This window comes from Gymnogyps californianus, chromosome 2 (assembly GCF_018139145.2).
Source record: "Gymnogyps californianus isolate 813 chromosome 2, ASM1813914v2, whole genome shotgun sequence".
Taxonomy (NCBI): Eukaryota; Metazoa; Chordata; class Aves; order Accipitriformes; family Cathartidae; genus Gymnogyps; species Gymnogyps californianus.
In genome coordinates this window covers 62,539,499-62,683,677 of record NC_059472.1, presented here as the reverse complement: position 1 = coordinate 62,683,677, position 144,179 = coordinate 62,539,499, and positions in this window count along the sequence as shown.

Sequence of the window (144,179 nt, the reverse complement as noted above, 5' to 3'; positions counted from 1 at the left end):
AAAAGCAGATATTTAAGTGTACACTTTTAAGAAGCATTCACAAGATGCAGCTGAAACCTCTTTTTTGTGGAAAGAAATTTACACGGAGCAATGCTCGCTGAAACTCAGCCACTGTGTGAAGCAGGCCCCTTTTGAACTCCTTCGGTCTTACTGTCCAGTGAAGAACATGTGCACAATGGTCTCCTCAGAGACATTTTTCCTCATCTCTTTCTTTTACTTAGCTTTTTCACAATATTTTGATTTAAGCCAATAAATCTGCTAAGTTTTGGCTTAATAATTACATCCTTACTAGTACAGTCATGGATTTTGTCTCTTAATTTTGGAGTAGACATTAAAAACCCTCTAATTTCTTATATGGTAATGCTTGTAATCAACACATTAAACTTGACATGATGACTATGACTACTGAACGTTAGGGAGAGGATTAAGTGAGGAGTGATGGCATAACAGTAATTTTTATGCATCAGGAGACAATTAACAAATTCGCTTAAGAGTGGCTTCACTTGCAATTGCCTTAAAGCATAAGCACACTTGCTCTACTTGCTTTTCTTGCATAAGCACATGCTAAAACTCCCTTGCTACTCACTAAAACCCCATTTTTTAGATTCTACTAAAGTTTAAACATTCTTTAATAATTTTACTAGATTATAGACTTTGATTTGCATTGAGCATGTCAGTAACACTTTAAGAGACTTCTGAGAGCAACGTGGTTTTATTTTCAACACTAATTTTATTTTGACCAGACCAAGGAAAACTAATATATAGCTTAGAAATAAACAACCTTTTTTCCCCTTGAAATAGTCATAAAACAGTCTTAAAGTTCTCTTGAGACATCCTCTAGATCTTAGTGTGAGGCAAAACGTTTGTTCTCCTAAAGTTTTTAATTTAAAAGAAAAGTAATAACATTTCTCCACAGATCCAAAGTGTATCTGTTCCAGTTGAACAGATAGGAGAGAGATAATTATGCCTTGATTTGGCAAATATCATTGCAGTTTTTAACCTTTTGATAGTGCCTAGTGTTCATGACCACCATGGAATCCATATACTAACATCTTTTCACCAGATAAAAACATAAATGTAAGTTTAATATATACATATATTTATATTTTTGAGCTTAGTGAGATTTTAGTAGACGGCAGTAACAGTCATGAGAGATACTATTCAATAAAAGATGGAACTATGTTACTTGCTTAATATCAACGTTGTGGGTAATACTAACATATCATGGAAGAATAGCTTTCAATCTCATTTCAAAGCGTCATGTGCTATTTCTCAAGTCAGCCCATGGACCTCGGCAGGTAAATTCTGAATCCATCTGATGCACGAGGAAAGAATCCATAACTTCTTTTGATCTTTGACCATGTGTTTTAAGCATCCTCTGTTTTAACCTTTTGTGTAACTCTGTGTTGCTGTGAGCAGATGGAAGACCTACCAAGGTACAGTCACATTATTGATCTTTAAGTTCTTTGTTGTTTAGGGAGATATAGCAGTGCTTATATATACAAGTAGTCCAGATATATACAAACAAAGCTGCCGTTCTCAAAATTTTGCTATTAAGAAAGTAAATTATTCCTGTGCAACAAATTCTTTGTCAAGTGTCTGTTGCTTAAAATAACCACTAGTAAACTTAACCCATCACTCTTGATTTAGGCAAGCCACAGCACTAGGGAGCGAATATGGCATGAAAGTGACACTTCAGGTTTAAAAGGTTGATGTATTCATTCTAGTGCTGTCCTACATAGACAACAGAGTAAATTAATCTCAAATGTAACTCAGATAGGATGACACTGGAGATAAAATTTGGCCTATTGTATCCAACAGTCTGACCTATTGTCTTCAGTAGTCTATAGTCTTTCTTTTATAAGATGTCTTTTAGTACAGACTGAATTTAGAAAGGTTTATTTTTCTTTGGCAAGGTGCTGGAGCTCTTAAATTACATTGTTCTGCAACAGTGAAATTTTTTTCTGATTAATTTAGCCTTCATTTCCATGTACATGAATCTTTTGTGAAATGGTTTCTGTAAGCATCACAGTTAAGCACCCACTGAATAATTTGTATGCTCAAGTGTCTGTTTGCAAAGTGTCCACCTTTTTACTGTATTTCTTATATTGGTGGTATGTGATTGACAGACATGGCTGAATACTTAAAATTCTGTCCTCTGACTAAATAGTTACAGCGTTCATTTTTTTAATGGAAAAGTGAGTGAAAAGTGAACACTGACTATCACTGTGCATGAATGCCACATTTCACTTGCAAAGCAGGCATTTTCATGGTTACCTGCCATCCCCAGATGCTTTTTCAGAAAAGCTGGTTTTGCTGATTTAAGTCCCTTCACTAAATATCTGTTGATGCAGCATTCTACAACAGAGGGAGACAATGAGAGTTTTCCAATACCACTTTTTTACCACTGATTACAGGAATACATTGGCTTTTAGAATCAAGGTTGTATCAAATTCTGTTCTACCTAGTAGTGTGTGTGTGCCCATAGGTATGGTATGAGGACAGATCACAGCTGTTGTAAATATTGGATGGAAATAGAAGAATCTCTCTCTTTTATTTCTTAGTGGCTAGAGCAAAATATACAGACTTTGCAGTGTTCCACTATTGAGCTACCTGCTTTTTATTTATTTATTTTATGCAACACCAAAAAGAGTTGTTAGATAGCCAACCAGTAAATACAGCAAAGTGTAACATAAGCATAAACTGATAAGTGTTTTGCTCAACTGGTCCTATTATCTGTGATTCTCTAAAAGTAACCTTTTTCATCTTTTAAATATTAACCTTTTAAATATTGATCATACTACATAGTTCTATGGTAAATACACATCTATCCTGTCTAAGAATTTAGTTTTTCTTACCGTATCCCATCATTTCTAATATTAAAGACAACCAACGAAGAGCTGGTGTGGAGTAATACCTTTTCTTTCAACTGAATCTGTCCTCACAGAGATATGGTTCTTCCCACCCTTTCCCTGTCCCTATCTTTATTGCCTGGACTTCCAGTACCCCAGCTGGCAGTTTCTGAAGGGTGTATCAAGTGATATCCAGCTAAAGCATCCAGACAGCAACACTAGAAGTATTCATACATATAAACATATAGATGTAAGCCTGCAAATCCTGAATATATAAGCATATGCAAGTTATTTTTAAACTAGTCATTGCCCACCAAGAGCTTGTCGCAGCACAGGCTGGCAGGGCGGCAGCCGCAGCACCCAGACTCTCCAGCAGCTGCTGCGGAGGGGAGCTCTGGGCTCCTGCAGTTACACCCCTGCCCGGTGGTGTACGTTACTCCAAGTACACTGTGAAAGCCGATGGCTTAATCAGGGTGAAGCACTCTTTTAACTCGCATATTTATTATCCATAAAGTTAATGTTTCAAGTTTTAACACTAAAAGAATGGAGGCTATACATTGAATGATACTAGCCACTGGAAGACAGCTGCTGGTACCTTGCTTAAATCTTCTGGGAGCAGCATCTCTATGCAGCCCTTTAACTTTCCTTTGAAGTAAAGGTCAAGTATACAGTTTGCTTTAAGCTAGCCAGAAGACTCTACACACACACATGAAGCTGCGCTAATTTGTTAGAAGCATTTGTACAGTACTTTGAAACTAAAGTACTGCATAAGTGATTTGTTAAAAGTATTTACTGGCTTTAGTGCTCTCTCTTCAAAGTTGATGGGTTCTTTGATGTCATGCGTGACTTCTAATGTGATTGTTTATACCATAAATGATCACAAGTGAAGAATCTGAAGATGAAATTTCCTTTTCAGTGGTTTAATTTTCTAGATGTGCCAGTAGTTACTTGAAAGCCAATTTTGCAGCAGAAGGTGAAAGAGCCTATAGTAAAAATCAGTTAGGATCATGGCCTAGAGGTCTTCCTTCTCCCCTCAGGTTACAGACACTTTTTACATTTGCTCATGAGCCATCACTAAATGGAGATATACCATTTTTGCTTTGTTAATAAATCAGTAGAAAAATTGAGTATGTATTTTCTGGAAACAAGAACAAGACCAATAATATATTAATTCTAGAATGGACTGTTCTTTTACACTTAGTTCCTCAGTCAGGATTTAACTTCTAATGACACTTTGAACTCCATTACACTCAGTCTGTGCCTGTTTACAGAATGCAAAATGCATTGCAAAATCTTCCTTTGTACAGTATATATTAGCTGGATACCACATTAAATCAGGTTTTCCCGCTCAAGTTTTCCTGGGAAGAAAAGACAAAAGCCATTTCTCTGTTTATACACATGAGATATAGAAATAAACAGATTTCAATTATAGACTTCAAGTCCAGATCTGAATTTTTTCTCAGTGGGTATAAAGATTACCAATATTTAAAATGGGGCTTTCAAGTCTCAGGCTAATTGGAGTGGTATAGAGATGGGCCTCAACTGGAACTCTCATGATTAAGCTATATGAAAAGAAATATGTTAAGTTTGCAAAGCAGTAACTGAGTGATGAAAGAGGCTCGAGTGATGCATAGAACTGTCCTTTGGATTCTGCTTGAATTAGTACTTTGACTGACTGATCATATAATAATCTGTTTTCCCTCTAACAGGAGTCCTTCCTCATTCATTGCACAAAATTTTTCTGATACGTACTTGGTAGGAAGCTGTAAGAATTTTATCATCATAGTTCACAATGTGGCCAAATGCTTTATTTCCTGTAAATCCTGTTCTGATATCAGGATGAATTAATTTTCTTATGGTCTTTGCTATCGTATTGATCATGGTTGTATCTGAGTGATCCACAAAAGTCAATAATTACCTTTGCAGAAGTGGACTGTGCTGGGAAAAAAGATAGATAAGAGATTAACAATTGTTCGCTAAGTTGGGCAAACCTTGATTTTTGTACATGCAAACTATAGTTTGATTGATGTGGTTTCAGCTGTGAGTAGAAATGAATGAAACTCTCTTTCTGTTCCAAAGAAAACATTGATATTTGAAACATAATTGTAATTCCAGTTTGGAAGGGAATATAGATTTTTTTTTTTTTTAAGAAATAAAAGTCTTGCGTCAAAAGAAAATTTGTAATAGTAAAATGTTCTGGAAAATTGTCCTGTTGGATTTTCCCAAACCCAAAGGGATCAGCCAACTGCCCCACCTCGAGGAAGCTCCTTGAATTGCCTTGCCTCCAGCCACCAGAGTCGGAGAGCTTGCAAGCTGTCAGAGCTTGTGCTGCAGCTGGGGGTTCCTGGGTTGCCCAGCCTGGTTTGGGCAGTAGAGCCCTGGCCTCATATAGGGCTCTCTTTGCCCCAATGCTGCTCTCACATAGGCACTACAGGACCCTCAGGGGCCAGGATGTCCCTGGTTAGCTGGGCTAGGAGCTTGCTGAAATGCTCCTCAGCTCTTGCCCTGATCTTTCTCTTGGGTTTCCTCTCTTTGGAAACCAAGGCATTCAGGAGATGTGGAAAGAAGGTCCAGACCTTGGCCTGATCTGGTGTCCCCAGCTCCTGATCCCTATGTTTAGACATAGCTTGAGGGTTTCTTATCATATTTCACTGGCTCTGGAGGTGCGCACAATGGTGAACCTAACCCTGAGAATCTCTGGGTACAGAGCTGTCCTGGTTTCGGCTGGGACAGAGTTAACTCTCTTCTTAGTAGCTGGTACAGTGCTGGGTTTTGGATTTAGTGTGAGAATGATCTTGATAACACTCTGATGTTTTAGTTGTTGCTAAGTAGCGCTTATCTTAAGCCAAGGACTTTTCAGTTTCCCATGCTCTGCCAGCAAGCAGGTGTGCAAGAAGCTGGGAGGGAGCATAGCTGGGGCAGCTGACCTGAACTAGCCAAAGGGATATTCCATACCATGGAACATCATGCCCAGTATATAAACAGGGGGGAGCTGGCCAGGAGGCATGGATCGCTGCTTGGGCATCGGTCAGCGGGTGGTGAGCAATTGCATTGTGCATCACTGTTTTTTTTCCTCCTCCCCCCCCTTTTTTTTTGTTATATTCCTTTTCATTGCTATTATTATTATTATATTTCATTATTACTATTGTCAGTATGATATTTTACTTTAGTTATTAAACTGTTCTTATCTCAACCCACGAGTTTTACTTTTTTTTTCCTTTCCTCCTCCTCACCCCACTGTGAGGGGAGAGGGGGAAACGGCTGTGTGGTGCTTAGTTGCTGACTGGGGTTAAACCACAACAGCCTTTTTGGTGCCTAACATGGGGCACGGGAGGGTTGAGATAATGATGGATCTGATCAGAGTGTGTTAAAACAAACTTGTTATAAGTATTCATTGTATTGGTTTGATAGTTACTGGTTACAATGTGGGTTCGTTTGCTCTCAAAGTTGGTGTTGTGGTTCTTGAAATTGCGTTATGTAATGCCCTACTTGCAGTATATGCTCCCTGTTGTGCTGTTTATCATCGGTGGGAACCGGGCTAGAGTTATCACGTTGTTGTTGTTTGTAACACTGGTTTATGATATGATAGAAGTGCAAGCCGTGAAACTAATCGGGTGTTTGTACTCAGCATTGTTGTCACCTCTGTACTTCGGGAGCCGCCTATGGGAGACTATTAATAATTGTACCTTTTACCTTTTCTCCTCTGGGAGCCAATCTATGGAGGAGACATCTCCATACTTCGGGTGCTATCTCCTAGAGAATATTAATAATGGTGCTTTCTACGTTTTCTCCTCAGGGAGCCAATCTATTGGGGAGACATCTTCCCACATCTTCCCTTTCTCTGCCAGGTTAATTACAATAGCATTGAAGGAGTTTGTAAATTTTGAATATCCTTGGGATGTTGAACTTAGCATGGTCCTATTGCTAGGAACCAGCCTGTTCCTGAATGTGATTCAGATCTTGTCTAGGGTTCAACAATTATTTAAAAATACCACCCAGAGATCAGCTCCCACGGCTGCAGCTACTCCAACCCTGGTGACAGGTACTGCAGCTACTCAAACTCTGGCAACAGGCACTGCGGCTACTCAAATCCCAGCAACAGGTAGTGTGGCTATTCAAACCTTGGCGATAGATGATGCAGCTGAACTAGAGAATCAACCGGTGCCAATATCAATCGCCCCTATACAGAAGAAGAAATATACAAAAAAATCAGTTCGCTTAGCGAAGGATGAAAGTCAACCAGGGTCATCACGAGAAGAGGAGGAAGAGGCAGAACCAGAGATAATCACCTGATCCCTATCCCCGAGTGAGCTGCGAGATATGCGAAAAGACTTCAGCCATCATCCAAGTGAGGACATTATCACCTGGCTGCTCTGATGCTGGGATAATGGGGCAAGTAGCTTGGAATTAGAGGGTAAGGAGGCCAAGAAATTGGGATCCCTTTCTAGGCTCTCTAGAGTCTAGGGGCTCTGAGCCTTGCTTTAGAGAACAACAGTGGACAAACATGTACCATAAAAAAGTTTTTAACATTCTGACTCAAGAGAAAGCTCTCAGAATTTCACACTGTGAATCCATGTTTACAAATATTAAAAGGCTGTCGTGGTTTAACCCCAGTCAGCAACTAAGCACCATGCAGTTGCTTCCCCCTCCCCCCTCCTAGTGGGGTGAGGAGGAGGAAAGGAAAAAAAAAGTAAAACTCGTGGGTTGAGATAAGAACAGTTTAATAACTAAAGTAAAATATAATACTAACAATAGCAATAATGAAATATTATAATAATAATAGCAATGAAAAGGAATATAACAAAAAAAAAGAAGGGGGGGGAAGGAAAAAAAACAGTGATGCACAATGCAATTGCTCACCACCCACTGACCGATGCCCAAGCAGCGATCCATGCCTCCTGGCCAACTCCCCCCTGTTTATATACTGGGCATGACGTTCCATGGTATGGAATACCCCTTTGGCTAGTTCAGGTCAGCTGCCCCAGCTATGCTCCCTCCCAGCTTCTTGCACACCTGCTTGCTGGCAGAGCATGGGAAACTGAAAAGTCCTTGGCTTAAGATAAGCGCTACTTAGCAACAACTAAAACATCAGAGTGTTATCAAGATCATTCTCACACTAAATCCAAAACCCAGCACTGTACCAGCTACTAAGAAGAGAGTTAACTCTGTCCCAGCCGAAACCAAGACAAGGGAAGTTTTCTGGAAATTACAGTTCTCAGACAATCCATAAAATGATATGACAGTGACAAGCAAAAAAATACTTTTATCAGGAATATTATGGTGTAACACTGGTTTCCTTTCCAGAATAAGTTCTGTGAAAATTTAGACAGATATTTTAGCATTTTACATGTCAATATTTCCACAGGCTTCATTAAGATGTTTCTTATTGTCTAAGTATGAGATAAGAGGTAATGATATTGTGTATTACTTCAAAGAGTGGACCTTCCAGCTATGATTGAAATGTCTGCTGTGAAAAGGAGCAGAGAAACAACTGCACACTGAAGTGAAGATTCCCAGTTCTGCAAGAGGCGAATGCATTGGGAGCACTAGTGGTGTAAGCTGATGGGTATTTCTGATAACTGCAAACTGTTTTTCAAGTACTGGTACAATTACTGAGAAGAAATCAAGGATAAATTTGGTGTCTGTGGAGGGGAACATTCACCACTGAAGAGCTCTTATAAAATATTTAAATACCCTTAGTTTTTATCTGCAGCTTTAATTCCCCATAAAATATATTCTATCAGTACTTACCTGCCAAATATTCAGAAGCCTTAGCTTTGTGTTTTATATTAAGTTTTTATTTCTGTCAATTTGTATTTTAGATTGCAAATCAAGAAGCTTTCAAGATAGTTTTGATTAATTTTGGGCACAACGTGGCTTCATTTCTTTTTTATGTTTTGATGGTAATTTACCATGGCATAAAATTGTTTTGCATTAAACTACACTCATGAATCAAGAGTCTTTTCCATTAACAAGATCCATTTAAAGACTAAGCCCACCTACAAATCAAATATTTTGTGTCAGTTTCAGTAATTATTGTTTAGCAAGAACTGGTACAATGGCACTATGAATTATTTCAGTTCATAGATGATTTAGATAAATAGAATGGAAATATTAATACAACTGGTACTGTGCTAAATTACCTGGCAGAGGCCATGGTTTAGGGTCTGTTATTCTCCAAAGTGGAAAAAAAGAGCTTTAGTTTATGCTGCTTTAGATTGCAACAGTATTTCTTAAAAAGAGCTCTATTCATTAGGAAATAATCCAGGGCTACCTTAGCTCTCTAGCTGGGAAGTAAAGTAATATCTAATGACTGGAGCCCCAAGGTACTTTAACTCCAATTTATGTGGTTTTTAAAAATATATATTTATTATATATTTATTAAATATATATATATGTATGTATGCATAAAGTGTTCAAAGAAGCATTCCTTTGCTCATAAAGTTGTTTAGAAAGGCTAGCACATTAAAAGGAGATCAGATAGTATCCATTGAGTTGATGACAGCTGTAAATAATGTATCTGTAACACATTTGCTCTGAACAGCTTTGTTGAGCTTATTTCAACAATTTTTTGTTGAAATTATTTCAGTTGATTTCAATGTCAAAGATATTTTTGTACTATATTCAATAATTGTGCATTATTTACAGCAGTTCACTATGTCACATAATTATAAATAAAAAATTACCACATTAGTCCTCTTGTAATTTCCAAAATTTGTGTCTGTCTCTGTCTCCATGATTTCAGCAGATATAGTCAATATAGCAGATGAAATCATCTGAAAATATGGATGAAAATCAGACGGTAAATTTTTTACTTCCACCAAATACCTGAAAATCAGTGGTTGAGGCACTAGAAATACTATTTTTATTCCTCTCCTTCTTGCAAACTTTGCAGTTTTTTACTATCCATCTCTTAAGTTGCGCTAATATATTAATGAGTATGCTTATGAAGCATTTTAAATTTGATCATTTAGAGCATATATGGCAAAATTCTGACAACAGAATTTGTCTTCCACCATAAATAATGGTAAAGATACGACTGCTTATTCTAAAAGCAAAAGGCTGATATTAAACAGAGATATTTTAGAAGCTATGATGAAATGTGTCTTATGCCTTGCTGTAGTTGACATGGTTTCAGTAGCTGATGGTCAAGTTAAGTCTGTTTGTTTTCATAATGCTAATATTTTTTAATCATGTCAGCAATTCCCACCAGTGAAGATTTGACTAGAGCTGCTTTATGTCCTCACAATTTTCTGAGGCAATCAGTATAATCTCTTTATAATTAGTCTTATTTTTCAGGAGTGAGGGAGAAAGCAGTCTTTTGCTCAATGCAAGTGAAGTGATCCCTCCTTATACCTGCAGACTGACATCAAAGCTCTGAGAAATGAGAACAAGCCCATTTATCTCACTAGGTGTTAACTTACATGCCCATAAATGATTGCTTTACATGAAGTGTCTCAACATGCCTTAAAATTTCAGTGTAGTCAAAGTATATAAGGCCATGACTGCTGGTTAGTTGCTTGTAGGATAATGAGGGACTGGCTTAGGCCACAGAGGGTGTGGGATCAGGCTGTTTCATCTTTGAATCTAACCTGAGCTTTTATTTCATCTATTGGATACCTTAGGAGGGTGGGAGCAAACATCACTCTATTAGTTACTTGGTTCGTTTTCAAGCTCTTATCTGGAAGAACAGCGAGAGGTATCTTTTAGCTTCACTTTGCTTCACTTCTCTTCTTGTGTAGTTTCTGATTCTTCATTCTCAGAGTGGAGGTCCAAGCTCTAAAATCTGTAATTTTCTGGCTTGCCTAGAGTTGTGTCCAAATCACCCGAACAGAGGTCCCAAGACTGAGGAATACTAAGGCCATGTGTCATGACTGTCTGCTCAACATGCTTCTTTTTATTCCTCATTAGACTTTGAAACAGCCTGATATGAGACCTGTCAGTCATCACATGCAATAACATCAGAAGCCAGTCCTCAAAGGCCAGCACTGACAGGAGAAACTGATTCTGCTGCTAGGGCTCCTGCTGTCTGTGGTGCAGCCAAACCAGAAATTGTGTCACCCTCAGGCAATTAAAAAGAATAACTGAGGTTTTTATTGAATTAAATTTGAAAAAAAAGATGCTGTTTCTTTTCCTGTATGTGAACATATGAATATAAACAAACTTCCTTTCAAAGGAGCACTTTCAAAAAGAAATCTAAGACATGAAAATTTGTGAGCTCAGCCTTACCTTGAAATCTTTGTGAAATTGCAGACTTCCATCTTGTGGATATATACATTTTGTTTATGAACTATTGGTGAGGCTCACAGATTGACTTCTTCAGCCTGCTTAACGCTGAAGTATGACATTGCCATTCTATTTTTTTATGTTGGCCTCTGATGGCTACAAGAATTTCTCTGTAGGAGAAGCACATTGCTTTACTATATGTCTCCAATGGGCTATCCTTCCTGATCTCAAAGGATTAATTGGAGCTCCCCTACCACTTTAAGTGGTTAATATAACATATATCTGACAAGCAAACCAAGTCAACTGATCCCCTTGCCTAGGTAAAAGCTGTGAAGTGCAAATTCTGAAAATTTGAGGAAACCCTCACAAAACAAGCAATCTGTCTGCCACCTCACTGTAAAATCAGAGTCCTGAAGTGTATGACAATTAGCTATAACGAATGTTCTGCCAAAGCCTAATACAAAGCTGTGGGTTCTTTTCCCTGACAATGTTTAACTGCAGCTAAATATGCCAAGTTGACATTTGCCTGCAATTACCATGGAGCCATATTGAGATCTTCACTCTCTGAAGAGAATTTGAATGATTATAGCATCTTCTAGGATAACATGTCTTGTTTTCTTTAATCTTTGTAGTGACTTTCACTGTTGGCAACCCATGACTGGAACCCAGCTCTCACAGCGTCTTCTGCCTTGCTTTGGGAGCTTGCATAACTTTTTCTGTGAAATAAAAAAAAAAATACAAAGTCCTGAATGAAATTTCAAACATGAAGCATTATTAAATAATAACGTGATTTAAGGTGCTCACATAGTAGGTCCTAGTTTCATTCAGTTATTATTCTATCTCCTTTGTTGCAGTGTGACCTAATATGGGTATCTAAATATTAACTAATATAAACCACCTGAAGACTCTAAATCTGTGCATACTCTGACCATAACTGAACTCAAGACTGATGTCATACTCTTAAGTTATGAGAAGGATCTGGGGAGAGAGCAACACAGTTAGAAATTTTCTATTTTCTCTTCTACCCAGGCATGCCCAGAATTTTGAATCACAGAAATGACTTTTTAATTTACTGAAAAGTCAGACTACCTCCGTGGCAAAACTTGTTCAGCCCTTGTAATGCCTGCCAATAGGTGTTTAGTCTGAAAGCACAATTAATAATGTTAGTGGAATATCACTGTCCAAGGAAACCTTTAACTTTGGATTTGTATTAAAAAAAATTAATATCTTGGACTTTCCTAATAGATAATTGTTCATAGTGCTTGTCCATAGCTTTACAATTCTCTTTGAAGGATGAAATACAGGACAACTGTTTCTAATCAAGGATATTCAGCAGAAATCTAGCAAACCTGCTAACAAACTGCAGACATAGAAATGAGCTGTGTAATAGGAAGATGATATACACTTGAGCAGGCAGGGGGTTACATTTTTAGAAAGGAAGGAAAACACAGTGGTACTAATCGCCAATGTGTAGTTATATCACCTATGTTAGTACATATGCCAGGAATAATTTTAGGAAGCATACCTCTACTCTGCAGCCACATGTGTTGATTTGGAGGTCACTAATAACTTCCTTCCCCTTGTCCTGATTAGTTAACATAAAACAACAAAGCTAAATTCCTCACAATATTTGTTGACCTCTACTTCAGAGAAAATTCAGGCTTTAGAGAAGCAACCTAATATATGGTAGAATTAGCTGGTTTATGTACTACAGACTGCGTATGATTTGGATTTCTCATTTTCCTAGTTGTAGAAATAGGAAGTAGATCATAGTGATTCTCTACCTTGCTTCAAGAAGTTGTAGATAATATGTTAAAGATGGTGAAGTGCTCAGGTAGTAATACACAAGCTGTACAAGTAACACAGAGATAATGCTCCTCATTTCTGTGCAGCACTTTCATCACAGCCATCACACACTGAGACATTGACTTTTTTACTAACAACAAGACCCCAATTTGGACAGATCCTTGAAGTGGAACCGTCTGCAACTTTTCCTTAAAGTGAGAGTGCTGAAAACCTCTAAGGGCTTTCCAATTACTAAAGCTCTGTCTTATTACAGCACAAGGAACAAGGAAACTTTTGAAATAGAGAGAAGGCAGATTTGCTGGGTGAGACATTAAAAGGTCTGACAAAAAAAAAATTTCCTCAACTCCTACTTCTTGTATTCTTCTAGGATGGAATCTTTTCTCAAGTTCTGATCTCAGTCTAACAATTTCCAATGACTTTTTTTTTTCCTGTGCCATGCAGTTGATTATGTTTTTGCACCCCACTGTTTTAGGGAGACTTTACACCTCCATTTGTCAGTAGACTCCCCCTCCTGCAGTCCAGAAGGTTTCCCCCAGCTGATCATGCTTAGTGGCTTCCAGGGACAGCTCCGTCTTTCCTTCATGCAGTTCTGCAACTTCCACTGCTCTAGAATAAAACAGCGAGCAGACAGCTTTCCTTGCTGATGATGAGCACTTTTTAAAATAAAATATACAGTAAACTGTAATCAAGCCCATCATGCACACTATATATGTCATTGTCAGAGAAGCTTTCATGGAGTTTATTGCTTCATCTTGACTCCTGAATCAGCCAAGGCTAGCAGCACCAAGCTTCTTGTAAGCACAATTGGATGCAGGTGCACAGAGAAACTGCTGAACCTACACATGGCCTGGAGTGGAGGTATCATATCAGGCAGTGCAAATTTAGTGTATGTAGAGCATATTTGTTAAGTATTCATTTGCAAACATTACAGACCTTTTTTTTAATTCAATTAAGAGAAGAATTATTTTATGAGCTAGTCATCCTGTGTTTTGGTAGAGGTAGAGGTTTGGTTGGTTTGGTTAGGTTTGGTAGAGCTGGTTTTTCTTCTGGAAAAGCTATTGTGTGGTCATGTATTGTACCAAAATGTGTTTATAAGATCATGAACTAAAGGCATTGGACAACTGTAGTGCTGGCAGTTTTTTCTTGACTTTTGAGGGCTTGGCTTTGTAGCCTGCATGACATCACAAGACTGCACTCATATCTTCCACGCATGGAGATAGTAGTTGAGACTTTTGGCACCATGTAAATGAATCAAAAACCGTTGTGCGTGCAGACTTTAAAGGTGAGAATGGAAGAAAAGAGGTATTAAAAGGCAAAGAGAGCTGCCTAGAGTGGCACTTGAGGCTGGATACAATAGGTAGAATAAGAATCAATATTTTATGTCGTCTACAATGAAGTTATTTTGGGAGAGAAAGTCCACCTGGGTCTTATTGCTAGCCTAGCTATTTCAGCCATAAGCATGTTTGTTTTCTATTTCTTTAATCCCCGAGAAAGCTGAAATTTCAAAAAGTCCAGTATTGATACAGTCTATCATTTTAGAGGAATACGTTTGCTGGTGAAATCACTCACTTGGTGAGATTGTGTAACTTCAATGGCAAAATGGCTGGGGATCTTGTAGATTTACCCCCACTGGTAGAGCCTGTTACAAACCTTTACATTAGTCTATCCGATGAGTTGATTGTTAGCTCTTGGGCCAAGAGCTGCCTGGGCACTGATTGTTTATCAGTCATAATGGGCCCCTGACCACTGTGTGCAGTCTGCAGAAGGAGGTATAATTGAAGTGGAGGAATACAGAAACAAAAGTGGTCTTTCATTTATGTGCCTTCATTGGAAAGGGAATAGGGGGTTTTTGTTTGTGGGGTGGGGGGCTGTTTGTTTGTCTGTTCTCAAAGCGGAGATGGTTCAGTGGCCCTGACCCAAAGCCTCTCAGAAGCATAGACGGAATTAAATTTTTTCTGTCCCAAGAATGAGGTCTGGGGCTGGTTCATTCCTGACACAGAAAGGAGTGAGAAAGGTAGCGAAAAGGGACAGGACTAGGATCAAAAACTTTTGGGGGGACCCTGCAGAGCAGGCTTTATCTCTTGCCTGTGGAGAGAAGGCAGAGGTTGCTGCCTTATATTTCCCTGCCTGTCCTTACCCACACTGTGTGAGGGCAGCAGTGGGAGCCTATTTTTTTTTTTTTCTTTTTTAACACCATGGTATAGGCAAAGCAGAAAGAGGAATGATAGTTCTCCTAGCAACTGCCTGATTTCACTGTATTTAAAGCTAATCCTAAGCAACTTAAATGTGAATGCAGAACAGCGGAAGGTTTAAAATGATGTTGTACAATAAACATAGTATATTTTATGTGTTATATATATAAAGATGTATACACACACACTGATTTTTAATTACACCTCTCCCCCAGATTTTCGAAGTTTTAATTTAGTGTGCAATAAAATGTTGTGATAGCTTCATTCTGTATAGACTGATAAATACATGTCAGCCTAAGGAGCAACAGGTCCCTGACCCATGATCAGAGTTGGCCTTTCTCAATGTATACAACTATTTAATTCTCCCACTCTCTCCTTGCTGTAAAGAGGACACAGAATATGAAAAGAGGACTTTGGCCTATGCATTAGGCACATGATTCACTATCAAAATCCTCGGTTACACGGGGAAAGGACAGAATGTGAGAGAGCCTAGGCTCACTCCCCGCTCCACCCTCTCTACTGACCTTCAGGCTCTGCATTTACTCTCTATTGGAAGAATACAACATGGGGAAGCTACTGGGTAGTGTTGTTCTACATGTATTTTAAAAATAATTGGATACCCCACCAATTTAAGAAAAAAACGTATCAAGATGCAGTTTTACAATTCAGATACCTCCTCAGCCTTTCAAATTTAAATGCAGAATGAATAAAATAAAACAACTACAGAAAATTTATTACCTGAATTTCTTGTTGGACACGGGCTAATATAACATGAACTCAGATACTGGAAAACTTATGTAGTTTGAGCTGTCTTTAGTCCACTGATTCTGGACATAGAGACTGAATAACTGAAAAGTAATTTTTTGAGTGTGCAATGTGTTGCAATATGTTGCAAATGTGTTGTGAGTCCTGGAATGTGCAGTGGGAATTCATTCAAAAGTCCACTATAAATGAAAAATATAAAAATGGGAAAATTTCAAACTTTTCAAATGCTATTTCAAACTTTTACATGCTATTTCATGGAACCTGTAATATTTCCTTTTGTAGGAATGACTTCTTGATTAGAGACCAAGCATGATGGATTGTTAATAAAATCTTCACTGAAAGGTGTGTGTAGTTCTGAGACCTCGGGTGTGGGGAGAAGAGTAGGTATCAGGCTGTCCAGAGCTGCTGGCTCCCCAGCTGGCAATCTCAGCAGGGACACCAAGTACAGAATAAACCTCTCACCCCTAGATGTCTCCCCAGGTCAAACTTAAGAAACAACTGCAGAATAAAGTATAAAAGTTTGTATTTGACATTAACCATTCTCTCATGTCCTGCAGAAAAATGTTATCATCAGCCACTTTCAGATGTTTGACATAAACGAACTTTTTCCAAAGATATGTAGCTTAAGCTTAAGTACGTTCTCTATATTATGATTGTGAGGGTCATCTGTGGTCACAATTTTTCAGGAAACATTACATTTTAAACTTCTTGGGATCCTTGCCTTTCCTATGTAACTTAATTAGTTGTACTTTATCTGTTGAGGTTTTGTTTTCAGTGAATCATTAGGATCATTCATTTCAAGTCTAAATGTGAAGCATGTTTCAACCTCCTTTCCTGTAAAAGGGACAGGATGAGCCTGATAACTCATTAAAACAAAACAAAAAATGCCACTGAGAACCTTAAAATTCATATTTTCTTTCTTCTCAGTGTGTGTAAAGAATGTTAAGAATACACGTTAGATCGGAAATTAAATGAGGAGAAAAATGTTTAATTCTGGAAAGGGCATGGATACTGTCATTGGTGTAAGAACCTGAAGAGAATAGAAAATCTGTCACTTTTTCCAACCAGCAGAGGAGAGCTGGGGGTGGGGTGGGGTGTTGCACAATTTATATTTGTTACTAGAAAGATCAATTTTTTGATGACACTTTGCAGAAGAATAAAGTTTAAGATTAGTTTTGGAACGTTAAAAACAAAGCAATAATACTGATGTCTGTTTCAATATATCAAACAATCCAGAAACTCTATTCGATTTACTTTTCCCTGTCTAATTAACTCCAAAAACACAGCTTTCAAAAACATATCCGTGAAGTTAACTCTATAGTCAAATCTGAAAGAAATTTTCTTTCATGTTCTGCATGGTTCTCCACTTGCAGCAGGGTTAAATACATGGTTCTGCTTAATTAGGTGAGACCCCTCATCTAGCTTATTTACTCAATTGATTACTCTGTGTGTAGCATTAACGGTCAGGATTTCAGGTGTAGGAAAAGCCCCATACCTTAAATTTCTCAAGGTTTAAAAAAAAGGGAGGGAGAGGAGGGACTCCCAGTGCTTGTGAACCTTGATATTTTAGCCCAACTTTCCAATCAATAGCTTAATAGCAACTACTGCAGCCTCGAGATCCCAAAGTGAGAGCTGGCATTTAACTAATCTAATCAGTTAGAGAACATTTAGATCCATGGAGTCAGAGCTATTACAGTTGCTGAAAAACAGGATATAGAGTTGGAACAAGGGACACATCCATCATCAAGAGCTGTATCTGAGGTAGGGCTTTGGATCTTACAAATGCATCATTGCTTTACATGGTAAACTTTACTGCTAAATAAAGACAAGTTTATTCTATCATGAATTTTATTTACCAAGTGCTTCTTTGTAAGATGAAGGAAACTTTTTTTTTGAGAGAGAGCCTTCTACTTCATTTCAGAGTTTTCCTAACAAACAGGAAAGTACATTATTATTGTTGTCTTAAACACAACTGGGGTGTAGAGGCTCATAGGTAAAGTGTTACTTTCCACATCTTAAGTAGTTTTCACTAATTAATTTTGATTTTATACTGTGTGCAGAAAAAAATTATCTTTTGTTTTATTTCTCCCTGCTCCCTTTCCCCTGAGGGTGGAGGGGGGATGGACAGGGTGGGAAGAGAAGTAAACCAGTTGTGTTTTGGTCAATCATCTTCCTTCCCAAAGACCGGAAGAGTTCAGAGGAAAAGTAAAAAACTTCCTTTAATGATACATATAATGAAGATACAAATCTTTTGGATTTTAATCTGGCTCTAGGAAGACGATCCTAAGGATCTCAGCATTAGTCTTCTGTTAGTATTGGACTGAAACAAACTATCTTGTATGTTCTACAGTGCACCTTTCTATTTCTTATTGCTTTTCTTTTTTGGAACCTGCAAAAGTTCATCTAGGCCATCTGTGTGTGTGTGTGTGGTTGTGTAGGCTTTTTGTTTGTTTGGAATTTTTGTGGCTATTTGTAGGATAGTCACACAGAAATCCTGGCAGGCATCAGGTAGTCTTGCCTGTCATTAATCCAAATTTATTAGTTTTTCATTTCTATGTTCACTCTCTCTATAATTTGCCATGTTACAGATGTAAAAGATTTTTAGAACCTTGTTATCTAGACTTCACTGTGATGTTGTACTATACCTCCCTCTTTCTGCTAAACTCATGGGGAAAAGTATTAACCAAAAAGAGTATGAGTACTAAAATACATGAGTATTTTTTCAGTCAAATTATATTCATTATGCAGTTGCATATAAGATGTGCCCATTTGTGAAATATTTGAATTTACTTAGCTGAAACAGGCTTGATTTATAAGCAAGCAGAGTTAACACTTTTTTAATCTATACCTAAGAAAAAGAAGGGATGTAAGCTTTAAATGAGTTACTAAAATGTAGAACAACAAAAAGTCCTTTAACAACTTCTCAAAGCTTTATTTTTATATATATGTATTTCATGTCAAATTACATTTAACATTTTTCCATGCACAAAATAAATATGTGCAAAGTCGTATACTAGTTTTCAATATAGACCTGGGTTCTTCAAATTCAAAATCAAACAAACAGCATTTGACATTGTGTTTTGTTGCTCTGAGGCAATAATTACTCTACTGTCCTTTGTGGCTCAGGAAAATATTATAACCCAAGAATTAACAGACTACACGTTGATCATAATTTCCTGGTTAGTAATGCCCATGCTGGTAAGAAGAATGGAAATGTAATGAAATTCTTCTTCTCCTGTTGCAGCATGCTGATTGGAGGTCTTATTTTCCAATTCTCAATGATAGACTTTGACTGCTTTTGCCTTGTGTGTCCTGTTGAGAACAGAACACAGTCCTTGTCTCATTTGTAAGCTTTCTCATTCAGTGCTACTTTATTTGCAGGGATTTTAGGTCAATAAGTCTTTACCTGTGATCCACAAAGTTACAGTAGTCAGCGGATAGGGTCAAATGAGGAAACCTGTCAGTTTAGCCAGTTCTAAGGGGCAGATAAGGGGTTTTGCTTACCAACAGCAAAGCCTTATCTTCCACCAGCTATTCTCCTTCAGCATTTTATGTCTGTGTGTGCACATGTGCATGTATTAAATAATCTTTTCCTCTGGTCTCTTGAACATTTTCTGTGTCTTGTGAACAATCCAGTCTTTCTTCCTTCAACATGTCCTGGAAGTCATCAGAGAATATCCCATCCTGTCTAGTTTTGCCAACATTGTTCTGTTTACCACTGATTTGTGGGGATATATGTCACCCAAAAGGCTTAACAGGGCTTTCCAAAAAGTTTTTTGATGTTGTTATTCTATTTGTCTAAAGTAAGGCATTTTTTGTGTGAATATGAAGACGTCATAGTCATCTTGCTTAGCTTAACATAGTTGTTAAAAATGAATAAACAAAAATTCATTTGCATATATAATTACTGAACAATTCTACAACATATTCTCGTTCATATGCCTTTTAACCTGACAGACTCTTTCCTCATTTTCTTGGGTGAGGTGTTGTTTTGTGGTTTTTATTTTTTATTATTATTATTTAGGGTTTTTTCTTTTTTCTTTTTTCTTTTTTTGTTTTGTCCTAGAAGATTCATTGGATTCTTGTAAGGAAACCTCAATGCCACTGTTAGATATCAGGAACTAATTTTGATTAATTGATTACTCCAAATAGTTAATTTTTCATTTGAAAGAGTCTATGTTATTCATTAGCCTTTAATCATTAGATGATTTCACAATTAACCCCCAAACCAAATTTATCCTGTAAGTTCTGGTATATGTTAACATCCATGCAGAGTTTAGAGGCAGGTTTTATTTTTTCTATAGCAATTAATCAAAAATGCTGCAACCTGTTCACTTTTTCTCTGCAGTCCCAAGCCACGTAGCGATTTTTGCAGCTTCTTCCTGTGTGACTGTGTGATTTCTGAGTCTGATTCCTGAAATGTAAAGTTTCTGTTACTTCCTGCTGTTAAATCTACTGGAAGCATACCTAATGGAAATAATTATATTAACAATTAAATAATAAAATTCATTAGAGAAGTGTGCTAACTACTAGCAAAAATCAACCAACAAGGAAAGTTTAAAATGTGCAAACCACTTCTAGATTTAAGCTCCAAGTCTGTCTGCCATTTGCCCTAGGGCTGACCTCCCTGGGAAGGGCATCAGTATGGATTTCCTAATGTTGGTGCTGAAGAGTGGCACTCGCCTAACATGAAATCATCCCCTTGAGCTGATATAAAAGGCACCTGGAACATGATCCATTGCTCTGGAGACTTTGCACACACATGTGTGAGGTGAAATGCAGCAAGGCTAAAGACTGTGCCAGGGCAGTGGAAAGAAACAAGGAAGGAAGAAAGGAGCAGTTGGCTCCAGCTCTATAAAAGCACTTTAATGTCAGGACAATGAGGGAACACTCGCTCTGTACCTGTGTCCTTGTTGCTATTGAGGGGACATTTGTGTGCTGTGGGGCTGCAGGAGGTGTTTGCGCTGGATGTTTGGGGCATGGGGACTGCGGGGTGCGGCACAGCTCCCTGTCCTGCAGGGTGGCTGCACCCTGAGAGCGATGATAAATGCTGTACCTAACATGGGCCTCTTCCGCTATGTTTTGGCGTGGTTATATAAAGAGAGACCTAATAGACTTTATGAGAATGTGTAGGGTATACTTTTTTCCTCAGGAGAGGGATAGTAAAAAGTCATGAAAGTGGGTATTTGAAGTCTTTGTATAAATATTTTCAAAGTTTCGATGGAAAGAAAATGAAAAACAACAACAAAAAATAGTATAATTAGAGGGAACATTGCGATGCTGCTTTTCTGTGATGGGGTAAAGCACACTGGCAATAATTTGAAAATATATATGTAATATATATGTATTTTGAAACTCCTAGAGGATAGGACATAACAACATTAATGAGAAGTTGAGCTATACCAGAATAGGTTGATATGCTTACGAATTGTTTTGATGTGTAACTTAAGTTTCATAAAGTCAAAATGGCAATGTTTTCTTCTATTTATATTAGAATTTACAAACTGGAAGTGGGGGGACAGTAAAAAAAAAAAAGACAAAAAATAAATGTGGTATAGCAGGAAAGTACAGCTCATTTGTAGGTCTTACCCGCTGCGTTTTTGGCACGAAGCCTATTGAAAAGAATGACCTAAGAATTATGTTGTACCCAAAAATGAAAGCTAGCCCTTTTCACAGCCCTTTCAGTGATAAGAACATCAGTCTGTGAGCAGATGCCCATCATGCTTTGCCTTTTGCTATAAATATTTATCACTTAAATGTTGCCTGTATAATTTAAAAGGCCAGCATAAAACGCAGCAAATGAATGTGCACAGCTTCAGCAACAAGACGGTTAGTAAATAATATCATCTTCAATTTACAGATGTGGAAACTGAGGTGTTACAACCTTGCTCCAGCCACAGTCAGATTCAAGGAACCACGAGGGCTATAGCTGTTAATTTATATATATTTATCCAGCAGACTCTATGCACACATAAAAATACCATCAGATTTGACAAAGTAGAGCTTTCTCCTGTTTCAGCTGTTGGGTTGCATTGCAGTCAGGGATGCATTTTATGGATGGTGTCAAGGAGCTGCATATGTCACAAAGTGAGTTGGATGATTCATATGTAAAACCCCAGTTATTCTGGAATTGCTCCCTACATGACAACGCTTTTTCTGAAGTTTAGCATCTAGAGGGGAGAACTGCTTTCAAACAGCTGTGATGGTCAGTAGATTGGGGGGGGGGGGGTGTTTGGTTTTTTTTGTTTGGGGGTTTTTCTTTGTCTGTTCGGTTTTTGTTTGCTGGTTTTTTTTAAGCTGATAAGCCCTAGGAGGCAGGAAAGTACATTAAATGTAAAATTAGACAGCTAAACTGGAATTCTTAGCTTCTTGGAGAATTTTATTCCCATCTTTAAGATTAGTTTAACACACTGCTTCTTATTTAATTTATTTATCATGAAGAAATGATGAAAGACAGTTAGCAGTCACCCTTCCTTCTTTCACCTGTTTTTATTTTGCATTACTACTTTAAGTATCATTTCAAAATGACATATAATAAAAAGGTTACTATGGTTGATAGATGAATTTTTTAGCCAGTGAAAAATAATGAAATTCCTTTTTACCTTAAAACTTGCAGGAAAATGTTTAAATAATTCAATTTATTTAATTGAGAGCTAAATAATTAATATGTTCTTGTTGTTCACCTTTACATGCATTTCTATTACTGCAGCGATTTATAGTGTGAAAATTCTACTCTCATCTTTTATTTTTTTTTTTTCCTCTGTCCTTATTTGGCTGGATTCTTTTAACTGAAAGACAATCCCTTCAACAATAAATTATGAAAACTTTAATAAAGAGGAAAGCTAGTTAGATATTTAAATGTATAAATCTCACTCGTCTGACATCCATTGTGTCGTTTTATTTGTGACATCAGGTTTGCCTGTTTGGAATTTCATATTTCCAAACAGAAGAGAATGTAAGAGTTCTAATTCAAAGCATCAATCACAGAAAATGAACATAACCTAATGTCACTGCTGAATCAGACCATCAATTTATTGCTTTGTAAAAGCAATCAGCAAGCTATCAAGCAATAAAGTGTATGAGATAAGTGCTTCTTTTGAGACAGCACAGCCATTGACAATGATATACTGATGGAGAATAGCAACTATTTTCCAGCGTAGTATGCCTATTACTTGTTAAAAGGTCTGAACTGTTCAACAGATGTGAAATATGTTTCTTATTATTATGGACCAATCTAGTTTGTTTAATAGCCTTGTATGCCACTTAGATTTGCTGTCTTATTTAATGAGGTTATATTTGCACTCTCTGGCTTTTTTGTTTTAGTTGAGGAAAGTGACTTCAGTTTTTCACTCGATTTTCCGAGGAACAACGAATACCTGGACTATGTTTGTTTCATTTGCTTATTATGGAAAGTGCTACAGAGTAAATTGCAGAGCCATTCAAATCCTGTCACCAAACCACAAAAACAAATATTTTACACTGTGCTAACAAGATGCAACTGAGTTTTTCATAGACATCTAAAATGCATGTCTTTAGTAGTGATTTTTTTTTTCTTCTTTACTCCCATCTCCTGTTTGCTTGTGATAAAAGAGGGAGCTAGAAAAAGAATAGGATAGCGTATAGTCAGCTCGCCTGATCTGTGCTGATGAGGTGCATATGTTATATTGGTGTAGTGAACCCTGCAACTGTTATCTGCTCTAGGCAGGAGGTCTAGAACTAACAATCTCATCTCTGTCATCAATGCTGGGAAAAGCTGATGTGGCCTCAGGGACAATGAACTGTTAGAAATAAAGCATTAAAAAAGCCTTCGCTACTCTTGATAGGTCCTAAAGGATTGCTGTGGTACTTGGTACCACACAGTTAAATTTACTAGCCTACTATCAGAAGGTCTGATGAGATTTCCAGCAGAATTTTTAATCACTTAACCTTTCCCATTGCATTAAGATCAGCTGTCAGGGGCCTCCTTTCTTGATGATTAGTAAAAACCTCCATTGTCTCCACATTTTCTTTACCTTTTAAACTCCAGTATATTCCTAGAACAGTTTTGTATCCTGGGGAATTAGTAGTCCCATATTAAGACCATATCCTATTTGCCTAAATGCTCAGTTTTAAAAATCTGAATGACTGTGGATTAACCCACTATTTTGTGCTATCTTTTGGTAGGACTTAATGTTGGGGTTTCTAGATAAAGAAAGTTTAAGTTTCTCAATTATAAATAAATGAAGGATTTTCCTGTATAGTCAATCAATGTATGGGTTTGTTGACTTTGAAACCAGATGGTTTTTATTTTTTCCAGCTCTGTTCTAAAAAGTGTATATTCAACCGCCATTTACAAATATGAAGTAAATAAACATCACAAAGTTCCTTTGAGGATAAACAGTATGGTTATTAAATTAACTAAAAAAAGAAAACTGAAGAATAGATATGGTAACATTCTTTTATGGTAGCCTAGTGAAGGGTGGCAGACTAGGAGTAGGAATTACCAATCCCTACTCTAAGTCCTTTTCCTCAGTTGCAAAGAGTTCTTAAAATACACTTTTTACTGTGTCATTCAAGCACTGTCTTATGGTACATAAGGTGACATGGCCAACAGCTTTCTCATACTGTTCTTTCTCTCTCTCTCAGGAAGCTCCTGAAATTCTGCATTGAAATGTGCTGTGTTCATACAGTCGATTTTCTCTTATTTAAAGAGATGTGCATAATACTATGTATCTATTCTAGGGAAAGTCAAGCCAAATATATGCATTTTGAACTTACTGCTGGAAGTGATGGTTGTCTTTGATTTCCATGCAATATCACTCATCAGTTTTTGCCCATCTCTCAAGGAAATTTTATGTCTTTTACAAATGGCTTTATGGTTATTGTCCACTTCTCTTATCCCTCAGTGTGGAATCTCCTATTTTGAGTTTCTTTACCATCCTGTAAAGAAACTGCTAATGAAGACAGGAGTAGAAAACACTTCTATCGTTATAACTCATGAAAGTGCAATAAATAAAGGTAATTAAAATAAAATTTCCTACTCCCTGTTTAAAATTTCTATTATACATGTGCAATTAAATAGCATTGCACTACTTGAATATCTGCTTTATAAAACTCTGATCAAGAGACTGAAAAAATAGAAAGCCAAATACTAGGCAATTTTAAAAGCAAGGTGTTTTTCTTTTCTTACACATTCTAACTGTAATTACCTCTCTTTCTCCCACCATTGAGCTTCTCCTCTATAATTTCCTTGGTTTAGGAAGAACTTACTCCTGAAACTTAAAAAAAGAGGACTATTTCATAGGTGACTACGAACTGCCAAATCCAAATTTTAGAAAACACTTCTTGTCATTGAATAGGTTCTCTGTTTTCACAAGGCCTCTGGTTCAGATTTAAATTTCTAATTATTAGCTAGGTAACAAAGTTAGGTAAATGACAGTTAGCTAAGACAGCCTTCAAAAAGCTTTAAATACACAGGACGCTTTGAGATCTTGAACAGCTGAGTCTAATTTTGCTGACAATGTGGGCATTTTTTTAAGTTATTGTTCCATTCACCCATGACTTTCTGGAGATAAATGATTTTATCAAGAGGTTGGCTGGCTGAAACAAGTACATTAAATACTGTGGCTTGATGTCAGTAACCCTCCTGGAATGGAGGGGAAGCTATCCAGGAAACTCTTTAAGAAATACGTTTTAAAATGTTCTTTCTAAACATCTTGATACAAATCTGAGATGTGATTTTGTGACCCTAAGTACATTTTGCATTCAATTAATTTTTAATCTATTTGTCAAAAAAAAAAAAAAAAATCTACTTTTAAGTGTCCGCTATGGGATATCACTACTTTTATTCCTTTTCTTATGTTTAACTACAGCATTTATGTTTCTGCTTCATGACACAGGGTCAGCTAAATTCACACTGTACATCTTTTTAGCTTGTTATGTATTAAGAAATCTTATTAAAAACTCAAGTATGCTTTTAACACAGTATTGTTTGAAACTTCAGTAATGAACATACTTGTCACCCTAGGACTAAGAAGCAGATTTTGGAGAAAGAAGGGGGAAAAATTATTGCATTTATTGTTTGACTCCAATTTTATCTTTTCAAAATACTCATTTTCCAGTTTTGTCTGTTTTCAAAAGATTTACATGACATACAAAAGTCATTCTCTTTCAAGAATATCAATGCCTATGCAAAACTATTACGTATTGGCTTAGATTCACTGATAATTTAATACTTGTAAACATTTCTTATGTAGACATGTCCTAACATTACCTTTTCAGCTTTACATTAAACACTAAAATCTAATGGGGTATGTAAGGTGGTAATGCTTATCTTTGTACTGTCAGGATTTAGGAATTTTTGCAAGTCTTTGGAGTCTACTTGTCCACTCCGCAAAAGAAAACCAGTTTGACCTGATGGTTGGTGCACCAGGGGATTTTTTTTATTTATTTTTTTTAACTACTTCTGCGTATGTGCTTGAGGAAATCAGATTTACAATGAAAATAAGAAAATAAATGTATCATCTCTTGCAAAACAAGTATGACTGAGCACCAAACGAGTGGATTGTTGCCATTTTTTTGTTTGTGTTACAGATTTAATGATCTCTTCTGGCCTTAAATCTACATACGGATGTCTACAAAAATGCTTTAAAAAAACTTGATTCTTTTAGTTTAAATATCTTCAAAATTAATTGAAAGTCCTATCATGGAAAAATAAAGAATGACACTTATTAAAACCAGCAGAATATCTTACTTCATAGGAAACCTTAATTAGTAAACTCTTAAAGCTTTTAAGTAAGTTTTCCATTTGTTGCTCAATGGATTCACACTTTTGAGAAACTAAACAAATCCACTGTCAGACATGCTATGAAGAACTAGATGAGGGAAGAATGCTTTCAGCTTATGCAATGATCCATTAAAAAGTATAAATGCTTGCAAACAAGACATACGGAAGAGCTAGTGAAATCAAGTTTCATTTGGACTATAATTTTAGGAGGCACATAGGAAAAAAGGAAACTTGAAATGATATGGGAAATGGTCCACAGATTGAGAAGGATTATTAATAAGAAAACAGAAGAAAGTTCTAATTTATGAATATTCTGCCTGTCCCTCCACAAGAACTGAAAATATAATTGGTTGTCACAAATACATGCCCTTGTGCTAGTCACGATAACAATATGTGGTTTATATGTCTGATCTATGAGGTTCTGCAAAGAACACGCCCTCAGCACACAGCCTTGCCTCTTTTTATTGTTCATATTACAGCCATCTATACTGTAACCTTTGGAGGTTTCTGATTCAGTTCACTGTGCTCCAGCCTCCAGAATAATTCTTTCAAAAACACCTGAATATATACGTCTAATTTGTATGATGCAATTCTGTACTACAGCAGCAGCTTTAGACTGTTTTCTTGGGAAATTTTTGATGTCTCTTGGTTTAACCTCCCAGCTTTGCAATAAAACAGCAGAAGAATTAGATTAAACAGTTCTGCCAATATTAGCAATAGGCATTTGTTGCTGACAAATGATGAGGCCTCTACTTTGTGCAATGGCGTTCTTGGAAACTAGCTTTTGAAGAAAAAGACATCTACTTGTCCCATGCCGCTTAGCAGATATAGGGAAATGTAGTTTGATATACTCTGTGCGGTGCGTGGGAGAAACAATGAAGTTCTCAGGAGGTTCAATCAAAGCAACTTTACTTCCAAACTTTAAAACTTTCGGATGGAATAAGGCACTTGGCAAAACTCTGACTGGATTTCATGGTTAAGCTTATGATATATTTTGAGAAGAGGAAGGAGAGCGAGAGAGAAAGGGGCGGGGAGAGAGATCACTGGTCCGGGTTCCAGTGTTGGTCCAGCCAACAGCGGGGGGGTGTCTCTGGTCTGTGGGTGTGCTCATCCAGAAGTTCCTCCTTTTTTTCTTCTTCTTTTCCTCTTAGTCCTCCTCTTTTGGCACTTGCCTTCTCCTTATATTCTTATCCTTCAATGTGGACTGCCTTTGTCGTGGTTTAACCCCAGCCGGCAACTAAGCACCACACAGCCGCTCGCTCGCTGCCCCCCCACCCCTGGGATGGGGGAGAGAATCAGGAAAAAAAAAAAACCTCGTGAGTTGAGATAAAGACAGTTTAATAGGACAGAAAGGAATGAAAAACAATGATAATGATGATGATAATATGACAATAGTAATACTAAAAGAATTAAACTATACAAAGCAAGTGGTGCACAATGCAATTGCTCACCACTCTCTGACCGATGCCCAGTTAGTTCCTGAGCCGCGATCTGCCCCTCCCAGCCAGCTCCCCCAGTTTATGTACTGGGCATGAATTCATATGGTATGGAATATCCCTTTGGCCAGTTTGAGTCAGCTGTCCTGGCGGTGTCCCCTCCCAGCTTCTTGTGCCCCTCCAGTCTTCTTGCTGGCTGGGCACGAGAAGCTGAAAAATCCTTGACTTAGTATAAACACTACTTAGCAACAACTGAAAACATCAGTGTGTTATCAACATTATTTTCCTACTAAATCCAAAATACTGCACTATACCAGCTACTAGGAAGAAAATTATCTCTGTCCTAGCCGAAACCAGGACAGCCTTTTATTTTAATTAGCCTCGTTTCCTATGTAAATTAGCATGCATGCTCCTTGCAGGAGTTGGGGGGCAAGTCTTTTTGGTCTTGAATTGAGTTGGTGGTCCTGATCTCCCTCTGCCACATTTACCTTTCCTCTAGTTACTGCTGGCTTCACCGCTTCTTGGGCAATTAATCCAGCCTTTGACAGGCTGCTCCCTCTTATCAGTCTTTAGCGAGTGTTTGATCTTTCGTTAATTGCAAGTGTTTGAGACATTCTTTGGACAAGCCCAGGGGATCTAACATCCTCCCCTGGGCCCTTATTAAGTTTTGTCTCCCACTGTTATCCTTTGGAGCAAACAGCTCTTTGTTCCAGGGGGTTACAAGTTTGTTTTTCCAATTGGTCTCCTACACTACTTTATTCCTCTGTAAACCTGGTCTTGTGCATGAGTGTCAGAAAGCCCATATTGATGCAATCAGAGGCCTCATTGTAATATAGTCAGTAACAAATCATAGAATCATGGAATGGTTTGGGTTGGAAGGGACCTTAAAGGTCACCTGGTTCCAAACCCCCTGCCATGGGCAGGGATACCTTCCACTTTCAGTTTAAAACCGTTACCCTTTGTCCTATCACTACACTCTGTGATAAAGAGTCCCTCCCCGTCTTTCCTGTAGGCCCCCTTTAAGTACTGGAAGGCTGCTGTAAGGTGTCCCCACAGCCTTCTCTTCTTCAGGCTAAACAACCTCATATATCTCAACCTGTCCTCACAGGGGAGGTGCTCCAGCCCTCTGATCATCTTTGTGGCCCTCCTCTGGACCCGCCTGAGCAGGTCCATGTCTTTCTTACACTTGGGGCCCCAGAGCTGAACACAGTACTCCAGGTAGAGTCTCATGAGAGCGGAGTAGAGGGGGAGAATCACCTCCCTCAACCTGCTGGTCACACTTCTTTTGATGCAGTCCAGGATATGGTTGGCTTTCTGGGCTGCAAGTGCACATTGCCGGTTCATGTTGAGCCTCTTGTCAACCAACACCCCCAAGTCCTTCTCCGCAGGGATGCTCTCAATCTATTGTCTACCCAGACTGTATTTGTGCTTGGGATTGCCCCGACACAGCTGCAGGACCTTGCACTTGAGCTTGTTGAACTTCATGAGGTTTGCACGGGCCCACCTCTCAAGCCTGTCAAGGTCCCTCTGGATGGCATCCCTTCCCGCCAGCGTGTCGACCACTCCACACAGCTTGGTGTCGTCAGCAAACTTGCTGAGGGTGCACTCAATCCCACTGTCCATGTCACTGACAAAGATGTTAAACAGCACCAGTCCCAATACCGACCTCAAGGAATGCCATTCATCACTGGTTTCTGCTTGGACATCGAGCCATTGACCCCAACTCCTTGAGTGCGACCAGCCAGCCAATTCCTTACCCACTGAGTCGTCCATCCGTCAAATCCATGTCTCTCTAATTTAGAGACAAAGATGTTGTGCGGGACAGTCTCAAATGCTTTGCACAAGTCCAGGTAGATGATGTCCACTGCTCTTCCCTTATCTACCAACACTGTAACTCTGTCATAGAAGGCCACCAAATTTGTCAGGCACGATTTGCCTTTAGTGAAGCCATGTTGGCTGTCACCAGTCACCTCCTTATTTTCCATGTGCCCTACCATAGTTTCTAGGAGGATCCACTCGATGATCTTGCTGGGCACAGAAGTGAGACTGACTGGCCTGTAGTTCCCCAGGTCTTCCTTTTTTCCCTTTTTAAAAATGGGGGTTATGTTTCCCCTTTTGCAGTCAGTGGGAGCTTCCCCGGACTGCCATGACTTCTCAAATATGAGGAAGAGTGGCTTAGCCACTTCATCCATCAGTTCCCTCAGGACCCGCAGATGCATCTCATCAGGTCCCATGGACTTGTGCACCTTCAGGTTCCTTAGATGGTCTCGAACCTGATCTTCTCCTACAGTGGGCCATTCTTCATTCTCCCAGTCCCTGCCTTTGCCTTCTGTGACTTGGGCAGTGTGGCTGGAGCACTTGCCGGTGAAGACTGAGGCAAAAAAGTCATTGAGTATCTCAGCCTTCTCCATATCCCAGGTAACCAGGTCACCTATTTCTTTCTGGAGAGGGCCCACATTTTCCCTGGTCTTCCTTTTATCGCTGATGTACCTGTAGAAGCTTTTCTTGTTGCCCTTGACGTCCCTGGCCAGATTTAATTCTATCATCAGGGCTTTGACTTTCCTCACCTCATCCCTGGCTGCTCAGACAATTTCTCTGTATTCCTCCCAGGCTACCTGTCCTTGCTTTCACCCTCTCTAGACTTCCTGTTTGTGTCTGAGTTTGTCTAGCAGCTCCTTGTTGATCCACACAGGCCTCCTGGCATTTTTGCCTGACTTCCTCTTTGTTGGGATGCATCGCTCCTGAGCTTGGAGGAGGTGATCCTTGAATACTAACCAGCTTTCTTGGGCCCCTCTTCCCTCCAGGGCTGTATCCGGGAAAATTGAGCGATACAATGGGTTGTTAATGACTACATTGAAAGCAATGGGTGGTGGGACCTTCAAACATTGGGATACACATTTAGCAAAGGCCACCTGGTTAGTCAACACTTGAGGATCTGCCAATCGGGCTGGCCCTGCCCAATCAGAACTTTTACCTACTGTAGAAGGAGATAAAGTCCCTGTAGTGCACATAAAAAATATGCTAGGGAAGACAGTCTGGGTTACTCCTGCCTCAGGCAAAGGCAAACCCATTCGTGGGATTGCTTTTGCTCAAGGACCTGGATGCACTTGGTGGGTGATGCGGAAGGACGGGGAAGTCTGATGTGTGCCTCAAGGGGATTTGATTTTAGGTGAGAATAGCCAGTGAATTAAATTGTATTATGTTAATTGCTATATAACCCTGCCACTGTATGATGTCATCATTACTATAGTTGTTATACGCTATATCAACAGTATTACAGTAAGAATTATCTAAATTATTAAAGAATGAACTTTGATAAAACCAAGTGAAGTGCAGTAGTGATGGAACCAGGACTGACTGCAGCATGCAACAATCCAACACTAAGCACCATTCTCCTGCTGCGCCCAATGTCATCTGCCCGCTGCACTGCACCAAAGCCGGATCCTGCTCTGCCAACTGAGCAGACTTCGCACCATCCCTCCTGCCCAGACAGACTGTTATGATAGATGGAGTCCAAAGTCATGGACTGAATGAACTTAACGAACATTTTAAATGGACATTTTAAAGGCTTACAGATTAAGGGAATGATATATGTGTGTATATGTATCGAAAGACAGCAAAAGTGGTGGTGATTAATTGAAAACGCATTGGAAAGTGTGGGACCTGGACTGTGGATACTGCTGTCCTGGTTTCAGCTAGGACAGAGTTAATTTTCTTCCTAGTAGCTGGTATAGTGCTGTGTTTTGGATTTAGCAGGAAAATAATGTTGATAACACACTGATGTTTTTAGTTGTTGCTAAGTAGTGTTTATACTAAGTCAAGGATTTTTCAGCTTCTCGTGCCCAGCCAGCAAGAAGGCCGGAGGGGCGCAAGAAGCTGGGAGGGGACACTGCCAGGACAGCTGACTCAAACTGGCCAAAGAGCTATTCCATACCATATGAATTCATGCCCAGTATATAAACTGGGGGAGCTGGCTGGGAGGGGCAGATCGCGGCTCGGGAACTAACTGGGCATCGGTCAGAGAGTGGTGAGCAATTGCATTGTGCACCACTTGCTTTGTATAGTTTAATTCTTTTAGTATTACTATTGTCATATTATCATCATCATTATCATTGTTTTTCATTCCTTTCTGTCCTATTAAACTGTCTTTATCTCAACTCACGAGGTTTTTTTTTTTCCTGATTCTCTCCCCCATCCCAGGGGTGGGGGGGGAGTGAGCGAGCAAGCAGCTGCGTGGTGCTTAGTTGCCGGCTGGGATTAAACCACGACACCATGGTACTCTACCAAGCAGATCCCTGAAGAGGCCAAAGTCTGCTCTCCTGAAGTCCAGGGTAGCGAGCTTGCTGTGCGCCCTCCTTGCTGCCGTAAGGATCTTGAACTCCACTGTTTCATGGTCACTGCAGCCAAGGCCGCCCTTGAGCTTCACATTCCCCACCAGCCTCTCCTTGTTGGTGAGAACAAGGCCCAGCATAGCACCTCTCCTCATTGGCTCCTCTGTCACCTGGAGAAGGAAGTTATCATCAACGCATTTCAGGAACCTCCAGGATTGCTTATGCCCTGCTGTGTTGTCCCTCCAATAGATATCATCGAGGTGGTTGAAGTGCCCCATGAGGACCAGGGCTTGTGAACGTGAGGCTGCTCTTATCTGTCTATAGAGGCCCTCATCCTCTCGGTCTTCCTGGTCAGGTGGCCTGTAGCAGGCGCCCACTATAATGTCACCTGTCCCTGCCCTCCCTTTAATCCTGACCCATAAGCTCTCAGTTGGCTCCTCATCCATTCCCAGGCAGAGCTCCATGCACTCCAGCTGGTCATTGACACAGAGGGTGACACCCCTCCTTGTCTCCCCTGCCTGTCCTTCCTAAAGAGCCTGTATCCTTCCATTCCAACACTTCAGTGAAAGGAGCCATCCCACCACCTCTCCGTGATGCTAACGAGATCATAGCCCTCCAGGCGTGCACATGCCTCTAACTCCTCTTGTTTATTCCCCATGTTACATGTGTTTGCATAGAGTCGTTGAAGTTGGGCCCCTGATGAAGCTGACTTGCTGGCTGGAATTCCTTTGTGCTGCTCTTCAGGTGCTCTCCTGCAGACTGATCCCTGTCCAGGCTCTGGGCACCTATTGCTGGCACTGGCATCAAAGTGGTAGTAGTGGGAAGGATTGAGGTTCCCCTCCCCTGGCAACTTTAGTTTAAAGTCCTCTTCACCAGCTTGGCAAGCCTATGACCGAAGATGCTCTTCCCCTTCTCTGACAGATGGACCCTGTCAGCCCCCAGTAGACCAGGTTTCTCAAAGAGAGTCCCATGGTCTAAGTAGCCAAATCCCTGGCTGTGGCACCAGCCCCGTAACCATTTGTTGATTCACCAGATTCGACTGGCCCTTTCAAACCCCTTCCCTTTGACTGGGAGGACTGAGGGAAAAACTACCTGTGCTCCAGAGTCCCTTACCACCGCTCTCAGGGCTCCGTAATCCTTCTTGATACTCCTAAGGCTGCTCCCAGCTGTATCACTGGTGCCCAGGTGAAACAACAGCAGCGGATAAAAGTCAGTGGAGTGTACGAGGCTTGGTAGTCTCTCGGTGACATCCCCGATATGAGCCCCCAGTAAGCGGCACACCTCTCTGGAGAGTGTGTCAGGTCAGCAGATGGGTGCCTCCGTACCTCTCAGAAGAGAGACACCTACTACTATCACCCGCCACCTTTTTTTAGTTGTGCTGGTTGTTATATGGGGAGCAGACCGGGCTGCCTTAGCTCCAGTGCCTCTCCTGATGTGACGGGTCTTTCCTCTTCAGTCTGCAGAGTGGTGAAGCAGTTCTGCCAGGGCATCTCAGGCTTTGAGGGAAGTCCCTTCCTCCTGCGGGTCCTTGCCATTGCAAGCTTCCATTCTTCTGCATTATTGGCCCCCCTCCCCTCCGTGTGTGCCAGTGGGGGAGTTTTTGGCTGTTTGACCATAGGCTGTGGGTCCACTGCAGGCTGTACTTGGAACCAGCTAACTCTGTCTCAGCCTCCCTGATGTTACACAGCCTTCTCACCACCTCCTGCAGCTCAGCCACCTGCTGCAGGAGGTCCTCCACCTGGGCACACCTTTTGCAGGCAGGTCTGATGCCTGTCCCTTCCCCAGGAGAAAGGTCTAGGCACTTCCTGCAGTCTGAGGTCTGCACTGCAGCCTCTCCCTTCAGCAGTTCCGTCTGGGCAGAGGCTTCAGCCACCGCTGAGGTAGATGGTGCAGACCCTCCAGCCAGAGCTGCAGCCTTTGCTCTCAGACAAATGCCCACCATTCTGCCTTGAGGGTCAAGTAGGATGAGTGCCCCTGACCTGCGCAGGTGGTCACAGAACAGTGCCTGATTCCTGGGTTATGTGGACTTCAAGCCTCTCCACTCGGCCAGTGGAATGTCGCTCCCTTGAAGAGGCACCCTCCCGCACAAACTGCCGCCCCATGCCCTGTTTGCCCGTCCTGGTTGCCAGCGCTCCAGAGGGCTGCCTTCTGCGGGAGTAGGGGACGGCTGCCATTAGTCCTGGCCTCGCCCACGCCTCGTCAGCCACTCTCCCTTGTGAGAGCTGCCGGCTCCTGGCAGGTCTCCGCGCTCTCCTGGCTTTTCCCCGGCTTGGAAACCCCCCCTTGCATGTCGCGATCCCCTGCTCTGCTGTGGAATGCACCTGCACTGGAGTTGATTGCCTCAGTGAGTGACTGTAGGTTAAAAATGATGGATGATTCTACCTCTGGGAAAAACAGCAGAGTGAGCACTTATGATTCCTTTCAGGTGGTGGGGTTTTTTACTTCTTTTTTTTTTAATAATAATTCTAAGACAATGGAGTTATTTGCTCCCTGTCAGTCTTATGAAATCTCTCTGCTGTATCCTTAATGGTCAGTGTAAGTAAGTGCATCATACATGTAATATTTCTCAATAGTCACAGAAGCCCTGCTCAAAGAGGATAATTTGAGAATACTTTTTGTGTAATAGAAAACCTAACTTGGAATTCCACAGTCTGTTAGCCCACCTCTGCTAAGAGTACTGAATCTATCCCTTTAGGTCAGTAAACTAGTTAAAGTCCAAATAAAGGTACGAGCAACCATATAGACCGTTAAACAGCCTTCTTTTAGACACCTGTTTTCTTGACCATAAGTGCCACAACAAGCAAAGGAGCAAGCATGGAGGAGGTTGTTCTGAATCGTGATGAAGTCATGTAGAGCACTTGTAACTCGGGGATTTATTTAAAAAATACTCTTACTCAACACCTACACTTTCCCAAGGAGACACCAGCTAAGTTTGAGTATTTGTCCAAAGATTCTTCTGCTTATTACGCTTTTGTCCTAAGATTTCAAGATTGTAATTTCTTATCTTGTATGCCCATTTTATAGCTGTTGTAGAAACCTTAATCACCTCTTTATTAAAATTATATAAACAGGTTTGTAACTTGGGAAATTCATACAATTTGGAAATCTTATTTTAAAGATGGATTCATTTCCTGTAGTCATGGATAATCCTCAGCAAATGCTTGATACCCTATTTACTTTGTCCTCTTTTTGAATAAAAGTCCTTCTTGAAACAAAGCAAAGTAGTTTTGTTTGCTACAGAATGCACTGCTATTATATTTGATACTCCTGCAACTGGTACAGGAAAAAGAAAACTTTAAGTAGCTGTTTTCTGCTCTGAAGAAAACTATTATTCTATGAATAAACTTACTTTAAAAAAATCAGAACCCTGCTCTATGTGTACCTTTAACACAACAAGAGGGAGACAGTATGTAACGTTCAAGTTGTTGAAGAATTACTTGCTGATATAGATGCTTTATACAGAATTTGTGGTTTTTTTCTCAACTTTTAACAGAGACCCACAGGGTTTATTTTGCAGCACTAAAGCATGCTAAACACAGTACTTATCAACTGTATGAGCAGGTGATTTTTGTCATGTTTTGTAGAACTTGTAGTTGGATCTAAGTAAAACCTCCTTTATGCCCTTGATTTTTTTTTTCCCCCCAGTTTTTTTTCCCTGACTGAAATTTTTGAGAGATGTGTTAGTGGCCATTAGATTCTCATGCCTTACACACATTGTACTTACATGGAGAATTTTTCAGATTTATAGACAGATACCCCATTTTGAAGATAATTTATATTTGCAGTAAAGGTACATTACCCTGTTGTATAACAGCAGACTTAAGTGATTTAGAAAAATGTAATATGATACCACAGCTGTCACATCTCTAAACAGCTTCTATGCCTCATAATAAATGACTGCTACTATATTTAAAGTCAAAATAATTATGTGCCTGAGAAAATGGCCTGTGGTAAACAAACTTCTATGACATAAAGAGAAAAGCAGATGTCTAGTTAGAAAATTAAAATTTCATAATATCTAGTACGCTAGATAGTCACAATTCTATCTTCACCACTTCACCAGAAAATTATAATGTACTTATCTTAAGATCTTTTTTCATAGATTTATGAGTCAATGTATTTTTCCTAGGAAGGTTCAAACAAGTTCAGGGAAAGGGGAAAATTATTTTTCACCTTTCCCTTAATCATTTGTACTTATGATTTGCTTGTGATAAAAATATCTGCATCTCCTATTTGATACGTACCTATATTTTACTGAATCATCTGTAAAGCCTAACCAGCAAGACATTAAAAAGTATTGTGGTGGTTGCCTCTAGATTCATGTTTAAGGTTCATCTTTCTTGAGAGTACCTCTGTAATAAAGCATTAGAAGTGACATTTTTGTTCTTTTTTTCCCCATCATTCCTTTCCTGAGTAAGAAAACTTGCTCAGAATAACTGCTTTTTAATAGCTAACAACTAAGAGCCTAAGTAACCAATTATCAGAGATTAGGACTGATAGAGACGGGTAAACCAAGACTAGGAGATCTATTTGTGAGTTTGCTTTATTTGCTAGAGGTCTAATTATAATTGAAGATAGACACAGCTTCAGTACTTAAAGGGGTTTTGTAACATTTCTAAAGTAATTACTTCTTTGAAACAAATCTGCACGAGTGAGATTTGTGCTACTGCAAGGTCTTTCTTCATTAATGTATCTATTTTATTCTACGAGGATTTCTTATCTGTTCACAAGATTGATTTGAAGACCAACATCTGCTTAAACACTGCTCAAGAGAGAAGACAAGCATTCTTTTAAAGCTATTTGGAGAGCTAACCGAAGTTTAGCAAATTTAATATACAGGAGTCATTAGAGAAAAAGGTTTCTTTTTTTTTTTCCCTTTTTTTTTTTTTTTGACAAAATGCAGTGACAAAGAACCTTTCTATAAGAAAGTCATGTCAGAGATGTTCTTTGGTGTTTACAGCAGGAATGTTATCTCCTTAATAAGGAGATAACCTGACCCTCATAGAACTATGAGATGCCAATTTTATCATTCCGTGGAAGGCAGATCCTTTTCATAGTTATTTCTTGCTTCCTTTTAGATGTGTTGTGGGCAGAATTTCTGATTCTCACAAGACCCCACAGGGCTGTAGAGCTGGCTCTACTCTTCTTCCACTGAGGTCTCATGAATTGAGGGTGTAGGAATCAACAACTCTTTATTATGCACAGGTGCACTGGCTGATTTTAAAAGATCTGAAAATGTGTGTTAGAGCTTTTATAAAAAATACACACAATTTGAAATATTATGTCAGAAAACTTTTCCAAGGATCTGGGACTTACTCAAAGCCAGGTAAAGGGAATAGCACTCTGAGAGCAAATTTGATGATACTTGAAATAACTGCATGTGACGCAATGGAACTTAATTTGTAATAGAACTTCAAAACAGCTGAGTTTTGTTACTGCTATAGCTTGCTCTTTTGTTGCTTACAGATTAATTTCTATTTATTTATTTATTTATTTATTGACAGTCGCAAAGATCTGGTACTGAAATACTGAATGATCACTGCAAAAATTAACCATCAAGAACATTCCCAGATACAGATTTCTCTTGGTAATGACATCCTAAAATTGAGCCATGTAGGTGTTGTTATGAACACTTATTATTTCCAGCTGTCGTGGTTTAACCCTGGTAGGCAGCTAAGCACCACACAGCCAGTCCCCAAGCAGTGGCAACCCTGGTCAACCACCGCCACCTGCCCCCCTGTTTTATTGCTGAGCATGACATCATATTATATGGGATATCTCTTTGGTCAGTTGGGGTCAGCTGTCCCAGCTGTGTCCTCTCCCAACTTCTTGTTCACACCCAGCCTACTCGCTGGTGGGGCAGTTCAAGGAGCAGAAAAGGCCATGACACTGTCTAAGCACTACTCAGCAATAACTAAAACGTCCCTGTGTTATCAACACTGTTTTCATCACAAATCCAAAACATAGCCCATACAAGTTGCTATGAAGAAAATTAACTCTATCTCAGCCAAAACCAGTACGCTGGAGTTTCCTTTAGGTGCACTTGCTTGTGGTTTGTTTTGTTGTTTTTTTTTTTTCAGAAAGTAGCTATCAATTAACACAAAGAACAAAGAGAGGCTTTCTTTACAAAGGAGCTTTCTAAATACAAATGTTTTATTCTTAGGATGCCCAAGAAGTAGTGGGTATGCAGAAATATTAGAGCCCTGGGAACAGTGTCCCCCTTCAGTCCTCCCCATTTCCCAGAATTTTCACAGGGAATTCAGCTGTATTTCAGATGCATACCTGAAAAATTTGTCTTATTTTGAATTTTTTCTGCTTAGTCTTGTGATTTTCCAAGTCAGTGGGACTTCCAGACTGCTCTGCCAGGTAATTCATGAGGCAGCTGCAAAGCTCTAGTTACTCAGGCAAAGTACCAGCTTCCTCTTAACTTGATTAAAAATAACTGAGTTTTAAAACCTTATTAGTTCAAAATGGTCCTTTGACACACTTCTTTTTCTGAAGCCTTAATACCACTTTTCCCACCTTTTTCCTTCTGACAGACCCCAAGAATTTCAGTACATGATGAGTGACAGAAATGAGGTTTATTTCAAAATGGAGAGTAAATGAGACCTGTGAAAGTACACTATAACATCTCTTTCCCTTGCCAAAAATGTCAAACTTATCACAGACTTACACAGTGGCAGAGTTTAAAGTTACTTCTAATTCTCTAAATCAGTTCTGGATGAAATCACTTTTGGATTAGAATCTCACGTAAGTGTGGTAGAGCATTACTCTGATGGTGGTTAGTCCCAATGATCCCGATCTCTAATGTGAGGGGGAGCAGTTGGATGCTGACCAGGGAAAGCCATGATGTTTAGCCATTGGGATGGCTGGTGGGAACACAGTTCCCATTTGACTAGATGGCACTGTTCCTATTCTAAGCCAATTCCCATTAGAAATCACTCTTAATTTCACAATGCTCATCAAATTTAATAGAATTCAAAAGGTTCACAATATAATGGCTTTTGTTCTTAATACTTAAATTCAAATCAACAGTGCCAGGGAATACCCTCAAATCCTCTGTCCAAATACGTTCCATTATATGACCAATTTTGGCCTCATTCTCTTGGTATCCAGTACTCTAAACAGTTAGCAGAAGTTCAGCATAAATACATGTAGATAAGATTTTCCTAGAAAACTTGAAACAATTGGGACCAAAAGACTAAGATGCCTCTACTGAACAGTCTCATAAGTTTGTTATTTTGTTGTTCAATACTGCTTTAGTATTTCTGAATTTGTTTTCATCTCTTGGTTTTTAAAAAATGAGCATTTTTAATTACAATTTTCTGCTTTTTATTGGTGTTGTTGGAAACATTTATTAACGAGAAGCATATTGAGTAGTAGAAATGTCATGAAAACAGGAATTGCAAAGACCGTCAAATTAATTTTAAAACTTAATAACAAAGTAAGGGAGTTTGTTTGAGTCATTGTAAAAATGTAGGAAGGGTTTGTGGGGAAAGTAACCTGCCTTGGCAAACCACTGTAGGTGTTTAAAAAATGTGGGAAAATTCAAACTGGGAATTCAAATTAAGTTCTATTATACAAACAGACTTCAAATTCAGACACAAGAGCCTGAGAGTGTGTGGTCAAGAAAGACCATTCAGCTGAACACAGAAATCCCCAAATTAGCAAAATTTGCTTTTGGAGAGTGATGAGTGTTTTCTGATAACTTTGACTGAAAAAAAAATTATGGCCAGCAGGATAGACATTTTTTAATTTAATGCTGTCTTAATAACTTTTAAACCTGGTTCTCGTTACTCAAATTAAAATTTTATAAATATTTTAGGGCAAAGCTTGAAATGTAGCAGAAATTTTCTTAATGCAGATATTTAATACATATATTTATGAACATTAATATTGTCTGAGTAATATTAAAGCTTGCTTTCTTTTAAAGTCTGTTTGATAATAGGTTTGTAGTAAATATTTCCTTATTTTTTAACCACCCACTCCCGCATCACATGCAGAAACTCTCAGTCTTTCTTTTTGTCATGTTTGCCTCCATCACAGACAAATACCGGCTCTGTTAGTTTTTGTCATGAAATTAAAATGGTTGTATTTGCTGAAGCAGAGTTTAACCAGTGATATTTATCTTAAACTACTGAAACTCATTCAAAACTTCCTGTACCATTAGTTCTGCAGCTTTGTGTATAGACCTAGAAATTTTTACATACAATGGAATAACTGCATTTTGAAGTCTTTCAACAGTAGACATTAACAGTAGACAATATTCATGTTTTTACCCTCTACCCTGCAAGTAATGCCTAAGAGTAATCTTAAAGTATGATCATGCCTAAACTATTTTAAATAAATAAATAAATAACCCACAGGAAAAAAGGATAAGGAGAGTGTTTGAATGTTATTGTTATTTAATGTCTTTGGGTAAGGGAAGATATTCACTTTCTTTTTAGATTGCTGCAGAAGAGACCTATTACGACCCTGTAGAAACCACAGAATTGCTGGGAATGAAGGGCTAACAGTCTTCTCTTTAAAGGCCCTTGTCTACCTTGCAACCTTCTGTGGTAGCACAGATAAGATGTCATAATACCACATAACAGTGATGTAAGATTAGAGAATGATCATTAAAGTCTGTGCAGCATTGTTACTATTGTTTGTGCCTGTATGTTCATGATCTTCATTGTTGTTTGTTTTGCTTTACTTTGTTTTGTTTTTAAATGCTATATCCTTACAGCATTAGAAATATTCATTGCACAGTCATAAGATAAACGATAATCAAACAGCCCTTATGAAATGTTATTTCATTATGTTCTGAGTTACATAATGGCAAGTTAAAGAAATGACAAACTCTGTCTAACAGTCTTGTTTCAATACTATCTGGTACTGGAACAAAAGGACATTACATCAATTTTGTCAACATTTGAAGTTTTCAGGAAACCAAATTCATGTTTTCCTGTTGCTCAAACCTTTGAGACCATTATCCTGACTTCAGCCTGCTGTTAGGCATTGCACAAGTTCTACTAGGAAGGCTGTTGAAGCGTTATATTCTGCTCTCCTTTCTTTCTATACTGTAAGGCTGTAGGTTTCCTACCATGAAGTTGTTGTATGTTTCCGTACAACGCATATTCGGTGCATGGACATTACTTTGTCAGTTGTTCACATAGGATCTAGCAAATGGGTCACTGAACTTGTGCTATCTATTAAACTATAAATAACTGAACAGTTTAAAGAAGTCTGTAATGCAGCATGTTGTAAAATGAAATGAAAGACAACAGCATAGACTCTCCACGCTGCCTTTTTTACCTGGAGGATTTTTTTTTTACAGTCACTCTCCAACAAATTGCGAGCCTAGAGAAGGAGGATGTCTTGCATTAGTTTTTTAGATGCCAGTGTAGTTTAAAGTTCAGTGAAGTTTTGATAAAGTTCAGGTGAGCGTGAAACTTTTTTTGTATTAACCCCAATATCTGTTTTTTCTTTGCATATCAAACCTCTTCCAAACACAGCTCTAATTGATGAGTTTTCATAGCAATGAATGGAATGTAATGGAAATAGAAAACCTCTCATAGAATTTATCTTCTTAGTCAATGCAAACACTTGCTCCCAACAAGAATAGAGTTAAAACTCTTCCTTCATGCTAGAATGCTCATAGTAGTTACCGTGACTCTTTTTACTGACTTAATCAATTTAATCTGTCTATAAGGATGATGATGACTTTAGTGGACATTTATTCCTCAAGCATTTCTCCAAACCCAGGTCAAAACCTGCAGGTCATAAGACTCTGTAATAATCAACCGTGTCTATAGGATTGTGCAAGTAGGAACATACTGAACACAGTCACTAGGGAAAGTAAAATATCTCTTCTTGCATATGGTCATGTTTCTTCCACTTAAAATCAAAGTATTTAATGAAAATGTATATTACACTTCACTTTTAGACACTCTGAAACATTCTAATGCCTGAGGAAGACACAAAACTTCCTGCTCTGTCTGTCATGAATGAATGAATGAATGAACTTATCGGGTTTTGTCTTTTTTTTTTTTCCAATAAATATTTATAGCTTAAGGTTGGCCTTGTGTCTGAGTCACTAGAGTAAGACTCCAATACATTCTTACTCTGCTGTATGCATGTAATGGCATAAAATGATAAGCTGCCAACATATACTATTTATAATGTGAGATTCAGTGGAAACCTTTCTTTAAAAAAAAAAAAAAAGAAACAAAACACCGAAACCCCCTGTTCTTTACATCTTTAAGAAACACTACTGATCTCTGTTTACATTCCAACCCACTACATACATTCCCTGGCAATTTCTTTGTCTTACTAAGACAGCTACAAAAAGCCATTGCTACAGATGCTGGAGAAGGAGGACAAAAGCAGATTTTGCAGCTTAAACACCTTGGTTTTTTTTCCTGCCCCCTGCTAATGTATCCTCAAACTATGCCAAGTCCTTGGCAAGGAAGTTGAACTTGAAATAAATGTATTCTTAAACCATTTGAAGGTGTTGGTCCTTTTTGTTTGCCAGTAGTGACTCAAGTGGACAAATGCAAGATGTTTTCTGAATTGAATTCAGAGACCTGACATATGTTTTGTAGAACCTCTCATTTTCACTGCTAATGTAAATAAATTGTTGCATAGTGAGTAACAGACATCTTTAAGTTTCACATGAGCAGATAAAGGCTTTTAGTTCTCATTTTTAAACTTTACAAATGTTTGCTATGGTCCTATGAACTTTATAATAATTTTCAGGATGCTAACTTGATTCATCATGATTCACTTACCCAGGCAATTGTGTTTGTAATGAGCCTGTGTTTATGTATTTCCTGTAAACACAGAAATCAGTTTCTCATAATATTTATGCAAAATATTCTCAGCATCCACACATCAAGACACTTCAGTGAACTCCCTCTTTCTCCAGTTACAGGGCTTTCAGCTATATTTGTTGGAAATGGTGTGCAGTTTATTACCTGCTATGCAGGATCACCACACAGTAGATACAAGAAACCACTTCTTTCCCACTGTGGATGCTTTTTTTGGATTGGTATATTGAATTTCACACTATAGAAGAATATTGATTTCTTTTTTTTCTTCATTTTTTCTTTTATTTTAACTCAAGCTCTGAAATCAGTGGAAAAAGTGGATGTTCCGGTTTAAACTGTCCAAAGAACTACAGATAAAGATGTACATTCACAGCAGGAAATCAGAGGATATTTTTTAATGAATTCTGTCCAGATCACTATTATAAGTCAACAAAACAAACCTATATGGAACAAAGCTTTTTGTCCTTTTTCACAAAATTGTTCTGCTGTTGTCTTGAATGAGATACATGAATAGGATTGATCTATGGCTTGTATGTGTGGGTGGTTGGTTTTGTTTGTTTGTTTGTTTGTTTGATTGGTTTTGTTTTAACTGACTGTGTTCATTATCAGTTGAGATCTCATTGTCTAACAGATCTAGGAAGTCACTAAATCCTGTTTGACTGGATCTGGCAGCAAGAGAAAAGCAGCTTAGATCCTAAACAGTTCCAGATAGTACCTGTCAGAGGAAGAGGATGGTCAAGCTCCTACCTACTGTAGATAACATTTTAATGAAAAATAGATGCTGAATCAGACCAGCCAGCACTGCAGTATGAGCCCGGTTCCTTTTCCTTTACAAGACAGTAAGAATATACTGAAGTTGAAATTTTGAAAAAAATTTCTCCTTTCTTTGCTCAGGCATATGTGAGGCCATGTCTAGGTTTTGGAGAAGGGAAAGTTTATCTCAGTGACAAGTTTTATGAGCTAGGAAAACCTAACTTGAATATCCTTTCTTAGTGTTCAGAGAGAATATTCTTTGGCTGAGTTTTAGGCTTCTTAGTCTAGATAGGTTTTAGGTTGTATGAGACTAGAATAAGAAAATTGGTTATAGTCAGTTTAACTATCTACATGAAGAAGTATTTTTGATTTTATTTGTTTCATCTTCCTGATGGTGGACAAAAACCAGTTCTCTTGCACAGAGGAAAAAAAATGTTTTTACTTTTAAGAACTTATTTTATTGTTGCTTCATGTTAGGAAAGTTGTATAACTCTCACTATCCAACAGCCTATGAAAATGAACAATGAACAGAGACAACTGGAAAATGTCCTGATGAAGCAAAATCGCTTGCAGCACCATGAGCAAATCTTCACATGCAGATTACTTGTCTCAAGCTGCTTCTCCTACCCATCCTGTTCTCTCTGAAGGAAAAATATATTGAAGCTGGAATTTGTTGATGTCCTCTTTCTCCTCCTCTCCTCTTGCATTTGTGGGAACTTTATCTTTATTAAACCATTAATGCCTATTGAACAGGGCTCTTTAAGGGCTTTTGGACTGCAGCCCACATTACCTTCTTTTCAGTCCTTATTGGATTTTCATGACTTCACTTAAGCGCAGGTTTCCTGCCTTACTTGTACCGGTGTATTTTGCCCCGCTCACCTGGCTACACCCGTGTTGCTTTATCTAAACAGCCCACAGGCTGTTCTTCACTCAGACCTGTTGTAGGTTTAGGCTGACCTAAGCAAAATGAGAGTGCAGCTGAGGTATGACACTGGGATCTGTATTCATACTAATGCTCAGAAAGTTTTCCCTCTCCTTCAAGAGATGATCCTTATTTTTACCTTCCCTTGGGTTATTTTGTTCTGGTTTTGTGCACATGGATGCATAGTTTTATTTCTGACGGGAAGTGTTTACTTCAGTAGCATTCTGTTTCTTTCTTCACTTAGGCTTTGATCATGTAAGATGTAAGTACTTCCTATGATAATACAGCTCTGTAGCTGTACCTGCAATGCACCAGATGGACTCCTTGTGCTGAACTGTTTGTTAGTCCTGCTCTCTGGGTTGTTGGAAAAAAGTGTCCACGGTTATCTTGTTTATTTTGGAATTTCACAGAAACGTACTATCTATTTCTTTTGTGTCTTTTTTAACCTGTAACTTGTTCTAATCTAAGCCTCAGCTTCTCCAAACACAATGCTCTAAGAATTCAGGGTCCAAATTTTCTTTTTTTTTTTTTTTTTGGTGAGGAAAATACCAATTTGGAGACACTGAAATGTTTTTCTCAAGAAAAAAAAAAATCATGCATTCATTTCAGAAAACAATTCTGAAAATAACATTTTGAATTTTTATAATTTCTATGTATTGAGTTTTCTACTGAAAATAACAGTTTTCTTCAATTAAAAAAAAAGTCTTAAACACCTTAAAATCTTGAAATTAACATGAGGGGGGACACTAATTACAACCTTCTACAGTCAATTACTTGCAGCCTTTTTTTTTTCTTCTCTGTTTTCCTTTTTTTCTAGTAGTTTTTTTCTTTTCACTCCGTGTGTGTGTATATATGCATGTATATTTGATTTGACTGGAATTTCTAGTGAGCCAAGAACTTCCTCACTTGCCCAGCTCTGCCTAGGACTGGAAGAGATCTTGAGGACTGAAACTTCTCCTGCTAATGTAGGATGCTACATCATATAATAATGGAAATATTCTGTGCTAAGGATCATCCCTATGCATCCCAATTTCCCTATTTTTGTGGCTCCTCAAAAAATATTGAAGTTTGCTAGTGCTGCTGGAGACCTCAGAATCTAGATGATGTTACAGTTAAAGTTGGTCAAAGTTTGCAATTCACATAAAGATTGTAAAATATTATTAGAATTCTGTTTTGTTTTTTTTAATTACCTCATCATATTTTCAAAACTCAAGAGAGCAGAAATATTTTCTTTAGCCACTTGCTGGTTCAGAGTAATTTTAATGGATGCCTTACATCATTGTCTTTTTAGTAGCATTTTCCCATTATATTTCATTCCTCACTTTTTATTTCATTTCTGTCTTTTCTGAGTTGCATCCCTTTTAGTTTTTTTCTCCTTTTTCAGTTGCCACACCTCTATGGCACTCCTCTGTCTTTGACCAGGCTAGTTCAGATCTGGTCTGGAGATGCTCACACTTAGCATCTTGCAGTGTGTTTTTTCCCCTTTTTTTCTTTGGGGGACATGTTTGGGGTTTTTATGTTTCTCTTTTGACTCTCATTCATAATAGTACTCACACCCTGTGTTCTGCTGAAACACTCAGCCCTGAACATTATATCCTTACTGTTTAGACTATAATAGATTTGAAAACTTTAACCTGAAAGTTAACCTGAAAACTTCAGGCTGAAGAAGGAACAACTATTCTGTTTATTGTGATCTCTGTAGCACAAAGTATCTGCTCTGAAAAGCTTACAGGTGATGTCACTTATGGAAGTTGTGACTGATGGAAAATGTTGTCATGTTCGTGGCACTGCATCCTCTTCGAAGGATATCTCAGCACAATTAAGACAAAATCAGTATTAGTGGAATAAAAAATTGTGGTGTGATGTAAAATAGTTGCACACTGCAGACACTTTCACATCTTTCTTCAAGACAGAGAGAAAATGCATGAAAACTGCATCTAAGCATAAGCAGGCTAGGGACTTACCCATACATTTGAGAAATGAATAACTCATCAGTCAGAAAATGGCTCAAATCCCAAAAAGGTCAATATTATATTTTCACACTTTGTCAATACTTTTGACAAGAGGAAAACAATCATAACTGTGTTCCAGTTAAAGATATTTTCAATTGCTTTGTTGATACCATCTGAAGGAGGACAGAAAAGTTTACAAGCAGTATTTCCTGAACAGAAGGTAACTCATCAAATATTTCAAATGAGTTTTCAGAAAGTGTAAGCAAAAGCATATTCACAAAGTTTATTCTACTGTTAATTTCATTCAATTTACTCTCGATAGGTTTAATCATATAACGTTTTTTATTCCTAGCACGTATTTAACCTTACTATAGCTGGAAGGATTTCCTCTTCTCTAATAAAGTAAATGAAGAATGAAAATAGAAATGCTCATCTAAACTGATCTGAGCTAGTTGTATGAGTGTCAAAACAGAGACACTTTATGGAGTTTTCTCCCTGTGCCGAGTAGACAATCTTTTTAATTAAGTTGGAAGTTTTCTGTAATAATCAAAGGATGACTGTCTACCATTCTGATACTGTGTTTTCCAGATGAGTAATTTCTAGATGAGTATTCAAATGCTGCAGATAAAACAGCTTAGTTTGTAGATTAAATTGTATGGAACATGCCCTGTGTTTAGGAAGCTGTGACACTGGTGTTAGGTGATCTTCTTCCTCATAGAAAATATGAGTAATTCATAAGTAATCATTAAAATAATCACATTTCTGATACTCTGTGATTTGATCTATGTTTCAGGGTATTTTTTTAAATATTAATTGCCATTTGTTCTGGTGCTATGACAATGCGAGAGAAAAGGATATGCTCAATTAGGTGTTCTGAAACCATTTGGATTAGGTCTAATCCTGTACAGTTAAAGGCTGAAGAACTGGCTGCTTTGATCTTATTGATCTCACTGATGATCTTTACATTCATCTTTGTTGTTGTAATGAAGATATTTATATTATTAGTGCCTCTCTTTCTACTTCACCAAATAACTCTGGCTTGCTGTTTCCCCCTACCCTGTATTGCTCGTTGTTGAAATACTGTGTGTATTCTGGCAAACCAGCATGCACAGTTGCAGCTCAGTAGTCTTGTTATGCTGCAAGTTGTTGTAATGAAAGAAAAAAATGCCAGTATAAGGCAAAGTACTGCCTATATAGCCATAGTATGTTGCACTATTGAACTTCTCTCATCCTTGCTTTCTACAAGGCAGAGCATCTGTAAAGCAGTTTCTTAGGCTGCCAGTGTTAAGGAATGTGGTGCGGGGATGATCATGGGACAGAAAGCAATTGCTGCAGACCCTTTAGTCTTTGTGTCAACTTCTTAAATTGATGTCAGGTAGACTCTCTGACATGCTGTGTGCTCGTTACTGTAACTGTTTGAATGGAAAAGGATCTGCAGTTTTGCCATGCTGTTGTTGGTATGCTTCACAGTTACATAAGCAAGTGTCCTGGTAGCTTTTTAAAGAAAAGTAGCTTACATGTAGCTTTTTAAAGAAAAATTAATTAGGACTAAATAAACATCTTTGGATGAGATGTACTGAAATTTGAAAGTGCAGTCTTTCTCCCTGCAATTCCCTGTCTGTGCTTCAACTAAATATTTCTTTTAACATTGCTATTTGACTTCTTTAGGACGTCAATTGACTTTAAAATTGTAAGCCTTTTAGTTGGCTCATTGAGCCCCATGACACTAAAGAAGAGTATTTCCGTATGGGTTATAACATTAACTGGCTATGGTAATGTATGGTCCTTTAAGAAAGAAAGGCCTCAGAGGATGTTTGAGTCAGACTAAGGGAAAAGGAGAATGGTAGCTGAATGGCAATGTCCCCAAAACAAATACTTTAACAGGAATAGCAACATAAAAGATATCCTGTGTTAAGGGCCATATAAAGCAAATGCACTGTCTAGACATTATTCAGCCTACCTATATTGATAAGATGATATATTTTTTAAAATATTTTCATTGTTATGACTTGCATACCAACACAAATAGCAACAACAGTAACTTAAACATTTTGTACCATTGGTGGGAACTCAATGAATGTTTTTTTCATGTTCTATCCTTAAATTTTATTTCTAGTTTTATTATGTTAACATAACATTTTTCATCTCTGACCTAAACCACACTTTTTGAGGTGATAATGTCTCTGTTTCAGACATGGGATATTAAAGAAAAAAAGCATTAAGCCATTTATTCAAGGTAATATAATGAATCAGTGGCAGAGTCATGAGGGGAAAAAAAAAAAAACCAGACACCCCAAAACAGGTAAATTGATTCTCCATCCAGAATACTCTTCATTCTAGGCTAATACTTTGAACCTAATCTCCATCAGAGTTTGCCACCTTGAGCCAAATCCATCACATTAGGTTGGTGAGAAGGAAAAACATGTAAATAGAAAATGTCGCAGGGATCTGCAATATATATTGCAAGGTTCCATTGAAGTCAGTAGGTCTTTCATAATCATCTGGAGAGAAATTAAGAGTTCGGTTTATACAGAAACCAACACATTTTTATCAAGTATGGTAATTCACAGAATTTGTTCTTGAAAGCACAAGTCTATGTCACAAGTATGAATAATGGCAGTTTTGCTACACACTGCTCTCTTCAGGCCCATCTGTTTTCTACCTACTATTTGTAGGCCACTGTGAGGAGAGCAATTTTTTTTTTTTTTGACAAGTATTGCTTATTCCATCAACTTCTGTTCATGATATCTCTAAAGTTACAGACATTCATTTCTCTCTGTCATGGTTTAACCCCAGTCAGCAACTCAGCACCACACAGCCACTTCCCCCTTCCCCTTCCCAGTGGGGTGAGGAGGAGGAAAGGAAAAAAAAGTAAAATTTGTGGGTTGAGATAAGAACAGTTTAATAACTAAAGTAAAATATAATACTAACAATAGTAATAATGAAATATAATAATAATAATAGTAATGAAAAGGAATATAACAAAAAAGGAAGGGGGGGGAAGGAAAAAAAAACAGTGATGCATAACACAATTGCTCACCACCCGCTGGCCGATGCCCAGTTAGTTCCCGAGCCGTGATCCGCGCCGCCCGGCCAACTCCCCCCTGTTTATATACTGGGCATGATGTTCCATGGTATGGAATACCCTTTGGCTAGTTCAGGTCAGCTGCCCCGGCTCTGCTCCCTCCCAGCTTCTTGCACACCTGCTTGCTGGCAGAGCACGGGAGACTGAAAAGTCCTTGGCTTAAGATAAGCGCTACTTAGCAACAACTAAAACATCGGAGTGTTATCAAGATCATTCTCACACTAAATCCAAAACCCAGCACTGTACCAGCTACTAAGAAGAGAGTTAACTCTGTCCCAGCCGAAACCAGGACACTCTCATATAAACAGTTTCACAGAGAAATTTGTGGAGAGCCTATTGTCAGCAACTATGAATAGCAGGGGGTTTTGTCTTCAGAAACATCCATTTAATTGCTAAAATGAATAAAATAATCCTAAGAAAGGAACTGGGCTTTGGCTGTGAAATTTAGGAAGATTTTTGGGGTGAGGGAAAATGTACAGGGTATGTGCGTGAGGAAGGATTAATGAATTAACACTTTAGCATTATTTGCAAGCAAAATATTGAAAAAGCTCTAGAAGCTCTATTCTGAAGTGATATCATGTAATATCTTGGTTTATTAATGTGATTTAATGTGACACTGCACAATATAATTAATCATGTAGTAAGTTAACCCAGGCAGTTGTCAAAGGAGGCAGTCTCCCCTTAAAGACATATAAATGCAAAAGCATGGCTGCCACCTATAACAAACAGATTTGAATATCTTGTTTTTCTTCCTGTTTCTGGCTAATGATGAACACTGGTTGCTCACAAATGAGCAATTTTTCCTGCTACTTTCAAAAAGAAGCAGATAGTGAATAATTGGTCTTGGGACCAGGGCACATCTCTAGAGCTGGCGAAGTTTCAAAGGAATTGATTCATAGCTATTATTAAGGAGAACAAAAGAAAAATGAAAGTCTTTTGCATGATCACTCTGTTTATGGGCTGTAAGAATAGAACACAGACTCAGTGTTGATAAACTCCACCATGAATGGTAGCAAAACCAGGCAATCTCGGTAAAGTGAAAGGAATTACAGGAGCCCAGTGTCTCTCAGGATATTTTCCATATGTGAAAATTAATGGACCGTTATCCATCAAAAGATCATTAGTTTCAATGGTAGAAAAAAGGATATGTTTGGTTCTATTTATGTCATTTAGAGAGCTCATGAGACAGCATTACCTAGGAAGGTGATGGGACACATCCCTCAGTCTCTGTAAGACTATGTGTAACAACCTAGTGCTAGAGCCATCTTTATCATGTACTTAGTGCAACCTATGCAGGTAGTGTTATCCAACTGAAGTGTGCTTCTTCACACAAGCAGTACATCTGCCTTCACTTGGAAGCGGGTTTTTTTTTGAACAATAAGGAAGGATATACAAATTCTCTGTTTTCACATTACAGCAGCTGCATGTGGCTGCTGTTGTATAAGAGCAATTAAAGCCTGGCATAGTTGCCTTTTTCTCAGATGTTTATGCATTTGCCTTATTATTCCTTGTATTTAATATTACACTTAACTTTGTAGTTTCATAGTTTGTGTTTTGCCTGTTGTGAGTCCTCTTCAAGTTAGGTCATATAATTCATAGGAAGGACTGAACCAAACTTGAAGCAGGTAACTGATTTTACAGACCTTTAAACTATCAAAGTATGGTTTTCACATAACTATAATTCTACCTAACAAGTAAGATGATACGTTGCAAGTTGCCTTGTAAGCTGCTTCTTCCTAATCCTGTTCTTTTACTCACCTTGCACTCCATGGATATCCCTGTGCATCAGATATCTTAGCAGAAGTGTAAGATGTAGTAAGGACAGCAAGTAACATTCAGCTAAGTGTATCTGTAGGGTATTCCAGGAGTAACTTTACTACATTTTTTTTTTCTATAGCCTCTTTTGCTAAATAAGCAAAATGGGCATTTCATGATACCCTACTGATAAACAGTATATTTAGCCCATTATAGATGTGCCTTCCTTACTACTAGCTCAATGGACCTGATTTTGTCAACCTAACTGCATAAATTACATCATTGCAAGTATTTTTCTGAAGCAGGCTGGTTACACTGACTTCAGTCAAGTTATTCTGGACTCCTGATGATGTTGATGATTGCTGAGTGGCAAAGAAATCTTAAACAGCAGGCACATAGAGGATGTTGAGTGTTAACCCCAGTTGGCAGCTAAGCACCACACTGCCAATCATTCACTCCCCCCACTAGCAGGATGGGGGAGAGAATACAAAGACGAAAACCAAGAAAATATGTGAGTTAAGGATAGTTTAATAAGCAAAAGAAAGATAAAGAAGAAAGAAAACAAAACAGAATAAGTGATGCAAAGGCAATCCCTCACCACCTCGCACAAGTAGATCGATGCCCAGCCAGTCTCCAAGCAATGGCTACCTACCCAAACTACTCGTATCCCTCAGGTTTATTGTTGAGTGTGATGTTATATGGTATGGAATATCCCTTTGGTCAGTTTGGTTCAGCTGTCCTGGTTGTGTCCCCTCTGAACTTACACATCTGTCGTGGTTTAACCCCAGCCAGCAACTAAGCACCACGCAGCCACTTCCCCCTCCCCCCTCCCCCCTCCCCCCTCCTAACCCAAACTCATGGGTTGAGATAAAAACAGTTTAATAACTAAAGTAAAAATAAAATATACTACTAGCTGAGAATAATAATAATTGTAATGAAAAGGAATACAACAACAACAACAAAAAAGAAATAACACCCAAGAAAAGACAAGTGATGCACAATGCAATTGCTCACCACCCGCTGACCAATGCCAGAGCTGCGATCCACGCCTCCTGGCCAACTCCCCCCTGTTTATATGCTGGGCATGACGTTCCATGGTATGGAATATCCCTTTGGCTAGTTCAGGTCAGCTGCCCCTGCTATGCTCCCTCCCAGCTTCTCGCACACCTGCTTGCTGGCAGAGCATGGGAAACTGAAAAGTCCTTGGCTTAAGATAAGCGCTACTTAGCAACAACTAAAACATCAGAGTGTTATCAACATCATTCTCACACTAAATCTAAAACCCAGCACTGTACCAGCTACTAAGAAGAGAGTTAACTCTGTCCCAGATGAAGCCAGGACAACATCCTCAATGTACTCGTTTCCAGGACAGTGGGAAAAAGAGAAAACCTTGATGCTGTGTAAGTGCTGCTCAGCAATAGTCAAAACACTCATGTGTTATCAACACAGTTTTAGTCACAAATCCAAAACATAACACCATATGGGATGCTATGAAGAAAATTAACTGCACCCCAGCTAGAGCCAGTACAGAGGAGACGACCAAATTTTATTTGCAATTGCAATGCATATCATAGGATATTCCTCTGTGCTTAGTGGAATGCTAATTATGTTGGTAGACTTGCAAAGAATCAAAAAAGGAGACTTAGCCTTTATACAGCAACTAAATATATAGGTGATTATTTTTTGCTCTATGAATTATTTTTCACTCTTGTTCATTTTAAATATAGTTTTTCTTGGGCCTGCTTTTCCTCCTCCCCCATCCCTTTTCCATGTTTTCCTTTCTGGTCTTTGCACAATTGTCCTGCATTTCTTTCTCTGAGTCAAATCTTATTACTTGTTCCTGACCCCTCCAATGAACTCAAGCTGTTGAAATGACCCTAATGAGCTACTTTTTCTATTACTGGTCTTCTAAGATTCAATTAGCTTAGTTTGTGTGTGTATGCATGTATTTCTTTCAGTTAGTGTTTCAGGGTACTTACTTCAGCAACTACATTAGAAATTCTCTTCCACATTTGAAGAAACTATGAGAAAAGAGGTTTACCTTTTAACATATCACATATATTTTAATATTACCATTAGTAAATAATTCCTGGTCCTGATGTCTTCATTATGAGTACATCTTATAGGGTAATCTATAAATGGCTGATTACTTTCTTTTTTCTTCCTGCTCCAGAGTTTTTTATCAGAGCTTTTCATATTTTTAAAAAATACACTAATTTAACTGTAAATATTTTACAAACACTAATTTTTATGAATTTGTGGAGCAAACGGATTTGTACCCATTTAAGTGTGCATAGCATTTGTAAATCCATTAAAAATGAGCTAAAACTACTTTCAGATAAATTTGAAGGTCATTATTTTAAGAGCTAAGATTTTATGAGATACTAGAGCTAGAAATTAAAGCTGGTTTTCATTAGAAAGCTAAAATCTTGGCTGATCAGTAGGATAAAGAAGGCATTATTTATTCTGATACATATATTGGCCCTTCAATGAGGAGCTGTTCAACAACAAACTATAACGAAATGTGGAATGTAGACCGTTTTAATTTAAGTTCATTTTAATCCATGTTAAGGTGAAAAAAAGATTTCATTGACCTGGAATAGGTTTCCAAATGTGGTAGTTTCTCAATGTGAGCAGATGTTAACATCTAGATAATAGATTGCAGTGTGAGGAGGTCAAATTTCAAACAAATGCAGCTATTCTCTTCACCATGTATACACTCAAAAGACATTGAGTGGACTGATGGTATTCTCATGTTGTAGTGAGCACCCATAGGCAGAAGCACTGACTTTAAGAGCTAATGTGGTAAAGCAGTAGTAAGATTAAGTTCTAAGCTGAAAGATTTCACAGTGTCTACAAACCTCACTTTCTTTCCATTCCCTCTAACTCTCTTTCATTGGGCAGTAACGATTTTGAATCTGATCTGCCTTAGATGACTGACTTACACAGCCCATTGTGTCAGAATGGGTCTCTTTGCTCCTGTGAAGTAGTCCATACTTTTTTGCAGATGACCATGAAAGGTTACTGGGAACTAAGCAGGGATGGCTTTGGGACTAACGCTGTGATAGATGGTTGAGTTCTGCTTCTGCACCCATTCAGTCCAGAGTAGAAGTGGGATTTCGGATTGGAGTGTGCTTGAGTAGAGAGAGGCTGTAGGAGATAAGGGGACAACTGAGGAAACATTGATTTTGGCTTTGATATTCTTTTCTGCTTTCAAGAGTAAAGGCTGCTTTCTGTTGAAAGGTTTCAGCCAAAAAAATGAGAGAAGGAATTTGTTTCTTCTTACACATCGTCTTTTTTATAGCATAGAGTCCAGTACCGGTCCACTCTTTCCGCTGTGCATATTTTGCTTTCTGTCAGTGAGAGGAATCTGTTTCACTTCTAATCTTTGAGTGTGAAGTGCTATAGATGATACAGTTTATATATCTAATTCAGAAGATACAATTAAAAAATATGGAAATTAAGCTTTTCAATTCAAATTGTTTGATCCCTTTCAGATGCTGACAATAGTCGTCTGAGGGCCGTAGGCACAGCTTGTTATTTTTTATCTTAAAGTTCCTTCTCATTAAACAGTGATAAACTACATCTAATATGCAAATAATATTTTAATCAGGGACTAGAATGCAGGATTTTTCATCCTTAATGAGTTTCTTCTCATGATTTTTCTCCGGTCCAACAAACTTGGAATTTCTTTTTCCTTTAACAAGAGCAGAGTTCTCTCCAGGAAGTCACATCTGTGGCTAGGGCAGTGCATCCTCTCCAAAAAGAGTGCTCTAGATGTTCAGTATCTGCAGTATCTTGACCCCAGTGCAGATCTCTGAATAAAAAGACCTATGCTTAGTGGGAAAAAAAAAAAACACCAAAAAACAAGGAAAAAAATCCAACAGTGAAGTGTGATCCCCAATAGCTAGAATTATGGTTTTGAGGAGCATGTCTGGGTGGAAAGGTTTGAGTTTCCTTTTTCCTGTATACTGTATATGTCTCCCTGGCTACATACACAAATATGGAGCAGGAGTGGCCCAAGGATAGATGTTTACATCAGCTGATGGTCTATAGTCAGTGGAAAGAGACAGGTCTCCATAGAGCACATATCATCTTTTCCTAAGATGGGTAACTAAATCTAACAAACTGTGTTCTAGAAATGCCTGATTCGCTGCACTGACTATAGAGAAATCTAGGCGAGCAGCTTAATGATCAAAGAGATGGAATACGTCTCCTATGAGGAAAGGCTGAGAGAGTTGGGGTTGTTCAGCCTGGAGAAGAGAAGGCTCCAGGGTAACCTTGTTGCAGCCTTTTAATACTTAAAGGGGGCTTATAAGAAAGATGGAGACAAACTTTTTTGTAGGGCCTGTTGTGATAGGACAAGGGGTAATGGTTTTAAACTGAAAGAGGGTAGATTTAGACTGGATATAAGGAAGAAATTCTCTCCTGTGAGGGTGGTGAGACACTGGAACAGGTTGCCCAGAGAGGTGGTAGATGCCCCATCCCTGGAAACATTCAAGGTCAGGTTGGACAGGGCTCTGAGCAACCTGATCTAGTTGAAGATGTCCCTGCTCTTTGCAGTGGGGTTGGACTAGATGACCTTTAAAGGTCCCTTCCAACCCAAACTATTCTATGATTCTATGATTTATACTGTGAATGCCTACTGTTAGGTGAGATGACTCTAGCCTGCAGAAAGGTTGGCACCAGGTAGTTCCCTGCCAAGGATGCTGGCTGCCATGAGCCAGAAAAAAGAAAAAAAGAAAGAGCATACTAAAAAAAAAAAAAGGGGAACCATTTATTTATTTTAGGGTGAAAGTTTTCCAGACATATTGCACTTCCTCAGAAATTTCAGACATCAGTGAAAAATAAGTTACGATGCTTTTCTGCTCAAGGAAAATAATTTGGAGCATAATTCACAGTTGTGTAAGACAATTACTGAGATCGATTGCATACTATAGATGCCTTGCTATAGTTTACCCTAGTCTTTCCTACTGTGCTGATTCCAAGTAAATATGCTTAGCTGAAAGATACATGCAATGCAGAAAGATTCATCTCTTCATTAACAGCTTCATTCCTGATTTAATTTAACCACGATAATGATATATAACTTGAACCTGCACACTAGAATTATCTGGCATGAAAGAGAGAGTGGGCTGAAAGAGAAGTCATAGTTGTGTGAGTGAGAAGATAAAGGAGGTAACGGCAGTGTTGGTGGATTTTATTTAATCAGTGTGAGGAGAGGGAATAGGGAGTTAGACGAGCCCTGGTTAGTGTTGACAAGAAAAAAGAAGGAGGGCGAATGGATCATCCAGACAGCAATCATAAAGAAGTTTAGTGTGGGGCTGAGTTTTCAGAAAGTAAAGTTCTGTCTTGGGTGAGCAGAGGCCCTTCTTCTGAGCTGAATTTGGGCTGCAGGCAGGGAAAGAGAGATTGCTGCATCAGGAGGCCCTACTCTTTCCTTGGTGCCTGCACTGTGACACCTCTACCCCCTTTTCTCCCCTGCATTTGGATGTCTGGCATAAAGTGGGAACAAAAGAGGTCACTGAAATGGAATTGTATCATAGATGAGTCCTTGACAAGAAAATGTGGGGAATCAGACATGACCTGTGTCTGCAGAGAAACAGAGAGGGAATAAGTATTGGAAAAGAAATTGAGTGGGATTGGTGATGGGTGGGTCAAATACTTTAGGTCAAATACTTTAAAATTATTTTAAACTTAAGTTTTAATAAGCATTTTAATATTTTTAAATGTACAATAATGTTAATAATGGCTAATTCCTGTCTATTTTTATCAGTAACAAGTTAGGTACTATAAGCCATCCTTTCCTTCTAGGACAGAAAAGAAATTAGAACAGTGCTGAGTGCTGGGCCACATCCTCAGTTTGCTGAAATTTTGGAAGGGATTCAGAAAATAAAATAGCAAAAAGATCAACAGAAGAACAGGCTAGGAAGGCAGAGGAATCTCACAAACATATGCAAGAGTTGTTCAGAACCTGCAATTTCCCACAAAACGGCAATTTCAGCAATATGAAATAAATATTTGAGCTAGAATAAAACCAGAAAATATTGAGACCAAACAATGGATTCTAAGCAATAGATTCCTCTTATCAGAGAACTATGTGGCCTGTTTGTCCTGTTCAGACTCTGCTGACTTTTGAATTTCAGCTGTCATATACTTGCAACAGATTGCCACGGCTACGCTGTAGATCAGAAGTAATCACAGACCTCTGAACAGATTTAGATAATGTCTGCATTCAATAAAACAATGGTATTTCAAGGAAAACTATCAAAACAATGTAGACAGATTAATTTGATCACATATATGCATTACTATTTACCCAGCTTTAATAGCTAGAACATTCAGTTTATTTCTCTAGCTGTTTTGTGATTTTGTAGTATTATTTATTTCTTTTTCAAGGCAATGACTTGCAACATCTTCAACCCATGTGTAATGAACAATTACTTTTAATATTGTAAATGAGTCTTCAAAGTAGTGATCAGCATATTTTATGTCAACAAACATTCTAATTTTCCTTAAAAACATTTGAGTCACTATATTTTTAAAAGGGAGAATAATGTTGCATACATAGAAAGTGAACAGTTCTCCCCTACTCTTGCACACATCTGTCTGGACATAATATTTTGTATGTCTAATGTTGTGTTACTGATATTTGATATGAAGCAAATTGTTATGCAGTAAAATAAGAACAAATTGTGTCATTGTTTAAATGCAGATATGTTCTAAATTATGCAATTGCATCTGCATCATAGGACACCTGCTTGCGATTTCATATGCAAAGTATTTAATGTATTTCTGTGTAAACTTACCATAAGTTAGCACTCTCTCAATGGATTATAAATTGCATGTATTATTTAACAAGTTCCAGTGTGAAACGTTTACTAAAATATATATATATGGAAAATGTTGTTGTGCTCAGCCAAATTAGATTTGAATGGTTGAGTTTATTCATGCAAATTGTAGGATAGGAACTGTGTCCTTTAAAAAACAGTACACAGTATATTTTCTAGAGATTACTCTTCACACTGGAATATCTTTGCTGATCTAAAGCTTCTTTGTAATGATATGTTTGCATCCTTATGAGAACTGTGCCTAGCAAAAACTGTTTTAATTTATTGTGATTTACCAAAAGAATAAAATTGTGATCATCAAAATGATGAATTAGTCTGGAAATAAAAAATGTGGTTTATAAATTAAATTGATCAGTACAGAATTTTAATTAGTTGTAAATGTAGATTGGCTCAAGATGGCAGTTTGATGGAAAGCTTTGCAGTTTGATATTTAGACAGAGTATTTTGAAGACACTGTTTCTTATCTTAATACAATATCGGACATTCACTTTGCATACAATCATTTTACATTATGACCTTGATTAATCCATTGAGTTAATTCTTGATCGCAGACTCTTTTTTGTCATTATTGAAAAAATTGGTTGTTGTTTTCACTATGTATAATTTACTTTTCTTCGAACTGAACTTGGCCTGATAAACAGGCTGTGGAAGAAATCAGTGATGTTATTGAAATAAAGCACTAGTATTTGGCTGATTTCTTCTGACTAATTTATAAAGCGATAAGACTTTTTACTCAACTAGATACAGCCATGCTGAGGATGGAAAGTGTGATTAACATTTTAGTGTATAATTAAAACAATAAACAAATCAGATGTGTGAATTTTGACAGTAGTGGGCAGTAGAAGAAGAATGCATCTTGGGGCTTTGGAACTGTGTAGGGAAAACAATAAATAATTGCTGATTAGATAGTAAAGACCTGTACTTAACTGTACTGGGACCTCAGTTATATGGTGCAGGGAGGCAAATGATGAGTCATTCTTCCCAAAAATGTTCATACTCAGATTTAATAGCTATAATCATCTCCTTTCCCTCCTTTAATAGTTCTGTGCTCAGAGGCTGTTCAGGGCTCAAACTGCCTTTCACCCTACTCTAATCTCTAGGTGATAGCACTGATCTTTCATCAGTGGGGGCAAACAGGACCAATGGGGAGAAAGCCAGGTCTCCAGATGTTACTTTTTAATATAATTTTGATTGTCAAGGTAATGTATTTGACAACAAAATGCAGTGAGTATTTATCTTTACCAGAGCTGTCTTATTTCTCCTTGAGACTCCTGCTAACAAATTTTAAAAGAGGGAGGTTTATGATCAGCCTGAATAGTTTGGATATTTACCTCTACACAAATGAACTCTTTAGCTGTGTGAAAATGCATAAGCTGTCAATTAAATTAGCTCATTCAAGCTTTCTGAAAACAAAACAACGAAACGTCTGCTATAAATAAGAATCAGAAAGAAACCTTTCTTAAATGGGACTTTACAACTGATATGTTCCAGTAAGAACAATGGCACCAGGAGGAGTCAGTGTTAGATATCCACTCATTTCACCACAGAGACTCTAGCTGTTGTCGGACATCATTGTCACTGTGTTTAAAAGTTTTGTATGTTCACCTTATTTATGTTGTTACAATGTGTGCTACATCTGAGGTTAAGGTGGCATTGGCCAGGACAAGAATTTCTTACTATATGACTGACAACACCTTAGCAATAGTATCTATTTTACTTATATTACAGTAAGACAGATATTTGTGACTGTTCTGGATTTGCCACTGTTTAATGAGGAACACGTCATGCTGCAACATTTAGCAGCCATATGTTATTCTAGTTTGATTAGATGGAAAAATATTGGGTCCTCACTGGTGAACATTCCTGTGTATGCTAGTATTAATATAAAAAATGTTCATGTTGCAGAACATAAATTGCCCTTTAGTTACATTAGAATGCATACTAGATGCCTGTTAAAATTCTGCATACTGGTCAGGTAATGTGTGCAGGTATAAGATGCATGTTGAAGAGTGTTTTTTAGTAGATCAGATTTACCAATCCAATTATCATTTATTTCATGAGGCTCTCCTTTGTCTTCAGCTAATTTATAAACAGGTTCCTGTAGTCCTAAAAGACAGGACTAAATCTTAAAGAGTATTTTAAGACATTTCTTGATTTGCATAGCTAGGAGTTATGAAAACATATATTGTCTTTGCAGCTACTGTGCACAGTATCTCATTACGTGGCAGTGCTTTTGAACATATCTTGTAATTGCAAGTGCAGGATATTGTTTTACAACAGCAATGCCCACTAAGCATTTGAAAATTTTCGTGTTAACTTTCATGTCAAAAATGGCTGAAGCAAATATAATCCTCTCACAGGTAAAATCTGATTGGTAGTAGAAACAAAAGTCTCACATCTCTCTGGGAGTAAACACACGGAGTTGGTACAAAATATAGATGTAGAAGAGCATTTCTCAGTTTCCAGTTTTTTTAAAAAAATATTATTATTCCCTTAGTTCAGACTCTGCATCACTTAAACACTCATGCACACAGCTTCATAAGAAAAAGTTTAAGTAAGTCAAGTAATGAAATAAAACATGACAGGGTTACTTATTCTGATAGTAATAAACAGTTTTTAAAGAAAAAAAAGTCATGTAACAGAACTGTTTCATGAAGTCCTGCTTTGATTGAAAACCTAATTGTTTAAATATATTTCAGTTTCAGTTCTAGTATGCCTTTTTAGTGCCACAGAAAGCTACCAGGTACCCAGAAGAAAAAATAAAAGCAAATTTGCCTCCTCTCAGCTCTTTTTTTTTTTTTTTAATCAACAACAGAAATAAAAAGAAATCTTATCTTAAAAAAAAAGGAAAAAAGAAAATAGGTCATTCTACAAGACAGACTTTTCATGTTTTCTCACTGAAGTATTTGTGCATTTTAAACAGAGAATGAGTAAATATTTTCTTACATGAGTGCACGCAATTTTTTACTTTTTAAAAGGATTTTAATTTTCCTTACAACTATACTGACCTATGTTTACAGAGCCTTCATTACATTTTAACCCTTTCTTTTTATCTTAAAATGCATTTATTTAGGATCTTTAGAATTCTTTTGTCATATTCTGGTTCATCTGTTTCCATGTGGCTTCACAGTTATGTCAAGTTTTTACTATACAAATTGTTTGCCCAAAAATACCTAAGCAGCTCTAATTCCCAGACCTTCTTTTCCTTTTTGAGAGAAAACTGGAAAGGTTGCAGGCTTCTTTTCCTTTTCCTCTCCCTCTCCTTCTACTGCAAATAATAAGTATGGCTGAATCACTGCAGCAATTAAGTACTCTCAAGTTTTTTGGGGGACTGGTTTTATACACTTCTCCATGGCAGTGTGTGCTAAATTAAGCACATACTTTCATTTCCCTGTAGGTTTTTTTTTGGACACCACACTCATAACTCTTTGTGTCGCCCTGTGCAATCTGTCTCTTCTTCCTGATCGAATATTCTTTGAATATTCATAGTTCTAACAGAATCCCAGACACATGCTTGGTTCTTGGCAGAAGCGGGTCATCATGGAAGGAAGGCTTAGTTATCTTCTTCCCAAAGAGTTCCTGGGATTGTGAATCTCAAGTACAGTAGTGTTTAAAGCCCTGAGCAAGTTTTATAGCAGATTTCTTTCTTGACTTTTTCTACTGAATAGCATATTACTGACAGTTTTCATTTTCTGTGGAGATACTAAACTACCTGAATTTTTGTTAACTTTACACACCTTAGCCTGTAGAAGACACCAAGTACTTATTAAGTAATAGAAACTGAGAGAAATACAGTAATATTAATGGAACTGAAATGATGACTGTATATTGTAAGAGCACTATTAGGTATGCATGCACCAGGAATTTAGAGTTGCGCTTCTAACAAGGTGCAAAACAACATATATAAAGCTAACACAATATACAAGATATGTGTCAGTCAGAGGTCTTTGCAATAGACATGAAGGTGAATGTGTTTGGCTGCACGAGATAAGATGTCCGGAATTAAATGTAAAACTCAAAAACACAAAAACCCTTAAGATATCGCTGTGTGCATGCTGCCAATGTTAATAGTACTCCAAGTAAAAGAAAAAGATGCTAAGTTTCAGGGCAAGGTGAAGAGAACTCACTACTGGATTAATCCTTCAGAATGAAAACAGTAAAGTTATTACTTTATTTGTGCAGTGAAACTTTTAATTGCAGCACTGCAGAACACATTTTATATCATTATCATTCCTTATCTCTGATGTTTAATTCAGACAGATTTATGTAATTGTGTGGTGCACTGGATTGTCTGGATTCTGTCAGATCCAGCCATAGAGGAATATTATGACAGTCCAACAAAGTTAGGCTCTTTCCTGTCATTTTAGGTAGTAAAGTGAAAAGATCTGCTGACTTTCTAGTGAATTCACTTCTCTGCTAATTGCCCCCTGAGGAGTAGAGTGTCAGCAACAAATCCTACCAAATCTTGCATAATGATTAAAAATGGAGAAACCAAGGCAGCTGAAGTAAAGGTCACTGTATAATCTCCATTTATTGAAACAAATACAGCTAATCGCAGTACTCCATCTCTGGTAGATATTTTGGTGTGAGTCTTTTTGGTTTGGGTGGGGTTTTTTTCTGTTCTCAAGAACTGAAACTTTCCCAGTTTTTTAACATTTGGCTTACTGTTCCGTTTATGAGCTTTCTGCATTGATAATAATGAGATGTTCATGCCCTTTTCCTTACATGAAAATTAACTTTTAAGAAAGGGGTAAATATACTTTTCTTTATCAATGACTAGGGAAACAGTCATTTAGAGAAAAGATAAAAACATGGTGAGAAAAGTTATTTTGGAGGTATATGGTGATAACATGATGCAGTCTCCTGTACCATCACAAATTTGATTGGATGAACAAAGTAATGTTATTCACATTAAAACAAATGTGGAATAAATACAATCATGTATATATACGGAAAATATTGTCTGAAGAGGTCTTAGTTACACAGTGTTATTCAGATAACCAGAAACTGTTGCAGTACAATGCTGTTTCCCAGTTTCTACATTTCTGTGGTTCTGTGATGTTATTTCAGTTTTAGCTAACTAAAAGTGGGAATTCTGATTTGTCAGGATTTTTTTGTCTAGTAGAAATTTGATTTGGGTTTGAATTGAACTAAATCCAGCAATTTTCAGAGTTTCACTAAGTTGAAATTTTCAGGAAACTCTTGTTTCTGAGGGAAAATTATTATTGGTTTGAAATTGGGAAATATCATCTCTTCTTTGGGGGATGAGGGGATTTTGCTGGAAAATCATAGAATTAGAATGATAGAATGTTTTGTGTTGGAAGGGACCTTTAAAGATCGCCTAGTTCCAACCCCCCTGCCATGGGCAGGGACACCTTCCACTAGATCAGGTTGCTCAAAGCCCCATCCAGCCTGGCCTTGAACACTTCCAGGGAGGGGGCATTCACACCTTCCCCTTCCCTGGGCAACCTGTTCCAGTGTCTCACCACCTTCACAGTAAGGAATTTCTTCCTAATATCCAATCTAAATCTATTCTCTTTCAGTTTAAAATCATTATCCTTTGTCATGGTTTAACCCCAGTGAGCAACTAAGCACCACGCAGCTGTTTCCCCCTCCCCCTCCCAGTGGGGTGAGGAGGAGGAAAGGAAAAAAAAGTAAAACTCATGGGTTAAGATAAGAACAGTTTAATAACTAAAGTAAAATATAATACTAACAATAGTAATAATGAAATATAATAATATTAGTAATGAAAAATAATATAACAAAAAAAGGAAAGGGGGGGGGGGAGAAAAAAACCAGTGATGCACAATGCAATTGCTCACCACCCGCTGACCAATGCCTAGTTAGTTCCCGAGTCGCGATCCGCGCCTCCCAGCCAACTCCCCCCTGTTTATATACTGGGCATGACGTTCCATGGTATGGAATACCCCCTTGGCTAGTTCAAGTCAGCTGCCCCGGCTCTGCTCCCTCCCAGCTTCTTGCACACCTGCTTGCTGGCAGAGCATGGGAAACTGAAAAGTCCTTGGCTTAAGATAAGCGCTACTTAGCAACAACTAAAACCTCAGAGTGTTATCAACATCATTCTCACACTAAATCTAAAACACAGCACTGTACCAGCTACTAAAAAGAAAGTTAACTCTGTCCCAGATGAAACCAGGACATCCTATCACTACACTCCATGATAAAGAGTCCCTCCACATCTTTCCTGTAGGCCCCCTGTAAGTACTGGAAGGCTGCTGTAAGGTCTCCCTGCAGCCTTCTCTTCTTCAGGCTGAACAACCGCAGCTCTCTCAGCCTGTCCTCATAGGGGAGGTGCTCCAGCACCCTGATCATCTTCATGGCCCTCCTCTGGACCCGCTTGAGCAGGTCCATGTTTTTCTTACACTTGGGGCCCCAGAGCTGAACACAGTACTCCAGGTGGGGTCTCATGAGAGCAGAGTAGAGGGGGAGAATCACCTCCCTCAACCTGCTAGCCACGCTTCTGATGCAGCCCAGGATGCAATTGGCTTTCTGGGCTGCAAGTGCACATTGCTGGCTCACATTCAGTTTTTCATGCACTAATACCCCCAAGTATTTCTCCTCAGGGCTGCTCTCAATCCACCCCTCGCTCAGCCTGTTATTTGTGCTTGGGATTACTCCGACCCAGCTGCAGGACCCAGGTGCACTTGGCCTTGTTGAACTTCATGAGGTTTGCACGGGCCCACCTCTCAAGCCTGTCAAGGTCCCTCTGGATGGCATCCCTTCCTGCCAGTGTGTCGACCACTCCACACAGCTTGGTGTCGTCAGCAAACTTGCTGAGGGTGCACTCAATCCCACTGTCCATGTCACTGACAAAGATGTTAAACAGCACCAGTCCCAATACCGACCTCAAGGAATGCCATTCATCACTGGTCTCTGCTTGGACATCGAGCCATTGACCCCAACTCCTTGAGTGCGAACAGTCCAGCCAATTCCTTATCCACCAAGTGGTCCATCCATCAAATCCATGTCTCTCCAATTTAGAGACAAAGATGTTGTGCGGGACAGTCTCAAATGCTTTGCACAAGTCCAGGTAGATGATGTCCACTGCTCTTCCCTTATCTACCAACACTGTAACTCTGTCATAGAAGGCCACCAAATTTGTCAGGCACGATTTGCCTTTAGTGAAGCCATGTTGGCTGTCACCAATCACCTCCTTATTTTCCATGTGCCCTACCATAGTTTCTAGGAGGATTCACTCGATGATCTTGCTGGGCACAGAGGTAAGACTGACAGGCCTGTAGTTCCCCAGGTCTTCCTTTTTTCCCTTTTTAAAAATGGGGGTTATGTTTCCCCTTTTCCAGTCAGTGGGAGCTTCCCCGGACTGCCATGACTTCTCAAATATGATGAAGAGTGGCTTAGCCACTTCATCCATCAGTTCCCTCAGGACCCGCGGATGCATCTCATCAGGTCCCATGGACTTGCGCACCTTCAATAGGTGCAATAGGTTCCTTAGGCAGTCTCGAACCTGATCTTCTCCTACAGCGGGTGGGTCTTCATTCTCCCAGTCCCTGCCTTTGCCTTCTGCGACTCGGGCTGTGTGGCTGGAGCACTTGCCGGTGAAGACTGAGGCAAAAAAGTCATTGAGTATCTCAGCCTTCTCCATATCCCAGGTAACCAGGTCACTTATTTCTTTCTGGAGAGGGCCCACATTTTCCCTGGTCTTCCTTTTATCGCTGATGTACCTGTAGAAGCTTTTCTTGTTGCCCTTGATGTCCCTGGCCAGATTTAATTCTATCATCAGGGCTTTGACTTTCCTCACCTCATCCCTGGCTGCTCAGACAATTTCTCTGTATTCCTCCCAGGCTACCTGTCCTTGCTTCCACCCTCTGTAGGCTTCCTGTTTGTGTCTGAGTTTGTCTAGCAGCTCCTTGTTGATCCACGCAGGCCTCCTGGCATTTTTGCCTGACTTCCTCTTTGTTGGGATGCATCGCTCCTGAGCTTGGAGGAGGTGATCCTTGAATACTAACCAGCTTTCTTGGGCCCCTCTTCCCTCCAGGGCTGTATCCCATGGTACTCTACCAAGCAGATCCCTGAAGAGGTCAAAGTCTGCTGTCCTGAAGTCCAGGGTAGGGAGCTTGCTGTGCGCCCTCCTTGCTGCCCTAAGGATCTTGAACTCCACTGTTTCATGGTCACTGCAGCCAAGGCTGCCCTTGAGCTTCACATTCCCCACCAGCCCCTCCTTGTTGGTGAGAACAAGGTCCAGCAAAGCACCTCTCCTTGTTGGCTCCTCCATCACTTGGAGAAGGAAGTTATCATCAACACTGTCGTGGTTTAAGCCCAGATGGCAACAAAGCACCACGCAGCCACTCGCTCACTCCTCCCCCCCCGCAAAAAGAAAATACAGCAAAAAGGCTCGTGGGTCAAGACAAGGACACGGAGGGATCACTCACCAATTATGGTCACAGGCAAAACAGACTCGATTTTGGGGAAAAAGAAACCAATCTAATTTGTTAACAACCAAATCAGAGTAGAATGATGAGAAATAGAAACATATCTTAGAGACACACCTCTCCCCCCACCCCTCCCTTCTTCTCAGGTTCAGCTTTGCTCCCGATACCTCTACCTCCTCCCCCCGCAGTGGCGCAGCGGGGCAGGAATGGGGGTTGCGGTCAGTTCATCCCACATTGTCTCTGCTGCTCCTTCCACAGGGGGAGTGCTCCTCACACTCTTCCCCTGCTCCAATGTGGGGTCCCTCTCATGGGGGTCAGCCCCCCATGAACTTCTCCAACTCAAGTCCTTTCCATGCACTGCAGTCCTCCGCAAACTGCTCCAGTGTGGGCTCTCCCACAGAGTCACGGCCTTCTCCGGGCCCAGCCACCTGCTCCACTGTGGGGTCCTCCATGGGCTGCAGGGGAATCTCTGCTCCACCGTTAACCTCCAAGGGCTGCAGGGGGACAGCCTGCCCTCTCACCATGGGCTGCAGGGGAATCTCTGCTCCAGCACACCTCCTCCCTCTCCTTCTTCACTGACCTCGGTGTCTGCATAGTTGTTTCTCTCACATCCCACTTCTCTCCTCACTGGAGCTCATCTTCATCTTCTTCTTCTGCTCTTTTTTTACTGTAGCTCTTCTTCCTCTTCCTCTTCTTCCTCCTCTATCTTACTCTCCCACCACTGGAGTCTTTTTTTTTTTCTGCTTCTTAAATATGCTATCCCAGAGGCACAACCACCATTGCTGATGGGCTCGGCCTTGGCCAGAGGCGGGTCCGGGTTAGAGCCAGGGAAGCTTCTAGTAGTTTCTCACAGGAAGCACCCGTGTAGCTCCTCCCTCGCTACACAAACCCAACACAAACACATTCCAGGAACTTCTGGGATTGCTTATGCCCTGCTGTGTTGTCCCTCCAACAGATATCATTGGGGTGGTTGAAGTGCCCCAAGAGGACTAGGGCTTGTGAACGTGAGGCTGCTCTTATCTGTCTATAGAGGCCCTCATCCTCTCGGTCTTCCTGGTCGGGTGGCCTGTAGCAGGCGCCCACTATAACATCACCTGTCCCTGCCCTCCCTTTAATCCTGACCCATAAACTCTCAGTTGGCTCCTCATCCATTCCCAGGCAGAGCTCCATGCACTCCAGCTGGTCATTGACACAGAGGGCGACACCCTCTCCTCGTCTCCCCTGCCTGTCCTTCCTAAAGAGCCTGTATCCTTCCATTCCAACACTTCAGTGACAGGAGCCATCCCACCATGTCTCTGTGATGCTAACGAGATCATAGCCCTCCAGGCGTGCACATGCCTCTAACTCCTCTTGTTTATTCCCCATGCTACATGTGTTTGCATAGAGTCATTGAAGTTGGGCCCCTGATGAAGCTGACTTACTGGCTGGAATTCCTTTGTGCTGCTCTTCAGGTGCTCTCCTGCTGACTGATCCCTGTCCAGGCTCTGGACACCTATTGCTGGCACTGGTATCAAACTGGTAGGAGTGGGATGGATTGAGGTTCCCCTCCCCTGGCAACTTTAAAAGCATTTATTTTCATTTCCTTGCTGACCCTTGCAGCCTGGCAAGGTTTATTCCCTGCTACCGGATTCCTCTAAGCCTGTCTTAGAAAGCAAGACTTCCTGAGCTGCTTGGGAGCCCTGTTTTACTTTAACCAGAGATCTTGATGGACCCAGTAGACCTTTTGTTTGCTAGTTTCATGTTGATTTAGTCATCCTGAACAGGCTAAACAATTGAATAAAACAAACATTAAACTTTTGAAAACTGAAGGTACTGAATATAGGTACTAGCTGGATGACTTGAACAGAAAGCTTGCTGGAGAAACTAAAAAGTAAATTGTGCCAGCACTACTCTTAAACTGATTTCTTGGCTGCTCTAGTGTGCCTCAGTCTGAATGTAGTTTCTGAGGACCTAGATAACCTTGCAGAGATGATGACTCAGTTTTTGTTTTACCCTGTCATTGAACTCAGGATCATCACTGAACTCAGGATCATCACTGAAACTCAGGACTGGCTGGCGTCTGCCTCTTATAGCCCATAATTGTGAAAGACTACACTGCCTGCTTCTTTTAAATGCAAATGTTTCCTCTCTATGACTCACATCTCCCACTGCAGGTTTTGCCCGCTCTTTTAATCTGTTTTAAATTATTTGTCTTAGAAGTTTTGTAGCAGAAAAATATTACTCCCATCTGGAATCATGATAGGTACTGTCTGTACGTGTGCCTAGTCTGGTGTCCAGTGTCTTTCTTCAGAACAAATTCAGAACAGTTTTCAGAACAATAGAACAAACACAACAAACAAATTTCAGAACAGCAAATTCCTTTTATGATAAATTTCTGGGAGTACTTTTCTCATAGGCACAGACCCACTCAGGACCAGCCTGCGGCTCCCTTTCTCAGTGAATGTCATTTTGGGACTAACTGGTGTTTTTCTGAAACATAGCTCCCATACAAAGTATCTGCTGATGACATTGGATTCTGTGTCTGTTTCATAATAGCCAATGGATACCATCAATGAAATCTATATGGATTATGAATTTTACCTGTTCCAGGAGAGCACAAGTAGCCCTGCTGTGATAGATTTTTCTGAACTCCAGAACTGTCTTTGAGGCTGCAGCTGTACTTTTGAATAAAGTAGGAACAAGATCTGTTCTTTGGTCCTGGGGCACGTGGTATGATTTGGACCTTTCAAAATACATGGCACTTGGTCCTGGGTCTTTATTAGGCTGTTTGGAACTATTAGTCCTGTAATAATACATACAAGCTCCCTTTCTCTCATGCATATGTACACACACACACACATATATATCATGGAGTTTCATCCCTCTGTATGCTGGGAGCAGTCTGTGGTATATGCTATTCCAGCGGTCAGGTGTTGCTTTGGTGCAAAACCATGCCAGGGAGCATGCTAGCAATGGAGTGGGACAGACAGATGGCAATGCTGTGACTGAACTTGTCTGGCTTACTAAGTAGTGTAGACACAGACTCACTGATAACTCTGCAAAGTCAGAAGCTATTGCAATCCAGACTCCAGACAGAGTCTGTGGCATTAGGAATTTGGTGTTACCTTCTGTGGAGGTAAACAGCACTTTGTGCCCCAACTTCTGGGGCTGTGGCTTTGAGGAGAATAGCTGGGACGGTCTGGCTGTGCTCTGGCTCCAAATCAGACTTCTCAGGCAAAGGGCTCCTGGGCACTCAGAGGTAAATAGGTGGCTGCTTGCTCTGAAGGTGACTAGTCGAGGTGTTTCCCTGAGAGGCAGGAACTCGGTGCTGTCAAGATCTACTCTGTCTGCACCAAGTCCTGGCCAGGACTGTTAGCAGTTCACTGATCTCAAAGTATATTAAATTAAACATTTCAGGCTCTCTGAATCAGCAATTTCAGCTTTAATTGTATTTTGTTTAATTGAATCCTGTTAAATAAATTAATCTTTTCTGCAATATATTACCAGTTGGGGTACATTTTAGGTATTCATATCTGTAATTACAGTACTGGAGAGAAATGTAATAACTCACAAAGCTGTGCTAGTTTAATCTTTATTTTTAGGGTCTTTTTTGGTTGGTTTGGGGGTGGGGACTTTTTGTTTGTGGTTTTTTTGTTTGGTTTTGTTTGTATTTTGTTTGGGGTTTTTTGTTTGTGTTTTTTGTGTGTGTGTTTTGTTTTCATTGAGCTCCTGTTTTACACATTTCTATGTCATCCAGAGGTTGGACAAGTGTACCACAAGACTGGCAGTGGCAGCTTTTTCAGACCTGTCAATATGTAATTTTACACTTATCAGTAGTCCAGTTGAAATGAAATATTTCACTGGGACCATGCATGCATATGACTGTCTGAAGGATAATGACTGTTAAACAGCTTTTTGCCACCTTTTAGGAAGGTGGCAGAGCATTTTCTCCCTCTCACAATTTTGGGCAATTTGGAGGGCTTTTTTTTTTTATGTTCCCAAAGCATTCTAAGATCTTTAGATGAAAGACAGTAGAGACAGTCAAAGCATCCATGCCCACCACCTCCAAAGCAGCCTTCTGCGACAGCCTTTCTTAGGCTGCTAATGGCTGGCAGGGAGCCAGTGGCTGTGTAATGAGCTGTGTGAAGGGCAGGTAGCCCCTGGAATTACACAAGAGAATTGTGACAGAATAAAGGGAAAGATGAAACTCCTGTGACCTCTGCTCATGAAGAAAAAGACTGCAGCACTTGCTTATTGTAGTCTGGACTGAATAGATTGGATCTTGACCTTAATTTTAGTTTTCTTCAGTTGAAAAAGAAAAAAGTATTTTGGCTATGTTTAAATAAAAGAACAATGTTATTTCCAGGCATTTAATAAATGGGAATGTTCTTCACCAGCAGAAAAAAGATTATACTAGGGTTGGCTCTGCAGTAACCCCTTTGTTGTTTGAAGTCACAATTATTTTCTTTCAAAAGGATGTAAAACTTTTATATTCAGAGTTTCAACATAGCAAAATGACTGATAAAGTAGATAATACTAAGTAAAGCCGCACTGTGGGACAAATATACAGTACAAGAAGGATCAAAAATTAATGGTCTAAGGAGGTCTGTAGATATTCTATAAAAAAAAAAATCATAAATCCCCCTCCCTTTTCTTTTTCTCAGACAGATTTTTTTACATAGGTGTAATCATCTGTGATAACAAGTGATCTTCTAATGTTATTTACTGTGAGGGGAAAGTAGTAAAACAAAAAGTCCTAATGTGGCTTTAATGATGAAAGTCAGTGTGTCCCCACTGGACTTAGTGGTGCTGCATCAGTTTGTATCAACTGACAAAATATAAAATGGAAAATAGAAACATAAACCCTACCAGATTTTACTTTGAAAGAGGCATTTATTGTCTCTTTAGGATGTATTCTGATGGATATTCTAGACCAGATTCTGTTCAAACACAATTGCAAATGGAAAGCAAATTCCTTTAACACAGTGGCACTATATTAGCTTAGAAACATGATTAGAAACCATTTGCTAGAATTTAATCACTTTGTGGTGCTAGCTGTTGTATCTGCCATGTAGGTCCATTTTTACCCCATGTACCAGAAAGTTCTTAATTACTGTTCTCACTGTGATTCAGTCCATTTTTTTCTGCCAGACCAAACCTTGACTGTTGAGGTAGAAAATCTGTTGTGTAAGTGTGGTAGTAACGTGACAGGGCACACTGGGTCTGCAACTATTTCACTGACAAAGTATTGCAAGGAGAGAGAAAATCAAAAGTGAAGCAAGTGGAAGAATGCTTGCTGCCTTTATTGTGACAATCTCAGTGTGGGATACACCTGGCTTTTGTCAATGCAGGTCATAATGTTTACAAGAATTTTGTTTGTGATCACATCTTCTGTGCATTAACTGTGTTAAGGAAAAACCGATTATCCTCCTGTTTTATACATTTCCTGCTGGTATATCCAGGACTGCAGTGAAAAGAGTAAGTTATATGCATACCTTTATATATCAGAGTGTTAGGAAGGAAGGAATTGCTGGGCCAAATGTTTCAACATGGAACTTCTGACCTTAGAGAGACTATCTGACAGTAGTCATCGGTTTTATAATTATCACTTATTGTTGAGCTTGTAGTCTACATTTTCTCTTACCTTTTGGTGTTCAGACCTTCCTGTGTATTAGCCCTTCTTAGAGATGCAGTTTTAAAGTGTATGTTTAAAATAGTGAGGAGCACAGAGGCATACAAAAGGTAAGGTCAGAACTTCTGCAGCCAATAAGTATACAAGGTGAAAAAAATCCTACAACAGTATTTAGCTATTCTACAGAGTTCTACACTGGCAGTTAAATAGTTAGGCTTAATTCTATTATACACTTCAATGCAATAAATATGTTGACTTTGAATTACTTTTCAGGTTCATGTTAAGCACATTATGTGATTATGGAAGAAAACAATTGCTGGTTTCTTCACCAAATTCTTACAACGACCTGAGGCTTGTTTCAACTGGGAAAAGAATTTGGCCAAAGTCTGCATTATTATATGATTTTTAAAATTCCAGTGTCAAGCCAATTCCAAGGCAAGCAAGAGCCTCCTCACCTGTCTCTGTGTACAGTGATGGAGATGTCATTGCTACTCCAGTTCAACTCTTGAGTAATACAAATAATACAAAATAATACCAAACAGAGTCTTTATAAAGGAGGTGTCTGTGTAAGACTTCCAGAAAGTTTCATGTGAAGGAGATGTAAATATTAAGTGTCAATAATATTCCTTTAGTTTTGATTTTGTAGTGGAGTAACTTCTGTGATTGTCTTGATTTCCTACACCACCACCACCCCCCCATTTACACCACAAATGAAAACGATGATGGTTATTGTGCTTCTAAAATCTTGGCACCTGGTTGGTTTTTTTTCCCCCACTTTGTTGTACTGACTTAAATTCTCTGATGTGAATAGAATTACATTGTCTTAAATCAATTAAATAGTGTTGTGTTGAGGTGTTGGAAGGTTTTTATAATAATGTCATGTCATGGAGAATATTGAGGTTCTGATTTTCTCCCTCTTGCCCCTGCCTTCATTTCAATAATAGATGTGTAAATACCTAATTTTGGCTCAGCCGTAACATGTAGGATCAAACTCTTGATGGTTCATAGTTGATTGTTTAATATGTAATATAAATAAGAAATGGAGTATTATTCTTAAAATTGTGCCTGTATTCAAACTTTCTTGTAGCACTCTCTAAAAACTCCCAACACTGAGACATGCAAAGAATTAATTCAGCCCCATTAAATATGTGTCCTGCAATACCGTGGTTGAATCACTGCATCCTTACTCAGAGAATGTTATGCTGTACAGCTGGAATGGCATTTAAGTCTTATTTGGCAAATTAGCGGATGTCTTTGTTTGTCAAGTTCTTCATTAGATGATGGAAACCCAGTTTCCCATCAGATCTACATTACTTCAAAATGAATTGTGTGGAAGACATAGTGGGCTTCATTAAAAGTTTTTGCCTGGGATGCAAGACTAGATCCACAGAATGATATGGAGGTTGTGATGTCTCACAATAGCTACTTTGCCCTAAACTTTAGATACTTAATTCTTGGATTCAGTTCCCATCTGAAGTTGTTTCAAATCTATCCATTTTCATTACTGATTTTTTTCTTGCTGCCTGAAGGACTCTTCTTGAACACAAGAAATTCTTAAATTCTGTAAGTCCTGTGCAGCTAGGCATTGATCTCTTCAGACTTCTTAGGATAACTATTGTTTGCATTGCTTGATTGTGGTCTCAGAGCTTAGCTACTACATCAGTCCCAGCAAAAGTCTTGGGGGTAAACAGAAAAAGGGGGTGGAAATGTAGTTGGCTTACTCAAATATTTTAGTCTGGTCTAATCAAATAGGATAGCATAGGATAGAATAAGTATCTCCTATATGCCAGGTGAATGGTCCAAATGCCAACTAGGTAAATCTCCCTCAATCCCTCCCTGGAAGCTGTTCCATTCTGTGTGAAATGTAATAGGAAAAGAGTATTTGTGAATCTGCATGCTTCACGGATAGATGAAATAGACTCTAGGCCTTGTACTACATACATTGCTATTATATATGAAGTATTTATTGACATCATAGGCTTTTAATCCTAGGAGTATTGACTTCCAGTTGTGGGCTGTACTAGAAGATCTGCTCTCTTTTAGGATCAATTAGTATTTAAATAATCAATCCTTTAAATAACCGATGGTTTAAAAGAACAGGGCTCTCTCCAAATCTGAGAGAACACAACAGGAGTTTTAGGACTACCTTTTCTCTGCAAATTAATCTTTTCCCTGTTGATTCAGGCATGGTATGTCCTTTGATGGAAGAAGAGGTGAGAGTTGAATCCGGTTTTCTGCTCTGTTTGACAAACATTTTGAGCAAGCCTTATGTTTCTTTCTCTTTTTGTTCCATTTTGAAAAGAAGTTTTCACTGAAATTCAGAGGAGAAAAGGAAAAGGCGTTTCATTCACTCGAGAACTTCTGTAGGATTCCTGTATGAATTCACTCCCCCTACTATCCACCTCCAGCCCAACATTCATTTCTAAGAGTACTCTGCATACCTGGCTCTGGGCTGTGCAGGGGCGATGGATTCTTCTTTCTTTCCAGTTGGAGCTGAGTGATTTCATACAAAAGAGATTCTTTGAATTGCACTGAAAAAGAGCAGCCATCTGTGCTCAGAGGAAAAGAGGCAGGTTTTTATTCTAGGAAAAGGTTTTGTACTCTGTTTTGCACACTCATGCAAGCATTTTGCTTTAGGCTTCAGCAAGTACTCTAGGTGCAGACAAGGCGTAAAAATCCCATCTGCTATAATTTATTAAATCAGGAAACTAAATTTTAATGGTGGGCACTTAAGTCTCTTCATCCATCTTGTGAGGGAATTTGGGCACCTAATCTGGTTTTACAAATTTTAATTGGAAGTTGTGTCTGTGTATCACTACACACAAAGCCCCTCATAGATTATTCTGAAATCCATGAAGATGATGGACTAGCTATAGTGTCTCAGTCATGGTTTATGAAAGTCTGTGTCCCAAATGGTTTGATATCCAAGTAACATCCTGTTAGAGTCTGTGAACTATCCTGAACCCTGTAAAAGCCAACCAAATAATCAAGGTGAGAAGTCAGTGTGGGTTTGAAAGCAGTATTCTTGGGTCCAGTGACAAAAAGCCCTGCTCAGTATCTGTAGTGCAGCTGGGTCTTAGCTCATGGGTGTGCATGGAGTTGTGCCATATGCACTCACTTAGCGAATTGTGTCAGCTCTCCATCCATGCATCATGCAGAGTACAACTGAACATTTTAGGTGCATTTGTAGAATGTTGCTGCTACTCTGATTGTTGGATGATTTAATTAAAACTAGAAAAGACCTCTCATTGTAAGCTCAGTCACAGAATGTCAACCAAGATTCCCAAACATCTGGTATACATCAATTTTCTGCTTGCATACATAACCAGAACCTCTTATCCTTTTTTTTTTTAAATATCAAAATCCTTTTCTGAGGAAAGCAGAAGTTTTGTGTTAAGGAATCTGTGCTACACATTGACCTGTTTAATAGCACGTTGTGTACAACGGTTGTCTCGTAGGGGTGGACCCCCAGCAGTTCCAAAGCATACGGCACTTCCCTTTACCTGCATGGAACCTGCCCTCCAGAAGCCTCTGTTTCAGAAATTGCTGCTTTCTTGTCAGCCAAGTATCTTCTTACTGGAACCATCATGACTGAAAGCATGATCAGTTTTCCTCATTGGGATAGCAGCCTAAGTAGGTGTACGTTAAAGTTCAAATGGACAAAATGGCTGCAAGGATCATGCAGATTTCTGCACCTGGAGGAAACAGCTGACAGTCCCTCTAGAAAACTTGTCTCCAGTTTATTTTACATTAATCCTGTAAATTCCCAGTTTACTTTCTTAGTATGTCTTTCATCTAAGTATTCGTATGTTTGCATTTTGAAAGGAACTGTAGCATTTCAATATTTGAGGGAATCATAGTAGAAAAAAAGCTGCTGTTACATTTGTCCAGATGAAAATAAGAAACTAAACATTTTCCATTAACAAATCCAGCAAATCACTTCTCAAAACTCATTTAGCTAATGTTCTATTGAAAACACAGAGTATTTCAGACATATAATTGATTATAATGGTAATTAGTTTATTGCCAGATACTGCATGTCCAACTCTTGTTTTCCATTCATGCTTATATTTCAACTAAGATGCTAAATATTTATAAATACAAGCTGTCTCTGTTAGAGAAATATCGATAAACAATTTTCAAGTCATCCCTTTGTTCATTCTGTCACTTAATCATACTCAAGAAGCAAAATATTTTTAGATACAAGCTGTCTCTGTCAGAGAAATGACTTTCATCTGATGCTCTCACTGTTGCATTCATCAGGGAATCGGAGAAGTGGAGAATGCTCAGAAGAGGCTTAAATAATAAAAAGCTGTGTATTGCAGCAAGGAGGCCTATTTTTTCTACCTCTCAGCCTTCGCTCTGAGAGTTTATCTGATCAGGACATTCCTTTTGAATTCCTTGTTTTACATTTCCACAATGGAGTTTTGAACATATTATGCCACATTAACACCCAAAGTCTTCACTTAGTGAATAAAGCCACTTTCTGTCTTTAAGCTATTTATTATTCCTGGAGAGGAATTCCAGCAAAGGGAGGTTAGTGCGCAGTGCTACACCCTGCTCTGCTCCTAGTACCTGCAACTCTTGTAATTTATCCAAGATACAGGTCAGATGGATTAATACTGACCCACCCACAATCCAGAGTTGGGGGCATATTCCAACCGCAGCGGGACTTGTAATGAGATCTTGTCCTTCCTTTCTCTCTGTGTAGCTCTGACACTGGCCTGCACTCTAACTGAATAAAAACTTCATTATGATCATCTGTTTCTTTCTAATGATGAAAATGAAGAGTAATCATGAAGCATGACAAACTACAATTTCTAATATGATTACCAATGTAATCCTAACTGGAATCTCTGTGCGGCACAAACTGCAGCACAAAGTTTGATACATAAATGAACCAGATTAAAAAGATTCTCTAAGACAATTTCTATTATTACATAGGGTACCTACTCTAAGCCTTGTGCATGTGGCTCAAACCAAGTTTAATTTCTGTCAGTAGCAGTGTAGGGGAGAAGAAAGGAGGGTTCTGACACTATAGCACGGGCTTATAAGCACTTGAAAGAGTATTGCAATGCAATCTATTTGTAAGTAGTGATAGGAGCAGAAAAAACACTTACTTACAAAACAGCATCACAGGTGAAATCAACAAACTGGCTGAGACAAGTTGTCATGGTTTAACCCCAGCCAGCAGCCAAGCACCACGCAGCCACTCCCTCACTCCCCCCGGCTCCCAGTGGGATGGGGAGGAGAATCAGGAAAAAAAGTAAAACTCGTGGGTTGAGATAAGAATACTTTGATAACTAAGGTAAAATATAATAATAACAATAATAAAATGAAATATAATAATAATAATAATCGTAATGAAAAAGAATATAACCAAAAAAAGGAAGAGGGAAAAAAAAGGAAAAAAAAAAACAGTGATGCACAATGCAATTGCTCACCACCCACTGACTGATGCCAGAGCAGCGATCCACCCCTCCTGGCCGACTCCCCCCTGTTTATATACTGGGCATGACGTTCCATGGTATGGAATACCCCTTTGGCTAGTTCAGGTCAGCTGCCCCGGCTCTGCTCCCTCCCAGCTTCTTGTACACCTGCTTGCTGGCAGAGCATGGGAAACTGAAAAGTCCTTGGCTGAAGATAAGCGCTACTTAGCAACAACCAAAACATCAGAGTGTTATCAACATTATTCTCATACTAAATCCAAAACCCAGCACTGTACCAGCTACTAGGAAGAAAACTAACTCTCTCCCAGCCGAAACCAGGACACAAGTAAATCCAGATACCACTAATTTATTAAATACTCAGATGTGTTTATTTCCTGCTGCTACCTATGCTGTTACCACATATAGCAGTGCAAAATAAAAAATAAATGCCACTACACTTTATATGCCCTCAGCTTTTCTTAAAAGTCACTGAGCAGGTCAGAATCAGAATAGAAGACTTTTGGCAAGGCTAACAATCACAGAATTACAGAATGGCTGAGGCTGGAGGGAACCTCTCCAGGTCGCCTGGTCTGACCTCCCTGCTCACACAGGGCGACCTAGAGCCAGCTGCCCAGGACCATGTCCAGATGGCTTTTGAATGTCTCCAAGGATGGAGACTTCACAACCTCTCTGTGTCACCTCCTAGATGCATAGGCCCAGCTCTCATCCTAGAAACAAGATCCTTGAGAGTATATTGAAATAAACACGTGGCTAAGGCTGATTCTCAGAATTGCTCTCAAGGAACATTAACAGTCTGGGTTTGCAGATTTAAGGCTGCCTTTTGGCATAATGCCTTCCACCGATAGGGTAACACACAGAGAACATTTTGCCTAGGTATTCATACTCTTTTTTGTGAAACAAACTGAACTTCAAGGTCTTTACTTCCCCAAATCTTTCCTACACTGTCATCTTCTCTTCTACTAAAATCTCTGTGAGTGGAAAAAAAAAAAGGAGAAGGACAAGGGAGAGGCACTGACATCAACATAAATAAATAAGTGTCTCTACAAAAATGAAAAATCCACTGGCTGTAATTGCTAATTATCTGGCTGGGCCAAGCCATGTCCCAGTGTATTCCCTACTACACATATATATTTCAGAAAGTTTGTTAAAGAAACGTACTTGGCTTTATCTACATGGTATACCACAGGCATTTGTGAGCTCATTCTAATCACATGCAGAGCTGAAAAAAATGCCATGACTGCCTTAGTATCCAGACACTCCTGGGCATACAGTCTATGAAGATAAACCACACCAAGAAGCAGGGTATTTTAGCTCAGATTTGACATGCATTAACATGGTCACATAGCTTTTGGATCAAGGCTGGCATGCATCCTATCAGATACTCAGAGAATGGACATAATATCTGTCACAGTATACTATGTAGGCATTTTCTTTCCCAGTACAAAAATAATAATCCCAATGTAATTATGAAATTTATAATGAGGTATACAAATTCTGTATAACTCATTGCCTCATTCTGTCTATATTAGATACTCAGATTTTAAGCTCTCTAGAAATCTGGATTATGTTCAAATATGCCTCTCAATGAACAGGAAAAATAAACACAATATTAGCTATCAAGGCTGCTGTTGAACACTACATTCTCTATTTCTCTGCGTTATCTGGTGTCGTGGTTTAACCCTAGCTGGCAACTAAGCACTGCACAGCCACTTGCTCACTCCCCCCACCCAGTGGGATGGGGGAGAGAATCGGGGAAAAAAAACCACAACAACTCATGGGTTGAGATAAAGACAGTTTAATAGGACAGAAAGGAAGAAAATAATAATAATAATAATAATAATAATAATAATAAAATGACAATAACTATACTAATAGAATATACAAAACAAGTGATGCACAATGCAATTGCTCACCATTTGCCAATCGATGCCCAGTTAGTTCCTGAGCAGCAATCTGCCCATCCCGTCCAACTCCCCCCCAGTTTATATACTGGGCATGACGTCATATGGTATGGAATATTGGGTCAGCTGTCCTGGCTGTGTCCCCTCCCAACGTCTTGTGCCCCTCCAGCCTTCTTGCTGGCTGGGCATGAGAAGCTGAAAAATCCTTGACTTAGTATAAACACTACTTAGCAACAACTGAAAACAGCAGTGTGTTATCAACATAATTTTCCTACTAAATTCGAAACATAACATTATACCAGCTACTAGGAAGATTAACTCTATCACAGCTGAAAGCAGGACACCTGGAAAGAACTTATTACTATTATCAGATGACAGACAATGATTTGCATTTAGTCTCTTAAGAGATTAAGAAAGTCTTAAAGCATCACTTATTTTTAGAGCAGAGTGATTGATCAAATAATAGTAGTGTTCATCACTGTAAGGCAGAATTTTAGTTATTAAACTATCTAAATGACTGCCAAAATATTTCTACAGTAAATTAACAAAGAGGAAAAAAAAGAAAAGAGAGAATGACAGTGACAGTGCTATGTCCAGAAAAGAAATTGAGCTGCTGTAGTTGCAACAAACTGGAGTTGGGAATAACTTTCTGCATGTATATAGATCTATATAATTTAGCCTAGAGTTGATTTCATAATATATATACTGCCAAAACTGTAGTTATTTTTTATTATTAGTGTCACAAAAATCACCAAAGTCCACAGTCAGTTTTCAGATTATGTTGGACTTTATGCTGTATAAAGGGTCATGAGTAGTTCCTATGTTTATAAAATACACACAGTACAAATATTGTAAGAGGAAATGAAAGAACTGTGTGAGGTGATACTTCGATTATACTGTTTAATTTTTTAATATACATCCTTCTCTTTTCAGAGAGATTTCTTTTCAGATCCAGGCTCTCAGGAGATTTTATTACACTTCTTTCCAGCCTGCCCAGTGGAAACATATAAACATATAATATACATATATGAATGTATATGTGTGATTCTTATGATGTTTAAAAGTTGCTCTTGTCTAGGGGAGACCTCTGCAGAGTGGTAAAAATGTAGACACCTCACAGTTATCAGGCAGAGAGTTACCAAAGTTCAGCAAAACAAAATGATGTAGAGAGGGTGCTTTTTAAGCTCTCTTTCACTTAACCAACAGTTACCAAAACAGTTCTTTTGTGCAATCTTTTGGATCTCATTGCATGCATCTAAGATATGAGAGTCCTCATTTCAGGTCTCTTCTGCTTAATATGTTCAAAACCACATAATCTGCCTTTTAAGAGTTATTTTAACTAAGATGCAGGCTGTTTATGTTGTGTACGTAAGGAGTTATCACATTACAATGCAGTTCTGTAGGTCTTGTTCTGATCTTCGCCCTATGCTACTTGTACAATTTTGCCTGCTAACATTATGTATTTACGAATTAAAGTGATTGGTGGTATGTTTACACTTTAAATGTTCCCACCATATCAAGTGCTTCTGGGACATAAGGGCCTAGGGAATGGCCTAGGCTGTAGATGTTGCTAAATTTAAAGATCCATATTCTTCATTTTAAAATTTGGTACATTTTAGAGTTTGCAACTAGGTTCTGAGACCTGGGTGATTTAAGTGCTTACAGGCTTCTAATTCCTTCAGGATAAGATAACAGTTAAAAGGAAACTCAGAGAATCAAATCTTGGATTTAGGAAGCTGCAAGGTTTCTCTCTCCCTTCTAGTCTGGTATCTTAAGTATTATTGTTTCAGAGTTGAATGACAACTATTCAAGTTATATCTGTTAATGACAACTTTACTAGTGTAATCCGAAAGATGCTGCTATAAAATTAAAATATGAAATCCCTTTTATTCAGGTACAGAACCTCCTCTTTTTTCAGGAGAGCAATTCCTTGGAAATGCTATTTTGAAAACAGTTAAAGACAATCATCTTGTAGAATCTGTCTGGTATGAGGAATCAGCTCATTAGTCTTTGCAGCTAATTGAAGAGATTTCAGCTACCACCCAAATAAGGAACAACTGGCCTACAAAGAGCCCTGGTTTGAAATTAACAGTTCTATGTCAGTCCCTCAGATAAAAACAACCCAAACCTCTGCAAAAAATTAATATCAGAAATTTCTCAGGTTTGGAAGTAATAAGGTGTTTCCATGGCCTTATTTTTTCATCTGTACTTCATCTGTAGTTCTCTATTTTATGCATAATCAAAACTATGGAGACACTCCAGTGAAACCAGTTCACACGTGTGGCCAGACCAAGCTTGTGAGGATTCGAAAACCCAGAGTTTCAGACAAAATTACAGGAACTGAACAATATTTACCACCCACCTCTTGAGACAGGTCTGTAGTTTTCCTGCATTTTCAATTGCATCACTCAAAAGATAGTGTTGTAATTATTATTATTTTGAATAATATCTATTAAGCAATATTTGTAGCAGTGTTAGAGTGGTGCTGATAGTGAAACAAAGACTTAGACAAGGTATATTAAAGTCAATGAACGTCTTCATTTTCAGTAGGTATGGGATCAAGCCTCAAAAGATATGTGTCCTGTATTCCACTGTTGTTTCTGGGAGTAAATTATTATCGATAAAGGTAACCCTATTGATTAAGACTCCATGGGGCTTAAAGATAACTTCCTAGTTTTACTTGACCTATAGAAGCTGGAGATTCTCTAAGACAATATATTTACATCTCTTTGGAGGGTTAGTTTACATGTAAGGTCTGTAGCTTGATAGAAAGCTTCATTACTACATGTGAACTCTGTACATGGCTTAGACAAGGCAGGAAGTTTATTGCCCCAGACCTCAGAAACTTCTGGTGTTTGCTTAGATTAAAGCAAACTAGAAGAGGCAAAGGAATCTTTGGCAGCAGGCTGGCCAACTTGGTGAGGCAGGCTTTAAACTGAAGGACTTGGGGGGCGGGGTCCAAAGTGGCAACACTGACGCCATTACAACCAACTGGGGAATAAGCCAGGCCAACCAAAGCAGCAACAAATGTTCCTTAGCTGCCTCCCAAGACGAGAACCAGAAGACCAACCACTTCAAGTGTATGTATACCAGTGCACGCAGTCTGGGGAACAAACAGGAGGAACTGGAGCTCTGCACCCAGTTAGACAGTTATGATATCATAGGAATAACTGAAGCACGGTGGGACAACTCACATGACTGGAGGATCGTGATGGATGGCTATAGGCTGTTTCATAAAGACAGGCAGGGAAGAAGAGGAGGAGTCGTCGTGCTCTCTGTTAAGGAGAACCTTGAATATATAGAAGTCAACTATGGCAATTGTGGAAGCCCTATCTGCCTCTGGGCCAAGATCAGAGGGGTCGTCTCCAAGGGGGTTCTTACACTAGGCATTGGCTACTGACCTCCAGATCAAGACGATAAGGCCAATGAAGCAATATTTGGGTCACTTAAGCAAGCTTCAGGTCAACAGAACCTGGTTCTTATGGGTGAATTCAACCACCCAGACTTTTGTTGGAAGAACAATACAGCAGCTCAAATGTCACCCATCAAGTTCCTGGAATGCATAGAGGACTGCTTCCTCATACAAATGTTAGATATGCCAACCAGTAATGAGACACTGCTGGACTTGCTACTCACAAACCAAGAAAACCTGCTTTGTAGTATCTCGGTTAGTGATAGCCTTGGCTGCAGTGATCAAAATATTGTGGAGTTTGGGATCCTGTTGAGCACGCTGAAGGTAGTTCTAAGACAGAGCTTTTAGATTTTAGAAGAGCAAACTTCAGCTCACTCAGAGCTCAGTTGGGAGGGATTCTGTGGGAAGCTTACATGGAGCATAAAGGAGCTAGCGAGTGTTGGGAGATTTTCAAGAACGCTCTTCTGGAAGCACAAAAACGGTTCATCCCTTTGAAGGTAAGGGAAGTAGGCAGAGCAAGAGACCCCCTTGGCTTAAATGTGAGCTTCTGAGTCTGCTCAAATCAAAAGAGAAGCATACCAGAGATGGAAAAGTGGACAAATACCCATTGAGAACTACAAGGGCATTGCCAGGGCGTGCAGAGATGCAGTTAGAAAAGCAAAAGCTCAGCTCGAATTGAAATTGGCCAGAGAGGTAAAAAACTACAAGAAAGGGTTCTCCAGGTACATAACAACAAGCAGAAACAGAAGGATAATATTGGCCCACTGTTAAAGAGGAGAGGTGAATTAATCATCAACAACTCTGAAAAGGCAGAGGTTCTCAACGCTTTCTTCACCTCTGTCTTTACCAGCACTGTTGAGCCCCATGCTTTGGGAACAAAAATCCAGGTTGATGCAAACACAGACCCACTGTCAGGGAAGAAAGAGTCGGTATGTGAACTATTACAGGAGCTTGACCCCTACAAATCAATTCACAGAATCACCGAGGTTGGAAGGGCGTCAGAAGATCTCTAGTCCAATGCCCTGCTAAAAGCAAGGTCAGCTCTGAATTCAGACCAGGTTGCTCAGGGCTTATTTGATTGAGTATCAAATATCTCCAAAGACAGAGATTGCACAACTTCTCTGGACAACATGTTCCAATGCTTGACCGTCCTAACAGTGATTTTCTTCCCACCTCCCAATATCCAGTTAGAACATCTACAAATCGATGGGCCCTAACAATATCCACCCAAGGGTGTTAAGAGAGCTGGCTGACATCGTTGTGAGGCTGCTTTCCATAATCTTTGAGAAGCCGTGGAGATCGGGGGACATCCCAGAAGACTGGAAGCAGGCTAACGTCACCCCCATCTACAAGAAGGGCTTAAAGCAGGATCCAGGAAATTGTAGGCCCATCAGTCTCATTTCAGTCCCTGGGAAAGTTATGGAACGAATCCTCCTGGGGGCTATCACAAATCACATGAAGCATGTGACTGGGAAAAGCCAGCAAGGATTCACCAAGGGCAAATCGTGCTTGACAAAGCTGATATTGCCTTCTACGACAAAACAACCTGCTTAGTTGATGTGGGGCGAGTGGTGGACATTGTCTACCTGGAGTTCTCCAAGGCTTTCGATACAGTTTCCCACAGCCTCCTCCCAGAGAAACCGATGTGTTACAGTCTAGACAAGTGGTCTGGGCGGTGGGTGGGGAACTGGCTGACAGGCCGCACCCAGAGGGTGGTGGTAAATAGCTCCTTTTCAGACTGGCAACCTGTCACAAGTGGGGTCCCCCAGGGATTGATACTGGGCCCAATGCTGTCTAATATCTTCATAAGTGATCTGGATGATGGGATCAAGTGTACTCTGATGAAGTTTGCTGATGATATAAAACTGAGTGGGGAAGCGGACACTTTGGAAGGGAAAGCCACCCTGCAGGAAGACCTGGATGGGCTGGAAGAGTGGGCTAACAAGAACCTTATGAAGTTCAACAAGGACAAGTGTAAGGTCTTGCATCTGGGAAAACATAATCCAGGAGTGCAGCACAGGCTGGGATCTACTTGGCTGGGGAGCAGCTCTGTGGAAAGGGACGTGGGGGTCCTGGTGGACAACAAGCTCAATATGAGTGAACAGTGTGCTGCTGTGGCAAAGAAAGCCAACAGGATGCTGGGTTGCATCAACAAGGGCATCACCAGCAGAGATAAAGAAGTCATTATCCCACTCTACTCAGCGCTTGTCAGGCCACACCTGGAATACTGTGTTCAGTTTTGGTCCCCGCTATGCAAAAACGATGTGGACAGGCTGGAGAGGGTCCAGAGAAGGGCCACAAAAATGATCAAAGGACTGGGAAGCCTGCCATATGAGGAAAGGCTGAGAGAACTGGGTTTGTTCAGCCTTGAGAAAAGAAAGCTTAGGGGAGACCTTATCAACATGTTCCATTATTTAAAGGGTGGCTACAAAGAAGATGGAGACTGCCTTGGAAAAGGCAAGGGGTAATGGGTACAAGTTACTCCTGGGGAGATTCCGAATGGACACAAGCGGAAAATTTTTCACAATGAGAACAATCAGCCATTGGAATAATCTCCCCAGGGAAGTGGTGGATTCCCCAACATTGGACACTTTTTAAGATTCAGCTGGACAGGGTGCTGGGCCACCTTGTCTAGACCATGCTTTTGCCAAGGAAGATTGGACCAGATGACCCTTGAGGTCCCTTCCAACCTGGTAGTCTATGATTCTATGATTCTATGAAACTGCGTGCCAAAACCCGGTATTTGAACTACAGTTGCTAATAGGTACGATGCCAAACCTAATGTCGTGGTTTAACTCCAGCTGGCAACTGAGCACCACACAACCACTTGCTCACTTCCCCCTGGTGGGATGGGGGAGAGAATCAGAAGAGTAAAAGTGAGAAAACTTGTGGGTTGAGATAAAGACAGTTTAATAGGTAAAGCAAAAGCAGCGCACACAAGCAAAGCAAAACAAGGAATTCATTCACTACTTCCCATCAGCAGGCAGGTGTTCAGCCATCTCCAGGAAAGCAGGGCTCCATCACACCTAACAAGTACTTGGGAAGACAAATGCCATCACTCCAAATGTCCCCCCCTTCCTTCTTCTTCCTCCAGCTTTATATGCTGAGCCTGATGTCATATGGTATGGAATATCCCTTTGGTCAGTGAGGGTCAGCTGTCCCGGCTGTGTCCCCTCCCATCTTTTTGTGCACCCCCAGCCTACTCACTGGTGGGGTGGTATGAGAAGCAGAAAAGGCCTTGACTCTGTGTAAGCACTGCTCAGCAGTAACTAAAACATCTCTGTATTATCAACACTCTTTTCAGCACAAATCCAAAACATAGCCCCATACTAGCTACTATGAAGAAAATTAACTCTATTCCAGCCAAAACCAGCACACCCAAGAACAGAAGAGAAGCAGTACTGAAATGGAGTCAAAAGTCCTTCTCATCTGGTCCTGTCATCAAAAGCAGGTGCCTAAGGAAGGCTGTAATAACAGGGAAAACATGAATACTACCTCCTTTGAGTACCCTGCCAGCCTTCAGGCATTTGTGGCTAAATAACTTACTGCACTTCCCTTTCAGGTATCTCATAGGTTTTGAGAGAGAGATTGTACATCACATCTGGTTCATCCATTTCGCCATCAGATCTGTAAGGTCTTGGATGAAAATTATGTGCTCCTGGCCTATCATTACTGTCTATTGTGTCTCTAACTTCTCCTTGGGGAGCTTCAGGTTGAAACACATCTTCTGAAATCCTTTCCTGATTAAAAAAAATAAAATAAAAAGAAGAAAAAAAAAGGATGGGTGAGGTGTTCTAGTGGGAAAATCTTTACATGTTCTTCCACAGTGAACACTGCCACAATGTGTCTATTTAGCTTTCTGCTGTGACTTTATTTTTCCTGAAGGCTCCTTTTATACCCTGATAATCTGTGGGATTTGAAGTCTCTCAGACTTCTTGCTCCTGCTGTTTTTGAAGAAATATTTTTTAATTTTTATGTATTTTGCTAGTTGTACCTCAAGCTCTTCTTTCACCCAGCTTTATAGAGTTTTTTTTAACTTTCCAGATATTACTTTTCTTCTATTTTCTTCATTTGGACATGATCCCAGTTCTTTGAAGACTGCTTTCAAATAACTCCCCTTGCCCCTGCCTTTTAACCATGCTTGCTTCTTTTCTCAGGACTTTTATGAGTAATATAGATTTGTTCTACGCTTCTAATACTGCTTCCCTAAGAAGTCTCCATGATGCATGTAAGGTTTTAATTCCCTTAACTGCCCTTGTAAACCTTTTTTTTATAACAACCTTTCAGATTCTTAAGCTCACATGGCATTAACTTGTGGAGACATGGAAGTGAAGCTTCATTTTTATTTAATGAATTAATGTGTTTTAAGTGAGAATTTCTTTTCTTTTGCTTATCTCTTTTGACTTGATCTTGTTAAGGGTCAATGCCACACTGCTATTATTAAATTATAGTGATGCTAGGGAAGGAGGATGCTTTCAGTTTCTGGGGCTTTCGCTAGTGCACAGTTTCTTCCCCAGGCAGCGAATTAGGACCAGTTACAGTACATTTATTAGTCAGCCGTGACTGACAGTGTATCTGCAGCTGTTCTAGGTGTACAGATGATGACTGTTAGTGTCCCAATGGGCTGTCTATCTGTTTAACTTTTAAAACATAACATGTGCTTTATAATGCTTTGCTTCAAAATCGGATTGTATGTGGGAGATGGTATTTTTCAAAAGATTTAAAGACCTCTAGGGAAATGTTAAGAAGGAATCCTAAATACTAAGAAGGTTTCCAAATGACACAAGTTTTGTTTCCAAAGTTCAGTTCCCATAAAGTAGCAGTGAAACTCATTAAATCACTTATTTTCAAATTTGTCCTTGGGTCAAATAGCTGTTTCCAGATCTTTCTTTCTGAACCACCACGATGTGGTAAAACAGTAAGGGGGTTTTTTCTGTCTTTCTCTAATAACAAAATCAATGGTGTTTTTTTGGTAAAAACTGCTGAAGGAAGTGGGATTTTCTCCTTACATGCTATCAACAGAAAAATACTCTAGGTCAATATGGTGATTTGGATTTTATAATTCCAAAATTGTTTTGGTTTTAGTCCCTATATTTTGAAGACTTTTTTTCTCTTTCTGTTTTCTGCACAGGTAGACATACCATTGGGGGAGCCATAGGGCAGTTTCTGTAAAAAGATTAAAAAATGATGATTTAAGATGACCAAAATAAATGTAAATACTCTCACATTAAACTCATTCCTCTTCCTTTGCATTATATAAAAAAAAAAAAAATCACAACTGTTTAATGAATACAAAATAACACAAATATTGTTGATTTTGAAAGAGGGAAAAAATCCTTATGAATTTACACTTGTTGTACTACATTAAATGTATGCAGCTTTCTACTGATAAACCAGAAGGTATTTGAAGTAAGACCAAGTCCCCTGTAGAAAAAGAAAAAAAAAAAAAAATTGAAAGCTGCAATTTCTGATGCCATACTCGTGAAGTTAAATGCTGTTAGTAAAATTTCCTATATAGATTGTACTAACCTAAAGAAAATAAATAATGCTGATAATAAACATACATTATGTAATTGTCCTAATAGTTTATGATGTGGAGTCTTTTGCTCAGATTTTTTAATAAGAATTTTAATGTTTTCTGGCTGCATTTATTAATGAATTTTATGGATCTAACACACAAATTTTCCTCTAAAATTTGCTTAGGTATTTTACCCTGACCATCTTAGATTAAACAAGGAAGTTATTGCACTGTACTTATCTCTAATGACTATTTTATAACCAAAAGTTTTGGCACAATTTTTTTGTACTCAGAAGAGGAATCAGCCCAAAAGTGCCAATGACCATAGTGACACGTGCAGGGACTTCCATGTATTTTGGAAGCAGCTTAAACTTTGAAAACAGTTAATACGGGTTGGGAAGAAAACCCCAAAACAACAAAACCCAAAAACCCAAAACCCCATACTCATGTTCATAATGCTTTCATTTTTCTTAGTCCTGCTGTCATTACTTTAAAGTCTTTTACTACTGTAAAAATAGTATCTTGAATAGTCCGGACTCTTGCCTTCAGTAAAATCTTCAGGAATTAATTGAAAATGTTAAATAACTAGTGGGTGAAACTGATGCTTTTTCCTACCTTTAATTTTTTTATCCTTCATTTTCATTTGGGATTCTTAACCTCACCCATCTTAATAGGGCCTGGTCTTCAGAAAATTATGATTATCTAATCTTCCTTAAAACAGTTCACATCATTGAAAAGCCTTGGAAATGTGGAAAAAGGATGGTTGCTCTTCCAGTCTAGTGTTAGGTGACTATACATGTTGATACTTGACCCCACTCATTCTAGCTTTTTTTATAGTTATATCTATGTATGAAAGAAACTAGTTTTGATAAAACCATGAACCTGTCATTAAGTTCTTGCTTTATGAGAAAGCAGCTGTTTATTAATGAGTCTTGTCTGTCTGTTTTTCCACAGGGTATTTCTGTTCGATGACCCATCTTGATATTCGGCTAGGTCACTACTTAAACTTTGTTAACAGCAGCTAATGAAAGAGTTTGTCAGAGGTAAGGAAACACTGTTTTCTATCAGTAGATCTCATCACTGACAACAGATGGCAGATTTATTTATTTATTTATTTTCCAAATGCATAGAAGGAAAACAAGTAAGGATCTGGATACTATTCCACAGGTCATGCTCCAGACTCAGACTTAAGAGGTTCACTGCAGTTTTTTGCATAGCACAATGCAACAGGGTTCAGTTAGTATGTTCTCAATATTTCAGTTACATGTAAGTGAACATATTAAAGCACATAACCAAAGTTTGCCATACTTTTCCTACAAAAGAGATGCCACGTTCCTTATCAGAATTAGTCTCAATACTTATCTGAAATTTTAATCGTGGTAGACTTTCTATTAGTTCTTCTGCTTGAGTCTTAGATATTTTTCTCAAAAGTATTTCAGTAACTTCTTTTGAATGAGAACAATTCTATTCTGCTTAAGTTGTCTTAATTCATCTTTACACTGCAATACTGTATTACTGTCTTGTAGTGGTAATTTCATAAGATATACCTATCATTTCCTAAGAGTTTTTTACTCCAAAACACTAATAAATTTTGCAATCAATAATATTGAATATTGATTATCAAATTAATTTAAATAAATTTCAATAAATAGTGGTAGTCATATATAGAAGTACCAAATGTTTGGGGTTCTTTTTAACACAGAAGATCTAAACAAAACCCCCCAAACTCCTGTGTGTATATATGATTTTTTTTTTTAAATGTCCAAATTTCTATGCAAACCACCAATACCTTTGTTTTCTTCTCATGAATCTTTTGTAATCTCAGATAGTAAGTTTTCTGAAAAATTTCTAACATATTGCAGATGAACAACTGTCAGCTTTATTGCTTTGTACTGTTCTGGATCAAACAGAAGAAAACTGAGTCTAAGTGAATGTAAAACATTATTTTACCAATTAAATCAAACTCTTTTATAAATAGAAATCATCACATGTGAAGCGCTATACAGCTGTCTGGAATGTACTTTACAACAATAAACTTGTTCTTTTCAGAAGTGCTGACAGAATAAAATGGATTCAGAACTTACCAAAACAGTTGCAATAATTTATACACATTGAATAATTTCATCCTTTTTAAGAAAACATTAAACTTTAAGGTGGAAATCTGGTTGCCAGCATACCATATTATACTTAAAGGTCATATACTAAAACTGCTGCAAAAGTCTTCTGTGAACATCTGCAGCATTTTAGACAACTTACTTACATTTCTTCTAACATTATGAGGACCCCTGTAACTTTTGCATGAGATCCTTACTCAGAGTGAGCATCACTTACCTCTTGTTCTCTGCAGTCTCTCAGAGCCAAAAGTGTTCTATTTTAACATCTTTATCCTTTTAAAAAATATTTTTCTCTGGTTGATATGACCATAACTCATACAATAATTTTAATATAATGAAAATTGTAACATTTTAAAGCAAGTGAAACTATGAGCACTGAATTACTTTGCTTAGGTCATTTAATCCTTTTCCTTTAGTGCTTTTCTATAAAAACATCAAAATTTCCCATCTGCTTTGTGACTCATGGAGAATACTAAATAATGCTTACTTTATTTAAGATATAAACTGTAGCTTGTTTACCTGACTAAATATCCTGATGCATGTGAGTTTGCATACAGTATAAGAAAAAGTCTTAGAAAAAAGTATGAAAAGCATTGTTACACATTACTGTGCATTGTCCTAAAAATCTATTAGAATTTTAGGCATTGAATCAAATAAACTATCCCCGCCATCACTACAAGCTTAATTTTAATATTCTGTATAAACTCAAAGGACCATTTGTCTTTTTAAAAGATGAGGTTCTCTTGCCATAAATTTAAATGTACAGTGTGAATTATTTATGTATCAGACAGCATAACTAGATGATTCTATTTTTCTCTAAAGGATTTTCTCACTTTAATGGAAGTTTATAGGTAAATGAAATATCCATAGGTTTCCAGACATCTTTTTGGTCATATGTGTACTTTAGGTTATGCCCAAAGTGCAGCATTTCCAATTTGACTATTCACTAGAATCTGTATTTCAGAAAAAAACCCAAATATTTGCAGTAAATGCATACATGGGTGATCCAGTGTTCCTTTCCATATTTCCACTTCTGGGAACTCATGGAAGTACTGTTCCAAGAAATGCTTTGGTACTGACCTTTCCTTCTGCTGGGATGTTTCCTTTTGTTCAAGTTCTACCCAACAGCAAAGTTTGTGTGACAGAAGAGATATGGGAAAAGCTTCATAGTTATATTTCCTGTAGACCTGGGATGGGTTTTATTACGGCTTCTAGGGATGTGTGGATACTAAAGACCAACCTTTGGCTTTCTGAAAAGTCTACGAATGGGGAAACTAGCTTGTGACTCTTAAAGCATTTGCTCTGTCTTCTAGTACTTCTTACTCTAAAAGAAAAATACTAGAGAAGAACAAGCAGGTACACAGCTATTCTGTTGAACTTAGAGAACTTGTTTTACCTGACACACTCAATATTAATCTGCATGGTTTATATTAATCTTTAATTATGCATACACCTAGGGTTTCCCCCTTCTCGCAGTACTAGCAATGATTAACGTTCCTAGTATCAAATTATGCCTTTGGCATGTTATAGCAGTTACTAGTTATAATCACAGTCAATGTTGATTGCAAACTAACTTGTTTCTAAAAATCATAGTTGTAGATATTACAGCCTGACTTAATAATATTAAAAGGTAGAACTAATAATGTTGTTTCTGCAAGAGGCTTGACACTTAAGGACTAATCCATTTTTACCATCCATCAAAGCACAGCTGTTCTATTTATTATCTTTTTTTTCCCCTTCTCTTTCTCCTTTTTTTTTAAATTTTACTAAATTCATAATTGCTCTTTTTGTTTGAATTTTGATCACTTATTTGCATAACATTTGTCTCAATTTTAAATCCAATTTTCTAGTATGATGTGTTATCATGAATTTTTCATCTCTGTGCCTTATTACACATAAAAGCAAATGAAAGTGAACATGAAATAAGTTTCAAAATATTAATGATGTATTTAATACTGGTTCCTTAAGAAAACATGTTGAATAACAAAATTCAGTATCTTAAAATTGGGGAAAGGGAAGTGTAAATTTAAATCTACATGAAAACCATTACAATCTCTATTTGATTATGACAATACTGTTCCAGCTGGGTACTGTATCAAACTGTATTAAAAAATATCTTGCCAAAAAATACAGTAGTTCCTTTGTAACCTTTTACTTAAACATCTGTTTCTGCATGTGTGTGGGCTGTGTAACTCTGTGTATGCCCAAATAATATATTATTAATTCACAATCTTGTGCATCTTTAACGTAAGGGTATATATTTTGATTCTAGGAAATCATAGGAGTGAAGTAACATTTATTCTTTCTTTTAATGTTGTATATAGTAATAGGGAAGTATTTAATAAAGCAGAACTTGAAATATAGCTCAGCTACTCTATCCTTTTGCTAAAGGTTAAGGCTATATATACACCTTGGCTATCCCTAGTCTTTAATATCTAGTAGAGATTGCACCTCCTCAGACATGCTGCTGCAATATTTCCCATTCTCATTGTTAGAAAGCTTTTCTCAATATTGAGTGTAAGTTTTACTTTAACGAAGACTACTGATTACTATTTGTCTTGTCCTTGGTGGACTCAGGAAAATAATGTATCACTGGTACTTTTATAACAACCCTTTTAACATATCATACCGTTACCCTTCTGCCCCATTCTCTTTTGTTCTAGATAACCCCCCTTGCCCAAACAATATTACTTTTGAGATGGTTTAAAACTACTGTCTTCCTTCTCCTGAAACCCAAGTTTATTAAATCTTTCTTGAACTATAATCACAGTTAGTAGAACTATTATATCCCATGTTTTCCATCTGACAGTCTTACTAGCACAGCCCAGAAGAATATTTCTCATTTGTAGAACATCAAGTTGTTGACTCTTATCAAGCCTGCAGTCTGCTCTAGACCATGACATCCGTTTCCTTCAGTGTCTGCTAGATATTCCTAATTTTGTATTTGTTCACTTCTGAAATGCAGTACTTTGCACTTGTTTTTATTGGATATTATCTTGTTGATCTCAGACCTTTCTTCACTCTATCAAAATGATTTTCATCCTGTCCTGAAGAGTGTTTGCAACTCTACCTATCTGTTTACCATCTGTGAATGGTCTAAGTGCTGCCTTTAGTTCATCGTTCAGGTTGCTAACAAAAATGTTTCAAAGGATTGAGCTGAAGACCCTCTTGGAATATAAATTATAGCAGCTACTTCTGTAGAAATGTTTTAACCTATTATACCTCTATTTTTTAGTGACTGAACGTGAATAGGGGGTTGTTTTTAACGTTTCTGTGGAAGGATGGAGTGTCAAAAGCTTTATATGGCATTTTCACTTTTGCTGCCTCTTGTCTTATAACACTACTCTAGCTACCCTATGAAAGGAGTAAATTGGATTTTGCTAGGTTTTTTGGTTTGTTTTTTCTGTATTTTGTTTTGTTTTGTTTTGTTTTTAAATCTTCCTTACTATTCCCTCTATACTTTGAAATGAATATTTAGTGTTTGATTCCCATTCTCTGTCTCATTCCAGACTAAGAGTAACTGCTTGATAATGCCTTGTCATTCTCCTCTTCTCCCATCTTTTGAAAGATAGCCACTCTATATCTGCGCCTTTCCTGGTTCTTAGTGACTGATACTATAACCAGGGTTATGATAAAAAGATTATTTTCTCTACCATTTTGTTATCACTACAGATACAATCACTTTGCTTAACAGATGCTGTCAGAGTTGATATTTGTTCATTGGATATTGTTATCTTCCTCAAATATCCTAATGAGAGTATTTGACCTAAAGCACTTATAGAGGAGTTGAAAGCATTTGCTTGCACGGTACCACGGAAAGTAAAATATCCACACTGATTTATGCTTTGCGTCGTACAAAGACATAACAATTTACCCATTATTAAACCCCTTTCTATCTAAATAAATCTCTTCTAAGAATAACCCAATAGTTAATTCAGCTAGTGTCTGCCAAACATGTTAATGAACTCCTCTTAGAACATGCTAAAATCAACAACATCTAGGTAGCTTATTGGTTTTATTCACATGGAAAAAGCATTCTGTGACACACTTGTGATGCAAGCAACATTATTTCCTTTCTTCAAATGGGAAAATTAAGGCATAGAGTCTGCAGTGGCTTGTCAAAGATCACCTCAACAGACCAGCAACAGTGCAAGGATTTAGAGCCTTCATATTCTGAATTCTCTTTTTCTGTTAAAACTAGAGACTTACTTACTCAAATCAACAGAGTCAAAGTATTGTTGTATCTGGGGATCCAATGTTGCAGGTGCTGTGGGAGTCTCAATTTGCAAAACACAGTAAATCTATAGAAATAGATTTACTGAAATCTATAGAAATAGGAACAATTAGGCAAAAACATGGCAGGAGGCTGGTTTCCTTCAGAAAGTATAGTGACAATATCTAGGATGTCTTTTAAAGTTTTAAAAACTTATAACCTCTTTTTTTTTCATGTTTAGCTCTGTGGATGTTTTTTGTGATGAGCTCTGAGAAGTACCATTTAAAAGGAGTGTCTGAACCCAAAGGTAAGAGGAGAAGAAAGTGGGATTCAGAAATAATGGCTTATGCCACACTTATTAGTATCACAGAAACCTCTACATACCTTTGGAAGCCCCGCTGACTTTAGTGGCCATTTCTGTAGTCTTTGCAGCATTACACTGTATGTAATAAGAAGCACTGAAATAATCATTTAAAATAAGAAGAGACTTTTACATTCATTGTAATTATGATATCTTGTCCAATCCACATCTACTAAAAAAGGTGTCTATTTCTTTTTGATTGAAGATAAGGAATTCTTTTGTTTTCAAATAAACTAGTGATATGTTTCACGATTAATGCTCAGCAATTTTTGATGGTTCAAATATTTCTGAAATTTTGGACACAGTGACCAAAACACAGAAAACTGAAGACTCAGACTTCAAGTTCATTAGAATAGGGAAATCTGCTAAGCGCATTAGGGGAAATCGATCTCTTCTGGTTTACTGGCCCTTTGTGAGTGCTCTGACAAACACAGGAAGATAAGTTTTTAATGTCTGTATCATCTAGGAATAATATAGCTGACAGTGGTGTACCTGACTTGATTAGGCTTTGGTCCATAGTCCATTGAAGGTATGGGACACCTTCCTCTTAACTTGACACATTTGTGTTTTTTTCACAATCAATAACATTCAGATTGTGGCTTTCATTGTTTGTCTCACTTTATTGTATAAAAACATGTGCAAATAATAATTGTAACATAGAACATCGGCAAGTTTCTTGTGGGATCAGTTTCCTATATCAGAAAGTATTATTCTCGAATTACCTTGTACGGTTTTGTACTATATGTTAACCATATTGCTTCTGCATTGCAGCTTCTGCTGTAAGTGAAATACACTTATGCCTGCTAATCTTACCTCTGTACTGATAGCAATATACAAATAAAACGTAGATTACCCAAATGTTGGCAAAACTTGAATAAAATATGTAGACAGAACAAACTTAAGTCAGCCTTTAATTTTGGCTAACTGCTCAAGATTCGTTTACATGCTCTTTACTCATTCTGTTGACTTCAAAATTAACTTAAAATTAACTTAGTTCTTGAATTTACATAAGAAATTGAAATAGTTACTTCAGAAAGGGCCTTTGTTCATAGTAACTGAATAATTTCTATCTCTTTTTTTCCATTTCAAGGTTTTACGCTGTGTTGTTGGTAGATTGGAAGCTATAGTTGAATAAATCATTACTACGACAGTGAGAAACTTCTAATGACTTACTGTATCATTTAAAAAAAAAAGTTTTAAATTATTATTTGACAGCCTAACTTTTTGATCTATGGTAGCTAAAAATTGGCCAGGTTTAGAGTTCTTTTCACAGTTTTAAAAAGCCACTTAGTCTAAGCAAATAATTTAGGTTGTCTCCTCTCACCTGCCCCTTTTTGGGGGGCATAATTTGCCAGAAGTATTTAAACAGTTATCAAATTAATGTTTTTAATAATGGTGGATTTATATCCTCTGTATCCCAGCTGAAAACTTTCCTTTCTACTTGGGAAGACAATATACTTTGTTCAGTAGCAGTGTTTAAAATATTAACAAAATAAAGGATCAATCACTGTTTAAATTCCTCTCAACAACTGTCATGGACATTCATTGCTGATTCCAGCAGCAATTCAAAATGCTACTCATCAGCCAGGTTGATCTATATACAGCAGAAAAAGTCTTTCTTTTTTAATATTCCTCTTCTTTTGTCCACAACTAGTATCTTCTTTTAGTTATCCTTTTGGGGTTTAAAAATTGACTTTGTATTACAGAAATGTTATAAATTCATATTCTTATTATCTGTCTTCTTCAAATTAGAAGATCTTAAGTGGAAGCACTGCCAGAGCTGCATATGCCAGTTTCTGAAGCATACCCCTAGCTTTGCTGTGCCCTTATCATTTCTGCAGTCTTTTCAAGTTAATCTACAGACAGATCTTTTCTAATGTGCAATGTAAACAGTAGGAGAACAATGCAATTGTCTGTACTTTCCCTACAACTGTGTAGAATTGAGAAAATAGTTCATTCCTAGCTTCAGAAAATGTACACTGCTAATCGTCACAGGAAAATTAATAAAACACAGGTATGCTTTTGGGAGCTATGCAAGACATGCTGAGAAGTCAACTGACTAGGAGGAGAAACACCATAAACTAATTTTACAGATGTATTTATTAAATACTCCATCAATCCCCAATTGGCTTAATGTGTGAACACCTGTAGTAGAGACAAGCAAGGTAGTGTTAATGAAAACATTAAAGAAAAAACATGCTGATGTCTTTATACTCACTGTCCTAGGATGGAATACTATATCTATATTACATTGACAAAGTTTGTTAATCTGAACTTGTTCCAGTATTTTTCGAATCAATGGGCTGAATCCCTTTAGACTTCAATATGTACTGCCTTAGCAAGACTAAAAAAATAATAAATAAATTAAAGCTATAGAGCTACTACCCTGGATTTTGGGAGAGCAGACTTTAGGCTGCTCAAGGAGCTAGTTAGCAAGGTTCCCTGGGAATCTGCTTTTTGAGTGTAATGGGGTCCACAAATGCTAGTTACTTTTGAAGAGCTATCTTTTAAGAGCACAGGAGTAGGCAATTCCAATGTGTTGGAAGTCAAGCAAGAGGGACAGAAGGCTGGCTTGGCTGAACAGGGATCTTCTCCGGAACTTAGGCCAAAAAAAAAGCATATGGACTGTGGAAGCAAGATCAGGCTATACTGTTCAGGCTATGCTGTTCACCACTCTAGGAAGACGATTGGTACAGCCAAAGCACAGTTGGAATTGAAGCTGGCCAGTATGTTGGTGGATAACAAAAAAGGAGGGTTTAAGTATGTTGACAGCAAAAGGAGGGTTAAAGAAACATTGGTCTGTTACTTGATGAGGGTGGTCACCTTACAAATATGAATGAAGATCAAGCAGAGACATTTAATGCCTTCTTCACTTCTGCAACTGAATGCACATAAGTCTATGGAGCCCAATGGGATTCATCCCAGGGTAGTGAAAGAGTTCACTGATGTTATTGCAAGATGTACCTTAGTTATATATCAACAGTCTTAGGAATCTAGAGAGGTCTCAGTCAACTGGAAGCTGGCAAATGTTATTCCAGTTTTCAAGAAGGGCAAGAAAGAAGACCCTACTAATTATAGGCCTGACAATCTCACTTTGGTGCTTGGTAAAATTACAGAGAAGATTATTCTGGGAGTTATTGAAAAATACTTGAAAGACAATGCAGTGATTGGTCAAAGCCAACAAGGGTTCATGAAAGAAAAGTCATGCCTTATTGACTTAATATCCTTTTATGACAAGGTTACCTGCCTAGTGAATGAAAGGAAGGCAGTGGACATGTTTGTTTTGGATTTTAGCAAAGCTTTTGATACTGTCTCTCACAGTATCCCTCTGGAAAAAATGTCCAGCGTATAGCTAAGCATACACACAATATGATATGTGAACGATTGGCTGAAGGGTTGGCCTCAAACAGTTGTAGTAATTGGGGTAACATCTGGTTGGCAGCCAGTCACTAGTGGTGTTCCCCAGGGCTCAATTTGAGAGCCGGTTCTCTTCAATGTTTTTGTTAATGACCTGGACACAAGAGTTAGGTCATACTAAGTAAGTTTGCTGAAGATACTAAATTAGGAGGAGCCATTGATTCCCTTGAGAACAGAGAGGCTTTACAGAGAGATCTTGATAGATTAAAGTGCTGGGTAATCACCGATCATATGAAATTAAACAAGAACAAATGCTGGATTCTACATCTGGGACAGTGTAATCCTGGATGCCTGGATGTATGTATAGACTGGGGGACAAGAGGCTGGAGTACAGCCCTGCAGAAAGGGATCTGCGGGTTTTGGTTGATAGTAAGCTAAATATGAACCAACAATGTGGCCTGGCAGCCAAAAGGGCCACCTGTGTCCTGGGGTGCATTAAGCACAGCATAGCTAACCGTTAAGCACAGCATAGCTAACCAGTCAAAAGAAGTGATTGTCCCACTATACCTCAGCATTAGTGCTGCCTCACCTCAAGTTCTTGGTGCAGTGTTGGGCTCCACAATATAAGAAGAATACAAAAATTTTAGAATGTGTCCAAAGGAGGGCAACACAGACGGTGAAAGGACTAGAGAGCATGAGTTATGAGGAGCAGCTGAGGATACTAGGTGTGTTCTGATTAGAGAAGAGGAGATTGAGGAGTGACCTCATTACTGTCTACAACTTCCTTATGAGAGGGAATGGAGAGGGAGGTGCTGATCTCTTCCCTCTGGTGTCCAGTGATAGGACATGAGGGGATGGCCTAAAGCTGCATCAGGAGAAGTTCAGATTGGACATTAGGAAAGACTTCTTCACTGAAAGGGTGGTCAAACAGTGGAACAAGCTCCCCAGGGTCACAGCCTCAAGCCTGCCAGTGTTCAAGAAACATTTGGACAACACTCTTAGATATATGGTTTAACTTTTAGGTTGCCCTGTGTAGAGTCAGGAGTTGAACTCGATGATCCTTGTGAGTCCCTTCCAACTCACGATATTCTATGATTCTATGATATTATGATACCATGTTCTATATACCTATTCTTTTTTTTTTTTTTCCATCCAGTGGTTTGTACTTAGATATTTTTGAGTGCTTCAACATTAAAACACCTCTTAGATAAGAACTTTTGCTGTATAGTCACAGGCTGTCTGGAAAATCAAACTGCTAAGCAACACAATCACAGAACAGCTGAAGTTTGAAGGTGCATCTGGAGATCACCTTGTCCAAGCCCCTGTGTTCAAGCAGGGTCAGCTACAGCAGGTTGAAAAGGGTCATATTCAGTCAGGTTTTGAATATCTCCAAGGCTAGAGACTCCACAATGTCTCTGGGTAACCTGCTCCAGTGTTGAACCAATGTAAAAAAGTGTTTTCGTACATTCAGATGGGCATATATGTGTTTTGATTTGTGCTGGATATCACTGAGAAGAGTCTGACTCCCTTGCCTTTAATATCCCCATCAGGTATTTATACGTATGGATTTCTTATCCATGTGCCCCCTGAGCCTTCTCTTCTCCAGGCTGAACAATCCCAGCTCTCTCAGAGTTTGCTCATTTGAGAGATGCTCCAGCACCCTCATCATCTTTAAAGCCCTTCACTGGACTTGCTCCAGTAAGTCCAGGTCTCTTTTGTACTGGAGAGTCCAGAACTGAACACAACACTGTAGGTGTGGCCTCACCAGAGTCTGATTAAGAAGTAAAGCTGAAGGACAATGAACAAATGACATAAACTCTTGTCCTACATGAGCCCAGTTTGGTTCCCACCTTCTGACATTTATCCATGAAATTGCCTGTGAGAGAATACAAGCTCCCTAGCTCTGACAGACATCTTGAAATAGTTGCAAAAGAAAGTACATGAACTAGCAGCTGTCTTTTGGGGCAATGAATATGTAAACTTAATGTCATACTGCTCTGCTTTGAGTGGTATCAGTGGTTCATGGTGTATCAGTGTGCTAAGAAAAGAAACATGGCTAAGGAAAAAGCAGGGTCATTGTTTCCCAAACTCATTATATTAATCAGTCTGGCTTATAGGAGGACAGAACTGTAAACTATCAGACAGAGAAGATCTTTAAAAAAGTCGTAGTGGCAAAAGCTTAATTCTGTTTTCAAGACATTATCCAACAGTGTTTTCCATTCTCCGATTGTCTTTTGTGTTTTTGTCCCATCCCTTTTGTTTTCAGCACAGGACTGCAGGCTGTCTTGCAATTGAATACTTGTTGATATACAGTTTTACCCATCAGCAATACATATTTTAAAACCAGTGTTAACTGTCAATTTCGTTGATGATGCACAAAGCAGAATAGAGCACAGCTTGTGGTTTTACAGCTTTTTGTCGGCAGTATTGACAGCAGTAAAACCCTGAAGCAGAACCTACACAGGAAGCAGATATGTGCATTAATAAGATGTTATTTTTAGAGTTTCTTTTCTAGCTCATAGCTTTTTACTGGCCATATTTTAATTGGTCCATTGCCAACATAAAAAATATAATGTTTTATAGCTGTAATCAAACAACATTTGGGAACTATCTGACCCAGTAATATAATTCCCCTTCTGTCTCAATACAAGTACACCTAATTAAATATACTCCAGTCTTCTCCCAATAACAGACATGTTTCAGCTTTGGCCAGTCCATAGGCTTTACATTAAGCACAGGCTTTTGATTATACAGCAAAAAAAGTAATGAGAGAAAGAAGGGGGGAGGGAAGCTTACATTTTAATGAATTTCAAACTTTCTTATTTTTTCTCAAATTATATTTAAAAAAGAAGTGTAGTTATAGAAAAAAAACACCTCTTGAGCAGACTTTTTTTTCTCTTATAAAATACTAACTGTAACTTTCTAAACTTTTAACAAAAATACTGACTGGGGTAATATCATGAAATTTTCATTACTGGCAATAGCAAATTTTAAGAATGAATGGTGATGGTATTAGTTTTCACATACTTAATAACTAAATAGCAAATCTTTAATGAGAAGCTCTTTTGTGAATCATTAACAAATCTAATCTCCAAGAAATTTCACTTTATTGCTTCTATCTGTTAAGCATTTGATCATACCTTGTTTAGCCAACATGAAAATCCATATTTTATGATCATGTCTATAACCCTGCTTTTCTCAAGGAGAAGGAACACAACAGTGAGAATAGTGTTACACTTTTTCATATCGTAGTTCTAGGATTGTTTATGTGGGTGTGATGTGTTCTAGGATTCAGCATCAATGAGGCCACACAGGGAGCGCTGTGTCCAGTTCCGAGCTCTTCAGTACAACAGAGGCAAGGACACAGTGGAGAGAGTCCAACAAAGGGCCACAAAGATGATTAGGGGCATCTCTCCCATGAGGAAAGGCTGAAAGAGATGGGACTGTTTAGCCTGGAGAAGAGAAAATTCAGGGGGGGATCTCATGAATGTTTGCAAATACCTGAAAGGGAGGGTGCGAAAGAGGACGGAGCCAGGCTCTTTTCAATGGTGCCCAGTGACAGGACAAAAGACAATGGGCACAAACTGAAATACAGAAGGTTCCCTCTGAACATCAGGAAACACTGCTTTACTGTGAGCGTGGCAGAACACTGGCATAGGTTGCCCAGGGAGGTTATGGAGTCTCTATCCTTGGAGATATTCAAAAGCACCTGGACGTGATCCTGGGCAACTGGCTCTAGGTGACTCTGTCTGAGCAGCGGGGTTGGACAAGATGAAATCCAGAGGTCCCTTCCTCTGGAGGTCCTTCCTCAACCATTCTGTGATTCCGAAGTTATCATCAAAGTTTTCTAATATCTCCCATTATAATTTAAATTTTTATTCAAACTTCAAGCATCAAGTGAAATTTTCCCTGTTGGGATATGTGCTTCTGAGTAATGACATTATGATTAAAATAAAAGTTAAATAATAATAATAATAATAATAATAATAATAATAATAAAGAACAAAGCTCAGAATCTTAGTGAACAAGGTTAAAGGAAAATGTATTGGTTTGCAGGGAGGGAGAAAAGGAAAAAGAAAGAAGCAGAGAGGGAGAGAAGGAGGGAGGGCAAGAAGGTGAAAGGGAGGGAGGGAGAGAAGGGGGGGAGAGAAGGAAGGAGGGAGTAAGGAAGGACACAATAATAATATGAAATCAGACAGAAGAAAAATAACTTTTGCCCAGATTTGTTTAACCACAGCCCCATAGACCAAAGAGGTCAGTAACCTGACTGAAGCCCCAAGGGTTACATGGATGGCGCAGAGCAGAATGTCGCCCTGCTTGATTTGCTAGGCACACAGATGGTGACTGTCGAGAGCACACTCCAGAACAACTTGTACAGTACAGCAGCAAGGCAAGCCACTAATCATATATTGCTCAGTTAATCAATCATTCACCTAAGAAAGAACAGATGGCACAATTCAGAAAGAGTCAATTACAAGTGTACAAAAGGGCTCATCGGTATTTCTGGCCTATCCTTGCAATCTATAAAATAGACTTGTCTGTTTTATGGATTGACTAGCTGTTCACTGTCAAATTGAATTCACTGTCACGCTTATCTCGTCAGAAAGATAATTCAAAATGAATGTATCACTAATAAATTCATTATCCATAAGCTCAGATAAGAATGAGAGTCAACAATAAACAAAGCCAAGCTAAACTACAGAAACTTTGGGAGTCCCTGCAAGAAATTAATAGAGTGATCAGTTCCAATAGTTCTTACAGTGACAGCGCAAAGACGGGTGATGGCCTTAACTTGATGTTATTGCCAGAGAGACTGCAAGGTGCAGCACATTTTATGAAGCGGTCCATCAAAGCCCTAACATAAAATAAGGAGACTCTGATTTGGAGCCTTAGTCCTAGGGCACTCTCATGAAAGCTATTCAGGCTCCTAAAACTCTGATTCCAGACGTGTCCAAAATCATCTCCATTTCACAAAGTATCCTATTACCCGTCTTTCCCTCATTATCATCGGGCTTCACACATTGACTGTAGGTCTTGGTAAAGTAGCTGTTCCTTAAAGTAAACTCTGAGATGTAGTAGTGTACAAAATGTGACGGCAAGAAATATTTGCCTTTAGTGTGATGAAGTGGTTGCCACTTCCCCATAAATGACATTTTACATGAAATAAACATTGGCTGAATCTTCTGAAATGGACAGGGATCCTATTCGACCACAAAGAGTGGAAAGCTCAAAGTTAATTATGAAATCACGTTCATTCTTGTTCCTTCTCTTTATCTGGGAGGAGGAAACCAGGAATAAGTTATCCTCCAAGGATTAATGAGGTTTCACCATACAAAGTGAAAGAACAATCTTAGATTTCTTCTGTAGAGGCACTGAATCTGGACATCCCACATCTTACTATTCTGTTCTGTTGACCTATGAAGGAATATCAGTGGCTCCAGCTACAAGGTAGATCAAGCCCTTGTGTTTAGACAGAAATGTCCTAAGAACTTCAGGAGAGTGTATGTGGCTGTGGATCCTGCCTGGATGTCATGCTATCACTAAACAAAGAAGGTAAAATCTGCCACAGATGGTCAGACTAAATTTAACCAACTCCACTGCCTCATCTTGAATAGTGGCACAATAGCAAAAGCTGGTGGGGTTTGTTTGGTTTGGTTTGGTTTGATTTTGTGTTTTTGTTTTTTAAAGGCAGAGGCAAGTAAGTTGTCATGCTTCCCTTAGACTCAGTGACACGTGAGGTACTTTCAGTCCTGTGCTCCTATTAAGTCAATACAAGTCTTTCTCTGGACTTCAATGTATAATAACCTGAAATCTTTACAAGCAAGGTGGAAGGAAGATTGAAACTTGAGTGTTATATAGTGTAATCCTTCTTCAGCCCATGTTATAACAATTGCTCACAACCATATTGCACTCATTTTGGAAAAATGACTTTCAAGGGAATACATCTAAAACCTGTGTCAAGAAGAACATAGGTATCATATGGTTTGTAAGTGGTTCATTTTTCAATGTATCTGCTCTGATAAGAACTGTTGATTCAGTATCGCTGGAACCTGAATGTACCAGTATTTGGGAGCCTAGCTATTCCAAATGCTATACAGAGACTACTAAGCTGTGCCCTCCAGCTGTATACATTAAGGCTAAAAGAGAGACAGAATATGTTAATACAATTTTAAAATCTGTAAACTGAATTGTATTTTCTTAATTAATTAATATTTTCCTCCAACAATGACCTCTATTTTGGAGATGGAAATAGAAAGATATGATATGAATATCTTACATAATATAATATATAACATCAAAAATTGTTATCATTAACCCTATAATGAAATTACTTCAGCTGTCAATTTACAGCTTGCTCTGGTATCTTTTGGTAAGTCATAACTGTATGACTGAAAATAATCTTTTCCAGAACTTAAGATTGCCGGCAATAAGATACTTAGTTTTTCACCCACGATCTTCCTGACCCAGAGAAGATAAGAAATATTTAAAAATATCAGAAATAATAATATCAAGAATCTTCAGAAAAAAATTTGAGTTCTTGAAATCATAGTTATCACCACAGTCATCAGAGTAAGTAGTAACTTTTTTGGTGAGTAGTTATTTCATGAAAAACCAGTATGAGCTTACAGCATTATTATTTGTGATTAATTATTCAGCAAGATAAAATTTAGTTTGTAAAAATAATTAATTTTGCAACATGTTGCTATTTCGTGTAGCTCATTCATTTTAATGATCATTGCTTTTAGTGCTAATGAAACTTGTGTAGTTAAAAAAACGCTGATAGTGTTTGCGTATCTCTGAGTGTATTTTAGCTACTTACAAATGAAAATGGAGAATGGATTTTAAGAGTCTTTTCCTTTCTCCTTTTTTTACCATTCATTCTTCTTCTAGGTCTAAGTACCTTCAATTACAGATTTCTTCTAATTGCCTAACTGCATTTTTTAATCAGTCTGAATGAAATTACATTTTTCATGGGTTTTATTCCCAACTGCGCTTGTTTTGGCTGGGATAGAGTTAATTTTCTTCACAGTAGCTACTATGGGGCTATGTTTTGGATTTGTGCTGGAAACAGTGTTGATAACACAGGGATGTTTTAGTTACTGCTGAGCAGTGCTTACACAGAGTCAAGGCCTTTTCTGCTTTTCACACCACCCCACCAGCGAGGAGGCTGGGGGTGCACAAGAAGTTGGGAGGGGACACAGCCGGGACAGCTGACCCCAACTGGCCAAAGGGATATTCCATACCATAGGATGTCATGCTCAGCACCTAAAGCTGGAGGAAGAAGAAGGAAGAGGGGGACGTTCAGAGTGATGGTGTTTGTCTTCCCAAGTACCCGTTAGGCGTGATGGAGCCCTGCTTTCCTGGAGATGGCTGAACACCTGCCTGCTGATGGGAAGTAGTGAATGAATTCCTTGTTTTGCTTTGCTTGTGTGCACAGCTTTTGCTTTACCTATTAAACTGTCTTTATCTCAACCCACAAGTTTTCTCACTTTTACCCTTCTGATTCTCTCCCCCATCCCACCGGGGGGGGCGTGAGCGGGCGGTTGTGTGGTGCTTAGTTGACGGCTGGGGTTAAACCACGACAGTCCTTTTTGGTGACCAACGTGGGGCTCAAGGGATTCGAGATAATGACAGATTTGATTGGAATGTACTAGATTAAATTTATAGCTGTTATTGCTGTTTAGCTATTAATTGGCAGGCTCCTCTGCTTGCCGTGGGGCTTGCTTGCCTTACTGTATATTAGAGTCTAGTGCTCTTTAGTGGCTGCTTTTTGTTTTCGCTGCTTGCTGTGCTGCTGCACTGCTTATCATCTTACTCTGCTGTGCCTGGGAACATTTTGATAACAGCAATGGCGATGTGCCTGGGCTGGCAGATGGCCAGGGCATCGCTGCTGTTTCTGTGCTGCTGTACTGGACAGTCTGGAACTCCAGTGTGAACTCGAGTCGAAGGGACTGTGACCTGTGGATGAGTCCACATGGGAGCAGGACACCCCAAAGCATCTGTGGCCATGGATAAGCCCATGCCAGAGCAGGTATATCTCGAAGCATCTGTGGCCGTGGTTACGTCTGTGCTACAGCAGGTATGCCTCTGAAGGGATTGTGGCCCAAGGATAAGTCCACGCTGGAGAAGGTACACCTCGAAGCATCACTGGCTGTGCATGAGGTCATGTTAGAGTGCGTCAAAGCATGTGGCCATGGATAAGCCCACAACAGAGCAGGTAATCCCCTGGAGGGACGGCAGCCAGGGGTAAGGCCATGTTGGAGCAGGGTCACTCCTGAAGGCACTGTGGCTGTGGGTAAGGCCATGCTGGAGCAGGTATATCTCTGAAGGCATTGTGGCCCATGGAGAAGGCCATGCTGGAACAGGTGCACCTCAAAGCGACTGTGGCTGTGGATAAGTCTATGCCGCAGCAGGTACACACCTGGAGAGACTGTCGCTCATAGAGACTCCACTTGGAGAAGGTACAACCCTAAGGGACTGCAGTCTGTGGATAAGTCCAAGCCAGAGCAGGGGCAAGGGGAGGAGTTCCTTGCAATGTTAAACCCCATGGTCTGGTCCTAAGGGACCAGAGGTGGAGATTGTAATGGAAATACCTTTAAATTGTTGTAACCCAGGATTTGAGTTGCATGTTATGGGAAATACTATAACAGGAACCCCTTGTTGCTAGCCACGCTAGGAGCAAGGGGAGGAGTTCATTGCAATGTCAAACCCTATAACCTGGCCCAAAGGGACCACGGGTGAAGATTGCAATGTATATACCTTTAAATTGTTGTAACCCATGATTTGAGTTGCATGTTATAGCAATTACTTTAGCAGGTACCACCTGAACTAATGGAGGACAAGCCTTACAAGAAGCAGTGCAAGTGCAGCAGTGACCCGACCTGAGCTGGCTTCAGTGCCCAGTAACTCCCCACAGAACACCACCTCTCCTGTCCTGAGTGACCACCATAACAGATGGAGCCCGAAGTCATGAACTAAATGGACATTTTGTAGACATTTATGGGCATTTATGGACATTTTACAGACATTTTACAAGGGTGGTCCATAGACTAAGGGAATGATATCTATGTATTGTATCAAAGGATGGGAAGGGTGGTGGTGGTAAATGAGGATGTATTGGATAGTGTAAGACCTGAGCATGACGTAAATGGTATGGAATAAGGGGTGGAGAATGTGCTGGTTTTGGCTAGGATAGAGTTAATTTTCTTCATAGTAGCTACTATGGGGCTATGTTTTGGATTTGTGCTGGAAACAGTGTTGATAACACAGGGATGTGTTAGTTACTGCTGAGCAGTGCTTACACAGAGTCAAGGCCTTTTCTCTTCTCACCCCAACCCACCAGTGAGTAGGCTGGGGGTGCACAAGAAGTAGGGAGGGGACACAGCCGGGACAGCTGACCCCAACTGACCAAAGGGATATTCCATACCATATGACATCAGGCTCAGCATATAAAGCTGGGCAAAGAAGGAGGAAGTGGGGGGAACTGTGATGGTGTTTGTCTTCCCAAGTACCCGTTAGGCGTGATGGAGCTCTGTTTTCCTGGAGATGTCTGAACACCTGCCTGCTGATGGGAAGTGGTGAATGAATTCCTTGTTTTGCTTTGCTTGCGTGTGTGGCTTTTGCTTTCCCTATTAAACTGTCTTTATCTCAATCCATGAGTTTTCTCACTTTTACTCTTCTGATTCTCTCCCCCATCCCAACACAGGGGGAGTGAGCGAGCGGCTGTGTGGTGCTTAGTTGCCAGCTGGGGTTAAACCACGACACCAGCCAAACTACCAATAGTCCCCGGAACAATTAATCAATAATGTTATTTCCTTCTGCCACACCAGTTTTGCTCACTGGGGTCTCTGCCTGTGAAAACTTATGCATTATGTTATTGTTCCAGTCTGAGATCTATACTGAATAGAGTAGAATAAATGGGCAAACATCTTTGTGAGAGAGAAACAGATTTCTCATTGATTTTTAAAGACTTGAACCATGGTCTGACTACAGCAGTGGAGTATGGCTTCTGGTCTTAGGAAGACTAGTTTCTGTTTCAATGACTTCTCACCACGGAATTTCCTAGGGCTTACTCTGAACTGATTAGACTGAACAGCTACGGTCCTTGTAAAGTTTTTAATACTTCGTGTTACATGAGTATGTATTATTGTCCCTATGTGTGCTGCAGTAAAGTCAATTAAATACTTTGTTAAGGGAAAAAAAAAAAAAGAAAAAAAAAGAGCTTATCATAAAAATAAATCCATATAAGTTTTATGCTGAAATAAGTTACTGATGGAATCCTGATTGCCTAACATTGATATGCAATACAGGTTTTGCCTTTACTGAAATTTAGTCACCTGGCTACTTGTGTTCTCTTTCTTTTCCACAGAGACAAGCAAGAGCCACAGAAGACTGGTAGGGAGTTTATTCAACCTTGCTTAAGATGAGTGTCTCTCTCTTCCATTAAGGATGCAAGAAATGTTAGATCCTCTGTTTCCAGCTGTGCTACAATTTAAAACACATTTCAGAAGAATACTCTGACCATGTTGCCACTTTTCACCCCTCTTTCTCTAGGATGAGCAGCTGTATAAGCAGGAATACAAGACTACTTTTTCTACACCATTTCAAGAATGCACTCTAGCAATCACGCCATAGCTGCTAAGTTCTTTTTCATTTCACATCTCTCTCTTTCTTTTCCTGTATGCTCTTCCCCCTCTTTCATGTGCCCAACACAATTCTAAGATCAATTCAATTCATGGCACGCACTTTGATACAGTCATGAAATACATTGTATTTCTGTCTTGTATCACTTCTTGTACTAAATCTGAGTACACAGCCTGGAAAACCTGGAAAATCAGCAGGCTAGATTAACCATCTGGGATGTGGAGAGTGTTAGGCACATAAGTACAGGCAAAGTTTGGGCAGACTGGATCTTACTCTCTAAGAAAGCTCATGAAAACATATACATTTGCTATAGGAAGCTACATGGGAAAGATGCAGTGGATCATTCTGTTTCTTTGTGGTAACTATTAATCACTGTCACTTCTATATGAGATAAGAGACAACCTATATACTTCATAGTTACACAATCCTTCTCTGGCTCCGAAGTATTACATTAATGCATTCTAGCAATCATACTGCAACTCCTAAGTGCCTTTTCAAGTCACATCTTTCTACCTTTCTTTTCATCTACCTTGGACAATATGAAGATCAGTTCAACTCATGGCGCACACCTTTAGAAGGCTGCAGAAAGTATCACATCTCTATCATGTATCACATTTTGTATTAAACCTGGATACAGCGTACATTTTAAAAACATATATGACTATTCATACATGTCCTTTTTATGAAATGTTTTACTTTACATATAAGATATTGTGATATCTTAATCAAACTTTGTATAGATATATTTTTTTTTAAAAAGTGTAGCCAATAATTCCCTGTTTTATGGTCTTTCTGGTCCTTCTTTTATCTTACAACTGGATGAATGAGAAGAGTTTCTGTTGTACTAATCCAGACTTTGTGCATCAGTTGTCTAGCTGCCCTGAAGCAGAGGACGCAAGTTCCCTAGACTGTTTCCTGTTGTCTAGTGCCCTGGGCTCTACAGGACCCTTTATGCAGATATTTTCCACATAATCTTGGTCTTAAAGTTAAGCAGATGATTTTAATACATATTTAACAAAATTAAAAAGTGACATGATCTCTATTTGATTCAATACTCCTTTTGTATATGTAGGTATATTTGCTCAGAATAGCATTTTCTCTATTAGTTCTGCTCTTTTGTGAATGATTTTTTTCAGTATTTCCTCAGACTCTACAGGTAAGCATCAACATTTACCACCCAATAAATGTAGCATCAGCACTTGGCAAAAGAGTTAATCATTAGAAATACTCTCTATGTGAAGATTTTTCTCTCTAGGCTGAATTAAGAATGGATTATATATTCTGATGTTGTTAAATCTATTATCTATTCCTACTAATGCATATCCAGAAGGACATGAACACTATTCCTGCAGCGGATCATAATAGCAGACATCTTTGCATGTTTAGTACTGGTAGACAATATATGGTTCTTGCTTAGAGGCTGTTTAGGTGAGGGAGAAAGTATCAACACTAAGATAACTTGTGTTTTCTTTTCACTAGCTATTAAGTAGTGATTTTTTTCAACATTTCTGTAGCATAGTCACCATAGTCAGTACCATATTCATATAAATCATGCGAGGTTTTAATTTAAAGTTTTTGGGAGGAATAGTATAAATCTCTGCTTTTCAAGTCATGTTTAAGTAAGCATGTTTATAAGGAGTTAAACCTTTGATTTCTTTAATGTCATGCATAAAGCAAAGTTTAAAATGAGCATGATTTTACTCAGAAATACATTTTAATAAAGAATACTACTGAAATTCTAATCCATTTGAGATTTAATCAAATAACACACTTTATCTAGTTATACATCATGTAGAAGCCACAATCCTGTCACTATCTTTAATTATTTTCTTCAGGCTTTAAGAATTGGTTTAAAAATCATTCTACCTGAAGTTTATCCTAAACCGTTACTTTAGTTGAAAAATTATTTGTTTTTTTCAATGAGAAAGTTGCTTATTAGCATCACTTAAGAAATCACAGATTTTGAAAACCTGTTACATGATAGTCAATCCATGCTTACAAATGTAGCTGTCCCTCAAGATATCCAACTTTCACTTACGTTCTTAGTTCAAGTGAAATGAGTACCGAAGGTCACCTTTCTAACCATTGAATTAATCTGTAACCATAGAAACAGCTGAACTGACCGCTAACTAGGGTATTCAGCCTGACAGAGAGCTCACCAATTCTGTGGAGGCCTGGCTGTTTGAGGTTCAGCATTTCATATCCACAGGAAATGTGACTGACTCTCATTTTTTTTTTAAATACAAGGGGAAAGTGGATATATGTATCACTATGCATTCTCACCATGATACACTTCTCCAGTCACTGAGTTAGATAAGGTTTCCTGCCTTTTCACCTTTCCTCAGTTGTTCATAAAGTACAATGATGCAAGTTTTGATTATGAGAATTTATAACACAAGTTATATTCAGGACTACTTAAGGTTGGGGTCAAAACTGAAAATGAGTACTTATTAAAGAGTTTCTGTGAAAATAAACATTTTTCTTTTCACATTCTACCAAGTTTCTGCTGAGGACTTTTTAAGGTGATATGTTTAAAATCTAACATTAAAAACCAATATGTTCTCCTATTTCAATGAGAACTGGGGCTTGATGGTTCAGAAATGCTGAATTTTATGGGATCACAGCTCTATACTGCTGGGGGCTGATATTCAGGTTTCTTCCTTTTTAAAAAAAATAATATCAAGGGGGGAGGGGGTTTTGGGGTTTGGGGTTTTTTTTCTGTTTTTTTTTTTATTTTTTTAAGCTAGAACTGTCCATCTATTTAGGGCACACACTTCTTAAGAAGATTTATTTGTTGGTTTCTTTGCTTCTTTTACCTAATGCACATGCTTAAGTTCTAGAGGTGTGCTGGCTTTTGTATGCAGACTTATTGCTATTACCTAAGTCTTCCAGATACAGAATATGAGGATATACTCTTTTAGACTGATCTTCAGAACAATTCATTTCTAAATGTTACCCCACTTAGTGAGAGTTAGGCAGTCTGGATTGATCCTCAAGTTTATAATATTATCTTTGAACTTCTATTCGACTCAGAAACTCAAAGAGTGCAAAAACTGGAAAAAACCCAATTTAATAAGCAGCTGTGTTTCTGGCTTCATACTGGGTTATAAAAAAGGGCTACAGCTTGTCATGTGGTTTTATCCAGGGTCTTTTATTTTTACAACAAGGTAAAAGTCATGCACCTGATTAAGAAGGGAAAGATGAAGTGTTCATTTGAGTGTGAAACAAAGCTCAGGAAAAAACATTAAGTCATTTCATGTGGTTGCCAAAAGGGATCATAAGGAACTGGTCCTCTGAAGCACGGACTTATGTATGTGTATATGTGTGTGTCTGTGCCTGTAAATGTATACAAAATGATAATTACTTACAGTTAGAATTTTTAAAAAACTTGTTTGCTAAACAAGCTGGTTCAATAGGGCTGAATTCAAGTATCCTAAGCTGGCTGTAGTACAGGGGAAACTAACATCTAGTTGTTCCCTGTATGTGTGTTTTTGAAGGTGGGTACTTTTATAAATTCTGTTGTTTTGGTGAGGGAGGAAAAAAGTGATACTGAAAAGCTGTGATATTTCAAAAAGAAGTCCTCATAAATAATTGAACACAAAATAAATACCACAGATATTTGCCAATAAGCTTGTTTCTATCCTGAACCGTTGAGATCCCCAGAATTATCATACTTGCTACTATAAGATACAGCAGCTGTGAAAAACTTCACTCTTGACATGAAGTTATAAAAAGATTGACTAGGAGGCATTTATTTTATCCATATGGGAAGTATAAACTCTCACTGAATGATGGACCTTAATTTAAGATGAGTTTATCAATATTAAAGAATAGTCTCTAATATCAGAATGCATTCTTGAAACTTCTCACTCCCTTGAGTACTTTTCAAAGCGGTTTAAGGAGCAACAGAGCATGAGAATGGTTTTCTAGCTCCTATCTCTAATTTAATGCTTCTAGTTTTTCTTATTCTTGTGATCTAGTGATGCAAACTGAGGCCCCATTCAGGTCCTCTACATACCTCCACGACAGACTTTGAAGCATTGCTCACCCTCATTGGCAGTCATAGGATGCAGGAATTTGAGATCTCTCTTCTTTGGGTTTTTTGGGTTTTGGTTTGGTTGGTTGGTTGTTTTGTCTGTTTGGCTGGTTTGGTTTGTTTGTTTCTTGAGTAGAACTAAAAGTGAAAAAATCACCTGAAAGAAATTACCTAGAAAATATTTACTCAATGTTTTTATGACTGAAGTTATTAAACAAAGAAACAAACAAGCCTTTTTGGTTTTCATGCAGTTAACAGTTCTACAATGTACAGAAAGATAGAGCACAAGGTCAAAGACTAAATTCAGTTCACCAATTTTATACTGTATGGCTGCAGGTCATGAAGTCAATCAGGTGACTGCTAAAGCAAAAGAGAGTAAAAGCCATAAAAGCAATAAAATACATACAAGTGGGGCTGTGGTTTCACTCATGGTGAATGGTTTCACCATTTCACTCAGAATAAACTTTGCTGGTTTATTGTGGTTATTTGAACTTTCAGAACGGGAAGTGTGCAAAGAACTCATTCTGGTAAGGGAACGGAAATCCCACAGAATGCATCCACACAATTAATAAAGGAGAGCAGCCTACTCAGCCTCCCATGTCAAAGAAAAGTTCCTGATTATCCTAAGAACTTTGTCATCAAGGTGAAAATCTTTTAAGTTATAGGTCATATGGGATGCATATTAAACGGGAAGACAAAAATTTCAGAATGGAGACTGAGGGTTAGTTCCAGGGTTACTTCCAATAAGGAGTTTGTAAGAACAAAGAGCAAACCCAAAGAGAGAGCAGAACTCTCTGTTAAATGTCATACACAGGGTGAAATCCTTCAAGCTTCACAAAATCAGGCATGATCAAAAATTAGCTGTCAGCATCTCAGTTTGTCTAACCAGTTGGAATTTCCAAGGAGGCACAGATAATCTATTACATTTAAGGTCAGAGTTAAGGCCTCAGTGCTCCAGGAAAAGTAACCTGTTACCTGACCATACTTTGATATTCACTTAACTTTACCAATATTTCTCAGCAGTTCTGAAATATTCCATACTTAATTTCTGCCGATTAGCAGTATTTCAGAGCTGTGTGAATATGTCTGAAATGTCTCTGCTATTACATCTTCATAGATGCAATCTGAATTATCTTCATTTTGCATCTTTTCTCTTGCTAGCGCCCATGAGTATTTCGAAGTAGCTTATCTGTAGGAGTTCTCATTAAAAAAAGATACAAAAATATTCTTATATAGCCTCTCGTCGTAGTGTTATACTTAATTTCTGTCCGAGTCCTTCTTCATTTGATGCATCAGTTAACGGGCAATGTGCTCACATAATAATAGAATATTCATTATCATGTTTTTCTCTCCTTGCACAAGAGGTAATCCTAGTCTTTACCTTTACAAAAGTGTTTTGTTTTGGTTTTGTTCGGTTTGATTTGGTTTTATCATAGCATATTGTTACTGTAATAGTGCATCATAGTTACCAGCTTTTATTCAGAGTATGTTTATGCAGGATGAGAATTTTCCCCTTTTTACGGATATGAAATTGCAAGAATGGAGAGTAACAGGATAGCAGTCTTCATTTTTCAATAGATTTGCTATCAGGAAATAAGGAATATAGATTGTCCCCTTGTATCTAGTACATCACTCAAAGAATGAAAGACTCATTAAAAATCTACAGCATCATCCACAAACTCTGTAAGTGATATAGAGGCCAGTTTACCAGAACAGAATTTAATGGTTTTAACTATGAAAATTCCTCATCTATTCTTAGGTGCATATCTTCCAGTCTTTGAAAAAAATTAGCTGGAGATTCTACAGGGAGCAATAGCCCTTGCTATACAATAATCCTCCTGTTTTGAGCACTTAATGAGACTCGGTTCCTCTAGGAAAAAATAGCATTGCTTGAACTTGCTCGAACTTGCTAGAACTTCTCTTCACTACTCTAGATACCATCTTTAAGACTGTTTTATATGTGCAGCTCCTCCATCCTCTTTTGCCTATGACTGTGTGGTTAAAGACTATGCAGGTTATGAAGCTTTTTTTTCACTTAAGCTCTTGACTTTACAGTATGAATAAAGTAGTTTGTCAGGAATCATTCTTTCTGTTACAGATTTTGGAAAAAAAAACCAAAACCAAACATAGACCACAAAACATGTGATTTTTCTGTAGTGTTGATACATTTAAAGCCTCAGCTACTTGATCAAATGGTATAAATAACTGCATTTTTAGTTGGTAAAACTGTAGAAATTGAAGAAGCTGCTGTCCCCACAGATTAGTTCCTTCTATCTGCCAGGGTTTGTGTGTCTGCAGCTGAGTTGTGTGTATCAGTTGTATGACATGATTTGAATTCATATCAATGTGAAGTCAATCACAGTACTTTTATCTGCTTCAATTGTAGTTTCAGCTACTTGTGCACAGAAGCAGACATATGTAGTGTTCAGTCACGGGGCAGTGACAAATGGCCATGGGACAGTAATACTTTCTGTAGCCCTTTCAAAACTATCACAAATATATGTCTTAATTTTGTGAATGAAAGGCGAATGACAAAGTATCTTTCAGAATGAGTTTTATGGACTATGCTTACAGAGCTTTTTCCAGGAAGTTGAGTTAATTCTGCCTGTGCTCCAGGCCAATGGTCAGCCATACAGAAGTGCTGAAGTGTAAAAGTGTACGCTGATAAATCTGGCCTTATACTTCCTGCCCCTCAGCACTGCTGCTGGGTCAAGCACATTGCCATATGGATAAATGGCTTCCAGGTGCTTCAAAATACAGGCAGATTGATTTCAGATCTTCTTGGAGCATGTGCAGGACCTAGTTGCACCTGTCTGCAAAAATGTGTGTCTACCCGTAGATAACACTGCTGTCCTCTCATGTCCATTCCCTGCTGCTCAGGTTTCCTGCCTCTGTTCCTGTAAAAACCCTACTCTCATCCTCTAACTCTTTCTCCAGTCTCTGCATACTCTTGGTCACTGTGCCAACTCCTTACCACTATCAATTTGTCTTTTATTACATCCACTTTTTAATTGGAACATGGCCAATGCAGGCAGAGGTCTATCTTTTCTGAATTACATCCTCTCCAGTTCTGTGTTATTTTAGTATGACTTAAGGTCTTCATCTGTGCCTGATTTTTCCCAGTCCCCATTTAAAAAGTGTGCAGAGTAAAATATGCTCTGATTTCAGAGATCCTTGAAGATATTATTTCCAAAATCTAGTGGATCTCTGTTGTACTTGTGGTAATTGATATTATTCAAAGGTCTGTAAATTCAGGTGTTTTTTTTTTTAATCTAAAAAAAAGAGCATTTCTCTTTTAGTCTCTGTTTCATGTCATGAGAATACTAAAGCTATCAAAAAACCCCTATATTAATATTTCATAAATATGGCAGACATAACATTCTTTTCATTCAGTCTTGCTTTGTTATTAATATGACTGAGTTACTTCTGTTGAAATACATGGAATTTTCTTGAAGTATAAAACTTTCACAGTTTCAAATGGTTAATGTTTAAAAAAGTTAAACATTGTGAAAAACTGAACAAAAACTTTTAATATAGAAATATGCAATAAAAGATATTTCTTTTGCTATAATCATGGACCAGATCTTCCTCACTTTATTTGTTCAAATAATCTCTTTGCTTTCAGCAAAAAACTGCTAAATTTATGGTAGAATGAAAAATTTACATTTGGTGCACATACGTGTACACAGACATCACTGTTCACAGAGAAAAAAAGATTATATCCCAACTTCTCGTATAAAACTATGGAGCAGCATATGAGATCACACATTATTAAGACGTCATGCCTTTTCTAAGACATACAACCCTAAACTTTGAACTAATCTCACAATTAAAGCTAAAATTTCATTTGTCAAGTAAATGAAGAAAGTACATTGTAGATGTATTAGCTTTGACCCTCCTCTCCCCCCGTTTGCAAAGCTTGTTCATTCTTGTTCTTTTCTAACAAGATTCTCAAAGTCTCCTTGGATAAGAGCAGTAGAGAATGTCAAAATAAGAGTTTTTAATACAACTCCTGTTGAATTTAAAATATGGGTTCCTTAAGTAGAAATTGTTTAACTTCTCCTATTTGCGTCATTCTGAATAGATTTTCCCTGTGTTTCTGCTGTAATTTTCAGGGAGGTCAATGGCAAAAATATGCAAATGCCAGAAAACTTTGATATTACCTCGTCAAGAGTGAAAGCTTGAACTTTATTTCAGTGACTTTCATATGTGATTACAGCTCAACTTTCCCAATAGGGTTATGATATGTTTAATTAAAAATAAAGTTCATAATAGTCAAATACAACCCAGTTAATCAAATGAAAACATCCCTGCCTTGTAGCCTTACCTTCTAAAATTACTGATAAAACACAAAAAGGAATTTTAACCTCTCACCTTTTGCTTCTTCAAACCAAGCAATTTGTTGCTTGCTCACCTCAGGAAGATTGGTTTCAGGCTTAAAAAGCAAAGATCTGCATTATGCAAATCATACTTTACAAGTCTTGCTGTTGTTCCTTTTTTTGCCCCAAGTTGCCAAAGAAGACTTAAGAGGTGATCCATGGGCCACCATCAAAGTAATTAGTATTCAATTAATCAATATACATTTAGTTATGTATACACTGATATTCATAGGTGTTGTGGGTTAACCCCAGTAGGCAGCTAAGCACCACCCAGTCGCTCACTCACTCCCCCAGGCAGGGTGGGGAAGAGAATCAGAAGAGCAAAAGAAATTATTCATGAGTCAAGATCAAGACAGTTTAATAAAATAAGACAATCTGCATGTGCAAGCAGAGCAAAATAAGGAGTTCATTCACAACTTCCCATCATCAGGCAGTTGCTAGCCATTTCCAGAAAAGCAGGTCTTCATCATGCTAACAGTTACTTGGGGAGATAGATGTCATAGTCCCCCTTCTTCCTTCTTTTCCCAGGTTTTATTGCTCGGCATGGCATCATATGGTATGGGGTAACCTTTTGGTCAGTTGGGGTCAGCTGTCCCAGTTGTGTCCCCTCCCAGCCTCTTGCCCACCCCCAGCCTCCTCACTGGTGGGGCAGAGTGAGAAACAGAAAAGGCCGTGATGCTGTGTAAGCACCACTCAGCAGTAGCTAAAACACTGGTGTGTTATCAACACTGTTTTGGTCACCAGTCTAAAAGACAGCACTGTGCAGACTGCTATGAAGAAGAAAATTAACTCCATCCCAGCCAGACTCAGTACACAATGGTTCCGTACTTTGATTACACAGCTGTGGAAAATGAAACCTGTTGACTGTGCTTTGTAGCATAAATAAATGTTGTTACCTATACAGAGATTTGGGGGATATATACTGACTCTTCCTGAGAAGAGAAGTAAAATCCAAATATACCAGTCTGTGAAATGTCCCCTGCTGTAACTGTTACCTACTCTCCACTATTCAAAAGGTACTGAAACCAGAAAGAGAAATGTAACTGTTTAATTTCCCGAGTACAATGATCCGATAATCAGAGTGGAGTGTGTTATCACTCTCCTACTGCAGATTGGTCTCCCTTGTTCAGTATAAAATAAAAGCAATCCATGCACCCCTCGTCCCAAACAGGGAACGGTGTCTCTGCTGTCTGTCTAGACCCCACCACCTGCAGGTGGGGGTGGTATCTGTTGAAGTTTTCTGAACCATTTGTTAATCGCTACTAATATTTGTGTCACAAACTCTGACATCCACACAACCACCTGCCTTGTACACAGACAGGGCAGTGGTAAGGAAAAGCACAGGAATATCGTGCCAAATAAAAGGTCTACAGATGAGCAGCTCACAGCCATTTGGCACTCTGGGCAAGGCTTGTCATGCACATGTGGGGCTCCATATAACCTCAGAGATGTCACTGCCTTTCTTCATAGCCCCACATTTTGCTGTATCTGTGTACCCTGTGAGCCAAAGTAATGCTGACACATGTATTAAGACTTATATACATAAGAAAATTACAACCAACTTCACTGATCCACCGAGGATGTAGGGTAATTTGATTTTGCTTAGGTCTCATTCACAGCGACCGAAGCTGAACAACCCGTGGAGTAATTGGGAAATGCTGCTGTTTACCTGACACAGTGTGACTTGCGAAACTGTGGGAGCTGCAGTGCACATCTTAGTTCTAAGATCTCAGGCCTTCTCCAAAGACAAGGCAAAATTAGGGAGCGATTTAAGAAGTAAGACACAAGAGTATATCTGCACAGTACAAAGCCCTAAATCTGCTATATTTGAGATTGTCTTACACTGACATCTTAAAAAATCTTTTCATAATTGCATCTAACATGTTCTAACATGAATACCTTCTTTGAATACTTTGTAATATTATCTGCTTCCCTGGTCTCTCAGGTGGTGTACTTGGTGTCAGCTGTAGGTTTAAATCTAAACAATAATGATAAATATTGCACATTTCCAGTCTGCAAAACAATAAATGTCATCTGCACACAGACTGTAACTCAAGACAATTAACTGGAAGACAAAAAATTGCTTTTTCTTTCCCCTGCTGCCAGAGCTGTAAACTCTTTGCCAAATTGCCTTTATAAGAATTTAACTTCCCTACTGATTAGTTTGACTCACATTAATTTAAAAAATATCTCCACTACAACTTACTAGGCTATAAAAATATCCCTTTTCCTAGCATGAAGCCATTGTGGTTGTTATTTTATTTTAGTTTGAAGCTTTTAAAATAAAATAAATAAAAAATTCTGCAATCCCAATACAAATAATGTTTCTGCTTGATGATCTCATCAAAATCTCCCTCTGGTATCTTAAGGTAGTTTTTAAGGGGAAGATTTTTTTCCTCCCCCAAACCTGTTTTAGCTACAAAACTTATGCTTACAAAGGGAGAAATGTTCCACTTTACTGATTCCAAATCTGAGCTACATTTTGTATTTCATTTTGAGACTGTATTAGTCCCTTCTGACCGTACAAAGGAATACAGAATTTGTTTCCTGGTGGGTCTTTTTATTTGTCTGGTGCTTGAAATTAGTCATTAACAAATTCAGACAGGCAATGGAATAATGTTTTGTGTGCATCTTTGTATAAAACTAATAATCAGCACTTTGGAATAAACAAAGAAAAGACAGTGGAGAAAATTCAAACCATAACCCCTGATAAGGGAATACAGGACAGAGTTAGATGTAGTGATGAGAAAAAAATTATTCAACTTTTTGTCATTCAGAAGAGATGGTAAAGGCATAGATGTAGAGAGATGACAGTTTCAGATTAGCATGTTGAAATCTTTGGAAATTGAGGACAGAGATCAGCTAAAAGGAGCGGGCTAATTGGCTTGGACCGTAGGCTCAGAAGTGGGCTGGTGGCCCTGGCTGAAACTACACAGCCAAGCAGAAGGCAGGGGAGGGAGAAGGGGCTGAATGAGTTGGGGAAAAAGTGGAGAGCTAATCAGGTCACTGGTTAGTTCAGTAATGCACCATTTGCTATCTTTCTGTACTGATATGATAAACTGGGCAATCTCTTCTTTATACTAATGATGATGTGGTCTTTGTACAGCTGTTCATGTTTTTTAAGGACTATTTTGCTTCATCTAGAAATAATACAGTAATGGATTCAAGAGCTTCTCCTTCCATGGTTTTCTTCATCTTAAGAGGCAATGCAATTTTTTTGTAATGACAAGCTAGGGTGTATCTAGGAATAAAGTACAACGCATTTTACTGTCCTTTAAAGATAATTTGACTGGCTTCATTATCCTGCATTTACTACTTATCAAACCTGACTTGTAAATAGCAATGTACTTCAACAACACCAGCAAAGCTTGCATAAATAACAAAGTTATGAGTCTAAAATGATAATTACCACAATCTAATGAATCACATAAATCATTTATAATGAAGGGAAATAAACAACGACTCAGAAATGAACACATTAATAACTTAGGGTGTTTTTTTTTTTTCAAAAGCAATGAGTAGTTTAATTTATATGATGTGTCCATAGACAGTACAACTGGAATTCTATCAGTGAAATAATTAGTAGTCAATCTAAAGGGATAAACATATCTAGCAGAGTCCAAATTGAAAAATGACTATTAAAACGATCATTAAACTAAGAACATTACTATGAAATTATAGTAAACGACCAATATGGTTATAAAGAAAATTCAACATCTTGAAGAGGTCATTTACCAAACATAACATCTCTCAATCTGTTATTAAGCCCCTCAAAATGATTTTAAAAAAATAAAAATTGCTTCAAACCAGGAAATGGAGCTTATAAATAAAAATTTTCATGTTGACAAGAGAGAATAAAAAAATTAACTGGGATTCTCTTTGCCTACAGTTTCATGTAGGTATGTTGGGTGAGTATGAACTGGGTATGACTCCAGCTGACGGAGGGTTTGGGTCAGGACCATTATGTGGCATAATGATGGTGATTCAGAGCAGCATCTATCTTCCTCAGTAAGGTAAAGAGATGGTAACCAAGCATGTACAACTACAGTAGTGATATTGAATAGTTGGTAGATTGCATTTCAAATATTCTTTTTTAATGTGTGTAGAGAAACCAGTTCCAATGTATATGAAAAGGCGACTGGATTTCCAAAGCATTTATGGATATTCAGAAGAAACACTAAAGTAGTAGAACATTTTTAACTTAGGTATCTTGAAAGATTATAATATGAATACTATACTAGAGTTTCTAAACAAAGAATAGTATAGTATTGCTATATTACATGCAATAATTTAGCATATTGTTTTAATTTATAGTGTGTGATAAAATTATTGTATATTTAGAACACTAAAAAACTATCTTCCTCTCATTCACTCTTGTTTAATAATATTTGTGAATATTTATTATTAGATTTATTGTCTCCTTATTGTACCTGTAAACCTTATCATCTTTCCATACTATTTTGTCTTAGTAGCCATTAAAAGATCAGATTTCTTGAAATACTGCATGTTACCATTTACTTGAAATCACAAATGGATTCATCATATTCCAGTTCAAATTAGATGGGTGATCATAATGTGTGACTAAGTCAATCTGTTAGAAAAAAACGACTCATTATATATAAGTTCCTGGTGACTGGTGAAATGTCGAGGAGCTCTCTTCACTGAGTGAAATCACAATTAGGCAGGTTAAGAAATTTCAGCGGTCCTGGAGAGCATGAGCAAGTGTGTCAGTGCTACACTGACCTTTCTGTCACTTCAGTCCAGACTGCAAGGGATGAGTGAGAGATTGTAGGCAACACTCAGAAACCTATAAACTGTGGAGACTGGGAGTAACTGAGAAAATCCCATAGAAATGCATTACACTGTCACTAGTCTGGCTGAAACAAGACTCTGATTTTCTGAGCTTCCATTGCAGTGATGACCACCGCATCGTCTCTGTTTTCCAGCTCCAGCCACCAGCTGCCAGACTTCCATGTTGCTCAGGACAAAGTTAATCAAAGTTTTCACTGGATATAACATGTTGTTGGTGCTTTATTTTGTTTTTTCTTCATCCAGTTCAGTTCTTTTGTCAGAAACAACAAGAATACTCTTAGGTATTATTTAAATATAACTGTAAGAAACATATGAAATATTGAATTCTTTTTTTGTGCCCTTTTTTATTTTTTTTTAAAGGCATTTAGATGTTAGGTTCATGTTGTTAATACAAAAATATAAAATAGGGGATGCTTTTCTTTTTCCTTTTTTTTCCCTCCAGCATTGGAGGAAATTCTTCTTTAATAAACAGTACAGAGATCTAGAATAAAGACCTCAGCTTACACGGTAACTGAGCCTATATGTTTCAGCACCCAGTAAGTGTCAACTGATAATTAAAATTGGCAGAGAAGAATGATTGACAAGATGTCCAAACAATTCACAAAAGACAATGGGGTATACCATTGTCTGAAAAATCCTTATGACTGCCAGGTGTCATTCAGGTTTATACTTGATAACTCATGGAAAACACCGCGTTTTTTTCTGTTCAGTAAGAGAATATGAATTTGTAATTTACAGTTACTATCATTAAAATACACTCACATTAAAATACATTCACAGCATTAAAAGTAATAATGATCTTTGAATTCTATGATGTAAGTTATTTTTTATATCAAGTGGACTATTGAAAGCTGACTGTCATTTCTAATACACAGTATTTCTGATAATAAATGTAACCATGCTGGTGAAAATTTGATTAACTTAAATACCCATCATGTAATCAGTTATCTCAGTATAAAACCATTTCAAAAGAAAATGAACTTGTATTCAAAAGACCTCAAAATGTCTTAACTGGGTACAAATAGAATGGTTTTGTGTGAAGCTTCCAAGGACAAAGCTTATTTTCACCCTGATGAGTAAGTCATATTTTATTTTAATATTACATCTACAGCTCACTCCAAAGGTCTGTCCTTATTTCTTCTCAAAGAACTTCTTTTTGGAGAAATTAGTATTGCATAGAAATCCTGGGCCTGATCAAATGTCACATTTTTTTAGTTTGTTCTCATCATTCAGATCGGTGGTCAGTGCACAATGATTCAGTTGTACTTTTTCGCATGAAAGTTTTTAGTCCTATTACAGCATCCAGTGGATGAAATGTCCTAAAAATAAATTCTTTCCTTAATTTGTGACATGCCATTTTCAAGTCTATACAAATTGTTTGGTACCAAAAAGGTTGGTGTCTGATGTAGCCATCTAGCTGTCATGCCACTGTAAATACATTATTATTGTTCTATTAATCAATTCTAAAGGTTTCTGTGCTTTAAAGAACACAGTTTTGTACTATATGCTGTGGGGAGAGAAAATGTCATGAAATAAACTGTTCATAGGAATAAGAGGTATGATGTTAGCTTATTTTTGCACTTTTGATGCCTTTAGAAATTACAGACATCTCACAGTTTTAGTTACATGAGGACCAGATGGCTCTGCTTTAGGATAGTAAGAAATACAATCCCAAGACAGCATTCAGCAGATGTCTAGGCAGCAGCTCCAGCTGACCAGACAGGTTTGCTCTTCCTCCACTCCACATCCAGCCAAAGCCAGGAATGTGGCAAGGACAAGGGAATAAGGCACAAGGAGTACGGCTACTGAGCAGAGAGAAAATCATTTAAAGACTTAAAGCAAACAAACAAACAAACAACAAAAGCCAAACCTCAAATCCATCTTACTTGTGATTTTCTCTTTTTTGGGAGGATAGGAAAGGATAGGAAAATGACATAGGGAAAGAAGTCATTGGATTTTCTTTCTCAATAAGAGAGAAAAAAAAATCTTTTTTTCTGATGCAGGTGCTTATTTCCTGGTCACCTACAGTAACTGAATTCAGATAACTACAACTATTGCTTTAATTAAAAGTACGTTGTCTGTGTCCAAATAATATTCTGACTAGGTCTTCAGCAGCCCTACATCAGCATGAGTCTGTTGAGCCAAATAGCATTTTGGGGTTTAAAACTATTTGGGGATCAGCTGACACCACTTATATTTAATTTCTGATTGATTGTTGTTATATAATCAATGAAAAAAAGACAGATTGCACTTTTATTTCTGTGACTGTCATTATAAAAGAAATCAGAACCTATATAACATAACAGCTGGAATACTGTAGACGCATTAAAGAAAAAAAGGGGGGGGGATTTTGAAGTTAAAACAAGACTAAAACCGAAGAGATTTTGTTTTACTCACAATCTTCTTACATATTCTCTTTGTAACTCTGAGCAAGTTGTTCCCTTCCTCTCCATTTCATTTTCCTTACTGCGGGATATTTAACAGATAGGATGAGGGCAGCAGGGTCCACATCTGCTTCTCCCTTCTGAAGTCCAGCCATGTCTCATGAGAGACTTGGATACTCACCAAGCTCCCGTTGCTCTGTGCTTCATATCATGGTTTTCATGGAAAGGCAACACGAGCACATCTTCCAGGTGGAACTCATGAAGTACTGGTCTAAATGAGCAGAGGAACTGCAGCCTTGAGAAGGTCTAGATGCAGGTGAAAATGCTTTGAGAATTTTGATTGGAAATATGAAAGGGAGAATATTTTAAGTATGCCCCACCCTTTCAAAATGCAAGTTGTTTTTGCTGACATGGAGTGTAATATTGTTCTTCCTGTGCTCCATGCAGAAATAACATCACAAAGTATCTTTGTGCCAGACTTTAATTTGCTGGCAATGCAATTGAAAAAAACAGTGGTGAAAGAATCATGAACAATAAACCATTTTTTAACTTTTCTTGTTGGTCCTTCCAGAATAGTCTGAAGTTTTTTAGCAATGCCTCTACAAAATTATGCAATTTCCTCTTGCTGTCTTTGAACTTCAGTTTTCATCGTAAAAGTTTGACATTTTTGTTAGTAGTAAACTCTTATTTGTCCATTTTTTCTTGGAAGAAAAATTAAATCACCCTTGAACTCTGGATTTTATTGCTAAATTGCCTTATGAGGAGGGATCATTCCAGTCAGACTAGTTTCAGCCTCCTAAGTCATCTGTGGTCAGTGGTATTTCACACACAGTATTTGATCCTCATCTCACATGCATAGACACATATTACATCAGCATGACTGAGTCCTAAATTTGAAGTGATATCGCATCACGACAGTTTACATCAGTAAATTAGGAAGCTTTTAGATACTCTAATTGAATTGATTGAAGCATGGGCATAAATCCAAAAAAAGGTGACATCCTTCTGAATAGGTGGCACTTACCAAACATATTTCTAAACCATATCTTACATAGAATTGATTGTTTATTCATATTTGTAGTGTGTTTGATATTTAATATTCACAGACACCTGTAAATGTATATATCTATGTATATGCATTGTGATGCAGCTATCATCTTCTGATTTTATCTGTTTAAAGACTCCCATTGACTTCAGTGAACTTTTGAGTCATACGTAGTAAGGACAAAGATGACGAATGTCACACAGGATTGTAAATCGCAACAAAAATGTTATTTATGCATACAAACCATTGCACCAACAATCTTTATAATGTCTTTTCAAGGCCTGTGGGATCAAATTTGCGTGGGCAGGGGTCAAGCATCATAGATTTGCTTACACTCTTTGTGTGCAGTTGCACTTTTCACTTTTCTGGTAGATGGATAACTTTACTGTCACTGTCTTTAGATTACATTTTGCTTGCTGTGATCCCACCATTCCTTCCCTTCTTTCTTTCTTTCTCCCACTGTCCCTGGCCAACAGAAAATGAGGTGGGCAGTTGTCCCATTTGCTACAATACCAGCATCCCCCAAAGTAGAAGCCTGGAAAAACCCTAAAAGAAAATTGCAGATCTTGGATCATTTGAAGATTGGGAATGTTTGGTAGGGGAAGAAAAGAAACAATCAAGACAGTGTTTTATTTATGAAAATTTGGGTTCTGATTTTCACAGGAGGAGGTACAATAAAGAGATGCTTGCGCAGTAACCCTTCCTTTTTTTTCCTGACAGCAAAACTGAGGCAAAAATAAGCACATAAAGAAATCAGTGTTGATTTATCCCTGTGTTCCCTTAAGGAGCTTAAGATTGGGAGGCAGATAAACAGCAAAAGAGGACAAGAGCATATCTCAAATTATCACTTGCCTTTCAAACAATGTTTCTCCTTATTTGCTCACTTTTATAACCAATTTTGTCTTCATTATTATCCCTGTCTTCTCATATTTCATATGGACTGGGAAAATTACCAGTGAATTAATAGAAGTGGGAGAAAGATTTCCAAGCAGGAAACAATGATGCAATTTAAATTCTAAGGTGGTGGGTTGCAGAATCACTGGTAATCATAGATTTTGTTAGAACAATTTATTCTACATAAGCTCCCAAAAGAACGTCGGAGGAAGTACCTGAACTGTCTTTCAGGTTTGTATGTAATATTGAGAATATATTAGATCCTTAACATACTCTTTTCAATAATAAAAAGGTTCTGATCAATTTAATTAAGTTTCTTCCCCTGTGTAGAGGATCCCTATAGCATATAAAGAGCAATTTAGACGTCACTGGATTTTGATCCTCTCTTTGGAAAATTTCTACGTTACTATACAGTCCTTCTGTGCGGCTGAAATCGTCTGTAGGAGGAGAGGCAAGGTCAGGTGCCGGATTCACCACCATAGGCAGAGACCCACATTCATATGGCAGCATGACTTCAGCACATGCAGAGCTCTTAAGGGGCAGGCGGTGCCTGGTGACAAAGATATGAGAGAGCTGTTGTGAAAGGTTGGGTTGCTTATACATTGCGGTTGTATCAAGGACCAGAAGTAGAGTCTGCAGCTGAGACACTGAGAACATGGTGGAACAGCAATGAGAGAGGTGTGCTGGAGTTATTGGTCTCCCCACCATTTAGGGTTATGTGAATTCCATTTTAATAATTTGAAGTTAAAATTAAACAGGAAGAAATAACCTAATTATGATAGCTAGTAGTAATTAAACACATGTTTAAAGGTATGTGCCACTTTTAGTTCAAGAGTTCTGTTTTGGCACAGGATGGCTTAGAAGCAGTCTAGAAGGACTAGATTAAACCTTGGTTGTGCCAGGCAATTTTGCTAATCTTAATGAAGCAATCAATATATTAACTGCATGTGCATAAACTTAGTGAATATTAAGTAACTTAATTTCTTAACAAATATCTTTTCAGACCTGATCTTCTTTCAGTCACTAGGACTTTTTGTATTTCATTATTTTTTCTTCTTTATTAGGGCATGATTTGACAGATCTTTACAATAAACTCAAGTCCCATATTGCTTACAAAATTCTGAGATACAATTTGTCATTTTAAAAAGTACGTCACCATTTCGGAGCCCTCCAGTAAGGTTACTCTGGATGCAGACAGGATATTTTTATTTTTTTTAAATGCAATCCTGATGGGAAAAAGTCTGTAAAGGGAGCAAAGATTTTTTGTCTCAGCTGTAAGACCAGACATAGCAGAATTTTGACACCTGGCTAAGATCTGTTTACAGTTCAGCAAGAAGCACTAGATCATTTCAGCAAGATTCACCTGGTTACAAACTGCAGCTAATTGCCGTCTTTCAGCATTTTGTGACCCTCAGGTGTAAGTGATGTGAGATGTCAATAAACTGTATGTATCACTTGCCCTTTTGCCAGATAATGCCACGAGAGTAATACATACTGTACTAGAATGGGAAATGCTTCTCCAGCCCTGTTTAGCAGTGGGCTTTTTTTCCAGGTGGGGTGATATTCTTCACAAACACAGTTCCTGGAAGGCTCAACAAAGAAGCATGTAGATGCTAACTGTTAGCATACATTCTATAGCTTTATTGTTCACTGGAGCATGAGAGACCTAACAGGATGCAAATGATCATCCCTGTAGATAGGAATTGATCAGAAAATTCACAACTTGAAGCCTGCTTGTGGGGAATTACTGTACAATGTCACTCACTTGAAACCAAGTGAGTTTTGCTATAAATGAGCAAGAGAAGAAATATTGGGCTTTGTGAGAGCTAAATTGCATTGCTTGGTGGTAGTCAGCCTGTCAGTAAATGAGATTAAAGCAATTCCTATTGTATAGATCTGTCCAGAAACATAATCTAGGAGAAAATACTTAGATGAAAACTATAAAAACTGCAGTTAAACTGTAAATCTAATAAGCATCGATTGGCTGAAGCTTTAGGTTTTGTGCACTAAATTTTTTTTCTTTTTTTTTTTAATAGGTCTTACAGTAGCATTTGGAGGGAGCAAAACCACAATCATCATTGATTTTTCTTTTTAATTTAAAGCCTACAAATATTTACAGAATTATGATTCCTTTCTTTTTTTCTCTATTTCTAATTATTTCCTTTCAAGACCTTCAGTGTCAGCATCCACACATACTAAACTTTTATTGTCTTCACAATACCAATATTGTCAGATTTCTGTTTTAATTACACTAATAACAGGCCAACACTTTTGTCATAAAGTAATTCTTTTTTAGAAATATTAATCACAACATTGAAATTTGACATTAATAAGAGAAAGTATAAACATCGCTTCAATTGTATAATTTATATTCACCTGTGAAGTGGGTTTGTCTGCAAAATAACACTGAGGTTGTAGAAGGTTTTCTGTAGTAGACAAACATTGTGCTTTATGGATTTTAAAATCATTATTCTGATTTTATCTACGTGGATATATTACATAGTTGATTTTTTATTCCAGTATTATATGTTCAAGTTGCAAATTCAGTATGCAAAAATCAGAAAGTATCCAGAGTTAACAATGATCCTTCAACATTATATTGCTCTCCTGCGGCTGAGCCAAATAAGAGGACATATTACATAATTTTACTTTCATGTTATAAAGAATAATGATATTTTTTTTCTTCCTTTATTCATTCTGCCTCCTGCATGTGAGGATGCACCTAAGCATAAATAAAAATTAGAATAAAATATAGAGTTGACTGCTGGGAAATATTGAGCTGTGTTCTTGGCTTTGGAGGAAAGTACAGCACACTGGTCATCACAGCATAACTGAATATAGACATTCAATATATTTGCTCCAAAAAGCAACATGACTGAAAAAAAGAGATGTGGATCTGCCAAATCAGTGAGCTAGGTTTAGATTGTGTCCTCCAGTGCTGACTGGGGACTAGTCTGAAGTGGTGGACTAACACAGAGACAGAAGTACAGAGTGCTGCATGGTGCTATGAGATGGGCTGACAGGGAATTAATCATCTTGATATGAGCCAGAAATGGGATGACAGTGTTTTGTGAGCCAGAAAAACTAGAGTAAGGAGGGACCAATGTCTGCCATAAATTACAGCAGATTCAGGAACAGTTGGTCAAAGAAAATATCCAGAAGGAGATAGGTCTTCCAGATGCTGAGAACCTAATTGTCTCTTTCCTACTCTTTACAGGCATTTCTTTTGGGTACTGCCTAGCTTGACCCTTCTGAAAGTCATAAAGCAGTATTTGAGCCCTAGGTTTTATTGCTTTATTCCAAGCATCATTAGACCTTGGATGCAGTTTATGTGATGTCTATGAATAACAGATATTTCTAATTGGTGGCAGATCTCTTGTAAAGACTACTGAAAGTTAAGGGAAAATTCAAATTGTAATGGTAATTTGTGACAGAGGAATGATCTGGCATGGAGGGCAAGAAGGCCCAACTGCAGAAGGCGTTAAACTGTCTGGAAACAGGAAAGCCAGAGACAGAAGGACTCCATTGTAAGGGAAGGAAGATTCCCTTGCTGATGAGATAAGAAACAGCTGCAGCGTTGTCTTGTAAGGATCATGGAGAGCAGGTGCTCAGGGGCTACTTTTAGTCAGCACAACTGGCTCTGGGGGATAAACTGAACACCAGTTCAGGTGCCCGATGCCTACGCTTGTATAATTGGTGTGGATGCAAGTGCATAGAAGGAATTGGCTTGTGCTGCATCTTTACAGACCCCTTGTGGAACCACTTATGGCAGTAAGAGTCTATCTAAAGCATTGTTCATTAAATCTCTTTATATTTAAGCACAAATGTGTGTTTAATTTGCCTCAAGGGGTAAAATAAAAGTTCCCCAACAAAAGCCAGTAATACAGACTTTTCATTGACTTCAAAGGTTTTAGAGGTCAGGCTTTGGCAACCAAACCAACCAAGTCTTTGGGTTTGGAATAGGCTAGTTTCCTTTACAGCAGCCTGTCACATGTTTAAATACAAATAAATACATAAGTGCTCTATTACGTTAGGAATGATAGCTGTACAGACATTTGAACAAACACAGCCCTATTCTCCTTCACTGAAGAAGGGGGTTGTCATAATGTCAATGCAGTTGGTGAGAATTCAGAGGAGTTCCTCTCGACAAGGAGAGGACCAATGCTTAGTTTCAATCTGGTGTCCATTGACCAATTCAACATCTGACATTTGATAATGTTTACAAAGTTCTGAAAACATGAAAGGCTTTTCTTATTTAATTCAAAGTATTAATTTCATCAGGCCAACCACATGCAATAAAATAGGTGAGATGAAAGAGAATAATAGTTATTGAAGCACACTGTACTTTGTCTCTGAATTCCTTCAATCAGTCCAATTAAATATATAACAGAAAATGCTCGCTCTGAATTTTTTTAAGAATAAATGATGAGGTAATCTGCTGGAAGTAGGGAAATAATTTTATGCCAATATTATCGCTTTTCTGTATTCATTTGCCAATTTACTATATTCCTGCTGTTTCAGGACTGAGCCGCATAGGGAGAGACTGAAAAACATGAAGGAGCTTAAATTTTCATCCACACATTGTGATCAATATGGTTTACTATTAAACTACAGTTTAGAATAAATTTACTAATGGCTATTTTACTTGTGCCCTAAGTTAACACAGGAATCTTAGTGCATTGCTGGAAAGTTAAATTTCTTTCAAATTAGCAGAAACAGAGAGACACTAAAAAGTAACAAACAGTAATGAAGTTAAGAAATTCTCAGAAACATTTTTCTGATGTGGTTTTCTAGTCTGAGTTTAAGCATTCCCGAAGTAGTCTTACAACTGAGAAGAAATGTTCAAAAGCATTTGTAATCATCAGCAAGTAGAAAAGAAGCTGAACAACAGTCAAAACAGGTAAAATGTCTCCTGCTACTTAAGAACAGGCTTTTCAACTAGAACAATAGTCAGAATCTAACTGAACATTCACAGTATTTAAATCCTTTCTGCTTGAACACAAGCAACAGGAGGTCAAGACTAATCTCCAGGACTACTTGATTTTTTTTAATGTATTTTTATAAATCCAATTAATAGAAGACTTTTCCACCAGTGATGAAAACAGCCTCTGCCAAGTAGTAACTGTAGATGCCCAAATACACTAAAGTTGTCTGCCTTTGTTCCATTGTACCTCAATGCTATCTTCCCTAGCAGTTTATCAGGGAAAAGTATCCTTCACAAGAAACACAAGTATGGAGAGAAAAGCAAAACCATGTTGGGATTACTTTGATTTTTTTGTAGTTGTAACGACTAAGATGTGGATAAAGCTGAATTCTTCTGACAGACTTTTTGTGAGCTATTCTTCAATATCACAATACAGTGGAGGACTTCAGTGGTGATGAGGCATTGAACCCCTCAACTGTATGGCTGTAGTTACTGCAAGCTTCTCAGCTCAGTTCTGCCTGTACACCCCTAACATGCCCTACAGTTGGCACTGCCAGGGTAGTGTCAAACCTCACAACTTTCTCTCTCATGACTTCTGTCACCAGAGGACTGTTTAAAAGCAGACTCCCTGCTGAAATGCTCTTGAGAACTGTTTAATTCCGTTCCTGTTATAGGCAGAAATTTTCATCATCCTTCTCTCAATGTTTGTAGCTGAACATAGACACATATTTCAAACAGCCTGTACATCAGGCCAGTTGTCTACAAATAGACCAAAGGTATCTTTAAATACAATGTACTTATCTCCAGTTTTCTTGGGAGACACAGAGGATGAGCCCACAAAAGGAAAAGAACTTACGCTTCTCTGACTCTTCTAATTTCTATCTTAGTCCTCAAACATCCATGCTTGGGAAATTACCATTTCTATTTTTGTCAGTTGGAAGAGGCTACATGAAGCTGCATCATGCACATAAAAGTAACATTTTGTATTCAGGAAACTATAATATTTGGGAATTTATTCAGATTCCATTTGGGTTTAGATCCAAATACAGAGAAATAATTAATTAAATTATGAAAATAGTCTATTGGTTAAGTTTCCCTTTACATCAAACACAAAGCACAGTGCTACTTAGTAATTTTTATTTGGCAGACTTCCACCTGGAATGTGAAATAGACAACATGAGGAAGAGGGCAGTATTGCTTCTTTAGCACAACTGCATATACTTAGAAATATTCTTTCATTGGCATTACATTAGATTTGGACACAATGATGCAAAGCTACTGCCAGTGCAGACTAAGCAATAGCACGCTCAGTTGATGAGATACGCCAATTACAGAATCAATTTTTCTGTCATTATGACTCCATTGGTGAGCGTTGGGTGTGCTTGTTTTGGGGTTTAAGTATTCCACAGAATGGTTAATCAAAATAAGCGATAACTGACCCATGATTAAAAATTAATTAAAATTAAGAATATTAATTACACTTCCTCCAAAAGTGAAGAGGTACTAATAGGTGAAGTAATAAGCAGTAATGAATACATTCTTGACCTACAGTTGGCCTTTGCATGCTTCTGAATATTGTCCTATTTAGACCCCCTAAAAAAACACAGTGCAGTGCTATGAGGGAACATGGTGTACAATTAAAAAAAGTGGTCATGGATGGCAAAAGTGTAAAGTTATTCTGCAAATGCAGTATAACAAAGAAAATATCAAAGAATTGGCAAGAGACAAATGTTAGTCTAAACAGAAAAGAGTAATGAGGTAAAGGAAATACGTCTCATAGAAGAATCATTTTTGAAGGAAAGAAAAAGCAAAGAATCATTCTACTGAGATTTGACTACATCAGGGAACTGTGTGAGATATTAGATTATTAGGTACAAAGACTGTAGAAAGTACAAACAACGGTAGGAGGAATGATAATCTCTCTAAAGAAATAAATGACTTATTCACCAACCAGACTGAAACCTGGCTGTTGGTATTCCTCAGGGCCCTATTCCGGGAAAAATAGTGTTTGCTGTTCACAATAATTTCTCAGCCAAAACTTGATTTCACTGCTTTGCTTAAGCATTTTTCATCATTTATTTAACACCTTCCAGTCTCAGCCGCCTTTTCTTTGAATAACTAGTCAACATGATCCAAACAATAGATTGGAAACCTGAAAGCGTTTATGTACACAGTAAAATACATATTTCACTGGCATAATGTGAAAGAAATTAAGACTGGCTAAACAATAGGAAAATATCCTTGACTTTGATTGTAATGTCTTCTAAAGAAATACTTGCATTAAAGTAACTTAAAACCCTGACTCTCCCAAAGGTGTGTTTGTACCAATTTAAGATTGATACTGCAGTAACACGATGAGTCAAGACAACTTGTGAACAATATTTAAAGGTCAAATCCTGTTTTCTCAAAGTTCAGTGTAAAAAATGCGTATGTAGCAATGTGATATATTCTAGGTACAGTGAGTAGTTCTCTGTAAAGCTCTCCTTACAAAGTTCAAGGAGCTGAACAGTCTTAAGCCCCAGTTACCTAACAGAGCACATGCTTCGGGCACAGTCACCAAACCTCAGGCAGTATGGATCTTCTTACAACAAGGATAAGATCCATACTGTGTGAGATGGGGTTTTCTTGGGGGCTCATCTGAAGCCATGGAACAGTTGCTCCTAGACTGCAAGTCCACCGCAAAACATGAAGTACAAGGTGCTGTCCTTTGGCCTGTCTTCTCCACGGTAAACACAGACCAGTGTGAGCACTTTGCTTTTTCTCTCACCCTCCTCCTCCTTATCTTTATCTGAATATCAGAAAAATGAAGAAGTAAATGACATCTGGTATGAAAGCACAGAAGAATAAGAACGTGTGTGGAGAAACCTTCAGTGTTTTAGTCTTTCAAAAATCCTGAAAAACTAAGAACGCTAGTGGGGCATGTGTAAGGAAGGAAGATACCTACACAAGCTCTAAAATGTGCCTCTTCCAAACATGATTTTTATGAGTTCATTAGTGTCTGCAGCTTGGGTGATATATGCTACTGATACCTCTGAGCATCAGTGACAGAGATTTAGACATCTAAATACAGAATAACTTTAGGCTCCAACCTTGAATGTTGGATCAGGTATCATATTAAGATATATGAGACTTTCCGGGCTACAGAAAAAAAGATTAATGAAGAACCAGTAATATTTCACTATAGATTCACCAAGAAATGATTTTTTCTTACTGTTACTAAACTCAGAATTGTAAACCTTTTGTTAATGGCTAAACAAAGAGCCATAGATAACTCTGGCAGAAATAAAGCTGATAGCAGTCTGCATGTGCCACACATAGTGCTTTGTAGAGTGAAAATACAAAATATCTAGTGGATGTACTAAACTTATAGAAAAGTCAGAGTGCAAGAGACACTCACAGTATGAACATAACATCTAATGCTTATTTACTTATACTATAATGAGAAAGTTCCCAACCAGCTGGTATGACCAAGCCTCAGGAGCCATCAGTGACTTGGCTGGAAATTGATGGGGCTTTTGCTAGCTGGAAGTAGAAAAACTAAACAAACAGAAATAAAACAGCCCTCCAAATTTAGTAGAATGGAACATATCCCTCAATTCTCCCTTGCATGCCAGAGGAAAATACAGAGCACTTCAAATAAACATAGCATGACTTCAATTTTTAAATAGAAGAGTCACAAAAACAGTATATTGATTTTTGCAGACATTTAGAAAGTGAAAAAAAAATCTTTCTTCACACATATGCAGGTACTATAGTTCTACTTTCTGTATTATCCATACTGTTTTCTAACCATGAGAGAAGTTGCAGCTACATTAAAACAAGAGTTGGAGCACAATCAGAATTTCATGCGATTTTTTTGGAACTTGTGGATATTTTTTGTTTGCTATGAATTGTTTTGATTTTACTTTTGTTCAGAAGCAAAATGAAAATATGCAGAGATTGTACTTTAGCTGTGCTGGCACTCAATTTAAGTATAATCTTTTTCTGCCTTCATAGGTCACATATTTAATATAACAGTCCACTTGTTGCCTTCTCCATTCCTATATTTAAGAATATATACAGAGATGCCTACTACTGCTTCTGAGTCCCCATATTTTAAAGTATTTAAAAGCTACTCTAACTCACTTTCTACAATGGATTAAATCCCATTGGCAGTCATAAGCAAAAATAACTATCCCATATATGTGTACACCTTTCAACCATCCTGAGACCGTTCATTCCTAAGCCATTTAGAGATATGATGTGGTGTTGACATATAAGTCTCATTTAACCTCTATCTCAGCTATAAAGCTCTCACACTGGTGTGACTGCACACCATTTAGCCTAACTGGAAATAAAACCTTACGATTTTATTGCTGATGAAAACATAGGAGATGTCTCTGTATTGTGGTTTAACCCCAGCCAGCAACTAAGTACCACACAGCCACTTGCTCACTCCTCCCCACTCCTAGTGGGATGGGAAGGAGAATCGGGAAAAAAAAAAGTAAAACATGTGGGTTGAGATAAGAATGGTTTAATAACTAAAATAAAGTAAAATAAAATTATAGCAATAATAATTAATAATAATAATATAATAATAATAGTAGTAGTGAAAAAGAATATAACAAAAAGAGAGAGAAATAAAACCCAAGAAAATACAAGTGATGCACAACGCACAATTGCTCGCCACCTGCTGACCGATGCCCAAGCAGCAATCCACCCCTCCTGGCCGACTCCCCCCTGTTTATATACTAAGCATGACATTCTATGGTATGTAATATCCCTTTGGCTAGTTCAGGTCAGCTGTCCTGGCTATGCTCCCTCCCAGCTTCTTGTACACCTGCTTGCTGGCAGAGCATGGGAAACTAAACAATCTTCAACTTAGGATAAGCGCTACTTAGCAACAACTAAAACATCAGTGTGTTATCAACATTATTCTCACACTAAATCCAAAACACAGCACTATACCAGCTACTAGGAACAAAATTAACTCTATCCCAGCTGAAACCAGGACACTCTGATATGACTGTTATCAACCATAGACATACACTTTTTTATCTGATTGTAGCTACGCTGTCTAGAGCTTAAGTGCAAGAAGCGTCTTCATCCTGAGGGGCTTACAGAGTGATTTGAGAAAGGCAGACTGCACTTTTAATTAGCCCTGTCACTGATTCCTGACAAAAGCAACACTAAGGCTTGTTTTGTTTTGTTAGTGTTCAAAAGGGGGTAGAGCTAGTCCCTGGAGTCCAGGTAACCTGTGGCAACTTAGCCCAAAGACTTTTGCACTTGTTAATAACAGTTAGCTTCTCTAAAGAGTATGCTGAGTTACAGAAGGCCTCTTAGAAAAATCTGAAAGAGAAAAGACAAGGTGTGGAAACACATGGAGAAAGGAAATTCATAGTAAGGATAGGTATAGCACAAGTTAGAAGACAGTTTAGGAAGAGAAGAGGGCCCAATGAATCTCAGATTTTATGCAGGACAGAGATAGAGGTGAGATTATAGAAATGGCAAAGCAAAGGCTGAGTTATTTGCCTTCAGAGAAAAAAACCCACCACAACATGGCTCTTTTTTTTTTTCTTCTTTTCTTTTTTTTTTTCCTTGTACAAATACTCTGCCTGGTAGAATGACTTATTCTGTGATAGTAAAAGGCTGACAGGTGATTATTCTCATATCCAAGTCTTCCATCTCTGAAGAAAGCACATTTTAATATCCATGGTTGAGTATTAGCTGTTTCATGGCTTATGTACATAGTCATTGTGGTGTTACCATTGAATAATTTTATTCAGCTGGAGCAGAATTACTTTATGAAATGCTTCCTATTGCTTTTCATATGGAAGGTTTTGTATGAAACCAAAGTTGACTATATTTTTCTTTTCCTTTCTTTTTCTCTTTTTCTTTTTCTCTTTTTCTTTTTCTTCTTTTTCTTTTTCTTTTTCTTCTTCTTTTTCTTCTTCTTTTTCTGTTTTCATTTTTCAGGAACCTTCTATTCTTGAAAGAAAAGGACATGCATAACACATGCAAGAGCTGTACAGGTTATAGCTCTGGTAAAATACCTCAATCTTGTTGTTCAGTGTCCTTATTGTCCATGATGCTGCTGTGCAGGGAAGGATTTCCACCTGTATCACATTGTCTGAGCATCTCTCTTCTGAGCTAAAAAAACAGCAACAAAGACATCAAAATTATTTTTAACTTCAGTGCAAGTTTAAATGTTCTGAACTGATGGTTCTGGAGGCTGAGATCTTTTGCCTGTTGTATTGGGTTTGTGTGGCAAAGTTTTGGTAGCGGGGGGGCTACAGGGGTGGCTTCTGTGAGAAGCTGCTAGAAGCTTCCCCTATGTCCGATAAAGTCAATGCCAGTGGGTTCCAAGACAGACCCGCCGCTGGCCAAGGCTGAGCCAATCAGCAACAGTGGTAGCGCCTCTGTGATAACATATTTAAGAAAGGGAAAAGAAGTTACAGGGGAGTGGCAGTTGCAGCCAGAGAGAGTGGAGTGAGAATATGTGAGAGAAACAACTCCGCAGACACCAAGGTCAGTGAAGAAGGAGGGGGAGGAGGTGCTCCAGGCACCGGAGCAGAGATTCCCCTGCAGCCTGTGGTGAAGACCATGGTGAGGCAGGCTGTCCCCCTGCAGTCCATGGAGGTCCACGGTGGAGCAGATATCCACCTGCAGCCCATGGAGGTCCACGGTGGAGCAGATATCCACCTGCAGCCCGTGGAGGACCCCACACCGGAGCAGGTGGATGCCCGAAGGAGGCTGTGACCCCATGGGAAGCCCGCGCTGGAGCAGGCTCCTGGCAGAACCTGTGGCCCCATGGAGAGAGGAGCCCACGCTGGAGCAGGTTTGCTGGCAGGACTTGTGACCCTGCAGGGGACCCACACTGGAGCAGTCTGTTCCTGAAGGACTGCACCCCATGGAAGGGACCCACGCTGGAGCAGTTCGTGAAGAACTGCAGCCCATGGGAAGGACTCACATTGGAGAAGTTCGTGAAGGACTGTCTCCCATGGGAGGGACCCCACGCTGGAGCATAGGAAGAGTGTGAGTCCTCCTCCCCCTGAGGAGGAAGGAGCGGCAGAAAACGTGTGATGAACTGACCCAAACCCCCATTCCCCGTCCCCCTGCGCCGCTCGGGGGGGAGGAGGTAGAGAAAATAAGGAGTAAAGTTAAGCCTGGGAAGAAGGGAGGGGTGGGGGGAAAGTGTTTTTAAGATTTGGTTTTATTTCTCATTATCCTGCTCTGATTTGACTAGTAATAAATTAAACTAATTTTTCCCCAAGTCGAGTCTGTTTTGCCCGTGAAGGTAATTGGTGAAGTGATCTCCCTGTCCTTATCTCAACCCACGAGCCTTTCGTTTTATTTTCTCTCCCCTGTCCAGTTGAGGAGGGGGAGTGATAGAGTGGCTTTGGTGGGCACCTAGCACCCAGCCAGGGTCAACCCACCACACCTGTAGAACATTACCATAATTATCTCAGTTGCCTAAGCTTCATATGTCAGTGTATGCATAGGTGTACCATGCAATAAAAATATTGAGGAAATGGGGAGTAACATTTCAATGAAACAGCTTTTGCAACACCTACAACGCTCGTCCTTTACTGTGAGACAGATAAAACACATATATATATATGCTCAAACACCCACAACTCCTGGAGTTAACAGCCATTTTTAGTGTACATCTGGGGAGAGGATATGATCTAACCTCCAATGCTTTCCCTTTCTTGACTTCATTGTTGCCCACTTTTCCCTCAGGTGCTAAACATTCTCTCTCAAAAGAAGAAAAAGATATGAAACTCTGTATCTTCTGAAATATCAATGCCTCGATTCCTTTTTGTTCAACTATAGATTTTTTTAAAAAACAAAATCTCGGCACCAAGAGGTTTAAAAAATGCATTCATCTTAGTAGGATAAAGTAGAAATGCTCTAGTGGTATTCTGTGCGTCCTCATCTTCTTACAGTGGTTTCAAATTCTTTGTAAAAATTAATCTGAAGATGCATTTAGTGACACCCATTATCATAATGTGTCAGCACATGTACCTTTGGTAGAGTTTTTCTGGTGGATGTTTTTTTAATTCAGACATTGGGTTTTGGAACGTCAAGACTAAAATAGGTAGTGGGGTCTTGCATGTAGAGTTCATGTCTCTGCTACTCTGTGACTTTCTCTGTCTCTAGACTGCAGTAGATCACTTTTATCTCTTAAGGACCGATATTCTATTGCCTGCACATTATTTTCACACAAATCTTGCATTTCTGCACTAGTAAGGTGATTGTCAAGAAAATGGCAATTGCAAATATATGCAATATAGGTTATGCAATAAGTAGGTAGAACATACCCTTCTGTATTTATGTATAAGAATGGTCAGGCAATCACATATCTTGACTTTAAACATTTTTGAACTCAGATGTCAGAGGTTAAGCACATGTTTTGTCTCCGTATTGAAAGATCTGAGACTCTGTGGTGGGTTGACCTTGACTGGACGCCAGGTGCCCACCAAGCTGCTTTATCACCCCCCCTCCTTAACAAAACGGGAGAGAAAATATGACAAAAGGCTCGTCGGTGAGACAAGGACAGGGAGATCACCTAGCAATTACTGTCATGGGCAAAACAGACTTGACTCAGGGAAATTAATTTAATTTATTGCCAATCAAAAGTCAGAATAAGATAATAAGAAATAAAAACAAATCTTAAAACACCTTCCCCCACCCCTCCCTTCTTCCCGGGCTCAGCCTCACTCCCAATTTTCTCTACCTCCTCACCCCATGCAGCGCAGGGGGATGAGGAATGGGGGTTGTGGTCAGTTAATCACATCGTCTCTGCCACTCCTTCCTCCTCATGCTCTTCCCCTGCTCCAGAGTGGGTCATGCCCATGGGAGACAGTCCTTCATGAACTTCTCCAACATGGTTCCTTCCCATGGGTGACAGTCCTCCATGAACTAATCCAACTTGAGTCCTTCCATGGGCTGCAATTCATCATGAGCTGCTCCAGCATGGGTCCTTTCCATGGGGTGCAGTACTTCGGGAATGGACTGCTCCAGCATGGGTCCCCTGCGGGGCCACAAGTCCTGCCAGAAGACCTGCTCCAGTGTGGGCTCCTCTCCATGGGGTCACAGGTCCTGCCAGGAGCTTGCTCCAGTGCAGGCTCTCCACAGAGTCACAGTCTCCTTTGGGCACATCCACCTGCTCCGGCATGGGGTCCTCCACAGGCTGTAGGTGGATATCTGCTCCATCGTTAACCTCCATGGACTGCAGGGGGACAACCTGCCTTACCATGGTCTTCACCATGGGCTGCAGGGGAATCTCTGCTCCAGCACCTGGAGCACCTCCTCCCCCTCCTTCTTCACTGACCTTGGTGTTTGCAGAGTTGTTTCTCTCACATATTCTCACTCCTCTCCTCCGGCTGCTGTTGCGCAGCAGTTTTTTCACCTTCTTAAATATGTTATCACAGAGGTGCTATCACCACTGCTGATTGACTTGGCCTTGGCCAGTGGCGGGTCCATCTTGGAGCTGGCTGGCACTGACTTTATCAGACATGATAGCCCCTCCCCCTACCAAAACCTTGCCATGCAAGCACAAAGTTCTTGTAGTATCTTTTGAGATGGTTTTTCAATGTCTCTGAATGTGAACTATTAAAAAAAATATTTTAATATCTCAGTTCTTACTCTCTAGTAGAAATACAAAAGTCAGGTTAAGCTCTTAGTTTATACTTTAACATGTTTCTTGTTCTTGTAAGATGCAATGTGCACAGTCACAAATTAAGTAGAATATTGCCTTAGTTTTTCATAATTTTATATTACACAGAAGTAGACTCTTGGAGATGACATGCAGCTGAATCACCAGTACAGTGTAAGGACTTGTAGTGGTAAACAGTCTTGGTTTTTCTTCTTTAATATCATTAACTTAAAGGTATCTTCATTCTCCTATCTTTCTTCTCTACTTTCAACTTTCTTGAATTTTGTTTCTTGTTTTGTTTGATTTTGGATTGTTTTTCCACATTAAATGTTTCCAGTTGGGTAATTTACAATGTGGTGGCAATAGGTTTTTGTGCTAGTGATATTCCTACTTAATTTATTTTGAGTAGCTAAGCAACATAAGAGTTGAAAGAAGGACCTTGCTTTACAGGTTAATGGCAATACCATATTGTTATATGGATAAACCATATTTTTGAAGAGTAAATAAGCCACTAACCCTTCTTCGCTGCAGCATGATGACTTTTACTCCTGTTAGCACTGATTTTATAGACAACAGGATTGAGCTCACTTCTTGTGAGCTTACACACAAACATGCTTTATTTACTGAGAAATAGCATGGAATATTTTGCAACATCTGACAATTTATTGTGCATGTAGTTGAAGGTCTCAATTTAATCTGAGCTCATATTGCCATCTCTAACCAGTTGGTCCCTTCAGCTTGTAAACAGACATGTCCAGTCTTCCATTCAAGAATAAAAAAAAGAAAGAAAAAGAAACCAACCCTTGCAGCTAGTCAGTTTCAATAACAAGGCTACAAAAATATTAAAGATAATGTCTTAGACTTCTTTACTACTCTTTAAATTAGAATCAAAACTATAGACTTTGATGAGCAAAGCCATAAAGCCTGCAGGTGAAGATTATTAAAATATATTTGTTCCAACAAAATCTGTCTTCTCTAAAACCACTTTCAAACAAAAATCTACGTTAGCTTCATATATCACAGCTTATAATAACCCAATGATTTTTCTCTCCTTTCTTTGGTACAAATGTCACTAGTAGTAGATATTAAAGCCAGTCTTAGAAATTCAGAACCTTGAAATTAATTTTGGCTCCCCAAAGGCTGTTATCCTGTATCTGGCTAATTCTCAGAGCTATGGAAAATTTGCAGCCCCAAGCCAATTTGGAACAATCATATTAGAACAACATAAAAAAAGCAGTCTTTCAATACTATTGTTAGAAAAATAGTTACTTGCTCACTTTCAGCAATTCAGCTGAATAGCTGTAATTATTACTGATTCGTAATAGTATGACATCTAGAACACAGACTTTAAAAATCCCACTCATTTCACAAAGCAGTCAGCTTTAGCACCTTATTTTCAGACTGCTATTACTTAAAGAGGAATAAGAATATCATAACATATCGTAGACACACTTTTATTTTAAATAGATCAGGTTTTCACAGGGACATAATAAAATTACATCAATTGAAAATATGTCCAAGTGAGTTATCTATCTATTTATCTATCTATCTATCTATCTGTCTATCTGTCTATCTATCTCCTCATTTTAAAAGATGTTTCTTTTCTCCACTGGAAATCTTAATATTCTCAAGGCAGTTTTTGGGAGGATGGCCAGTATTAGGTTTAGGTTCATATTTTTGATTCATTAATTTAACTTGTAATAAAAAATTAAAAAAAAAAGAAAAAGGAAAGATACCAAAGAAAATGTATTTCCCTGAAGTAGCCAATTGACCTCTCCATCTGAAAAACATATAAAGTTATAAAAAAGTGATTAAAATATACTCAACAGAGCATTATATTGAAAGTCCTCCTTCATAGTTCCCCTCATTAAAGGACTGTTTAACACCATTAATTAGCTAGTTGTTCAAAATAAGCATGTGAAATTACAATATGGAGCCCAAGTTCCAAAGGAAAAGAAGAGACTATATAGAATTCTTAACAGCAATGTTGTCCTGGAAAGAAAGAAAAAAAAACTGCTTGAGATAGTGTAATTTATCCAGGCTCTTCATCTGAATAGTGATAGTTTTGAGGAGCTAGCTAAGCAGAAGACAAAAGGATTGCCCTTGATTTTTTCAAAGTCAAAACTTCACTAACAGAAAATCTCAGTAGAACAAAGCACATACATCTCTCTGCACTTCTCTTCTTTGCTTATCTTTTATGATCTGAACAAAATGGATCATTCATAAGTAAAAATCCTGACTTTTCTTTTATGAAGATGAAACTGAAACTCTTCAGCCAGGTTCTACTGGAACGTACTACTTTCAGGGATCTGAAAGGAAAAGGCCATTACTTCTCCAAGGCCATAAAGGCCATTACAATCCGATAATATGATTTATCAGATCTCAGGCTACAAAGCCTATTAATACTTTATTTTCAGTATTGATGGAGACAGTGGTTAAAAAAATTATTCTGAGATTTAAAGGAAATTCCATCAAAGTCACTGGCACTTCAGTGTACTTGATTCACAAGGAAATTGTAAGAGCACAACACTAAACTTATAAATCAACAGATACAGGCAGAACTTTGTTTTG